This window comes from Heterodontus francisci, chromosome 38, assembly GCF_036365525.1.
Source record: "Heterodontus francisci isolate sHetFra1 chromosome 38, sHetFra1.hap1, whole genome shotgun sequence".
In the NCBI taxonomy this organism is placed as follows: domain Eukaryota; kingdom Metazoa; phylum Chordata; class Chondrichthyes; order Heterodontiformes; family Heterodontidae; genus Heterodontus; species Heterodontus francisci.
The window spans coordinates 15,386,306-15,491,297 of NC_090408.1; the positions used below are offsets into that span (position 1 = coordinate 15,386,306).

A 104,992-nucleotide genomic window follows, 5' to 3' on the forward strand; every position below is an offset into this window, starting at 1 on the left:
GGGGCGCAACTAATAGTAAGTTAGATAATTTAAAAATCACAAAGCTTATCGAATTTAGTATTATTCCCTTTGTCAACTGTGCCCTCCAGTTCCTACGGTGCCCACCAGTCACAGAAGACCTCAAGCGTACCAGCATGTACCAACATGCTGCCTCTCCAGGACCACCCAGGTGTGGACAAGGCCATGGAAGATTGGGAGGCAGCCAGAGCAATCAGATTCTGGGTGTGAGATTTTAAGCTACCAGCTGTAAGCAAGATTTGATAATCACACAATTACTCCATGTAGCACCTCAGGACAAAACTTAAACATTTATTATTTCTAATTTGCTGCCCCTGTTGTAACTGATTCAAAAACAATGAAAAAGACTGCATTTATATAGTGCCTTTCATGACCACAGCATGCTCCAAAGTGCTTAACAGCCAATGAAGTACTTTTGAAGTGTATCACTGTTGTAATGTGGGAAACACAGCAGCCAATTTGAGCACAGCAAGCTCCCACAAATAGTAATGTGATAATGGCCAAATAATCTATTCTGGTGATGTTTATTAAGTAATAAATGTGGCCAGGACACTGGGAATAACTACTCTGCTCTTTCTTTGACATAGTGCCCTGGGATCTTTTATATCCATCTCATTTGAAAGACTGCATCTCTGACAGTGTCGCACTTCCTCAGTACTGCACTGGAGTATTAGCCTTGATTTTTGTGCTTAAATCTCGAAATGGGACTTGACCCCACAACCTTCTGACTCAACAGTAAGTGTGCTACCAACTGAGACACAGCTGACACTGTAAGGTTCCAAATGACTGATTTTCTTCAGTTCTTAATTGTGTCTTATGCACTTGCACTCCACAAATGGAAAGCTGAAACTGTTTCATACCAGTGCTAAACATGAAACACAAATCAAGTGTGAAAGCTTAAATTTCCTGAAGTGAAGCAGAGAATTGCTTCATTTCAGTGTTAGTCAGGCTCTGACACCAGTTTCTGGCTACATTTATAACTGCAATGTTGGTACAAAATTGAATCGCTTTAAATTGTTGTCTAAATGCATCCTTAGTCTCAGCTCCCGGTAACTGTGGGAATCTCTCACCTATCAGAAATCATAGCTTTTGAGGTTTCCCCATAGTTCACCATTCCTGTCTTAATGATTAAAAAATGTGATCTTCTTCTCAAGTATTTTTAATTGTTATGAATCCCACTAGCACAGTGTTTTGTGCATGCATTTGAATACGTGTGTATGAAACTCTGGCACCTTCTACTTCACATCAATGGAGTTGATGGGCCGAATGCCTTTTCCCAATCCATGTTAATTTACTTTCTTTTCATTCGTTCATGGGATGTGGGCATCGCTGGCTAGGCCAGCATTTATTGCCCATCCCTAATTGTCCTTGAGAAGGTGGTGGTGAGCTGCCTTCTTGAACCACTGCAGTCCTTGGGCTGTAGGTACACCCACAGTGCTGTTTGGAAGGGAGTTCCAGGATTTTGACCTAGCGACAGTGAGGGAATGGTGATATAATTCCAAGTCAGGATGGTGTGTGGCTTGGGGGAGAACTTGCAAATGGTGGTGTTCCCGTGCATCTACTGCCCTTGTCCTTCATAGGTGGTAGAGGTCACAGGTTTGGAAGGTGCTGTCGAAGGAGACTTGGTGAGATGCTGCAGTGCACCTTGTCGATGGTATACACTGCTGCCACTGTGCGTTGGTGGTGAAGGGAGTGAATGGTGAAGGTGGTGGATGGGCTGCTTTATCCTGGATGATGTTGAGCTTCTTGAGTGCTGTTGGAGCTGCACCCATCCAAGCAAGTGGAGAGTATACCATCATACTTGTGCCTTGTAGATGGTGGACAGGCACTGGGGAGTCAGGAGCTGAGTTACTTGCCGCAGAATTCCCAGCCTCTGAGCTGCTCCTGTAGCCACAGTATTTATGTGGCTGGTCCAGTTTAGTTTCAGGTCAATGGTAACCCCCAGGATGTTGATAGTGGGGGATTCAGTGATGGTAATGCCATGGAACATCAAGGGGAGATGGTTAAATTCTCTCTTATTTGAGATGGTCATTGCCTGGCACATTTTGTGGCATGAATGTTAATTACCACTTATCAGCCCAAGCCTGGATGTTGTCCAGGTCTTGTTGCATCTGGACACAGGCTGCTTCAGTATCTGAGGTGTCGTGAATGGTACTGAACATTGTGCAGTCATCAGCGAACATCCCCGCTTCTGACCTTATGATGGAGGAAAGGTCATTGATGAAGCAGTTGAAGATGGTTGGGCCTAGGACATTACCCTGTGGAACTTCTGCATTGATATCCTGGGACTGAGATGATTTTTAAGATGTCACATGAGTTATACTTTAAAAACAATATAGAAATATATAGAGATAAAACTGATAATGATGCAGTATGTGAAGGTAGTTGGTATGATTTGACAGATACTATGGAGTTTAGTTTTGATTCTTTCTGTGGTACATTCCGTGTCTAGTCCTATTATACATCACTTGTTTTGCAATTTCACAGCACATAATGGAAGTCTATTGGGCATTTGAAATGGCAGTTCTTTCAAAAGACATTTCCATGCAGTGCTAATGTTCGTCAGCTATGAAATTACTAAAATACTCGATATTTGTGAAGCACAGCAGTCTGTAATCTGTTATATATATATATATATATATATATATGTTATAATATGGAGAGGAGTTATGGGGAGGTAGTCACACCTCAGGTAAAAGAAGTAGGTAGATGGGTTACCGTCAGGGGAAGGAGAGGGAACCAGCAGGCAGTGCAGGGATCCCCTGTGGCCGTTTCCCTCAACAACAGGTATACCGTTTTGGATACTGTTGCGGGGGACGACTTACCAGGGGTAAGCAATGGGGTACAGATATCTGGCACAGAGTCTGTCCCTGTTGCTCAGAAGGGAAGGGGGAAGAGGAGCAGAACATTAGTCATTGGGGACTCCATAGTTAGGGGAACAGATAGGAGGTTCTGTGGGAACGAGAGAGACTCACGGTTGGTATGTTGCCTCCCAGGTGCCAGGGTTCGTGATGTCTCGGATCGTGTTTTTGGGATCCTTAATGGGGAGGGGGAGCAGCCCCAAGTCGTGGTCCACATAGGCACCAACGACATAGGTAGGAAGAGAGATGGGGATTTAAGACAGAAATTTAGGGAGCTAGGGTGGAAGCCTAGAGCGAGAACAAACAGAGTTGTTATCTCTGGGTTGTTGCCCGTGGCACGTGATAGCGAAGCGAGGAATAGGGAGAGAGAGGAGTTGAACACGTGGCTGCAGGGATGGTGCAGGAGGGAGGGTTTTGGTTTCCTGGATAATTGGGGCTCTTTCTGGGGTAGGTGGGACCTCTACAAACAGGATGGTCTTCACCTGAACCAGAGGGGTACCAATATCCTGGGGGGGAGGTTTGCTAGTGCTCTTCGGGGGGGTTTAAACTAATTCAGCAGGGGAATGGGAACCTAAATTGTAGTGCCAGTGTACAGGATGTTGAGAGTAGTGAGGTCAGGGATATGGTTACAAGGACGCAAGAGGGCACTGGCAAGCAAGAACCTGGTTTAAAGTGTGTCTATTTCAACGCCAGGAGCATCCGGAATAAGGTGGGTGAGCTTGCAGCATGGGTTGGTACCTGGGATCTCGATGTAGTGGCCATTTCAGAGACATGGGTAGAGCAGGGGCAGGAATGGATGTTGCAGATTCCGGGATTTAGATGTTTCAGTAAGAACAGAGAAGATGGTAAAAGAGGGGGGGGTGTGGCATTGTTAATCAAGGAGAGTATTACAGCGACAGAAAGGACGTTTGAGGACTCGGCTACTGAGGTAGTATGGGCTGAGGTTAGAAACAGGAGAGGTGAGGTTACCCTGTTGGGAGTCTTTTATAGACCTCCGAATAGTTCCAGAGATGTAGAGGAAAGGATAGCGAAGATGATTCTCGACAGGGGTGAGAGTAACAGGGTAGTTGTTATGGGGGACTTTAACTTTCCAAATATCGACTGGAAATACTATAGTTCGAGTACTTTAGATGGGTCAGTTTTTGTCCAGTGTGTGCAGGAGGGTTTTCTGACACAGTATGTAGACAGGCCAACCAGGGGCGATGCCACATTGGATTTGGTACTGGGAAATGAACCCGGCCAGGTGTTAGATTTAGATGTAGGTGAGCACTTTGGTGATAGTGATCACAATTCGGTTAGGGTTACCTTAGCGATGGGCAGGGACAGGTATATACCGCAGGGCAAGAATTATAACTGGGGGAAAGGAAATTATGATGCGATTAGGCAAGATTTAGGATGCGTAGGATGGGGAAGGAAACTGCAGGGGATGGGAACAATCGAAATGTGGAGCTTATTCAAGGAGCAGCTACTGCGTGTCCTTGATAAGTATGTACCTGTGAGGCAGGGAGGAAGTTGTCGTGCGAGGGAGCCGTGGTTTACTAAAGAAGTTGAAGCGAAGCGCTTGTCAAGAGGAAGAAGAAGGCTTATGTTAGGATGAGACGTGAAGGCTCAGTTAGGGCGCTTGAGAGCTACAAGCTAGCCAGGAAGGATCTAAAGGGAGAGCTAAGAAGAGCAAGGAGAGGACACGAGAAGTCATTGGTGGATCGGATCAGGGAAAACCCTAAGGCTTTCTATAGGTATATCAGGAATAAAAGAATGACTAGAGTTAGATTAGGGCCAATCAAGGATAGTAGTGGGAAGTTGTGTGTGGAATCAGAGGAGATAGGGGAAGTGTTAAATGAATATTTTGCGTCAGTATTTACAGTAGAGAAAGAAAATGTTGTTGAGAATACTGAGATTCAGGCTACGAGGCTAGATGGGATTGAGGTTCACAAGGAGGAGGTGTTAGCAATTTTGGAAAGTGTGAAAATAGATAAGTCCCCTGGGCCAGATGGGATTTATCCTAGGATTCTCTGGGAAGCTAGGGAGGAGATTGCAGAGCCTTTGTCCTTGATCTTTATGTCGTCATTGTCGACAGGAATAGTGCCGGAAGACTGGAGGATTGCAAATGTTGTCCCCTTGTTCAAGAAGGGGAGTAGAGACAGCCCTGGTAATTATAGACCTGTGAGCCTTACTTCGGTTGTGGGTAAAATGTTGGAAAAGGTTATAAGAGACAGGATTTATAATCATCTTGAAAAGAATAAGTACATTAGAGATAGTCAGCACGGTTTTGTGACGGGTAGGTCGTGCCTCACAAACCTTATTGAGTTTTTCGAGAAGGTGACCAAACAGGTGGATGAGGGTAAAGCAGTGGATGTGGTGTATATGGATTTCAGTAAGGCGTTTGATAAGGTTCCCCACGGTAGGCTATTGCAGAAAATACGCAAGTATGGGGTTGAAAGTGATTTAGAGCTTTGGATCAGAAATTGGCTAGCTGAAAGAAGACAGAGGGTGGTGGTTGATGGCAAATGTTCATCCTGGAGTTTAGTTACTAGTGGTGTACCGCAAGGATCTGTTTTGGGGCCACTGCTGTTTGTCATTTTTATAAATGACCTGGAAGAGGGTGTAGAAGGGTGGGTTAGTAAATTTGCAGATGACACTAAAGTCGGTGGAGTTGTGGATAGTGCCGAAGGATGTTGTCGGGTACAGAGAGACATAGATAGGCTGCAGAGCTGGGCTGAGAGATGGCAAATGGAGTTTAATGCGGAAAAGTGTGAGGTGATTCACTTTGGAAGGAGTAACAGGAATGCAGAGTACTGGGCTAATGGGAGGATTCTTGGTACTGTAGATGAACAGAGAGATCTTGGTGTCCAGGTGCATAAATCCCTGAAGGTTGCTAACCAGGTTAATAGGGCTGTTAAGAAGGCATATGGTGTGTTAGCTTTTATTAGTAGGGGGGTCGAGTTTCGGAGCCACGAGGTCATGCTGCAGCTGTACAAATCTCTGGTGAGACCGCACCTGGAGTATTGCGTGCAGTTCTGGTCACCGCATTATAGGAAGGATGTGGAAGCTATGGAAAGGGTGCAGAGGAGATTTACTAGGATGTTGCCTGGTATGGAGGGAAGGTCTTACGAGGAAAGGCTGAGGGACTTGAGGTTGTTTTCGTTGGAGAGAAGGAGGAGGAGAGGTGACTTAATAGAGACATATAAGATAATCAGAGGGTTAGATAGGGTGGATAGTGAGCGTCTTTTTCCTCGGATGGTGATGGCAAACACGAGGGGACATAGCTTCAAGTTGAGGGGTGATAGATATCGGACAGATGTGAGAGGTAGTTTCTTTACTCAGAGAGTAGTAAGGGCGTGGAACGCCCTGCCTGCAGCAGTAGTAGATTCGCCAACTTTAAGGGCATTTAAGTGGACATTGGATAGACACATGGATGAAAATGGAATAGTGTAGGTCAGATGGTTTCACAGGTCGGCGCAACATCGAGGGCCGAAGGACCTGTACTGCGCTGTAGTGTTCTAAATTCTAAATTCTAAAAACGTGCACATTACAAAGTAATCTGTCAAGGGGCTGATCACAAACCTGGAGAGCAAAGTTTGTGTAGTCTATATTGTGACAAAAATGAATTAATTTTGTATTAGTCTTAGAATGTTGTTGGTTTCTTTAATTCCGTCAAGGTATGTAAGAAAAAAACAACTTCAATCACAACAAAGATGCTTTGGTTTAGTTTGGTTACAATAGTTGCAGTAACTAATCATTTTATTTTATCCAAATGTCTCAGGGAGGGACCAAGCCATTTTCTTCAAAGATGAACATATTGCAAGATTGGTGCAAATTATTGGTTTAACAGTCACTTAAAGTTGTTTGATCCTGGTACTCTTCTGGAAAATATTACTCAGCCTGACTGGATCAAATCAAGACATCTGCCTTTGGAGAATGGTATCAGGCCAGATAGCTTCTGTAGATGAGGATAAAATAAAAAGAACTGGCACATAAAAATACCTCGTTTAGCACAGCAGTTACAACTTTCAGCTATTTTCTAGTTAGTCAAAGAGTTAAATTTAATATCTATGATAACACTTTAGTGTGTACTCATTCTTTTTCTGTTTGATAAATTTGTTTGAAGTTTAAAGCTCATATTACAATCTGTTAGGCACCAAATATTTGAGGAGAGATTTTTTGAAGAAATCCCTTCCCCAGAACACCAGTTGACCCACACCGTCTACCCACCTTCTAATGTCTTCTAACAGTTGGAAGGTGGGGGACATCTGGAACCCTCTTCCACCAAAAGCTGTTGATGCTAGGTCAATTGAAAAGTTCAAAGCAGGGATTGATTGATTTTTGTGATACAAGGGTATTAAGGGATATGGAGACAAGGTATGTAAATGGAGTTCCGATACAGATCAGTGATGATCTAATCAAATGATGGATCTTGCTCGAGGGGCTGAATGGCATACTCCTACTCCTATATGCCTTCCTATGTATCTAACACTACGACCTCGCTTGTCTTCCTCCTACATAACTACGAATATGAAGATGAAGAGCAAACCAAGCAAATGAAAACTGTTTACTTTATATCATGAACATTATCTATTTTACAACTTTTTCTCCTCTTCATCCATGTGCAATCACTTTCTGCCTGGCAATGAGGGCCATTGACCTATTATAGACCTCGTACAAAGTTTTCGCCCTGTTGAAAGAGTGTGGGAGCTGTGAGTGTTATATCCTGGTGTTGGCTGGGGTAGCACTTGTTTGGGACCAATAAAGGCACTGGGTCAGAAGCTGGCAGGGGAGCAGGTGTGCTGTCATCCAGAGAAAGGACAGCATGAGCCTCCACCACAGAGCCAATGCCACTGTCATGGGGCTGCATTTCTGCATTGCCTGTGCTTTATGTGAGAATAGAGCAAATGAGTGTTTTTTTTTTAGAATTAGAATTAGAATATTACAGCGCAGTACAGGCCCTTCGGCCCTCGATGTTGCGCCGATCATCTGACCTACACTATTCCATTTACATCCATATGTCTATCCAATGACCACTTAAATGCCCTTAAAGTTGGCGAGTCTACTACTGTTGCAGGCAGGGCGTTCCACGCCCCTACTACTCTCTGCGTAAAGAAACTACCTCTGACATCTGTCCTATATCTTTCACCCCTCAACTTAAAGCTATGTCCCCTCGTGTTTGCCATCCTCATCCGAGGAAAAAGACTCTCACTATCCACCCTATCTAACCCTCTGATTATCTTGTATGTCTCTATTAAGTCACCTCTCCTCCTCCTTCTCTCTAACGAAAACAACCCCAAGTCCCTCAGCCTTTCCTCGTAAGACCTTCCTTCCATACCAGGCAACATCCTAGTAAATCTCCTCTGCACCCTTTCCAAAGCTTCGACATCCTTCCTATAATGCGGTGACCAGAACTGCACGCAATACTCCAGGTGCGGCCTCACCAGAGTTTTGTACAGCTGCATCATGACCCCGTGGCTCTGAAACTCGATCCCCCTACTAATAAAGGCTAACACACCATATGCCTTCTTAACAGCCCTATTAACCTGGGTAGCAACTTTCAGGGATTTATGTACCTGGATACCAAGATCTCTCTGCTCATCTACACTACCAAGAATCTTCCCATTAGCCCAGTACTCTGCATTGCTGTTACTCCTTCCAAAGTGAATCACCTCACACTTCTCCGCATTAAACTCCATTTGCCATCTCTCAGCCCAGCTCTGCAGCCTATCTATGTCCCTCTGTACCCTACAACACCCTTCGACACTATCCACAACTCCACCGACCTTCGTGTCATCCGCAAATTTACTAACCCACCCTTCTACACCCTCATCCAGGTCGTTTATAAAAATGACAAACAGCAGTGGCCCCAAAACAGAACCTTGCGGTACACCACTAGTAACTAAACTCCAGGATGAACATTTGCCATCAACCACCACCCTCTGTCTTCTTTCAGCTAGCCAATTTCTGATCCAAAGCTCTAAATCACCTTCAACCCCATACTTCCGTATTTTCTGCAATAGCCTACCGTGGGGAACCTTATCAAACGCCTTACTGAAATCCATATACACCACATCCACGGCTTTACCCTCATCCACCTGTTTGGTCACCTTCTCGAAAAACTCAATAAGGTTTGTGAGGCACGACCTACCTTTCACAAAACCGTGCTGACTATCGCAAATCAACTTATTCTTTTCAAGATGATTATAAATCCTGTCTCTTATAACCTTTTCCAACATTTTACCCACAACCGAAGTAAGGCTCACAGGTCTATAATTACCAGGGCTGTCTCTACTCCCCTTCTTGAACAAGGGGACAACATTTGCTATCCTCCAGTCCTCCGGCACTACTCCTGTCGACAATGACGACTTGAAGATCAACAACAACGGCTCTGCAATCTCCTCCCTGGCTTCCCAGAGAATCCTAGGATAAATCCCATCTGGCCCAGGGGACTTATCTATTTTCACTCTTTCCAAAATTGCTAACACCTCCTCCTTGTGAATCTCAATCCCATCTAGCCTAGTAGGCTGTATCTCAGTAATCTCCTCGGCAACATTTTCTTTCTCTACTGTAAATACTGACGAAAAATATTCATTTAACGCTTCCCCTATCTCCTCTGATTCCGCACACAACTTCCCACTACTATCCTTGATTGGCCCTGTTCTAACTCTTATCATTCGTTTATTCCTGATATACCTATAGAAAGCCTTAGGGTTTTCTTTGATCCTATCCGCCAATGACTTCTCGTGTCCTCTCCTTGCTCTTCTTAGCCCTCCCTTTAGATCCTTCCTGGCTAGCTTGTAACTCTCAAGCGCCCTAACTGAGCCTTCACGTCTCATCCTAACATAAGCCGCCCTCTTCCTCTTGACAAGCGCTTCAACTTCTTGAGTAAACCACGGCTCCCTTGCTCGACAACTTCCTCCCTGCCTGACAGGTACATACTTATCAAGGACACGCATTAGGTGCTCCTTGAATAAGCTCCACATTTCGTTTGTGCCCATCCCCTGCAGTTTCCTTCCCCATCCTACACATCCTAAATCTTGCCTAATCGCGTCATAATTTCCTTTCCCCCAGCTATAATTCTTGCCCTGCGGTATATACCTGTCCCTGCCCATCGCTAAGGTAAACCTAACCGAATTGTGATCACTATCGCCAAAGTGCTCACCTACATCTAAATCGAACACCTGGCCGGGTTCATTACCCAGTACCAAATCCAATGTGGCATCGCCCCTGGTTGGCCTGTCCACATACTGTGTCAGAAAACCCTCCTGCACACACTGGACAAAAACAGACCCATCTAAAGTACTCGAACTATAGTATTTCCAGTCAATATTTGGAAAGTTAAAGTCCCCCATAACCACTACCCTGTTACTCTCGCTCCTGTCGAGAATCATCTTCGCTATCCTTTCCTCTACATCTCTGGAACTATTCGGAGGTCTATAGAAAACTCCCAACAGGGTGACCTCTCCTCTCCTGTTTCTAACCTCGGCCCATACTACCTCAGTAGACGAGTCCTCAAACGTCCTTTCTGCCGCTGTAATACTTTCCTTGATTAACAATGCCACACCCCCCCCTCTTTTACCCTCTTCTCTGTTCTTTCTGAAACATCTAAATCCCGGAACCTGCAACATCCATTCCTGCCCCTGCTCTACCCATGTCTCATGTTGTGATGCTCTATCTATGCTCTCCTTGGATTGACAGATGGGGAGATGCTGGATCCCAGAGCCACGATGGCAGCCATCTAAGCACCTAGTGAAGCTGTCAGAGTTGTGACAAGATGCTCGTTTGTTGTGGGCCCCACTGCAGTACTCATAGAGTGAATTACTCATTCCATGATTGACTAGATAGTGTCCATGTGGTGCTGTGTAATCACACACAAGCTCGAGCTGGATTCCTCTGTGCTCTGTGCCATTGCACGCAAGATCTCTGGCAGGTTGCCTATTGTAGTTCGAAGGTGCTGGTGTATAGGGATCATTATATTGAAGTGATTTGTGACTTTAACCCCTTATAGGGGCTAAACCAAATCAAGAGTACATCCCTATGTATCTCCTTTAATTAAGTTCAAACCAGACAAACTCTTATAGACACTTATTTGGGGTCCAAAGAATTGAACAAGCTTTCCCTCAAAGGATGAAAACTAAGAGAGAATATCTTTCAGATAGCCTATTTTTAATAATTATGGCTAAGTCATAAATATCCCAGATATTATAAGGGTCTGTGTGAGCCGCATGGAAGATGGCAGGATCCCCAAAGACACATTGTACAGCGAGCTCGCCACTGGTATCAGACCCACCGGCCGTCCATGTCTCCGTTATAAAGACGTCTGCAAACGCGACATGAAATCGTGTGACATTGATCACAAGTCGTGGGAGTCAGTTGCCAGCATTCGCCAGAGCTGGCGGGCAGCCATAAAGACAGGGCTAAATTGTGGCGAGTCGAAGAGACTTAGTAGTTGGCAGGAAAAAAGACAGAGGCGCAAGGGGAGAGCCAACTGTGCAACAGCCCCAACAAACAAATTTCTCTGCAGCACCTGTGGAAGAGCCTGTCACTCCAGAATTGGCCTTTATAGCCACTCCAGGCGCTGCTTCACAAACCACTGACCACCTCCAGGCGCGCATCCATTGTCTCTCGAGATAAGGAGGCCCAAAAGAAAAAGAAAAGAAAGGAATAAGGGTCTGGGAATCTCTCTTCAATACATATCTCTCCACTTAAAGAGACATAGAGAGGGGTTCTTGTCGTTGTATACAGAATACTACATGAGATGATTTATTAACTTTTATGTAGTTATTAAAGAATTTAATATGCAATACACTTCTAAGTGGATAAATATATCACAATATCAGATATTATTAAGTGATGTAACACTTGCGGCTGCCTGCAATGAATTTGGCCTAACCATCAGCCTCAAGAAAACGAACATCATGGGGCAGGAGGTCAGAAATGCTCCATCCATCAATATTGGCAACCACACTCTGGAAGTGGTTCAAGAGCTCACCTACCTAGGCTCAACTATCACCAGTAACCTGTCTCTAGATGCAGAAATCAACAAGCGCATGGGTAAGGCTTCCACTGCTATGTCCAGACTGGCCAAGAGAGTGTGGGAAAATGGCGCACTGACATGGAACACAAAAGTCTGAGTGTATCAAGCCTGTGTCCTCAGTACCTTTCTCTATGGCAGCGAGGCCTGGACAACATATGTCATCCAAGAGCGACGTCTCAATTCATTCCATCTTCGCTGCCTCCGGAGAATACTTGGCATCAGGTGGCAGGACCATATCTCCAACACAGAAGTCCTCGAGGCGGCCAACATCCCCAGCTTCTCCACACTACTGAGTCAGCGGCGCTTGAGATGGCTTGGCCATGTGAGCTGCATGGAAGATGGCAGGATTCCCAAAGACACATTGTACAGCGAGCTCGCCACTGGTATCAGACCCACCGGCCATCCATGTCTCCGCTTTAAAGACGTCTGCAAACGTGACATGAAGTCCTGTGACATTGATCACAAGTCGTGGGAGTCAGTTGCCAGCGTTCGCCAGAGCTGGCGGGCAGTCAAGGCGGGACTAAAGTGTGGCGAGTCGAAGAGACTTAGCAGTTGGCAGGAAAAAAGACAAAAGCGCAAGGGGAGAGCCAACTGTGTAACAGCCCCGACAAACAAATTTTTCTGCAGCACCTGTGGAAGAGCCTGTCACTCTAGAATTGGCCTTTACAGCCACTCCAGGCGCTGCTCCACACACCACTGACCACCTCCAGGCGCTTACCCATTGTCTCTCAAGATAAGGAGGCCAAAGAGAAGAGAACACAGAATCTTATTTCTAAAATAGAATCCAAATGTTTAACCCTGCTAATGTTACAGCAAAATATCTTAAAATATCCAGCAAAATTTCAAAATCTTGAAAGCAAGATAAACACACACAAAAAGGTAACACCTATATGCTAAGAGGTCAGATGATACCTTAGAAACAGTATAAACATGAGAGGTTCCGAAGCAAAAAATAGAAGTGTTGAAAAGTAAACTTTTACCTTAAATCCCCCAAGTAAACAATGTTTGAGGAATTCAACACTTCTATTTTTTGCTTCGGAACCTCTCATGTTTATACTGTTTCTAAGGTATCATCTGACCTCTTAGCATATAGGTGTTACCTTTTTGTGTGTGTTTATCTTGCTTTCAAGATCCATATTGTAGTATCATTAATAACTCTCCACTTCATGTTTTACTGGAAATCCCCTGTCTGGTCAAAATGTTTGTAATTGAAATTGAGATTGTTACACCCGACTGCTCCTGTCAAAGCCCCAATTAAAATATACGATTCGGAATTGTGGTAGGACAAATGCACTGTTAATTCAATCCCGTTGTTCCACAGATCAGCTAACATATCATTTTAAAGCTTTCCAAATTAAAGAAAAACCCACCAAATTGTATCATCTTTTTATTTTATTCATTCATGGGATGTGGGCGTCGCTGGCCAGGCCAGCATTTATTGCCCATCCCTAATTGCCCTTGCGAAGGTGGTGGTGAGTTGCCTTCTTGAGCCATGCAGTCCAACCTCTGCAGTCCTTGTGGGGTAGGTACACCCACAGTGCTAGCTAAGTTTGCTAGGTCATTTTAGAGGGCATTAGTGAACCAGATGGATTTTTACAACAATCAACAATGGTTTCATGGCCATCATTAGACTAGATTTTTAATTCCAGATTTATTAATTGATATCAAATTCCACCTTCTGCTGTGGTGGGATTTGAACCCATGTCTCCAGAGCAATACCCTGTATCTCTGGGTTACTAGTCCAGTGACAATACCACTATGCCACTGCCTCCCCTATTAACTCCTGAATGAGGCTAACCAAACCAGGTGTCTTTAAATCAACAAATTAACTCTTTAATTATAAGAAATAAATTCTTAAACACTATGAAGATATAAACAACATTTAAAATAGAAAAAAATAGAGTCCTTGTAAATTAAAAGTCCAATGTTGTTTGACGTCCTCACAGGATGTTGCTCCAAGTCCTCGCAGCTGTCCGATGGGGAAAAAGTTCTTCCACGTAGAACAGTCCGTAGGCTAACTTCAGCAGCAGGTGATGCTTCTTTTTTCGGCGATGAATTTCAACAATTAACAACTTGCAAACACTTTCAATAGAATCAATCTGACTTTAGAGTTTTTGAGGGATAAAAGATTGTCACAGTCTAACTTCCCTATCTTCAATTTAAATTACCAGTGATCTCTGTTTTAGAATTTTGAGAGATAATAATTAAACAGACTAAAATCCTATTACTTCAGTTTAAATGGTAGAGAGCTCTTTTTCAGCTGTGCTCATCACAGCTGTCTGTGTCTTTTGTCTGTGTTCAAACTGTCTTACAATTCAGTTTGAACTGGCAGTTTGTAACAATTGTATTGCATCAGGTTCACTCCCAGTGGCTATCTCCATGGTAACGAGAATGCACCCTTTGAATCGCAGTCTCCAAATGGCTGTTTCTAAGGCAACGAAAATGCACCTTCCTATAACCCCTAAGGCTTGCTGGCTCTTAAAGCAATTACTGATCCTTTGCAAGCTTTAAAGGCAAACGGCATATTTCGAAAAAAAAGTACAGGATCATGACAAGATACAGTCATCTTTTTAATCAATTTGTTTCCTCAGATCACGGATGCTTCGCATAGTTTTAATCTGAACTTTGTGATAGAATTAAAAGATTTATTTTGCAGAATTTAGATGATCCATGTAAAACTGCGACTATGAATGTTGTCAATGTAGTCTTTTCTATTATTGCACTGTTTGATATAATGGGTAATGACACTTTATTGAATGTTTATATTTTATGCATTATTTAAACAAGCTATTTTAGTTGTTCGCCTTTATATGGGTCAAGAGGGGCGGTATGATGGAATTGTAGGTATAATAAGGCTTAATTAGGTAATCTTTAGATATAGTTAATATATTATACCTTTTAGAATTAAAGATTGAATAAATGGACAGTTTCCAAGACTCACTGACATTCCCCTTTAAGAGCGGGAAATCTGATCAGGATCACATGGCAATAGCTTGACACTAATGAAAGGAAAGCTCTGCAGGTTCTGTAATAGTCACACGATTCTCCCCACCAGGTTTTTCACTCTACGCTCCAATAGGCAATAAGAATGAAAATGTACTCTGAAGACAACAGTAAACATTGTCAGCTGCATGGATCAAGGATTGACTTAAATATTGAAATTTCTGTAAAGCTTTTTCTTCAGGCTGATATTGGGTTAGTCACGGTGGGTGGGGCAAGACTGGTAAATTGGTTGGGTGCCCTCTTTATAATTACACAGGGTGCCAGTGTTAGTCCCGCTGTTCATTGGCAGCTTGCCTAATCGGAGCTTTCAGTTTATGCCATTCCTGCAACTATTTAAAAGTAGCCTGCACCTCTTAAAGGTGAGGTACACTTAGGCTTAAGTAGTAGTGTGTGTCAGCTCCAGAAGTATCACCCCACAGACCTGGCTCTAATGTAGGATGTTTTTTAATAACCTGAGCAGGGTTAATAAGATAACTCCTAACTCCAATTTCATATCACTCTGTGCTTAAATCCTGTAATATCAGAAGTTCTTGCACTCACCACTCTTCCCTCGTCCAGCATTCGCCTCTATTCACTGAATCACTCTTTACTCTACCTCTGTCTACGCCTAATGCCACGCTCTGCTCCTTCTACTCTGTTGACTATTACTGCCCATCGCACCACAGCCACCCTTTGCACACCAGAACTACCATTCAACCTGGGATGTGCACATCACAGAACTTCCAACTCGGCTACCAGTAACATTCGCCCTTCACTCTTCCAGGCAAAGCTAGCAAACAGTAATAGGGAGGGAGCAAGGATGGAAGAAGGCAAAACATCCCATTCAGATCCTCTCCTCACTCAAAGAGCAAGTCATGGACATCGTGGGGATGGGTCTCACCAGGGATGACTCTGCTCAGCCATCACACTAATCCTTGTTCCTCTCTTCACTTTGAGGTCAACAAAATATAGAGCATCCAGAGGGTGAGGAGCTGACATGAAGATGGCACTTGATCTTCCTTTGCAACACCAGCTCAAAGTCAATCACTGCACAAATGTTAGAGGTTAGGTGAGAGAAGTTTCCATTGGCAGACTCACAGAGCACTAGTGCGCAGTGGGATAGAATGGTCCAGGAAGTATCTAGCCAAAGGGAGAGCTTGCATCCTAGTCTGACTGCAGAGGTGAGAGATGAAGATCACAAGGGTGTGGCCTACATTGAAAGTCTAATTCAAAGAAGGAGTAAGGAGCCTACTCACTCCTTGCAAACTAAGAGACTAAGTGGGTTGAAGTGCAAGGGATTTAGTTGTCCAGACTCTCAAATCATGAAAAGTAGCAATGCAGGTCAACAAAGCCATAAAACGTACACGCAAAGGACTGGAGTTCATTTCTAGTGGAGTAGAATTCAAAAGTGGAGAAGTTATGTTAAACTTATACAGGAACAAAGGATGGGTGTTCTGGTTGTCGGAGGCCAATCACTTCAGCCCCAGGATATCGCTGCAGGAGTTCCTCAGCGAAGTATCCTAGGCCCAACCACCTTTGGCTGCTTCATCAATGACCTTTCCTCCAACATAAGGTCAGAAATGGGGATAGTTACTGATGATTACATAGTGTTCAGTTCCATTGGCAACTCCTCGGATAATGAAGCAGTCCATACCGGGACATAGCAAGACCTGGTCAACACTCAGGCTTGTGCTCATAAACGTCAAGTAAAAGTTGCATTACACATGTGCTACACAATGACTATCTCCAACATGAGAGAATCTAACCATCTGTCCTTGATATTCAACGGCATTAATATTGCTGAGTGTCCCACCATCAACATTTTGGGGTTACCATTGACCAGAAACTGAACTGAACCAGCCATATAAATACTGCAGCTACAAGAGCAGGTCAGAGGCTGGATATTCTGTGGCAAATAACTCACCTCCTGATTCCCCAAAGCCTGTCCACAATCTAAAAGGCACAGGTCAGGAGTGTGTGACAGAAACCACACCTGCCAAAATGAGACATATTAATTTCGTCATATGGAAAATTATTTTTGAACTGTTTCTGGTCTTGAAATAACTCGTTTAAAAAGATCCCAACAGTGGCTGAAAACAGGGCTGCTGCACATTTGCATGAAGAAGACAATGGGAGTACTCCCTGATTCGATTAGCCAGATGGATTTTATCCATAGTGATGATCAAGAGACATTGAATGTTATTGAGTCAGCACCCCACCCCACCTGCACCCCTCCCCCCCCCCCCCCCCGCCCACAAAAAGTGTCTGGTGAGCCAGAAGGAATCCACAAATCTTGCAGGTGAGGCTGCCACATGACTAACCTGCTGTCAGACCTGGGGAATTGAATTGTGCTCACTGAATGGTTTTGGAAAGACACTGCAAGTGAACTTCAAGAAGAGAGCGCCTCTCTCTCTGCCTCTCACGCAAAGTTCCAGGGACCCTTGGAAGTAACTTAAGCCTCAAGAGAGAAGAGCAGCGAAACAAGTTTGAAAGTGTGCATTGGGCCCCAACGTGAACTGCAAGACTTAACTTCAATCAGAGACTTTACATCCAATCCAAAACCAGTAACTGAATTCCAGCCATTATTTCAAACCTTTCCCCTTCTTTCTCCTCCTCTGTCTCTATTAGCATATGTGTTTATCGCATATGCATGCTAGCGTGGTCATGTCATGTTCTTTTAGTAGTTTTAACTGAATTAGAGTTTTAAGGTTAATAAACTTGCACCTTTCTTGTTTAAAGCTGAGAAAACCAGTCTGGTTGATTTCTTTGCAATCACAATTAGAGAGCAGTGAGCAAGGATTCACTGAGGGGAATCCGAAAACACAGTGTTTTAAAAATTAAACCCTGTTACGGCCAAACCAGTAAAAGGCTGAGAGCGGAACCTTATACCTCTTTCTCACCTGGTTGTAACAAGTGTGATGGAATACTGTCCAGTTGCCTGGATGGGTTTAGCTCTAACACCACCCAGGACAAAGCTGCCTGCTTGACTGGCACCCCATCCACCATCTTAAACATTCACTCCCTCACCACTGGTACACAGTGGTAGCGGTATGTATTATCTGCAGGATGCACTACAGCAACTCACCAAGGCTTCTTCAACAGCACCTTCCGAAACCATGTCTTCCACCACCTACAAGGTCAAGGGCAGCAGGCGCATGGGAACACCAGCAGCTGCAAGTTGCCCTCCAAGACACACATCATCCTGACTTGGAACTATATTGCTGTTTCCTCATTGTCGCTGGATCAATATCCTGAAACTCTTCCTAACAGCACTGTGCGGATACCATCACCTCATGGACTGCAGTGATTCAGAAAGGCAGCTCACCACCACCTTCTCAAGGGTCATTAGGGTTGGGCAATTAGTTCTGGCCTTTGCAGAAATGCCAACATCTTAAATACTAATTTACAAAAACCTTGGTTAGTCCACACTTATAAGTACTAGATACTGTTCTGGTCTCCATATTTCAAACACAATAGAGAAGAACGGAGTGAACATTCAAAAAAGATTTACAAGGATGAGACTACAACCAAGAAGTACAACAATCAGGAAATACTGAACAGCATGGGTTCTTTCCTCTAGAACAGAGAAAACTGAGAAGCGTACTGTGAGAGATCTTTAAAATACTGAAGGGTTTGTTAGGGTACACACAGAGAACATGTTTCAACTTGTTGGGGAGACTAAAACTGCAGGTCCATATGTCCAATAGGCAATTCAGGAGAAATTTCTTTAGTTAGCCAGTGGTGAGAATGTGGAACTTGTTATCACATGAAGTTGTTGAGGTGAATAGCAAAGATGCATTTAAGGGGAAGTTAGTTACGTACAGTTTTTTTGAGGAAGTGACGAAGATGATTGATGAAGGAAAGGCAATGGATGTTGTCTATATGGACTTCAGTAAAGCCTTTGACAAGGTCCCTCATGGTAGACTGGTACAAAAGGTGGTCACACGGGATCAGATGTGAGCTGGCAAGATAGATACAGAACTGGCTCGGTCATAGAAGACAGAGGACAGTAGTGGAAGGGTGCTTTTCTGAATGGAGGGCTGTGACTAGTGGTGTTCCGCAGGGATCGGTGCTGGGACCTTTGCTGTTTGTAGTATATATAAATGATTTGGAGGAAAATATAGCTGGTCTGATTAGTAAGTCTGCAGATGACATAAATGTTGGTGGAGTTGTGGATAGTGATGCGGATTGTCAGAGGATACAGCAGGATATAGATCGGTTGGAGACTTGGGCGGAGAAATGGCAGATGGAGTTTAATCCGGACAAATGTGAGGTATTGCATTTTGGAAGATAGAATACAGGTGGGAAGTATACAGTAAATGGCAGAACCCTTAGGATTATTGACAGGCAGAGAGATCTAGGCGTACAGGTCCACAGGTCACTGAAAGTGGCAACGCAGGTGGATAAGGTAGTCAAGAAGGCATATGGCATGCTTGCCTTCATCAGTCGGAGCATTGAATATAAAAATTGGCAAGTCATGCTGCAGCTGTACAGAACTTTAGTTAGATCACACTTAGAATATTGCGTGCAAGTCTGGTCGCCACACCACCAGAAGGACGTTGAGGCTTTGGAGAGGGTACAGAAGAGGTTTACCAGGATGTTGTCTGGTCTGGAGGGCATTGGCGATGAGGAGAGGTTGGATAAACTCAGATTGTTTTCACTGGAACGACAGAGGTGGAGGGGCAACCTGATAGACGTTCATAAAGTTATGAGTGGCATGGACAGAGTGGATAGTCAGAAGCTTTTTCCCAGGGTGGAAGAGTCAGTTAATAGGGGACCTAGGTTTAAGGTGCGAGGGGCAAAGTTTAGAGGGGATGTGCGAGGCACGTTCTTTACACAGAGGGTGATGAGTGTCTGGAACTTCAAGAACTGGGGATTTCCAGTAAAACATTAAGTGAAGAGCAAAATATTCAGTCTGCATGACACCCGCTCAAGAGGGGCCTGCCATAGTTAATGTAATCACTAGGGCAGAATGGGCAGCTGATCAGGATGAGGAACTGATTTAGTTATTAGACCTGACGAAAGAGAATCCAAAAGAATATCCATCTATTCGGAGACCCCGACTGATATTGTACCAGTTAAGTTACCCAGGGGTGTCCAGGAGGTACCCCCGAGTCACAAACGAGAACAGCTGTTATTGGACCACTAACCCCATCAATGGGGGATGAACATGTTCTCGTTTGTGTTGATGGCTGCACTTCTTTCTGCTGGCTGGCCCCCACAAAACCTGTTTCGGAAACCGTACTTGTCAATGCTATAACTGAAATAATTACTGTAGCTTGTGCACCCAAAATCCTACACTCTGATCAAGGCAGAGCCTTTATTTCCAAAGTTTTCAAAGACTATTGTGTGCAAATGAGTATTGGGTTAGAGCACAGCACAGCACGTCATCCGAAGGCAACGGGACTGGTGGAAGGTAAAAACCAGGAAGTAAAAAAGCTATTGACTAATTTGTTGAGAATCAGAAGGAATAAGTGGGCCGCCATCATTATGGAAGTACAGTTATCACTAAGTAATGTGCCCGTCTGTGCATCAGGGACAGAGTTCCCTGGAACACCATATTATTTACTGTATGGTTTTGAAATCCATACACCACTTACGGTTCTTTTATTGCCTCTATGCTTTCTGATTCCTTGACCCGACAAAAACAATTAGATTTGAAACAAGGAATAACAGATCAAATTCATGAAATTGATCAGAGGATCAGAGAGAAGAATAGACAAAAACAGGTAACTAACAAAGCTTGGCAACCTGTAACCAGGGAGTGAGTTCAGGAGAGAAAGTTTGAACAGAAACCTGGTTTGAGACCTAAGTGGAAGAAACCTGTTCAAATACACTCTGCTATTAATGAAAGAACAGTCAAAATATTCACTAACCAGCAGAATGGCAAGCAATCTTTTAAAATTGTCTCTGGAGACAACCTGAAGAGGTGTCCTGAAGGGTACAGGAATGGAGGAACATTCAAGGTGCAGTCGTACACTATCTTTCAGGACCCAGCCTGGAGGATGGCATCGGGAACGGCGCTAATCAAACTGCAACCAACTGCATCAATAACTGTTCCTCCCCCACGCAGGACCTCGCAGTGCCTCAAAGGTTGGTTTCACAGGGAACCACACTCGGCACAACAAGTGATAGTCAAGTTACAGTGACAGAAGAAGAAAACACTGTGGGAAAGGAATAAAGCACTGCAGGCTGTCAGTGATGGGACTTGCTCTCACATAAAGCAAGGATTAAGGTACTGGAAGATTCTTTGTTACAAGTCTTCTGGCTTCAGACAGTGCACGTGACATGCCAGAGAAGTCTTACTGCTTGAACACCTCACACTATGCGATTTCTTGCGGAGAAGCAGAAATAAAACATTTTACTGCATTTGCCCTGAGTGACATTTGGAGGGGAGGTAATGCAAGTGATGTTATTTTTCATCAGAACATTGGAAGAGTGTGATAGTACTAAGGAAAACATGGCGGATTGGCTTTTCTTTGTATTGCTAAGTTAGTTTCTGATGGAATGTACACTGGTTACACCTGTGTTTACTTTACTTCTTGTTCCTGTAAGTCTGTTCCATTTATTGTTTTATTATCTATAATTGTGTTTTATGGTAGTGTTGAGAGTGAACTTTGCATTAGTTTCGTGTATCTTGACATAAAACTTATTTATTTTACCTAGCCAGCCTTGCAATACATGATTAATGTAGTTTAGACTGTTCTAGTGGATTGACCGATTTAAAGAAAGGTGATAATTGAAAGAGGAGACAGTTGGTCACATAAGAGGGAGTCGGGGTCGTTTTGGACAGAGGAGACAAGTCGAGACAAGTCACATAGACAAGGGTATAAAAGTTGGACTCTCGGGATGATTGCGAGCGAGAACCCCAGGGATCAACATTTTGAACAAAGAACTCTGAGTCAGGGACTCAGTGATAGATTGATTAAATGGTCAGTCTTCAAGACTCACTGACATTCCCCGTAAAGAAGGTAGAGTTAAAAATGTTAAGGTCCCTGTTGGAATAGAATTTCTGTCGCTAGGGAATTGAAAGATAGACTCACACATTGAAATATCCTGTGTGACATCTGTAAAAGGTAGCAATAAACTTAATTAGTTTGTGGGGTTGTTGATGCAGACAGATCAGTTCTAAAGGTTGCCTTAAGGTACCATAAAAAAGGCAATTGTAGTTAATAAAACAATAAATGGAATGGACTAACAGGAACAAGAGTTCAAATAAACGCCATTACAAACATTTTGATCAGATAATTGCGGACAACTTCAAGAACTGGGGATTTCCAGTAAAACATTAAGTGGAGAGCAAAATATTCAGTCTGCATGACACCCGCTCGAGAGGCGCCTGCCATAGTTAATGTAATCACTAGGGCAGAACGGGCAGCTGATCAGGATGAGGAACTGATTTAGTTATTAGACCTGACGAAAGAGAATCCAAAAGAATATCCATCTATTCGGAGACCCCCGACTGATATTGCACCGGTTAAGTTACCCAGGGGTGTCCAGGAGGTAGCCCCGAGTCACAAACGAGAACAACTTGTAAAAGAAGCTCATCAGGGTATAGATCAGTCACATAGTGGTGCCCGAACAAATTCGGCAAATTGACTCCTTTATATTGATGACCAGGCATGCTTAAAGCCTGTAAAACATATGTGGCAAATTGTGAGCCATGTAATTTGATCAACAAATCATCACTTATTAAACCACCACCGTTGGCTCCTGTGAAGCCTAATGAATCAATGGAAAAAATTTTTGTTGCTTTTATTGGACCATTAACCCCATCAATGGGGATGAACATGTTCCTGTTTGTGTTGATGGCTGCACTTCTTTCTGTTGGCGGTCCCCACAAAACCTGTTTCGGAAACTGTACTTGTCAATGCTATAACTGACATAATTACTGTAGCTTGTGCACCCAAAATCCTACACTCTGATCAAGGCAGAGCCTTTATTTCGAAAGTTTTCAAAGACTATTGTCTTTGAGTATTGGGTTAGAGCACAGCACACCACGTCATCCGAAGGCAGCGGGACCATTGGACCATAAAAACCAGGAAATAAAAAAGCTCTTGACTAAATTGTTGAGGATCAGAAGGAATAAGTGGGCCGCCATCATTCTGGAAGTATAGTTATCACTAAATAATGTGCCCATCTGTGCATCAGGGACAGGGTTCCCTAGAACACCGTATTATTTACTGTATGGTGTTGTGTTGTGCCTAACACGCACTTACTCTTATAGAATCCACGGAATCCGATTGGTGAAAGGTACATCAACATTTTACTCACACACTAAATCATCAAGTACAAGCTCTCAATACTTGTACAGTTTCAAAACTCATCAAAGTACAAGCTCTCACTGCTTGTACAGTATACTACCCGTCAAGACCTGAGGTGATCAGTCTCGACTTGTGGCTGCTCCTCTGTTCTCTGGGCCCCTAGCTCAAGGTATCTTCTCAAGTGCTCTTCCCCGGGGTTCTCGTGCCTTCCCTAGTTTCTGTCAGGGGGTAAATCTTGTTTCGAAGACCTTACTTACTCATAAGGGTCTGGTATAATGACATAATGATAATTGCTTATTTTGGCTCAGTGAGAACCTGTTCAAAACTTCACAGTTTCCCATTGTCTATTATGAGTTTAATCATGTCTGGTGTCCATGACTACTCCTAATTTCTGGGATCTTCCTCAATACCTTTTCTATAATCATATCTACAGCTCCTTGGCCATCTGTGTGCTGTGGCCTCTTTTACCCATCCTCCCTTCACCACACTGTTCATTGTTGTGTTACCGGCCTCTTTGTTTTAATTAAGTTCTTATGTGTTTTTGCTATATGTGCTTTTACTGTATGTGTTTTTACTGAGTCCACAGTTCCCCCTTTGATCCTGCAGGGCTCTGCCCAAGGGATCACACTTTCATGTCTCTTAGGTAGTACACTTGTGCAATTACAATTTCATTTTCAAAGCAAAACATAAGCAGTGTAATGTTAAGAAAGCACAATTTAAACCTTACTATTACATAATCAATTGTGCAAACATAATACAATTTCATTCTTAGAGCACATTGATCATTCATTAACTCATTTTAAGTATATACAAATAGGTTATACGATTACCCTTGTGTGGCATAACTAATTGTCTGTCTTTTATAGAGCAGTTTGAATGCTGATTGCCTTTAAGGTAGCTGTCCAACCTGTGTTTATACGTCCTCTCACATTGCTTCATTAATTTCTTAAGTTTCCGAATTAAGTATGTCACATATAACACCATGATACCCGAAACCACTATCAGGACTTGGGAGATAATTCTAAACCAGGGGTGTATCTGCACGTTTGACCTCCAGTTCCATAAGTCCTCCCACTGGGTAGAATCATTTATCTCGTCAATCTCATCTTGTAGCATCTTCGACTGTTCCAGATTGTAGTACACAACAGCAATGGCTTCTAGCTACTGTCTCTCTTTACCCAAGCGCGTGGGCAATGGCTGAATAGTATATTCATATTCCCGGAGGTAATTTGTCAAGTCCTCCTTAATACTTTGTGTCACAGTTAAAGTTTCTGTCTTTCGTTTACATCCGTCTACCAACTCCATCTTCCCTACTCTGGTTGGTATTTGTGGGCTGAAACAAAACGTACTGTTGCTCAACGGACAAGTACTGGTACTCCTTCGCCGTAGTGGTTAAACATGTCTCCCCTTTCCCATATAGGCGACATGGGTTAGCCCTGATAATCCTTTCCTTGTCTCCATGGTGCAGCTTGCAGTGGCATTAAATCCACATTTTGATTCTGCTGTTTTATATATAGGATGAGGACATATGACCACCTGGTTTTCCAGACTACACTCAGACAATGTTGTTCCAACTTTCTCTTTTCCAATTTCCACAACATAGGGTAAAATATCATAGTATTTTATGTAATCTTTTCCCTTTATCACCCCTATATTTTCTACTTCATATAATTGCATCCCTAACTTATCTCTCGGAATTACAGGTATTCCCAATACTACTCTAATACTCATAGATCTTGTACTTACACACTCTTGACCTTTCCATACCTTAACAAGTGTTCTGAGTTGTCACCTGGTAATTTTATCATTTGTCTGACTAGTTAAGTCCTCCAACTTATTGATCCAAACTGGTACCTGTCCCACATCAATTTGCCTCAAATTTTCCTTTGTTTGTTCTAACATTCATGAACCATATGTACTACAAACACTTTCATTATTTGAAATGTCATGGACCTCCTTTACCTTTTCTATTATATCATTAATAGTATGAGCATGACCTTCCAGCAATCTCACCAGTCCTGTCACTGTTTTCATCAGATCCTGTCCTACTTTAGCTACACCACTCTGTGCCTTTTGTTCCTTTTCCAAAATATCCTTTACTATCTGGCTGAGAGTTTAGTTTAGAGATACAGCACTGAAACAGGCCCTTTGGCCCACCGAGTCTGTGCCGACCATCAACCACCCATTTATATTAATCCTACACTAATTCCATATCCCTACCACATCCCCACCTGTCCCTATATTTCCCTGTCACCTACCTATACTAGTGGCAATTTATAATGGTCAATTAACCTATCAACCTGCAAGTCATTGGCATGTGGGAGGAAACCGGAGCATCCGGAGGAAAACCACGCAGACACAGGGAGAACTTGCAAACTCCACACAGGCAGTACCCGGAATTGAACCCGGGTCGCTGGAGCTGTGAGGCTGCGGTGCTAACCACTGTGCCATTAACCTTCTGGTCCACGCTTTCCAAATCTATAGTATTGACAATTGAAGTTCTCGTATTAAAGACCATAGCTGCATCGTTCATTAAACTACGTTTATGCCTCTTTCCCTTTATTATTCCCTCATCACCAAATTTTTGTCTCAGCAATTGTTGCAGTAGTAATACCTTGTACAACTCTCAGGTCTTCTCAGGGCACCAGTCAGGTAGCTGGATATCTGAGATATTCAATATTATCAGTACCAACTCATGCTGTATATTATCATATACAATTTTATTAGTTTTTATTATCACAAGTCCATTTTCTGGTCCTGCAGTCAAGGCAGGGCAAGGTAGACCAGTCACTTGTGGCTGCTGGGTCGTAACCCTACTCGCTAGTAATTTGGATGTGGGGTTAACCGTGGTGGTTGGAGCTTGTAGCCCATTTATGCTCACGACGTGGAGTAAGAACTGTCCATTTTTATTTTTCCCAACACATTGGAGCCAATAGACCCTATCACTGTGTGGCTTCACACACAGTGATTAGTTCTTACAGTGTTTATCATCACACTGCCATACAGGGAACTCGGGGGTGGGGGGGGGGGTGCCTGGTGGGTTCCTTTTGGGCATTCGACACATACCCACTGTCCGATAGTAACGTTTACAAGAAAGACCCACCACAATTTGTCCCTGAGTCTGGGACTTCCATTCTCCTGTACATGTAATCCACACCCTGTCTGCCTAATCCCGTCCTCCACTGCAGAGGAACGATCAACAAAATATTTTGATTGCTGGTTTGATTGCTGGCTCCTTCCCTTGTACACCCCGCAATGATTTTGACACAAAAGGTCCCTGGAGGGCCTTTGCTTTCAAAACCTGACACTCATGGGGTCGCCCTGGTAGATTAAATTGTCTGCCAGGCACATAGTAGTTCTTATTTAAGAGATCATATAAAGGGACTGGCTTTAAGATGAATCCATCAGTAAGGTTCCTGCGATACCCAACAAGGCCCAAAAATGATCTTAGAGCCTTACTATCTTGTGGTAGGGGGAGTTTGAGGATTGTCTGTCCTCACATCTGCTCTAGCTCATGCTTTCCCTGTGTTATTACTATTCCCAAATAGGAAACCTTTTCCTTCATTATCTGTGCCTTTTTCGGCTTAACTTTCACTCTGACCTTCTGCAGGAAGGTGGAATATCGATGGACTATTATGAAATCCCTGGGAGAGAAACGTCCAGATGTACTGTTGTCCCCGGAACATAAACGCAAATTTATATTGACACTCTTGTGCCAGCGGTATGGACCAGAACCCATTGCTAATGTCCAACACAGTAAACCACTTAGACTGTTTCATTTTTTACTTTCTAAAACTTTGATTGTCCTCTTAAATATCAGATAAATTTCCCTTTGAGTGCTTTAAATAACCACTCATATCAATTAAATTTTGTTTATTGATTCCAATTTTTTATGCCCAGACTTGGTGGTATTTTTTTACGTTAAAAACAGAAGTGCTTGCAACTATCTCTCCTTCTCAAGCACTTTGTCTCATTGATAAAGATGCTGTGACATTTGATGTCTGCAATTAAGTTCTTAAATTCTTAAGGCTGCTGGATCTCTTGCTGTGGCATCAGTTCTCATGTGGCCTTGGAACCTGCCCTCACCTGCTTCAAAAGAACACAAAGAATCCATTGTAGCTCTGCCCCTGAGCCCAGTGGGTTAATTTGTCCAATTATATCTGTCAATTTAGAAATTTAAGATTTAATAATGTCCAATATATATAAATTTTACTCTCAGCGATGCAAAAATTGTGTGGTGGATTAAATGGAAAAGCAATAGCTGCAGCGGGGTTAATTTCTTTGTTTGTCTCCAAGGGGGCGGAGCAAAACATTCTCAGCTGTGTCGCTTTATGAAACTTATTTTTCTGATCGAAAAGAACTACACTCCATTTTAAACTTTTTTTTAAATCCTTTTGGTATCCTTAGGGTTTGAAAACAACAAAATCATTAGTAACATTATCAACGTCAAAGGAAAGCATCTCCATCAGGACAAACAACTCCAATTGTTTCCAAACTTTTAGCATCTTTTGTAAGAGGTTTCTAATCCAAGGATTTTTTTTAATATAACAAAGATGATTTCAAATTCCAATTTACTGCAATAAATATTTAAAAATCAAAACTGCCAATGTTATATGAATGAATCTTATGTCCGGAACTGAAGTCTCCTCCAAACCTTGACATAATAGACTTGAAAGTTCATTGTGGCCACAAATTAAATTTCCAGTTTTTCAACTTAACAGGTCAGTTAACCTTAATAGTATAAACTTAACTCAGACTTATTCACTTATAATAATTATTAACTACACACAGCAGAGAATAGCACGTGCTTTTTTTTTAATAGATCGTAAATTAATCAATTTTCTTGTTCTTTCTTCAGGCGCCTTTTCAAATGACTGTAATAAAACCAAAAAGGAAAGAAAAAATTATTTAACATTCTTAAAACAAAAGATTTAACACCAGCTTCTTAAACAAACTTTAAACAGACAGAATCGTTCCTATATCTCCTTTGTTTATCCTTCTCTCCCTTAAACCAATATCCAATTCCTGTCATTTGCTACTGAAAAAAAGTTAGTAAAACATGTCTTTAAATTAAACTCCAAAAAAATACTAGAATAGATCATAAACTGGAACTCCAATTAAAGCAGTGTTGTAAACTTCAAATTGGATTTCTGCCAAACATCTTCAGACCTTCAAGGCTGAAGCTTATCTCTTACAAAATTGTTTATTGCCTTTTCACAGTTGCAAAACCAACTTTAAAATAAAAATGAAACTTCAACATAAATATAATTCAATTTTATATTGCGTTACTGGGTGCACAATCTTAAATTGAAATGAATACACTCAACAATCACTTTTCACACTCATTCAATTCCAAGCAACTTAGAAAATTGATTCCTGTCATGGGTTATGAATTCAAAATACCAAAATCTCTGTCAAATTCCCTGTCCCAATGTCAAGGAACACACAGGTTCAACTAATTCACAACCAAAACATGATTCAAGATTGCCACAAAATATATACTTGTAAAAATAGAAAAAGTAACAGACTCATTCTTTCAACATCAAGGCCAGACGACAAAGAGTTGACAACTGACAGTTCTACAGAACACAGGCTGCAAATTGCAAGGACGTTCATTTCATACATGGAAGCTCCCAACATTCACACATTTGAATCAAAAGACACAGTAACTTGTTTTTACTCACTTGAAATTTCATTATAACTAGTCTTTTTATGTCACTCTGCCATAAACTTTGTCATGGAGCCCTCTGCCTTATCTGCTAAGTTGGCCTGATTAAAATCGTCATTGTCATCATCCTCCCTATCTGCAAAAGTGAATATTATGCCCCTCTGTGCTGAGAGTTGAGACTGTAGTTTACTTGTCCCCTCCTGACATTTGGTATGATCTACTGACTGGTACACCCGCTCCTTCTGTAAGCGGTGCAGAACCGTCATTGCGGTCTGTAAGTCAGACCATTTCTGTTCCGCTCCTGTGAGCTGTTCCTCTGCCTTGTCCACAACCCTCTCAGCCTGACCGCGACTGTACTCAGCCTTTTCGGCCTGAGACTGGAATTGGATTAAATGCACTACCTGTGCTGAACTGACTGACTCTGCCTTCAGGGTCCGATCATGCCACTCAGCAGTGGCTTTCACTAACTTGGGTGCCCTTTTGGCTTGGTGGGTACGCGCATCCTCCCAATGCTGTACCCCAACGGATCCCTGGCCTGTGTACTGTTTAACTGCAAACTCTATCCACGAGGGCCACTTGCCCTTCAAATATTTCTGGAGTTCCAACTCCCACTCTGGCCTGGCCAGGGCCATAATTACTCAAAGGTTCACCAATCCGATCCGTCAGAATCGTAACTTTGTTCATAATTTAGTTCAAACTCAGTGAGGCTATTCAAAATAACTTGAAATAGCACTACAACCGAGTCCCTGTTTGGGGGACAATTATGTTGTGCCTAACAGGCGCTTACTCTTAAAGAATCCACGGAATCTGATTGGTGAAAGGTACATCAACATTTTATTCACACACTAAATCATCAAGCACAAGCTGTCACTACTTGTACAGTCTACTGCCCGTCAAGACACGAGGTGATCAGTCTCAGACTTGCGGCTGCTCTTCTGTTCTCTGAGCCCCTGGCTCAGGGTATCTTCTCAAGTGTTCTTCCCCAGGGTTCTCGTGCCTTCCTTAGTTTCAGTCAGGGGGTAAATCTTGTTTCTAAGACCCACCGCTCTTACTCATAATGGTCTGGTATAATGACATAATGATAATTCCTTATTTGGCTCAGTGAGAACCGGTTCAAAACTTCGCAGTTTCCCATTGTCTATTATGAGTTTAATCATATCTGGTGTCCATGACGACTCCTAGTTTCTGGGATCCTCCTCAATAACTTTTCTATAATCATATCGACAACTCCTTGGCCATCTGCGTGCTGTGGCCTCTTTTACCCATCCTCCCTTCAACACATTGTTCATTGTTGTGTTACTGGCCACTTTGTTTTAATTAAGTTCTTACGTGTTTTTACTGGGTCTACAGTTGAAATGCATATATCACTTACTCATGATTCTTTTATTGCCTCTACACGTTTAGACTGCTTGACCCGACAAAAACAATTAGATTTGAAACAAGAAATAACAGATCTAATTCATGAAATTGATCAGACGATCAGAGAGAAGAATAGACAAAAACAGGTAACGAACAAAGCTTGGCAACCTGTAACCAGGAAGTGGGTTCAGGAGAGAAAGTTTGAACAGAAACCTGGTTTGAGACCTAAGTGGAAGAAACCTGTTCACATACATTCTACTATTAATGAAAAAACTGTCAAAATATTCACTTAGCAGCTGAATGGCAAGCAATCTTTTAAAATTGTCTCTGGAGACAACCTGAAGAGGTGTCCTGAAGGGTACAGGAATGGAGGAACATTCAAGGTGCAGTCATACACTATCTTTCAGGACCCAGCCTGGGGGATGGCATCGGGAACGGCGCTAATCAAACTGCAACCAACTGCATCAATAACTGTTCCCCCCCCACGCAGGACCTCGCAGTGCCTCAAAGGTTGGTTTCACAGGGAACCACACTCGGCACAACAAGTGATAGTCAATTCACAGTGACAGAAGAAGGAAACACTGTGGGAAAGGAATGAAGCACTGCAGGTTGTCAGTGGTGGGACTTGCTCTCACATAAAGCAAGGATTAAGGTACTGGAAGATTCTTTGTTACAGGTCTTCTGGCTTCAGACAGTGCACGTGACATGCCAGAGAAGTCTTCCTGCTTGAACACCTCACACTATGCAATTTCTTGCGGAGAAGCAGAAATAAAACATTTTACTGCATTTGCCCTGTGTGACATTTGGGGGGGAGGTAATGCAAGTGATGTTCTTATTCATCAGAACAGTGTGATAGTACTAAGGAAAACATGGCGGAATGGCTTTTCTTTGTATCGCCAAGTTAGCTTCTGATGGAAAGTACATCGGTTATACCTGTGTTTACTTCACCTCTTGTTCCTGTAAGTCTGTTCCATTTATTGTTTTATTATCTATAATTGTGTTTTATGGTCGTGTTGAGAGTGAACTTTGCATTAGTTTCGCATATCTCGACATAAAGATTATTTATTTTACCTCGGCAGCCTTGCAATACATGATTAACGTAGTTTAGACTGTTCTAGTGGGGTGACAGGTTTAAAGAAAGGTGATAATTGAATGAGGAGACATTTGGTCACGTAAGAGGGTGTCGGGTCGCTGCGGACAGAGGAGACAAGTCGAGACAAGTCACGTAGGCAAGGGTATAAATGTTAGACTCTCAGGACGATCGCGAGCGAGAACCCCAGGGACCAACGCTTGAACAAGGAACTCTGAGTCAGGGACTCAGTGACAGATTAAATAAACGATCAGTCTTCATGACTCACTGACATTCCCTGTAAAGAAGGTAGAGTTAAAAATGTTAAGGTCCCTGTTGGAATAGAATTTCTGTCGCTAGGGAATTGAAAGATAGACTCACACATTGAAATATCCTATGTGACCTCTGTAAAAGGTAGCAATAAACCTAATTAGTTTGCGGGGTTATTGATGCAGACAGATCAGTTCTAAAGGTTGCCTTAAGGTACCATAAAAAAGACAATTGTAGATAATAAAACAATAAATGGAATGGACTAACAGGAACAAGAGTTCAAATAAACGCCATTACAAATATTTTGATCAGATAATTGCGAACAACTTCAAGAACTGGTGATTTCCAGTAAAACATTAAGTGGAGAGCAAAATATTCAGTCTGCATGACACCCGCTCGAGAGGGGCCTGCCATAGTTAATGTAATCACTAGGGCAGAACGGGCAGCTGATCAGGATGAGGAACTGATTTAGTTATTAGACCTGACGAAAGAAAATCCAAAAGAGTATCCATCTATTCGGAGACCCCGACTGGTATTGTACCGGTTAAGTTGTCCAAGGGTGTCCAGGAGGTACCCCCAAGTCACAAATGAAAACAGCTTGTAATAGAAGCTCACCAGGGTATAGATCAGTCACATAGTGGTGCCCGAACAAATTCTGCAAATTGACTCCTTAATATTGATGACCAGGCATGCTTAAAGCCTGTAACACATATGTGGCAAATTGTGAGCCATGTAATTTGATCAACAAATCATCACTTATTAAACCACCACTGTTGGCTCCTGTGAAGCCTAATGAATCAATGGAGAAATTGTTTGTTGATTTAATCGGACCACTAACCCCATCAATGGGGGATGAACATGTTCTCGTTTGTGTTGATGGCTGCACTTCATTCTGCTGGCTGGCCCCCACAAAACCTGTTTCAGAAACCGTACTTGTCAATGCTATAACTGACATAATTACTGTAGCTTGCGCACCCAAAATCCTACACTCTGATCAAGGCAGAGCCTTTGTTTCCAAAGTTTTCAAAGACTATTGTGTGCAAATGAGTATTGGGTTAGAGCACAGCACACCACGTCATCCGAAGGCAGCGGGACTGGTGGAATGTAAAAACCAGGAAGTAAAAAAGCTATTGACTAAATTGTTGAGAATCAGAAAGAATAAGTGGGCCGACATTATTATGGAAATACAGTTATCACGAAGTAATGTGCCCGTCTGTGCATCAGGGACAGAGTTCCCTGGAACACCGTATTATTTACTGTATGGTGTTGAAATGCATACGCCACTTACTCACAGTTCTTTTATTTCCTCTACGCTTTCTGACTCCTTGACTCGACAACAACAATTAGATTTGAAACAAGAAATAACAGATCTAATTCATGAACTTGATCAGACGATCAGAGAGAAGAATAGACAAAAACAGGTAACTAACAAAGCTTGGCAACCTGTAACTGGGGAGTGGGTTCAGGAGAGAAAGTTTGAACAGAAACCTGGTTTGAGACCTAAGTGGAAGAAACCTGTTCACATACATTCTACTATTAATGAAAAAACTGTCAAAATATTCACTTAGCAGCTGAATGGCAAGCAATCTTTTAAAATTGTCTCTGGAGACAACCTGAAGAGGTGTCCTGAAGGGTACAGGAATGGAGGAACATTCAAGGTGCAGTCATACACTTATCTTTCAGTACCCAGCCTGGGGGATGGCATCGGGAACGGCGCTAATCAAACTGCAACCAACTGCATCAATAACTGTTCCCCCCCACGCAGGACCTCGCAGTGCCTCAAAGGTTGGTTTCACAGGGAACCACACTCGGCACAACAAGTGATAGTCAATTCACAGTGACAGAAGAAGGAAACACTGTGGGAAAGGAATGAAGCACTGCAGGTTGTCAGTGGTGGGACTTGCTCTCACATAAAGCAAGGATTAAGGTACTGGAAGATTCTTTGTTACAGGTCTTCTGGCTTCAGACAGTGCACGTGACATGCCAGAGAAGTCTTACTGCTTGAACACCTCACACTATGCGATTACTGCATTTGCCCTGAGTGACGTTTGGAGGGGAGGTAATGCAAGTGATGTTCTTATTCATCAGAACATTGGAAGAGTGTGAGTGGTACTAAGAAAAACATGGTGGAATGGCTTTGCTTTGTATCGCTAAGTTAGCTTCTGATGGAATGTACACCGGTTATACCTGTGTTTACTTTACCTCTTGTTCCTGTAAGTCCTTTCCATTTATCATTTTATTATCTATAATTGTGTTTTACGGTAGTGTTGAGAGTGAACTCAACATTAGTTTCGCGAATCTAGACATAAAGCTTATTTATTTTACCTAGCCAGCTTTGCAATACATGATTAACATAGTTTAGACTGTTCTAGTGGGTTAAAGGTTTAAAGAAAGGTGATAATTGAATGAGGAGACATTTGGTCACATAAGAGGGAGTCAGGGTCGTTTCAGACAGAGGAGACAAGTCGAGACAAGTCACGTAGACAAGGGTATAAATGTTGGACTCTCGGGACGATCACGAGCGAGAACCCCAGGGACCAACACTTGAACGAGTTACTCTGAGTCAGGGATTCAGTGACAGAACCGACTACTCCGAGACTGATCACCTTGGCGGGACACGGGTTATGTGTATGCAAATTGTGAGGTTTGCATGTACTTTGTAACTGGTTTCTTATATGACATATTAATAAAATATATTGCACTCACTATTAGTGTCTCTAATATTTTCTGCTGTTACTTTGTTGGATCTTGACGCCGTTGGCCAGGAGTTGGTCAACAGAATTTGGGTCCTTGGGTGGGTCGCGGTTTGAAGAGTTAACTCGAATTTAGAAAGACCCTGCTGTGTACGAAACCTGAAACAACAGTTTATATATAACAGTGGGTGACGACAATATGATGCAGCAGCCTGGGTGGTATGCAGCGTAGCGCGATTATGTGAACAAGAAGTGGCCCAAATGGATAGACTACTATACGAACAGTTATGCGGGTCCAGGATCCGTGTCGGAATCATTATTGTTGAAGGTCCATGGGAATAACAGTAAAAGGAAAGCTGTGAAAATCCGAAAGGCTGCAGCAATTACTTGTTGCCTGAAAGAATTAGAAGAAAGGGAAGCAGAAGCGGTAGTTTTAAAATGTCGCCTGGAACAAATGGAGAAACAGGCTGACGAGTGGAAGGGAAAGGCACAGCGCTGGGAACAACAGTGTGCCAATTATACGTTACATATGAGTAGTTTTCAGACTCAGGCCGAGAAGATTGAGTCCAGTCGCTGTAAGGCGGAACGAGATGCCACATAGGCATGGGAAGAAAAATGGAAGGTACAGCTGAAATGTACAGTCCTCCAAGCTGCACTACAAGTTTTGCATCAGACCTCGAAGTGCAGGGCTCACGAGGCGGCTCGGCACACTAAATGTCAGAAAGAAATAGACAGGCTGAGAAATCAGTTATCAGTCCAAAGAGGGATCATTTGTGTGTTTGGAGATAAATCTAGGGGGAATGATGATGACGACTCGGGTAGTGATACACCCGACTGGGGAGGATTAGATACTGCTGGGGCCATGTGGCTATGATTACGATAAACCACCCCAGGTGACCCCTCCCCCGCCTCCCCGATGGACTCATCCACCCCGCCTCTGCCGCTTGTGCCAGAGCCAGTGCATCCCCTGGTGACGCAATGGACAGCGGACCAACCCGCTAATCAGAATCAGGGCACAGGAGGGCAGGGAGGAGCTCAGGCAGTCCCAGCCCCTCTAGGACAGCAACAACAACCACAATGCCCAATAGCCAGGGCTAGTAACATAAACCACCCCATACACGATCACACAGCTGTCCAAAATGAAAAAGGATATACCCATCTATAATGGTACTATAATGAGACCTGTATGCCATGTTAGCCAGTGTCACTCAGTTAAAATCTCTGCACGGCTTGGACGATGCAGAGGAAGTGAAACTGCTTGGTATGAGCATAAGTTCCGTCCTATTTTCGGCCCTATCACAAGATAAACAATGAGGGGAGGGCACTCCAGACCAGATGAGGCAAGCTATTCTAAACGCAGCTGGCCTCAACAGAGGAGACCCTGCTGCTTGTTTGAAACAGTACCAGTAGGGAACAAACGACCAATCGCCAATTTACCAATCGCCTGTGGAATAATTTTGATGGGGTGTACGGGCTTGGCCTGGTAAAGACAGATCTGCCCATTGAAAAACAAAGTACATGGAAGCGTACTATCATAGCCCATGCAAATGAAACATGCCAAAATACAAGTGACAGGTTCGACCCCAAGGACGCTGGCCACACTGAGGCTTGGGTCCTCCGCAAGATGACTAGAGCTTGGGAAAAGGTGTTGGAAAAGGAAAATAAAAAGCAAGACGAGAAAACAAAACAAACAAAAGGGAAGGTTAGTGCAGTCCAAATCCAGCAAGGGGTAGCCTGGAGGAATGAAGGGAGAAACCAAGGTCAGGGAAGAAGGGATGGGCGTCACCATAGTCCTCACAATAGCGCTCTCCATCCATATAGGGATAGAAGGGGAAATAGGGGACAGGGTGCCAAAACTATCACCCCAGGCGACCGGTGCTCCAACTGTGGTAGGCTGGGGCACTTTGCTAGGGATTGTAGAGCCCCACAAAGGTCAAACCGTGAGGCACTCCATCCAAGATAAGACCTGCCCCTTGAGCTTCCAAGAGATCAGGGCTCCCAACCTGTGGCATCCCTCCATCTAGAGGATGCCTACTGATCGTGCCAGGCCTCAGCAAAGTGGGTGTGCCGGGGGAATGGGACGACTTCGGGAGGCCTGTGGTCCAATGCAGGGTTGGAGGCTGTCGAGGCCGAAATAGAGAAGGTGACCAACAGCTTGTTGGGGCAAGACATATTAAGACCAATTGCATCAACCAACAATTGTCCCATTTGGCCAGTTAAAAAGACAGATGGTTCCTGGAGATTAACCATTGACTACTGAAAATTGAATAAGGTAACACTGCTTACCGTTCCCATGGTAACCACTAGCCCAGAAACCTTGATGTCGCAACTACCTGCTGCTAAGTACTTTACAGTGCTTGACATAAGTAATGGATTTTGGTCGATCCCCCTGGTAAAAGGGTATCAATACAAATATGCCTTCACATTTAAAGGACAGCAGTACACGTGGACTTGTTGACCTCAGGGCTTTCACAATAGCCCATCTATCTTTCACTAGTAGCTGGCCCAGGCTCTGTGGCACTTCTCGCACCCAGAATGCTTGGTTCAGTATGTTGGTGATTTTCTACTACAAACAGAAACCCAAGAGCAGCACTTACAGCTCTTGGAGGAACTGCTGTACCTCTTAGGGGTTAACCGACTGAAAGTCAATCCAAAGAAGGCACAAATAATGAGGGAAAGGGTATCCTATTTAGGGATCTTTATTAGCCAGAGAAAACATGAGATTGAAAATAAACGTCAAGAAACAGTTGCAAAATTGCCTATCCTATCATTTTTGGGTCTGGTGGGCTATTGCAGGAATCACAGAGATGGCTTTGCTGCCAAGGCCACCCCTTTGCATGAATTGTTGATCAATATCCTGGCAATGGGAATGGGAAACTCTATCCAACATAAACCGGGAATGAGAGTACTCTGGTACACCACAAGCCATGCGGAATCCAGCCCTCAATATGGGACATTGTACGGAACAATAGGAGAACAGGTGACTCTATGTTGCAATATGGTAGCTTAAGTTCACACACGGGAACAGCAAGAACCTGATGAACATGGACAGTTGGAGGGGACTTCTAGGAATGAGAAATGGTTCACTGGTCAAATTCCTGAATCTAACCAGTGCGTGCTTCAAACATGAGACTTACTGGTATTGCAAAAAAGGTCACCTACGTGTGGGGTATGTGTCAATGTATTCTGAGTCCGCTCCCAGTGATCAACAAGGGTGGGATATTTGTAGTTCCAACGACAGTGACAGGACATGGATAGTGTATCCTAAGGAAAAGGTTGTTACCACCACGCCTCCTACTACAACAACTCCATATAAAATACAGACAATACTAATTGACCCCTATTGTGCGAAACATATCCCAGGACCTAAAAATGGACTTGTCATGATTGAAACTAGGAAGTATGTATATGATAATGTACAATATGAATTAGTACCTCCTGTTTTAAACATATCTGATATTCACCTACCTCTTTGGTATCCAAAGGAAACCCGAGAGTTATATAAAGCTTTATTGCAACAGTTTTTCAAACAGGAGTCAGGAGAAGAAGGGAACGAAGGACAACCAATCCAACAAAGGCATAGAAGGAGACATAGTTTAGTGAGTGATGTTGCTACAGTGTTCAATATGGGAACTTCTCTGGTAAATACTTTAGATTTAGAAAATGTAGATTCAAAGGTGAGAGGGCTAACGAAGCAGATTAAGGATATTTTGATTAAAATGAATAGCAACCAGCAACAAGTAGCGACAACCGGAGGAGCTTTAACCAAGTCTACTAAAGGTTTCGTTACCATAATGGAGGGTCACGCTAAAATAATTAACAAGATTATAATGGCCATAGAGGGGATATTTCATAACGCTGATAATGAGAATGTGTGAGTACGTATGGGTCATGGATGTTGGAACAAACCTGAGAGAATTTGTGACAAGTCGAGGAAAGTGAAGTGCCAGTATGGATAAATAATACTCAGCTACGAAACTTAGTTAGTGATAGCGATAATGTAAACATAACTGGATGTCAACTCAGAAAGTTAGTCAAGGTTTGGTCGAGTAAAGAATGTCTGGGAATGGGAATCTCTACGATTGGGTTCATACTGGGAATACCGGCCATACCCCAACGACAGATTGGAAGGAAGCTTTTTGAGGTAGAAAACATAGGAGTAGTAAGAAACAGGGAATACATTAAATACCGTGATATGCTACCCAATGCTGTGAAAAATAATGGTGATATGGTTGGAACCACGTTGTCCAAGTGTGAGATCGGAGGCAACATTGTTATTTGCCCCTATCCTATTTATAAAACCCAAAACTCAATGTGTGGATATAAAAGTAACCTCAATGTGAATTGCACTATTGAAGTGACCAAGGCAACATCTGGAATCACTCGGGTGGCATACCGAGGAAAAAGGACCTATTGTATAACCACCACTGTAAGTGGTTATCCCTATGGAAACCTGACCTGTACAGTGAATAATACTACCTTCTGTATGGCCCCACAAATCCGCACCACATCGGAAGCATCAAGATCATGGACATACATCGACGGGAGCAAGTTAATATTACTGTACATGAGGGCATTGAGGACAATTTGATACAGTACTTGGAGAGGTACGAGTATGAAATTGAACCTTTGCCTACCAACTTACAATGTGAACGGGACAGATTGAATATCATCGTACAGTACTTCTTTGAAGTAATGCAACACTTATGAGGGATACAGAAGGAGATAAACCAGGTAAAGGTCACCACTTGATGGGATGACCTGTGGGACCAATGTCCAACTGCAGCCGTGGTTCCGAATCATAACCCGTGTGATAATGTTAATCTTTAGTATAATGGTAGTGGTTGCAGTAGTTTTAATATGGTATCTCAAATGATTGATTAAGAATTTGCAAATGAGAATTGTTGTAACAAATGCTATATTCCCTTGCGGAAATGAGGAATAGTGTAGTGTGAGGAAGTACAAGAGTGATCCAATAAATTAAATCTGATGGATCAAAGAGGGGACGGTTGAGAGTGAAATTAGCATTAGTTTCGCGTATCTCGCCGTACCAGTCGCGGTCTCCGAATAGATGGATATTCTTTTGGATTCTCTTTCATCAGGTCTAATAACTAAATCAGTTCCTCATCCTGATTAGCTGCCCGTTCTGCCCTAGTGATTACATTAACTATGGCAGGCCCCTCTCGAGGGGTTGTCATGCAGACTGAATGTTTTGCCTTTCCATCTGTAAGACTGTTGCCCTTTGAATGTACTGAACCAGTGGTATGCCTGGGTACATAAATTATCTGACAATTACATTTCTCCTTTCGCAAATGGAGAATATCTTCCCACAACGACTTGAGTTTTATGGGTTTACCTTTATGATTAGTAAAGTCTGTTTGCTCCCAGAACACAAGGTCTTGTTGTAAGCCCGTTTACAATAGTTACTATCTGTACAAATTAATGTGGGCTTAATAGGGTCTGACTTTTCTAGAGCAGACTGCAATGCTGCAGCTTCAGCATACTGTGCTGTCCATTGACCAAGGGGTAGGGACAGTAATTCTTCTGGATAGAAAGAATAAGAATCCCGAAAGGTACCTATTACTATCCCCATCCCAGCTGAGGATTATTGGAATATCCCTTTTTTAATCATCATTGATGACCCAGTAAATAATCTGATAATCTATAAGTGGTTTCAGAGGTACTTCTTTAACTCCTTCCTTGGTATTATCATCTTCCATAACAGGGAGGTGTTCTAAGTCCATGGCTGAGGATAGAAATTTAAAAATGAGTGTAGGATCATGCAAAAAGGAGGCCCATTTGTTGTATCAGATTTGAGTGGCTCTTCTCTCATCAGAGGCCATTCGCAAAACTGATCTCAAGTCTGGCATTGCAGTATAAATTGTAATGGGGTGTATCCCCTGAAGGGGTTGTGCTTTAATGAGGCACTGAACTCTCATCGTCATAACTCTTTCCTTTTTATTGTACTGTCTTTCAACAATGGAAAAATTATAAGAATTAAACTGAACCGGCATAATTCGATTTTCATTGTAAAAAGCTGCAACTGCTACTTTAGGAGATGTTTTAACATGAAGATGAAGTGGGACCTGCAAGTCTCTTTGCTCCAAATCAATAGCCTTCTGTACATCACGGCACAGTTGTTGCAATTTCAAGTAATCATCTGGGGAAAAAATGAATGGGCCTTTTACTGTCTCGCTTACTCTCGCATACAGAGGTGCTGAGAGCTCAGCAAAGGTCAGTTGAAATGATCTACCAAAGTTCAGGAGTCCTAAACTTGCCTGCAAATTTTCAAAGTCTGGGGTTGTTGAATTGTAGCTAATTTCTCTTTATAGGACTGAATCGGCCACTGTTTCCTGGGCTTGTGCCGGCCTGCATCAAGAGAGTGACGTTCTACATATACTTTGCCACATTGAATCGGATGACATTGTAGACAAGGGTAATTGTTACGACCAGGTGAGAAAGGAGTCTAAGGGTCTGTTACCATCTTTACATAATCTTATTGTAACAGGGTTTAATTTTAAACACAATGTTTTGAGCTCCCCCTTTGTGAATCCTTGTACACAACTTTCCAATTATAAGGCAAAGAAATGAACACAAACAGGATTTCTTTGGTTTAAAGAAGAAAGATGAAATTTATTAAACCTTAAACTTAAATTCTAACATGGTTAACGCCTACAGATATATGATGCGCCTGCGCTAGCATGCACAGAATCAGGCCATTTGACCCCACTGATCAATGCCAGTGTTTTTGATCCACATAAGCCTCCTCCCCTCATCTCAGACTATTGACATATCCTTCTACTCCATTCTTCCTAATGTATGTAACTAACTTCCCCTTAAATGCATCTTTTCTATTCACCTCAACAACTCCACGTGATAACGAGTTCCACATTCTCACCACTGGCTAACTAAAGAAATTTCTCCTGAATTGCCTATTGGATTTATTAGTGATTATTATACTTATGGTCCTGCAATTGTAGTCTCCCCAACAAATGGAAACATGTTCTCTGTGTGTACCGCAACAAACTCCTTCGGTATTTTAAAGATCTCTCACAGTACGCTTCTCAGTTTTCTCTATTCTAGAGGAAAGAACCCATGCTGTTCAGTATTTCCTGATTGTTGTACTTCTTGGTTCTAGTCTCATCCTTGTAAATCTTTTTTGAATGTTCACCCCGTTCTTCTCTATTGTGTTTGAAATATGGAGACCAGAACATTGTCTAGTACTTATAAGTGTGGTATAACCAAGGTTTTTGTAAATTCATATACAAGATGTTGGCATTTCTGGGAAGGCTAGAATTAATCGCCCATCCCTAATTGCCCTTGAGAAGGTGGTGGTGAGCTGCCTTTCTTGATTCGCTGTAGTCCATGAGGTGATGGTACCCGTACAGTGCTGTTGGGGAGAGAGTTCCAGGATTTTGACCCAGCGACAAAGAAGAAACAGCAATATAGTTCCAAGTCAGGATGATGTGTGACTTGGAGGACAACTTGCAGGTGGTGGTATTCCCATGCGCCTGCTCCCTTTGACCTTCAAGGTGGTAGAAGACACGGGTTTGGAAGGTGCTGTTGAAGAAGCCTTGGTGAGTTGCTGCAGTGCATCTTGTGGCTAATACACACTGCTACCACTGTGTGCCGGTGGTGGAGGGAGTGAATGTTTAAGATGGTGAATGGGGTGCCAGCCAAGCGGGCAGCTTTGTCCTGGGTGGTGTTGGAGCTACACTTATCCAGGCAACTGGACATTATTCCGTCACACTTGTTACGACCAGGTGAGAAAGGGGTATAGGTCTCCTCTCTCAGCCTTTTACTGGTTTGGCCGTAACAGGGTTTAATTTTCAAATTACCTTGTTTTTAGCTTCCCCTCAGTGAATCCTTGCTCACTGCTCTCTAATTATGATTGCAAAGAAATCAACCAGACTGGTTTTCTCAGCTTTAAACAAGAAAAGTGCAAGTTTATTAAGCTTAAAACTCTAATTCAGTTATAAGTACTAAAAATACACGATGCGACCATGCTAGCCTAATAAACACATATGCAAATACAGACAGAGGAGGAGAAAGAAGGGGAAAGGTTTGAAATAATGGCTGGAGTTCAGTTTCTGGTTTTGGATTGGATGTAAAGTCTCTGATTGAAGTTAAGTCTTGCAGCTCTTGTTGGGGCCCAATGCACACTTTCAAACTTGTTTCGCTGGTCTTCTCTCTTGAGGCTTAAGTTACTTCTGTGGGTCCCTGGAACTTTGTATGAGAGACAGATAGAGAGGCCCTCTCTTCTTGAAGTTCACTTCCCAAAACTGTTCTGTGAGCACAATTCAATTCCCCAGGTTGGCCAGTGGGTTAGTCATGTGACTAGATTCTTGTTTAGAGCAGCCTCACCTGCGAGATTTGTGGATTCCTTCAAGCTCACCAGCCACCCTCAGTGGGGGGGGTGGGCGAGGGGTGGAATGCTGGCTCAAAAACTCTCAGTGCCTTTTGATCATCACTATGGATATAATCCATCTGGCTAATCGAAACAGGGAGTACTCCCATTGTCGTCTTCATGCAAATGTGCAGCAACCCTGTTTCCAGTCACTGTTGGGATCTTTTTAAACAAGTTATTTCAAGACCAGAAACCATTCAAAAATAATTTTCTAGATGAGGAAATTAATATATCTTATTTTGGCAGGTGTGGTTTCCATCACACACTCCTGACCTGTGCCTTTTAGATTGTGGACAGGCTTTGGGGAGTCAGGAAATGAGTTATTCACCACAGAATATCCAGTCTCTGACTTGCTCTTGTAGCTGTAGTATTTTGTGGCTGGTTCAGTTAAGTTTCTGGTCAATGGTAACCCCCAGGATGTTGATGGTGGGAGTCTCAGCAATACTAATGCTGTTGAATGTCAAGGGCACACGGTTAGATTCTCTCATGTTGGAGATGGTCATTGCATAGTACTTGTGTAGCGCAACTGTTACTTGACGTTTATGAGCACAAACCTGAATGTTGACCAGGTCTTGCTATGTCCCGGTATGGTCTGCTTCATTATCTGAGGAGTTGCGAATAGAACTGAACACTATGCAATCATCAGTGAACATCCCCACTTCTGACCTTATGTTGGAGGAAAGGTCATTGATGAAGCAGCCAAAGATGGTTGGACCTCGGATACTTCGCTGAGGAACTCTTGCAGCGATATCCTGGGACTGAGATGATTGGCCTCCCACAACCATAACCACCATCCATTGTTCCTGTATAAGTTTAATATAACTTATAACTTTTGAATTCTACTCCACTAGAAATGAACTCCAGTCCTTTGCGTGTATGTTTTACGGCTTTGTGGGTCTGTACACCTAAATCCCTTGCACCTCTACCCCACTTAGACTCTTAGTTTGCAAGGAGTGAGTAGGCTCCTTACTCCTCCTTTGGATCAGTCTTTCAATGTAGGCCACACCATTGTGATCTTCATCTCTCACCTCTGCAGTCAGACTAGGATGCAAGCTCTCCCTTTGGCTAGCTACTTCCTGGACCGTTCCATCCCACTGCACCCTAGCGCTCAGTGAGTCTGCCAATGGAGACTTCTCTCACCTAACCTCTAACATATGTGCAGTGCTTGACTTTGAGCTGGTGTTGCTAAAGTAAAATCAAGTGACACAGTGCCATCTTCATGTCAGCTCCTCATCCTCTGGGTGCTCTATATTTTGATGACTGAAAGTGAAGAGAGGAACAAGGATTAGTGTGATGGCTAAGCAGAGTCATCCCTGGTGAGACCCATCCCCACGATGTCTATGACTTGCTCTTTAAGTGAGGAGAGGACCTGAATGGGATGTTTTGCCTTCTTCCGTCCTTGCTTCCTCCCTACTACTGTTTGCTAGCTTTGCCTGGAAGAGTGAAGGGCGAATGTTACTGGTAGCCTTGTTGGAAGTTTTGTGATGTGCACATCCCAGGTTGAAGAGTAGTGCTGGTGTGCAAAGGGTGGCTGTGGTGTGATGGGCAGTAATAAAGAGAGTAGAAGGAGCAGAGTGTGGCATTAGGAGTAGACAGAGGTAGAGTGAAGAGTGATTCAGTGAATGGAGGTGAATGCTGGTACTTGGATGAGGGAAGAGTGGTGAGTGCAAGAACTTCAGATATTACAGGATTTAAACAGAGAGTGATATGAGATTGGAGTTGGGAGTTACCTTATTAACCTTGCTCAGGTTATTAAAAATCATCCTACATTAGAGCCAGGTCTGTGGGGTGATATTTCTGGAGCTGACACACATAACTACTTAAGCCTAAGTGTACGTCACCTTGAAGAGGTGCAGGCTACTTTTAAATAGTGGCAGGAATGCCATAAACTGAAAGCTCCGATTAGGCAAGTTGCCAATGAACAGCGGGACTAACGCTGGCACCCCGTGTAATTACAAAGAGGGCACCCGACCAATTTACCAGTCTTGCCCCACCCACCGTGACTAACCCAATATCGGCCTGAAGAAAAGGCTTTACAGAAATTTCAATATTTAATCAATCCTTGATCCATGCAGATGACAATGTTTACTGTTGTCTTCAGAGTCCATTTTCATCCTTACTGCCTATTGGAGCGTAGAATGAAAAACCTGGTGGGGAGAATCGTGTGACTATTACAGAACCCGCCGAACCTTGCTGCTTTCATTAGTTTCAAGCTACTGCCATGTGATCCTTATCAGATTTCACCCCCCCCCCCCCCCCCCCCCCACACTGTTCTTGTCAAGCCTAGTACGGACATGTCCTATTCATAATTTTAACCGTGCACGATCTTCAGCACAGCATCTTCTGGAACCAAATTTTCCTTTTGGTTTAAATAAATCTCAATGGACTTGAAAAGTGGACATGGGCTGCAAAGATGGCCACCAAAGGTCAGGTGACCTTGCCGTGTGTGTTCAAGAACTGAGTCACTGTCTGAAAGGACCAAAGAGTACCTTCCAGCCAAAGAGGTGTCATCAACGCCCATCTTGAAATCATAGGAAGAACCATAGAAAAATTACAGCACAGAAGGAGGCCATTCAGCCCATCATGTCTGTGCCGGCCAAAAAAAATAGCCGCCCAATCTAATCCCACCTTCCAGCACCTGGTCCGTAGCCTTGTAGGTTACCGCACTTCAGGTGCATGTCCAGGTACCTTTTCAATGGGTTGAGGGTTTCTGCCTCCTCCATCATTCCTGGCAGTGAATTCCAGACACCCACCACCCTCTGGATGAAAACATTTTTCCTCATGTCCCCTCTAATCCTTCTACCCATCACCTTAAATCTGTGCTTCCTGGTAATTGACCACTCAGCTAGGGGAATCTCTATCCAGGCCCCTCATAAGTCACCCCTCAGCCTCTTCCGTTGTAAGGAAGACAACCATAGCTGATCCAATCTTTCCTCATGGCTGCAACTTTCAAGCCCCAGCAACATTCTTGTAAATCTCCTCTGTGCTCTCTCCAAAGCAATTATGTTCTTCCTGTAATGTGGTGACCAGAACTGTATGCAATACTCCAGGTGTGGCCTAACCAGTGTTTTATACAGTTTTAGCATTACATCCCTGCTCCTGTATTTATACTTTGGCCAATAAAGGAAAGCATTCCATATGCTTTCTTCACCACTCTATCTACCTGTCCTGCCATCTTCAGGGACCTGTGGACATGCACTTCAAGGTCACTCTCAATATCCTCCCATTTATTTTGTATTCCCTTGCTTTGTTTGCCCTCCCCAAATGCATTACCTCACACTTCTCTGGATTGAATTCCATTTGATACTTGTCCGCCCGCTCAACCAAACCGTTGATATCAGTCTGGAATCTACAGCTATCCTGTTCACTATCAACTACACGGCCAATTTTTGTGTCATCAGCAAATTTCCCAATCATGCCTCCCACAGTCAAGTCCAAATTATTAATATAGATCACAAACAGCAAGGGACCCAATGCTGAGCCCTGTGGAACGCCACTGGAAACCACTTTTTATTTGCAAAAACATCCATCAACTGCTACCTTTTGCTTCCTCTCAATGAGCCAATTTTGGATCCAACCTGCCACATTCCCCTGTATCCCATGAGCTTTCATTTTTCGAACCAGTCTGCTGTTTAGTTTAGTTTAGTTTAGAGATACAGCACTGAAACAGGCCCTTCGGCCCACCGAGTCTGTGCCGACCATCAACCACCCAATTATTCTAATCCTACACTAATCCTATATTCCTACCAAACATCCCCACCTGTCCCTATATTTCCCTACCACCTACCTATACTAGTGGCAATTTAAAATGGCCAATTTACCTACCAACCTGCAAGTCTTTTGGCTTGTGGGAGGAAACCGGAGCACCCGGAGGAAACCCACACAGACACAGGGAGAACTTGCAAACTCCACACAGGCAGTATTGAACCCGGGTCACTGGAGCTGTGAGGCTGCGGTGCTAACCACTGCGCCACTGTGCCGCTATGCAGGACCTTGTCAAATAGCTTACAAAAATCCATGTAGACAATATCCACTGCACTACCCTCATCAATCCTTCTTGTTACTTCCTCAAAAACTTCAATCAAGTTCGGAAGACATGACCTTCCCTTAACAATTCCATGCTGACTATCCCTGATTAATCCATGCCTATCAAAGTGGCAGTTTATCTTGTCTCTCAGAATTGATTCAAATAATTTACCCACCACCGAGGTCAGACTGATTGGCCTATAATTATTTGGCCCATCCCTCGTACCCTTTTTAAACAGTGGTATAACATTCGCAGACCTCTGGCACCTCGCCCGTATCCAGTGAGGATTTGAAGATGATCCTCAGAGCATCCGGTATTTCTTCCCTGGCTTTCTTTAACAACCTGGGATACAATCTGTCTGGCCCTGGTGATTTATCTACTTTCAAGGATGTCAGACCCTCGAGTACTTCCTCTCTTATTATGCTTATTATATCCAATACTTCACACTCCTCCTCTTTTACTGAAATGTCTGCATCATCCCTCTCCTTTGTGAAGAGCAAGACAAAAGACTAATTAAGAACCCATCCCACATCTTCTGCATCCACATGTAAGTTCCTTTGTACACCTCTGATAGGCCCTACCCTTTCCTTAGCTATCCTCTTGCTCTTAATGTATTGATAAAACATCTTTGGGTTTTCATTGATTTTGCCTCCAATAATTTTTCATGTCCTCTCTTTGCTTTTCTAATTTTCTTTTTTACTTCACCCTTGCACTTTCTATGTTCCTTTAGGCTTTCTAAAGTATTAAGTTTTTTATGATTGTCATAAGGTTTCTTTTTCTGCTTTAACTTGCTCTGTATGCTTCTCGATAACCAGGGGCCTCTAGATTTGGCCATCCCACCCTTTATCTTTGTGGCGACATGCCTACACTGTGCCTGTAGAATCTCGCTTTTGAACGCCTCTCACTGGTTTGCTACTGATTTTCCTTCAAGTAGCTGTATCCAGTCCTCTTTCACCAGATCATCTCTCAGGTTTGTAAAATTTGCCAATTTAGAACTTTTACTCCTGTTTTATCTTTGTCCTTCCATGATTATGCTAAAACTAACTGTATTATGGTCACTATCTCCAAAATGGTCACCCACTGTTACTTCCTCCACTTGCCCAGCTTCATTACAGAAGCCTAAATCTAGAATTGCGCCCCCTCTCATTGGACTTGTTACATGCTGGCTAAAAAAGTTCTCTTGAATGCAGTTCAATAATTTAGTGCCCTTCACACTGTTTGTATCCCAGTTGAAATTAGGGTAGTTGAAATCCCCAACTATTATTCTCCTACAGTTTTTGCGCTCAGACATTTGCCTACATATTTGTTCTTCTAACTCCCTTTCACTATTTGGGGGTCTATAGTACACTTCTAGTAGTGTGGCTGCCCCTTTTTTATTTCTGAGCTCAAAGCATATGACCTCAATTGATGATTCATTTAGCATATCATCCCTTCTCACAGCTGTTATTGATTCCTTAACCAATATTGCTACTCTGCCTCCTTTTTTTATCCCCCTCTCTATCCCACCTGAAAACTCTATATCCAGGGATGTTGAGCTGCCATTCCTGCCCCTCCTTAAGCCAAGTTTCCATTATGGCAATGATATCGTGTTCCCATGTGTCTATCTGTGCCCTCAGTTTATCGGCTTTATTTACTATACTCCTTACATTTAAATAAATACCTTTTAACCCTGCCAAATTCCTGTGCTGCACACTTTTTAACCTTTGCTTCTTTTGTCTTTCAGAATCACTTGCTAATTTTCTACCTCCTGTTCCCTGCCCTGAAATTGTCCTATCTGAAACTGCCCTCAGATTCTCATCCCTCTGGCAAACACATTTAAACCATCCCCAACAGCACTAGCAAACATTCCTGCAAGGATATTTGTCCCAGTCCTTTTTAGGTGTGGACCATCTGGCTTGTACAGATCCCACCTTCCCCAGAACCGGTCCCAATACCCCAGAAATCTATAGCCCTCCCTTTTGCACCATCTCGCCAGCCACGCATTCATCTGGTGTATTCTCCTATGTCTATACTCACTAGCACGTGGCCTTGGGAGTAATCCAAAGATTACTACCTATGAGGTCCTGCTTGTTAATCTCTTTCCTAACTCCCTAAACTCAGCCTGCAGGACCTCATCCCTCTTTCTTCCTATATCGTTGGTACCAATGTGAACCACAACCTCTGGCTGTGCAACCTTGCCCTCCAGAATGCTCTGTAGCCACTCAGTGATATCCATGACCCTTGCTCCAGGGAGGCAACATACCATCCTGGAATTACCTCTGCGACCACAGAAACACCTATCTGTTCCCCTAACTGTAGAATCCCCTATAACTATTGCTCTCTTCTCTTTTCTCCTCCCTCCCTGCACAGCTGAGCCACCCATGGTGCTCTGGTCATGACGCTCACTGCACTCTCCAGACGAACCCTCTCTCCCATCAGTACTCAGAACTGAATACCGGTTCGAAAGTGGGATAAAGGCCGGCTACCCGACCCAAACCCGACGACATGTGTCGGGGTCGGACCAGGTCAGACATGCTCTATCACAGGTAAGTGGCTCCAATGTTAATTTAATTTTTGGACTGGAAAGGTGGTTTTGTTACAGTTATTTTCAGCTTGTGCAGATCAGCAACAAAGTGAAAAATGGAAGGTAAGTTAACAGATGTTTGGGTCAGGTCAGATGCTGGAAAAAATGCAAGGACTCGGACCGGGTCGGATGTGGCTCTGTCGGGCTTGGGTCGGGTGTTTTTTTGCAGATCCGAGCAAGCCTTTAAAGTGGGATGCCCTCTGGGGACTCCTGCACTTCCTGCCTTGTGTTTCTTGTCGGTCCCTCTCTGCCTGTGCTCTCTTAAGCTCCGGGGTGATTACCTCCTGAAATGTGCAATCCACATAGTTCTCTGCCTTGCAGATGCACCACAGTGATTCTAGCCATTGCTCAAGTTCTGAAACCCGGAGCTCAAGCTTCTGCAGCCGGTGACACTTCCTGCAGGTGTGTTTGTCAAGACACATGGTGTGTCCACGACTTCCCACATACCACAGGAGGCACATTCCATTTGGCCGAGCTGCCCTGCCATTACTAAGCTTTACAAACTAATTATTGCTAATGTAATAAGTCTTACCAGTTATTTGCCAATCATCTTCTTCCCTGTACTATGGAGGCTAAAAAGGCAGAAAAGAAAAGCAAGAGATCAAAGATCACCTCCTTCCCCAGTCAGTGAAATCCCTCACACAGACAACTCAGCCTTACACTCTGTCCAAACAGCAAAAAAAAGAACAAAGAACAGTACATTCTGCCCTCCAAGCCTGCGCCGATCTTGATGCCTGTCTGAACTAAAACCTTCTGCACTTCCGGGGTCCATATCCCTCTATTCACATCCTATTCATGTATTTGTCTAGATGCCTCTTAAACGTTGCTATCGTCCCTGTTTCCACCACCTCCCACAGCAGAAAGTTCCAGGCACTCACCACCCTCTGTGTGAAAATCTTGCCTCGCACATCCCCTCTAAACTTCGCCCCTCGCACCTTAAACCTATGTCCCCCTAGTAACTGACTCTTCCACCCTGGGAAAAAGCTTCTGACTATACACTCTGTCCATGCCACTCATAACTTTGTAAACCTCTATCATGTCGCCCCTCCACCTCCATCGTTCCAGGGAAAACAATCCGAGTTTATCCAACCTCTAATTATTAATAAATTACACTAACTAAAAACCTTAGTAGTACTAACCTTACCACTTAGAATGTAGCTATCCGAGTGTTTTTTTAAAAAGAACTTTTTTGCTCTCTCTGACTTTTTAAGCTAGTTAGCAATAACAGCTGTTACTTACCAACCAATCAGCTTAAGGATTTCTCGTGATGTCACTGTTAGTTTTTCCCCACTTGTCAAACTCGTGCCTTCCTCCCAGGTCCATCAACTGCTGCTCTGCTCTTCCAGGTCCTAAATGGAATGTTTTTTCTCCTGTAACAAAGAAGGTGATTGTCTTAAACCTCCTCAGGATGAATGTCTTAGAACAAATAAACAAGATGAGGCTAATCAACCTGGGCCCTCACCATATTTGGAAAAGGAACTGTGAGAAGTCACATGGTGGGGCAGCCGTGTTGGTCTCCTTTTAAAAATCTTTAACATACAGACTGCAAAAAAAAAAGCAGTTCACAAGCAGACAAGGCAGAACCATTGTGCCTTAAAAGAACTGGAGACTGTAACATCTTAAGGTCTCCTAACCTATTCCTTTTCAAGTCCAGCAGTACAGAAAACCAACCTCTTAGTAATACAAGCAACTAACTTCAGAGAGAGAGATAGAGAGATACAGCACTGAAACAGGCCCTTTGGCCCACCGAGTCTGTGCGGACCATCAACCACCCATTTATACTAATCCTATTTTAATCCCATGTCCCCTACCACATCCCCACAATTCTCCTACTACCTACTTACACTCTCTCTTTGGCCTCCTTATCTCGAGAGACAATGGGTAAACGCCTGGAGGTGGTCAGTGGTGTGTGGAGCAGCGCCTGGAGTGGCTGTAAAGGCCAATTCTAGAGTGACAGGATCTTCCACAGGTGCTGCAGAGAAATTTGTTTGTCGGGGCTGTTACACAGTTGGCTCTCCCCTTGCGCCTCTGTCTTTTTTCCTGCCAACTGCTAAGTCTCTTCGACTCGCCACACTTTAGCCCCGCCTTTATGGCTGCCCGCCAGCTCTGGCGAACGCTGGCAACTGACTCCCACGACTTGTGATCAATGTCACAGGATTTCATGTCGCGTTTGCAGACGTCTTTAAAGCGGAGACATGGACGGCCGGTGGGTCTGATACCAGTGGTGAGCTCGCTCTACAATGTGTCTTTGGGGATCCTGTCATCATCCATGCGGCTCACATAGCCAAGCCACCTCAAGCGCCACTGACTCAGTAGTGTGTATAAGCTGGGGATGTTGGCCGCCTCGTGGACTTCTGTGTTGGAGATATGGTCCTGCCACCTGATGCCAAGTATTCTCCGGAGGCAGCGAAGATGGAATGAATTGAGACGTCGCTCTTGGCTGACATACGTTGTCCAGGCCTCGCTGCCGTAGAGCAAGGTACTGAGGACACAGGCCTGATACACTCAGACTTTTGTGTTCTGTGTCAGTGCGCCACTTTCCCACGCTCTCTTGGCCAGTCTGGACATAGCAGTGGAAGCCTTTCCCATGCGCTTGTTGATTTCTGCATGTAGAGACAGGTTACTGGTGATAGTTAAGCCTAGGTAGGTGAACTCTTGAACCACTTCCAGAGCGTGGTCGCCAATATTGATGGATGGAGCATTTCTGACGTCCTGCCCCATGATGGTCGTTTTCTTGAGGCTGATGGTTAGGCCAAATTCATTGCAGGCAGCCGCAAACCTGTTGATGAGACTCTGCAGGCAATCTTCAGTGTGACATGTTAAAGCAGCATCGTCAGCAAAGAGGAGTTCCCTGATGAGGACTTTCCGTACTTTGGACTTCGCTCTTAGACGGGCAAGGTTGAACAACCTGCCCCCTGATCTTGTGTGGAGGAATTTCCTTCTTCAGAGGACTTGAACGCATGTGAAAGCAGCAGGGAGAAGAAAATCCCAAAAAGTGTGGGTGCGAGAACACAGCCCTGTTTCACGCCACTCAGGATAGGAAAGGGGTCTGATGATGAGGAGCCACCACGTTGAATTGTGCCTTTCATATTGTCATGGAATGAGGTGATGATACTTAGTAGCTTTGGTGGACATCCAATCTTTTCTAGTAGGGGCAATTTACACGAGGAGCAATTTATAATGGCCAATTTACCTATCAACCTGCAAGTCTTTAGCTGTAGGAGGAAACCGGAGCACCCGACAAAAACCCACACGGTCAAAGGGAGAACTTGCAAACTCCGCACAGGCAGTACCCAGAATCGAACCTGAGTCGCTGGAGCTGTGAGGCTGCGCCACTGTGCCACCCCATGACCTGCTGAAAATCCACCTCTTTGAGAGAATCCTGCAACGACTTTGATATACTACTCCGACTATCGAATCCACCCGACTACATTTCAGGAGTGAATACGCCTTCTTCATCGGGCTTGCAATGCTTGCCTTTTCTACAACACGAGCCAAATCACGTGACTTATGAACTATTCCTTTGCTTGTGATTTCTTAAAGTGCACTATCCTTTTTAACAGCTTTCTTTCTCAAGTGTGTGAGAGAGAGTAGTGAGTAACGTTGCATTAGACTTTCGTGTTGAAAGGGTGAATAAAAATAATCCTCTTTATTTAAACCCACAAAAAGCATGCTGCTATTATTCAAATTGGTCATACACTCAGGGGTGAAGAAACACACACATCTTCCTTTTCAAAAAACACTGATTACAGATTTAAAAAAAGGAAAAGAACTGGGGTTTCAGTTCTCTCTCAATTCTGTCCGTAACAGCTCTGTTCAGGTGGTACTTAACACCCAGATGGTAAGGGGGGAAATTTACTGCTTGGAATCTTCAGCCGCAGAGATGGAATTAAAATCAGCTAGGACCCTCACTCCTGAATGCTCACGAAACAACTGAGAACAATAAATGAAGGATTTTTGGGATGAGGACATGATAACAAGTCTGATAAACACTGGCATGAACCAGTTGGGCTGAATGACCTGTTTCTGTGCTGTACAGTCTATGTAATTCCATGATCAGGCTCAAGTGTGGTACCCATGATGGAATAGATTCCTGACACTCACTGTCTACTCTTGGGCACGAAGATCAGGTGCAATGTTAGTTGAACTGTAACTCAATAGGAAAAGTGATTTTTGAAAGTTGAAGAGCAAGGAGGAAAATGTTTAAGAGAATAAATACATTTGAAAATGATTAGAATATTTAATTATTGTCATACAAATAAGTGCAGCTGTATTTTTGCATCCCAGATGTAATCCCTTGTCTAAATATTGCAAGCTGTCAACATTTGTGGTCTGTTCATTTAAAGCTGATGGAATGCACGCTTTTCTTTATTTAATTCTCAATCTGGAGGCTGTGGTAGTTAACTCACATCCACACAGCTGACTGACAGATCTAAATGTAAGCAAATACAGCAGAGTGTACTTAACTGTAGCTCAGTAATTAAAGGGAATTTGACGTGTAAAAAAAAATCCAGAAAGTTTATTTTGAGAAGGACTCGGGTAATACTGTGGAGTCATGCATCTTTAAATGTGCAGCAAGAACAAATACTTAGGCAGCTGAACCTTTGCAACACCAGAAAATTAATTGCTTATCTATTCTGTAAGTTCCTTTAAAGAATGGAGCCACCGTTCTTAATTGATGCAGAGATAAAGGAACTCAATTGGAATGGATCACATATTGCCTGTTATATGCTTGCTGTTAACACGACAGAACTGCACCAATTTTGTTTTTTGTTTGAAACATCTTACTTGTAGAAAACCTGAAAATACAAAAACCAAGAAGCTTTCTATATTTTATCTATTGTCCTATTTATCCTATTTCCCTCAAGTAGTAAACAGGTGAGTGCTCACATAAATATTTGCAAGTACTGGCCATCAAACGTATCAGAGTGAAATAAAAGTTGTTTTTTTATTCATTCATGGGATGTGGGCGACCCTGGCCACGTCAGAATTTACTGCCCTTGAGAAGGTGGTGGTGAGCTGCCTTCTTGAACCGCTGCAGTTCATTTGGGGTAGGTATATCCACAGTGCTGTTAGGAAGGGAGTTCCAGGATTTTGACCCAACGACAGCGAAGGAACGGCGATTGAGCTCCAAGTCAAGATGGTGTGTGACTTGGAGGGGAACTTGCAGGTGGTGGTGTTCCCATGTATTTGCTGCCCTTGTCCTTCTAGTTGGTAGAGGTCGCGGGTTTGGAAGGTGCTGTCTAAGGAACCTTGGTGCATTGCTGCAGTGCATCTTGTAGATGGTACACATTGCTGCCACTGTGCGTCGGTGGTGGAGGGAGTGAATGTTTGTAGATGGGGTGCCAATCAAGCGGGCTGCTTTGTCCTGGATGGTGTCGAGCTTCTTGAGTGTTGTTGGAGCTGCACCCATCCAGGCAAGTGGAGAGTATTCCATCACACTCCTGACTTGTGCCTTGTAGATGGTGGACAGGCTTTGGGGAGTCAGGAGGTGAGTTACTCGCCTCAGGATTCCTAGTCTCTGTCCTGTTCTTGCAGCCACGGTATTTATATGGCTACTCCAATTCAGTTTCTGGTCAATGGTTGCCCCTAGGATGTTGATAGTGGGGGATTCAGCGATGGTAATGCTGTTGAATGTCAAGGGGAGATGGTTAGATTCTCTCTTGTTGGAGATGGTCATTGCCTGGCATTTGTGTGGAGCGAATGTTACTTGCCACTTATCAGCCCAAGCTTGGATATTGTCCAGGTCTTGCTGCATTTCTACACGGACTGCTTCAGATTCTGAGGAGTCGCGAATGGTGCGAACATTGTGCAATCGTCAGCTAACATCCCCACTTCTGACCTTATGATTGAAGGAAGGTCATTGATGAAGCAGCTGAAGATGGTTGGGCCTAGGACACTACCCTGAGGAACTCCTGCAGTGATGTCCTGGAGCTCAGATGATTGACCTCCAACAACCACAACCATCTTCCTTTGCGCTAGGTATGACTACAACCAGCGGAGGGCTTTCCCCCTCATTCCTATTGACCTCAGTTTTGTTAGGGCTCCTTGATGCCATACTCAGTCAAATGCTGCCTTGATGTCAAGGGCAGTCACTCTCACCTCACCTCTGGAGTTCAGCTCTTTTGTCCATGTTTGAACCAAGGCTGTAATGAGGTCAGGAGCTGAGTGGCCCTGGCGGAACCCAAACTGAGCGTCACTGAGCAGGTTATTGCTAAGCAAATGCCGCTTGATGGCACTGTTGATGACACCTTCCATCACTTTACTGACGATTGAGAGGAGGCTGAAGGGGCGGTAATTGGCCGGGTTGGACGTGTCCTGCTTTTTGTGTACAGGACATACCTGGGCAATTTTCCACATTGCCGGGTAGATGCCAGTGTTGTAGCTGTACCGGAACAGCTTGGCTAGGGGCGTGGCACGTTCTGGAGCACAGATCTTCAGTACTATTGCCGGATTATTGTCAGGGCCCATAGCTTTTGCAGTATCCAGTGCCTTCAGTCGTTTCTTGATACCACGCGGAGTGAATCGAATTGGCTGAAGTCTGGCATCTGTGATGCTGGGGACTTCAGGAGGAGGCCGAGATGGATCATCAACTCAGCACTTCTGGCTGAAGATTGTTGCAAATGCTTCAGCCTTATCTTTCGCACTGATGTGCTGGGCTCCCCCATCATTGAGGATGGGGATATTTGTGGAGCCACCTCCTCCAGTTAGTTGTTTAATTGTCCACCACCATTCACGACTGGATGTGGCAGGACTGCAGAGCTTAGATCTGATCCGTTGGTTGTGGGATCACTTAGCTCTGTCTATCGCATGCTGCTTACGCAGTTTGGCATGTAAGTAGTCCCGGGTTGTAGCTTCACCAGGTTGACACCTCATTTTGACGTATGCCTGGTGCTGCTCCTGGCATGCCCTCCTGCATTCTTCATTGAACCAGGGTTGGTCTCCTGGCTTGATGGTAATGGTAGAGTGGGGGATATGCCGGGCCATGAGGTTACAGATTGTGGATGAGTACAATTCTGCTGCTGCTGATGGCCCACAGCGCTTCATGGATGCCCAGTTTTGCATTGCTAGATCTGTTTGAAATCTATCCCATTTAGCATGGTGATAGTGCCACACAACACGATGGAAGTTCATTGATTCATAGCAGAATATGCTATAAAGGTGGGCAGGGTGCCCGCAAGACTGATGGCAGAGGGTACGTTTGATTCAAAGAAAGAAAATCTTCAACCTGTGTAGCATTCTTCACATTCTCAGGATGTCCCCAAGTGCTTTACAACCAATTAATTATTTTGTAAGTGTTGAATGTGGGCAATCACAACAGCTAATGCATGCAAGTTGCCACAAACAGCAAATAGATGAGTGATCAGAGAAATTGTTTTTGGTGGTGTTGGTTGAGAGAGGGATGTTGACCGGGGCAGTAGGACACCTGAAACAAAAAATGCTAGAAATACTCAGCAGGTCAGGTAGCAACCGTGGAGAGAAAAACAGAGTTAACGTTTCAGGTCTATGTCGCAGGAAGACACTCTTTGCTTTTTATCAAATCGACGTACACCTGAAAAGCAGGTAGTACTTTAGTTAACGTCTCATCCAGAAAACAAAATGATCAGTTTTGTTTTAGGCGCAGATAGAGTGGGAAGTGAGCCTGATCAATATGGATGATCAGGCCTCATTTAAATATGAGTGGTGAGCTGCTAATGCCAATCACACTGATTTATAATCAGATTGCCATTTGGGAAGGTGGTAAATCCGGTAGGCTCACCATTTTTCAAAGCCAGCTTGCATCTCTTAAAGGCGTGGTGTATGGTTCATTGGCAGTGTGAGCTAAGTACATTTATGGAGCAGAGGCATAATGTCCACAGCTAAGTCAACCCGATTTTCTGATAGCGCAGTGGAGGAACTTATCGAAGAAGTCAAGCCAGGAATGTGTTCCCATTTCCCTCAAGTAGCAAACAGTGCAATGACAAACAAGTCAGCATGCATGGAGATGTGGCTGAGTAGGTCTGAGCCAGCAGCATTCCTCCAGTGATCTGGCTGCAGTGTCACAAAATGATTAATGGCCTTACCAGGACTGGAAAGGTAAGATTCTTCTACACACACCTTTTATTCTGAAGACAACTCTGCTTAACCACACTTTTCCCATAGCAGTATCAATCCTTCCCTCCCTGCTGTACAAGCATCTTCTCCAATTACAACAGAACACCTCATTATATATTCTTCTGCTCTCACTGACTCACTTAACACCTGCTACTGCCCTCAAAACTGGCAAACAACTTTCTGCTTTTCATTTGTTTGCACCTGGACTAATTCTCACATTTCCATTAGGTTCTTTGACACTTCACACTGTATACACTTTCTTTCATCCAGTAACTTCCCTTCTTGCACACTATGTAAACCTGCCGCACAATATTTTCACAGGCCACATTCTATCCCACTTTGATTCTTCTTGCACACAACAGAAGGGAATCTGGAAGAAATGGGAGACACAGCTGTGTTGTAAACTCTTACTCTAATGGTGGACACCTCTATTGATACCATTAAGGCAGAACCTGCAGAATCTGCAGTGCTGGAGATGGTGAGGCTGGAGCACCACAATTTTAAACATTGCGGACTCTCCACCCTAGGACTCGAGACAGACTGATGATCGCTTTTGTTCCCAGCTTGTTACATTTATAACACTTAGAATTGCCCCTCACTGATTTGCATGTCTCTACGGTCTTTAGCTCAAGTAATGACTGTTGTGGAATATTTAGCTTGTAGGATCCCAGTGCTTGAGAAAATGCATAACTTAAGGTTCTGATCTCTTGATCAACCAACCAACAAATGATTACTTAACATTAATGCAGACCCTACATTCATTATGTTCTCTAAAACTAATTACCATTTCAGTAACATTTCATTTTCATCACCAATTCTCTATAACATTTTAAATTTGTACTTAGATTAGTCAGCCTCCTCTGGTGTTGTAAATGAGTCAGATAACAAGATTAATTCTTGATCTGTCTGTGATGTCTCTTCTGTCTCTCTTCTGTTTCTATTTCTTTCTCTCTTTCCTGCTGCTCCTCTTCATTTTGCTGCTCCCTCTTTTTCTTTCAGGCGGGAGGTGATAGGTAGAATAATGCAGTGTGGTGGGTAGAAGGGAGCCAACAATGGCTGCAGGATGGATTGGGGGTGGAGTTTGGGAAAATTATGGGCCTAATCAACTTTCTTTCTGTCCCCTCTGCCAATCACTCACGTTACTTCCATCCCCTCACTTCTATTATTCCATCACCTTGGCCTGGCTCGTAATTCTTCCACTTCTTCCCATGCCCTGACACCATTACTGGTCCTACTTCTTTCCCTTCAAAATACCTACTTCAGCCCTGTATCCTTACTCAATCACCTGTAACTCTTCATCCTCTTGCCCTCAATCCCACTCACGACCTCCAAGAGCAGGTGGGAGGAGGTTTCATTCTTCTTTTCCCTCTCTCCATCCATTCTTCCCTTCCTATCTGTTTCTCTCAAAACATCTTTGTTTGGCTTCAAAATTGAACTTAAAAAAAAAATTAGAATGAAGACATTTTCTGCCTGCCTTTCTCACTATCCAACTCTCTCTCTCATTAGGATCTCTGTATCACAACTGCAAGAAATTAATAATTATCTCTTGAACTGTTAGCAAAAAAAGAAAATGAGCATTTAGTTGGCTTCAAATTCCAACTTTAAAAAACAATTGAGCTAACATTAACATAAAGTTTCTTTCTCTCTCCTCTCCCCTTCCCCTCCCTTTCATTCTTTGTTCTGTTCCAGTCTCTCTCCTCTCAGAACAAAGAACAGTACAGCACAGGAACAGGCCATTCGGCCCTCCAAGCCTGAGCCGATCTTGATGCCTGCCTAAGCTAACACCTTCTGCACTTCCGGGGCCCATATCACTCTACTCCCTTCCTAAACATATATTTGTCAAGATGTCTCTTAAACGTCGCTATCGTATCTGCTTCCACCACCTCCTCTGGCAGCAAGTTCCAGGCACTCACCACCCTCTGTGTAAAAAACTTGCCTCGCACATCCCCTCTAAACTTTGCCCCTCGAACCTTAAACCTATGTCCCCTAGTAACTGACTCTTCCACCCTGGGAAAAAGCTTCTGACTATCCACTCTGTCCATGCCGCTCATACTTTGTAAACCTCTATCATGTCGCCCCTCCACCTCTATCGTTCCAGTGAAAATAATCCGAGTTTTTCCAAGCTCTCCTCATAGCTAATGCCCTCCAGACCAGGCAACATCCTGGTAAACCTCCTCTGTACCCTCTCCAAAGCCTCCACGTCCTTCTGGTAGTGTGGCAACCAGAATTGCACGCAATATTCTAAGTGTGGCCTAACTAAGGTTCTGTACAGCTGCAACATGACTTGCCAATTTTTATACTCTATGCCCCGACCGATGAAGGCAAGCATGCCGTATGTCTTCTTGACTACCTTATCCACCTGCGTTGCCACTTTCAGTGACCTGTGGACCTGTACGCCCAGATCTCTCTGCCTGTCAGTACTCCTAAGGGATCTGCCATTTACTGTGTACCTCCCACCTGCATTAGACCTTCCAAAATGCATGACCTCACATTTGTCCGGATTAAACTCCATCTGCCATTTCTCCACCCAAGTCTCCAACCGATCGATATCCTGCTGTATCCTCTGACAATCCTCATCATTATCCGCAACTCCACCAACCTTTGTGTCATCCGCAAACTTACTAATCAGACCATCTACATTTTCCTCCAAATCATTTATATATACGACAAACAGCAAAGGTCCCAGCACTGATCCCTGCGGAACACCACTAGTCACATCCCTCCATTCAGGAAAACACCCATCCACTGTTACCCTCTGTCTTCTGTGACTGAGCCAGTTCTGTATCCATCTCGCCAGCTCACCTCTGATCCCGTGTGACTTCACCTTTTCCACCAGTCAGCCATGCGGGACCTTGTCAAAGGCTTTACTAAAGTCCAGATAGACAACATCCACCGCCCTTCCCTCATCAATCATCTTTGTCACTTCCTCAAAAAACTCAAAGTTAGTAAGACACGACCTCCCCTTCACAAAACCATGCTGTCTCTCGCTAATAAGTTCGTTTGTTTCCAAATGGGAGTAAATCCTGTCCCGAAGTATCCTCTCTAATAGTTTCCCTACCACTGACGTAAGGCTCACCGGCCTATAATTTCCTGGATTATCCTTGCCACCCTTCTTAAACAAAGGCACAACATTGGCTATTCTCCAGTCCTCTGGGACCTCACCTGCAGCCAATGAGGATGCAAAGATTTCTGTCAAGGCCCCAGCAATTTCTTCCCTTGCCTCCCTCAGTATTCTAGGGTAGATCCCATCAGGCCCTGGGGACTTATCTACCTTAATGCTTTGCAAGACACCCAACACCTCCTCCTTTTTGATAATGAGATGACTGAGACTATCTACACTCCCTTCCCTAGGCTCATCATCCACCAAGTCCGTCTCCTTGGTGAATACTGATGCAAAGTACTGATTTAGCACCTCGCCCATTTCCTCTGGCTCCACACATAGATTCCCATCTCTGTCCTTGAGTGGGCCATCCCTTTCCCTGGTTACCCTCTTGCTCTTTATATATGTATAAAAAGCCTTGGGACTTTCCTTAATCCTGTTTGCCAATGACTTTTCATGACCCCTTTTAGACCTCCTAACTCCTTGCTTAAGTTCCTTGCTACTGTCTTTATATTCCTCAAGTGCTTCATCTGTTCCCAGTCTTCTAGCCCTTACAAATGCTTCCTTTTTCTTTTTGACTAGGCTCACAATATCCCGTGTTATCCAAGCTTCCCGAAACTTGCCAAACTTGTCTTTCTTCCTCACAGGAACATGCTGGTCCTGGATTCTAATCAGCTGACGTTTGAAAGACTCCCACATGTCAGATGTTGATTTGCCCTCAAACAGCCGCCCCCAATCTAAATTCTTCAGTTCCTGCCTAATATTGTTATAATTAGCCTTCCCCCAATTTAGCACCTTCACCCGAGGACTATTCTTATCCTCATCCACAAGTACCTTAAAACTTATGGAATTGTGGTCACTGCTCCCGAAATGCTCCCCCACTGAAACTTCGACCACCTGGCCGGGCTCATTCCCCAATACCAGGTCCAGAATGGCCCCATCCCTAGTTGGACTATCTACATACTGTTTCAAGAAGCCCTCCTGGATGCTCCTCACAATTTCTGCCCCATCAAGCCCTAGCACTAAGTGAGTCCCAGTCAATATTGGGAAGTTAAAATCACTCACCACTGCAACCCTGTTACCTTTACATCTTTCCAAAATCTGTCTACATATCTGCTCCTCTACCTCCCGCTGGCTGTTGGGAGGCCTGTAGTAAACCCCCAACATCGTGACTGCACCCTTCCTATTCCTGAGCTCCACCCATATTGCCTCGCTGCATGACCCCTCTGAAGTGTCCTCCCGCAGTACAGCTGTGATATTCTCCTTAACCAGTAATGCAACTCCCCCACCCCTTTCACATCCCCCTCTATCCCGCCTGAAGCTTCTAAAGCCTGGAACATTTAGCTGCCAATCCTGCCCTTCCCTCAACCAAGTCTCTGTAATAGCAACAACATCATATTTCCAAGTACTAATCCAAGCTCTAAGTTCATCTGCCTTACCTGTTATACTTCTCGCATTGAAACAAATGCACTTCAGACCACCAGTCCCGCTGTGCTCAGCAACATCTCCCTGCCTGCTCTTCCTCTTAGTCCTACTGGCCTTATTTACTATGTCCTCCTCATTTACTTCACTAGCTGTCCTACTGCTCTGGTTCCCACCCCCCTGCCACACCAGTTTAAACCCTCCCGAGTGACGCTAGCAAACCTTGCAGCCAGGATATTAGTGCCCTTCCAGTTTAGATGCAACCCGTCCTTCTTGTACAGGTCCCATCTGTCCCTGAAGGGAGCCCAATGGTCCAGATATCTGAAACCCTCCCTTCTACACCAGCTGCTCAGCCACGTGTTTAGCTGCACTATCTTCCTATTTCGAGCCTCACTTGCACGTGGCACAGGGAGTAATCCAGAGATTACAACCCTAGAGGTCCTATTTTTTTAACTTACTACCTAACTCCCTAAACTCCCCCTGCAGCTTAATGTATTTTCGGATATTTATAAACCATCAAACAAAAACGTTATAATCGATCTGCATTCAGAACATTTTTTTCATGCGTGCAAGAACAGCCTATCATTTTTAATAAATATTTTATCTCAAAACTTGTGAAATATGGCCTCTTATTTTTCAAAATTATTTAAAGAAAAGCTACTCAGTACTAAGTGCTTGCAAATACTTTCAAATGACTCAAAAGACAACTTAGTGGATAAATCTAATCATATCGGCTGACAAGTCAGTGACAAGCCCGTCTCCGCAGGGCCTAGGGAGCCATGCCAAATTTTTCACTCCCCAGGCCCTTCATTGGCCTTGGGTGGGACTTCCACCTCCTTGAGGCAGCAGGCCGGCAGCACTTAGTCCCAGCAGCACCACCGGGAGTGGTGGCCATTGCTGGGACTACACCCAGCCAACGGCAGAAAGAGGAAGGACAGTCCCAGAAAGCAGGTAAGTTTTTGAGGTCTCGCCAGGGACAATCGGCCAGGCAATGGTGAGGCAACGGGGGGTTAGTTAGAGGGGTTGGGAGGGGTATTGTGCATTGGGGGGGTAGTTGGGACTTCAGGGGCAGCCCTCCATGGGGTACAGTGTGCCTGATTAGGAGGGCTCCCTCCCCAGCCCGCAAGAAGGCCACCAGGTCTTGGGACCTTTGCTAGCTGTGGGTAAAATACCTGTGGCGGCAGGAGGAGGCCCTGAAGTGGCAGTTAATTGGTCACTTAGAGGCCTTGATTGGCCTTGGGCAGGGGAGCTGTTTCTCGCCACCGCTGGCCCGCGTAAAATTGCAGTGGAGACGGGAAACCATCAGGAACGGCATCCTTTGTCTGCCAGTCAATTTTTTGGCCCTTACCTCCCGCCACCAGCCCACTCGTTGTGGGGGGGGGGGGGCGTAAAATTCCGGCTATTATTTTGAAGTATGTACTCTTTATTCCCTTAAAGTATTTGGACATCAGAAATATCAGTTGCTGTAAAAGGCAGATGAAAAACATTCAAAAAGAATTTTGAGATCTTTGTGATCAGATTGTGCAATGACAGGGTAATATCCTTGAACTACAGTGAAACCTCTAAAAGCAGACACTCCCAAAAAATGAATATCTGCAAAAAAAAAAAGACACTTATTGGCAGACCCAATTATGGAGAAAATCCAGAAGAAACACTCTGATACCACAGACACTCTCAGATTACCAACACACCAAGTTCTTTTATAAATTAAAACACAGGAGATGTGGGTCAGCATAATGTGGTGGAGGGTTTAATGAAAAGAAACAGTTTTTGTGGAATGAGAAAATCTTTACCCAGCATCCATAGTGACAGAGAAACCACTCTATCTCTGGGATTGACTGCTTGCATAGCGCTATTCCAGGGATAGAGTGGTTCCTCCATTGCTATGAATACTGGGTAAAGCAATCCCCATTCGACAAGAGCAGTTTTGTTGACAAAACCTGCTGCTGTCTCATGCTGACCTGCATGCACTGACCTCACCAGGATCCTAAATCAAGGAAAGACATTGCAAACAGTGGGAAGGGCTGTTCCTTTCCTGCCCCAGCTCTGCATTTTGTTGTATAAGATAGCAAGTATCGTGCGCCGTACAATGCAAGCAAGAGCTTTAACTGTGAGCTCGCCTGTGAACTGTGAATGCCACCTGCAGGAGTAACAGATACTGCAAATGCTTTTAGTGAATTTTCAACATACATCCGCCAAATCAAATTCAATATATAAAAGATGTTTCTTGCTTTAGTGCCTTACTTTTTAGTGATAGTCCCAACTGGTTCCTTATTCATAGCTCTTGTGGACATTATGCCCTGTCTGCCAACTCACGGGCACCCTGGAGTGTTTCCACTTTTACTCCATTGCTTGTCTGTATTTTTTAATCTTGTATTTGTGATACAATACTTATACTTTTGTTGCTCTATCTTCATCCTTCTGATTCTGCTGCCTCTCTTTGTTCCAGAGCTGTTGCTTTCTTTGCTTACTGCCCATGCCTGTACCCCTCCATATCGCTGCTTTATGCACGCCTGGTTCCTGTCAGTACTGACTTCCAGTCTCTGTCAGATTCACCATTTGTAACTTTTTGTACTTCTTGCTGATTATTTGCTCATTGTAATTGTCACTTGCTAATATTTATTTTAATTTATACTTTGAATGGCTTGCTTGATCGGAGTATCATATTTATCACAAGTTAGCTGCTGTCACAGCAACATGTTATGTTGAATGATAATTTTTTTCAATCCACCGGCTGGAGACCTGAGTTTATATATTTTTTTAAGATAAAAGGTGATTTAGCGAGCAGCTTAGTATTAGAGCGCGCTGTGCCCGGGCCCGCGCGGTAGTCCATTCGAATATCATCCAGATTCCGATTAATATTAGTATCACCCCCAGCCCCCCGAACATTCCATTTTCTAATGTGTCCCGCCACACCTGATATCGCTCAGCGTACCAGGTGGTCTCCATGATGGGCACTATCCCAAGCTCAGTCAATGTCCCCTTGATTATATCTTTTCAGTTGGGACCAGTGTTTCCACCGGCCCTTCCCTTTCATATCGACACATGCACAGGTATCACTTGTCATGATAATATTGTACGGCCCGGTCCACTTTGGGGCGAATCCCGCCTGTTTCGGGGTGACCCGTACCAAAACTCTTTCCCCTACTTGGGGTGTGGGTTTATCAATTCTATCCTTGTTCTATATCTCTAAGTCCCGTATAATCTGTTGATCCCTGTCGTAATTCTCTTAGCTGCGAATCCAATTGTCTTATGTACTGCCTGATTCGATCCCGTAGGGGTCCCATATCCTCCCCGCCTACTATAATAATTTCAGGAAGTTGCATAGCCCTCCCTGCCATAAGTTCGAAGGGGGTCAGTCCCATTGTTCGATTTGGCGTGGCTCTGAGCCTCATCAGTATACAGGGTAAAATGTCTACCCACCCCTTCCCAGTCTCAGAGATGGCCTTTGCTATAGCTGTTTTTAAAGTGCGGTTCATTCGTTCTACCATTCCTGAACTCTGTGGATGATAGGGGATATGAAAGCGTTGTCGGATCCCCAATAACCCACAGGCTCATTTCATGACCTGTCCTGTAAAGTGGGTGCCTTGGTCTGAGTCAATCTGGAGTGGCACCCCCCAACGTGGTATTATGTCGAATGCAAGGATTCGTGCTACGGTGGATGCCCCGCAATCCCGGGTGGGGAATGCTTCTACCCGTCGAGTAAATTGATCAATGATTATCAGACAATACCTTCTCCCTCTACTGTTAGGTAAAGGTCCTGTGAAGTCAATCTGGAGATTCTCCCATGGACCCTTAGGTCGGGTTTGATGCGCCATTTTTACTTTTATAGGCCTTCCTGGGTTATGTTGCGCGCATATTATACAGTGTTGACATTGCTTTGCTACGTCTCTCCCTGTGCCGGCCCACCACCAGTCTCTAGTTAGGCGATTCAGCATTCCGTCACGTCCGGTATGGTCGGGTTCATGATATAATTTGAGTAGTTCGGTCTGTATGGAAGATGGGGCGACCACTCGTAACTCCTTTCGCCACACCCCATCTCCCCCCATGGCTGCCCCTTGGCGTTCCCATCAAGATCGTTCCTCAGGGTCAGCCTCTTCCTGCACCCTTCTAATATTTAATTCCTCTGGTCCTATCGCGGCTACTGGAATAACCTGTGGCACAGCCACTTCTGCGGCATTCCGAACTGCTTGGTCTACTAGCATGTTCCCCTGTTGTTCTTTACTTTTGACCTTCTGGTGCGCCTTGATTTTTATTACGGCTGCAGCAGCTGGGTGCTTAGCTGCTTCCACTAATTCTCGAACCACGTTCTCGTGTTTAATGTGTCCCCCTCCGGATGTTCGATACGCTCCTCTACTCCATGCGGCCATATAATCGTGTACTACCTCAAATGCGTATCTACTGTCGGTGAACATATTCACGCGTTTTCCTTCTGCTAATTTCAAAGCTTCTGTCAGGGCTACCAATTCAGCAACTTGGGCAGATATTGTTCCTTCCAGCCCCCCTTGTGAGAGAACTGTGCCCATTTGGTCTACCACGGCCCATCCTGTACGGAACTGTCCATTTATATATCGTCGAGATCCGTCAACGTATAGGGTCACATCGGTATCAGTGAGGGGTTCGTCTGCTATTTCTCCCTCTACTTCTTGATCCATTTCTACCTGGCATTGGTGAGGCTCCCCCTCGGCTATTATTCCTTCAGCCGGGTTGAGTCCTGTATCTCTAATGATTTGTATGGATTGATCTTTAGGTAATAATACCGCCTCCCATGTAGCCCGTCGAGCGTCGGACACTGTTTTTAATCTCCCGGTGTTTAACAATTCTACTATAGTATGTTTTGTGTGTATGATCAGTTGTCCTGACATGGTGACAGGCTCGCTTACCTTTGCGGCCCATGCTGCGCAATCGAGGGCTGCTATGCATCGATGGAGCCCCCTTACTACCGGGGATTCCTGTGTGGAGTAGTACGCCACTGGTCTCATCTCCCCTCCCCTCTCCTGGGCAACTACAGCACTATAGAATCCCCCATCAAGGTCGTAATAAATGTGAAATGGCTTTGTCATGTCTGGCAGCCTGAGGGCTGGAGCTGCTAGTCGTTCTGCCTTTAATTTACTGTATGCTTCCTCCTGCTCTTCTCCCCATCCCACTTGCTCTGTTCCTGGTTTTCCCCCTTTTACTAGGCGTTGGATAGGTTCTGCCAGGGTAGCGAATTGGGAAATAAAATTTCTACAGTAATTGAATAAGCCTATCACTCGTCGCACTCCCCGCACTGTTATAGGTTGGGGCATATTAGCGATTGCTGTCTTGCGGTCGGCAGGGAGGGTTTTTGCCTGACTTATGTCATGTCCTAACTATCGTACCTGGGTCTGGCCGATCTGTGCCTTTCGTGGGTTGATTTTAAATCCTGACTCCTCCAATGTCCTTAATACCGTGATCAGGGTCCCTAAGTGTTCGCGTGTAGTTGTCGAGGCTATCAGGATGTCATCTACGTACTGTAAGATCGTACTATTATGTCGGTTTAGGTCACACCTTTCCAAAGTCTTACACATGATCCGGTGAAAAATATCTGGGCTATTGTGAAATCCCTGTGGAAGTCTGGTCCAGGTATATTGTTTGCCCTTTGAAGTAAAGGCAAATTTTTCCTGGGACTCACGGTCCAATGGGATTGACCAGAATCCGTTTGCGATATCCAGGACCGTAAAAATCCAATGTTCCGGATTCAAACCATTGACGATAGTAGCTGGACTGGCTACGATAGGATGCTCTTTAGGCGTTACCTTATTCAGGGCTGTATAATCTATAGTTAACCAGTAACTCCCATTGGGTTTCTTAACCAGCCACATGGGGGAGTTTGTGGTTGATACTGTTGGCCGGAGAATACCCTGCTCTACCAGAGCCAGGTGTAGTTTTAATAAGTCCGCAATCTTGCTTACTCTTAGCCCAGACTCCTGGTATGGCCTGGCATATCGATCCCAATACCCCCTCTTTAACCAATCTCTGGCCAAGGTATTAATGCTGCCTATCATTGCTATATTTCTCACTGAGACCCATTTCCCGGTGATCTTGTCTTTATACCCCTGTCTAGTGGTCCAAGATATTTGTCCTTTTCATGCGTCTACTATCGTGCCCAGCTCTCTGAGTAAGTCCATACCCAGTATTGTACCTTCTGGGTTCGGACACACCCAGAACTGGACTGGTAACATTATACCTTCAACCTCTAATATCTGCGTTTCGCTTTTGTAGGCTGTGATTTTACTGCCCCCGACTCCCTGCATCGTAATAGAACGTCGTGTAGTGGGTAAGTCAAGGTTGGTCAAGGATACTGAGGCCCCCGTATCTATTAACATTTCGCATCGCCGGCCCCCTAACGACGCCTCAATCCACATACGAGGATCAGTTCCTCGCCCGGGGGCCGCTGCTACTCATTGGGGCGAGGTTGGTTGCCGGGTCAATTGCTGTATGATGTCCAACAACTGTTTATTGCTCAATTTATTGGCATCTGTGATTGTCTCGTTATTTCCGTTCCCCGTCCCTTGTCCCTGCCATGGCCCCTTTCCTTCCTGTCCGCCCCCCTTTGCCCAGCAGTCCTTTATCTCATGCCCTATTCTGTTACAATTTGTGCAACCTTTATGGCCATTACGCTTCGGGGCCCTGCACTCGGCGCGGCGATGTCCCGGTTTGTTACAGTTAAAGCAGGTCTCTGTTTTTACAGAGGCTGTTTTGTATGCTTCGGTAGTTATTTTGGATTTCTGCTGATTATCTAAGGCAGTAGCCCAATTCCCCAAATCGTCGAAATTATTATAATTTACCAAACCCATTTTTAGTATCGTCTGATGACCGGGGCTTAACCCATCTTTATATAACTGGAGGAAAGCTGGATTTTGTCGATCGGCGTTCGCCATGCCACTGTGTGCTAGGAAAGCTTCGAATTTCCTAGTCCCATATTCCTGTGCTCCTTCCCCTTTGTTCTGTGTTACTCCCACTATCGAATTCCAGTTTACGGGGATCTGGCCGAAGGTGGCTGTTACGTCTGCCCTAAAAGCAATCAGGTCCAATTCCTGCTGCTGTTAGTCGGTGGCCAGATCCGCACACCAGGCGCCATCCCGGTGGGCAGCCTGTAGCCGCCCCCAATAGTTCTCAGGCATCCTGGTCCGAACTAACCCCGCGACATCCCGATTATGGAGGTTGTGACAAATTTGCATCTCTTTAATTTTCTGCCAGAATATTGCATTGCTATTGCAAGGTTTTAAAAGCGGCAATTTGTCCAGCAATTTCATGGTGTCTCCGGGGGATAAGGAAATATATGTCATTCTTAGTTGTGCGGGTCGGGCTGGTTGTCCTGCGTGCCCACCCCTTCCCACCACCCCACTTTGCGCTGGCGCTCCAGGGACATATTCCACCTTTACAGGAGCTGTTTTTGCTGCGTTCGCCGGAGCATAAGGGGGCGGGGTCTCGTCTCCTTCCTGATTATAATTATGTGCCTCTTCTCCTAGGGATCCCCAATCAATATCGTCCTCACTGGGTGGTGCGCGAGGGTGGCCCGTTAGTGCTGACAGGACCGTTTTTCCGGACATAACGGTTACCTGCTGCTTTTTGTCCTTTATATACTGATTCACTCGCTCTGCTAATTTTACATGGGCACGAATAACCAAAATCAGAGCCTTTTCATCCTTATCTTTCTTTTCCTTCTTCCACCACTCCCGCTGTTCGTCCGGCGGGTCGTGGGGTTTCCAACTTGAGTCAATCATTTTCTCTATTAACTTTTTCTGTTTCTCTGCCAGGTGGCAGGTCAGAGACCCCTCCAGTCCCCACTCGAGCTCTACTTTTTCACTGGCCATACTTGGGTAGGATTAGAACCGTTAGAATCTACTCTCAGAGGTCCGCTTTTAACCTAGCGCAACTTGTAGTAGACCGTCTCCTGGCTAACTGTCAGGTCACAAGTCTGTCCGTATTTCATACAACAAGCTTATGATATATATACGCATATATATATTCCAAACCCTCCTTGACAGTGCCTATGTCTCTTAACGAACTACCTACCACCGTTTGACCATTGTTCAGATCCTGTTCACAAACTTGGCATTCGTTGATCGCGAAACACCACCCGGCCCCGGGATAAGCTTCTGTTAGATACTCACCCGGTATTCCTGATGGCATCAAGCAACCGCCGAATCCTGTTCTCAAGTTCGGGATCAGGTTTCAGCCAACTCTCCCTTGCCCCCTTTGTTCCTTTCGCCCACTTAATTCCTGGCCTTCGCTTGGGACTCAGTTGTCCTCTTAATTCCGGCTCAGGCTGGGTGATTGGGATATCAGGGTCGCAGAAGAGTTGACTTACCCCTGATCCTGCCGACTACGCCAATTGTTAGCGGGAATTAATCTAGAAGAATCACTCGACACTCAGGTCTGCTCCAATGTCAAACAGTTTATTACGCCAGCGGGCAGCAGGTCACTGGGCTGTCCAGATGCCTCTCCACCGAACAAAGGAAAATCATCAATACTTATACATTTTCAAGCAGTTACTCAGCCCATCCCGGCTGGACATGGTCCAATCACAAAGATTATAGATCATATACATTGATTATTAGAGCCAATAGAAGTGGTTACTCGGCATGAAGGGACTGTACAACCGGCCCATAGACAGATAGGGGATTACTCATGATGTTTTCCATTCCCCCTTAACCATTATCCTTGGTTCTCATGTACGCAGAGCATCTTATCTTGACCTCGTTACAGGCTGGTACCTTTGTCAGCATTCCACAAGGACATCTGTTTTATCTTTGTTTAAATTTGGATTAGTCAGCTCTTGTGTGGAACGTGGTCAAGTTAACTAAGCCCCATGATGCCTTGCAACCTCCTCCATGTTCTTTAAGATTATATGTATCTACTTACTCAAATAACATTTGAACTATATATATATATATTACTGCAGGTGCCTCTGTGCTGGGAATATCCTACAACACTGGCTAGCTCTTTCTCTTTGCTTTTCCGGTTCCTTTCTAAAGAAAAGGAATTGTGCCACTCTTCTGAAGAGAGCATCAGTGACCTTCATGAGGTAGCGGTAAGCTGCCGACTGGCTAATGTGGCACAGGTCAATAGATGTTGCTTGGAAGAATTCACAAGCAAAGAAATTGAAAGCACTGGTGACCTGGATTGGTTCTTCCGTTGGGAATGTGCTACCAGACTTCAGCCAGCATTTGATGTATTTCCCCAATAGCCTTAGGATGGAAGCACAAACTTTCAGAAGAGTCCAAGTTAAGATCTCTTCCAGATCCTGATGAGTGGGAGTCCACATGCAGAGAAGAGATGCCTGCTCTGCTGCATGGCTCTAAGAGCATCTAATCTCTTCTCTTGAATGTCCACATACTCCTTGTCGTCATAATGCAAAAATAAAGATATTCCCATATGGAAATCAGTGTCCAGGCTGCCAAGCAGCACTTTGAGCAGAGTTGAGTAATAATAGCAGTAAGTGTCCTGACTCTACTCCCAAAGTACTTAAAAAAATGCAATGCAGGTAAAGAAGCACCAACCTTCAGTATGAACACACAAAATATCCTCCTCCAGGCTGTATTTGCCTCAACTGCCACAATATATTGTGGCATTAATTGCTTGGGGCAGGTTTGGGGCGGGGTGGAGATAGAATGGAAAGGATCAGAAGGGCTGGCACAGCCACTTGATCCTGCTGACATGGGCAGTTAAGTGTTACAGGTGGACTTTAAATCGGATTGGTAGTTTTTGGGAGGAAAATACAGGTGAAGTTTTCCTGGGCAAAGTTGAGACAGTAGCCTTAAAGAACCCATTGTGCCAATGGAGTACTTTTGTTTTGAAGTGTAATCATTGTTGTAATGCCAAAATAATCTGTTGTTAAGGGTTTGTTTGAGAGATACATATTGGCCAGGTCACCAGGGAGAACTTTTCTTCATAATAGTGCCATGGATTTTTTAGGCCCACCTGAGAGGGTGAATGGGGCCTCGGTTTAATGTTTCATCAGAAAGACGGCACTTCCGACAGTGCAGCACTCCCTCAACTGTGGAATGTCAATCAAGATAATGGCGACAATGAGCATATTGTACATACCTGCAGAATATAAAAATAGATTAAAGAAAATTATTGACTTCAGCATAATTGCCAAAGCTTTTCATCTTGCACTCATCAGGACAATCAGCAAGAATATCAACGTAAGGTAAAACAACAAATTTATACTGTGTGAGAAGAGAGTGCTGATTGGTTGGCAAGTGAACTCTGATTGGTAGAGGCATTGCCCTGGAGAATGCACCAGTTAACGGTGACTGACAGAGTTCACTTGCCAACCAATCAGCACTCTCTTCTCATACAGTAAAAATTTGTTGTTTTCCCTTACATTGATATTCTTGCTGATGGTCCTGATGAGTGCAAGACGAAAAGCTTTGACATAATGTCTTTATTTTCAGCAATGCTTATCGAATTCATCCAGGTATATTGCAGATAGGTATAGTTACAATGATGCAGTCCAAAGTCACACTGTATTTTTATCAATCTGCTTGACAAAGTTCCATCGCATTTTCCTTGCACTATTGATATGTTGTCCCACATAGTCAACACAGGCCATTGCTCATTCACAAACTTAATGATGGCTAATGATCTCTGTACTTGCCGTATGTCAGTGCAGATGGCAAGGATAATCTGACATTGCAGAGTACAATGTGGAGAACTCTTGCTCCATCACAACACAAACCTGCAAAGTGCATCACTTTGCATTATCCCTACACATTGTAGCATCTGTTCAGTTGGGACAATTGACTGCTCATGCTGAAACAGCAGACCTGCTGAGTATTTCCAGCATTTCTTGTTTTTATTTCAGATTTCCAACATCTGCAGTATTTTGCTGTTATAAAAGTAGGGAAGTTTTGCTGCAGGACGTTGGTGAGACTACATCTGGAGTACTGCATACAGTTTTGGTCTCCCTACTTAAGAAAGGATATAATTGCATTCGAAGCAGTTCAGAGAAGGTTCACTCGACTGGGATCAAAGGGTTATCTTATGAGAATAGGTTGGACAGGTTGGGCCTCTATCCATTGGAGTTTAGAAGAATAAGAGGTGATCTTATTGAAACATATAAAATTCTGAGGGGATTTTGACATGGTGGATGCTGAGAGAATGATTACCCTTATGGGAGAGACTAGAACTAGGGGACACAGTTTAAAAATAAGGGGTCTCCCCTTTAAGACAGAGATGAAGAGAATTTTTTTTCCCTGAGTGTTGTTAGTCTGTGGAATTCTCTTCCCCAGACAGCAGTGGAAACTGGGTCATTGAATATCTTTAAGGTAGAGTTATATAGATTCTTGATTGACAAGGGAGTCAAAGGTTCTTACTAGTCAACTGGAAAGTAGAGTTGAGGCCACAATCAGATCAGCCATGAACTTATCAAATGGCAGAGTAGGCTTGAGGGGCTGAATGGCCTACTCCTGCTCCTAATTTGTCTGCTCGTATGTAAGTGAGGTGATATATTTCAACAGATGGGGGAGGGTGAGGCAATATAGACTTCATGGCAAGTTGCAAGAACAGAGGGACCTGGGTGGTGCATAGGCATCGATCTATGAAGGTGGCAGGACATTTTGAGAGAGTGATTAACAAAGCATATGCGATCTTGAGCTTCATAAATAGAAGCATTGAGTACAAAAGAAGGGAATTTATGCTCAACCTTTATAAAGCTCTGGTTAGGCCCCAACTAAACTATTGCATCCAGTACTGGTCACCAAACATTTGGAAGGATGTGAGGGTCCTGGAGAGGGTGCAGTGGAGATTTACCAGAATGGTCCAAGGGGTGGGAGATTTTGGTGACAATGCTAGGTTGGAGAAGCTGGGATTGTTCTCTTTGAAGCAAAGGAGAGTGAGGGGAGATTTGATCGGGGTGTACAAGAATATGGCAGGCTTAGATAAGGTAGACAAGGAAACTCTGTTCTCATGACCTGTTGGTGCAAGGAGTAGGGGACACTGATTGAAGGTTTTGGGCAAGAGATGCAGGGGGAATGTGAGGAAGAACTTTTTTACGCAGCAAGTGGTAATGACCTGGAAAGAGGGCAGTTTATACGGAAACCATCAATGATTTCCAAAAGAAATGGGGTGGGCACTTGAAGGAAATAAACTTGCAGGTTACAGGGATCGAGCAGGGGAGTGTCACAGAGAGCCAGCATGGACTTGATGGCCTCCTTCTCTGCTGTAAATAACTCGAGGATTCTCGAACAAATACGTGGAAATAGAGCTCCTTAAACTTCTAATACCCGATATTCACATGTAGTTACATACGACAGAAGATGCAATTCCTGGAATAGCTTGAACTGACATTGAACCATATTGGGAATCATCAGCATTGCAGCCATGAAAGTATTTCAATATTTAACTGGTCTCATTGCACTTTCTCACTGGGACTATCTAGTTGCACCTCTGTTTCAGTTTAAACTCTCCTCTAAATTTCTTTCAGCTTATGCAAAAGACTTGCAGGTTGATAGGTAAATTGGCCATTATAAATTGCCCCTAGTATAGGTAGGTGGTAGGGAAATATAGGGACAGGTGGGGATTTGGTAGGAATATGGAATTAGTGTAGGATTAGTATAAATGGGTGGTTGATGGTCGGCACAGACTCGGTGGGCAGAAGGGCCTGTTTCAGTGCTGTATCTCTAAACTAAACTAAACGTATCTGTCAGCATGTACATGAGGAGCTGCATTAAAATCAAAATCATTCACTTGATATCACATTTACTGTGCTGTCTAACAAGGTCCAACGTCTTGCAAGATATTTATTCAGACAGGGGGATTTCATTTCAATTCCATCACTGTCATAGAAGACTGTTCTCACCAATTAAAGCAGGAAATTAAGGCACGGGAACAGGAAACATTAAGGAGCTAAACTTTTAATTGAATCATATGTTTTTGTTTAATCCGTAAAAATAATTTAATGTCAAAGTTCCACATCTGACAGCTGACATAAGATAGACATTCCCACCAACAGTACTCAGAGCCAGAGAATGCAAAGGTCGTGGTTGGGCTGCTATGTTGTCAGGAGCACTGAACAAGAAATATTTAAATTACAGCGATTTTTAAAGGAACAGCAGAAACCTGTAAAGTGTTGTGACAGCTATCTGGAACTATGCTGCCCTCTATCATTCACATACCAATGGCACAATGCTTCAAATCACCCAGGCCAGATTTGCAAAAGGGTGTCATTTTACTGGTAATGGAGGTGCAGTTTGAGATGCAATGTGAAAAAAGTCACCTGCAATATATTCAGTGGGCATGTCCAGAAAATGTAATAACCAACAGATCATGTATGTAAAGTGATGCCTTTTCAGGACTGAAAGATCGAAAGTATTATATTGTTGAGGTGCAGAGAGAAAACAGGCACGTGTGGAAGTGTTTTGAATATTGAGAACTATGATAACACAAACCAGGGATGTAAGCGAGTGGGACTTCAATCTACAAAGGATCCAAAATGATGCTGTAGCTTCCATTGTAAGGGGAACATAACAGTAATAAATAATCCATCAACCCATAATTAATTTATAACTTCAATAAATCACCACATTTGTGAAATTAGGATATTAGAAAGGGTTTCAAAAATATAACTAGTAAGCAATAAATGGGCACACGAAAAGAGATAAAACTCATCTGAATTCACCACTGGTGACTATTAAGATTGTTTTAATGAATAACATCCTGAAAATGTCTCATTATTAATTATGATATACTTGTATGCATGACTTCATGCTTATTAGAGTTGATCCCTGCTGTAGTAACATTCAGACTTGAATATACCAATGCTCTCCTGACTGACCTTCCATTCTTCACCTCATCCAGATCTCTATTGCCCATATCTTACTCCCACACAAGGTCCCTCTCACCTATCACCCATCTTGCTGACCTACACTGGTTCCTCATTCCCCCAGTGCCTCCAATGTAAAGTTCAAATTAGTCCAATCCCATCCTGGCCTCTCCCCTTCCTATCTCTTTAACCACCTCCACTGTTACAATTCCAGTCTCTGAACTTTGAGTTCCTTTGATTCTGACCTTTTGTTTTTTCCCAGCCCCCAACTTCCTTCACTACATCATTGGCAGCCAAACTTTCAGCCAACTAGGCTCCACGCTCTAGTATTTCCTCCATAAACCCTCCACCTTTCTCTGTCTCCTTTAAGAAGTACTTTAAATCCAACCTTTCAGTCACCCCTCCTAATATCCTCTGCTTTGGCTCAACATCCATTTTGGTCTGATAACACTTCTGTGAAGCACCTTAGAATGATTGCTCTACATTCAAGGTGCTATATAAATGCAAGTTGTTGATATTACGAATGTTCAGCTGGATGCTGAAACAGCCATTCTTACAGTTGGCACTATATTGGTAATTAAATCCAAACTCTAATCATGAAAGGGGCTGGTGAGGTGATCATCTGCTGCCTTGACAACCAGCTGTTGCAGTAGCCAGCTGTTAGGTAGGCACCAAATAGCCTTTAAAATAGCTCCAAATATCTCTCATTCATTTTGTCTCTGCTCAGTAATGTTTCTTTGAGACTGTGTCCTGTCTCCGTTATGTAGCTCATATAGTTTCTAGCTTTCTCCATGCATGTTTTCTTTCCCAGTGTGTGAAAACTCTTCTTCAACACTTTCTCTCTCTCTCCATTTCTCTCTTCCTGTCACACAAACTGGGGGGAATTTTATGCTCTCCCTCGCGTTGGGTTTGGAGGTGAGGAGAGCATATCATTGGGCGGGATGGTGGCAGTTGGGGAGCCCGCCAACTTTTTTCCTGCAGCCAAATTAAGTCTGGGGCAGGAAGGCCTGTGAACTGCAATTAATGCCCAATTCAGGGCTTCATCCCACCATTACGGAATTAGCTCAGCAGTGGGCGGGCCTTTTTCCCCAGGGGAAGCACATCAAGCAAACCTGTGCGGGCTGCTTGCTGGTTCTGTGAGGGAGTGGGGGGGGCAAGCCCCTTGTTAAAAGGCACCCAGTGCCTGAACGAGGGACCCGGAATCAGGAAGGGGCGGGGGGAGGGGGAGGGGGGGGGGGGTGAGGCCTGCTGACAGCCACCATCCTGCTACCCTTGCTGCTGACCCCCTACACCTCCTCCCCCGTGACTCCAACCCCACGAAACCACTCATGCCCTGACTTACCTGTGGCCTGGTTCCAGTGCCTTGGCCACCGCCTCTGTGGTGGCGCTGCTCAGTTAAAAAGCTGCCAGCCTCTGATTGGCCGACAGCTCTCAGTAGGCGGGACTTCCATCGCCCAGAACCTTGATCCGGGGGAAGGCCCGTTGCTGTCCAGTAAGTACCTATTGGCACTTGATCCGGTGGACCTTCCCCAGAGGAGGCGATGTGGGGCTCTCGCCAACCCTTTTGCGGGGATGAAGACCCCCGTCGTCAGGGCAAAATCCGGCCACGGTGTATGTTTGTTTCCTCTCTGATTCTTTCCATCATTCTCTGTGTAAATATACCATCATAATTTTGGAAGAGTCTTAACTTGAGTGAATCAGTGGAATTGGGTGTGGGTGGGGTGGGGTGGGGGGGGGATTTAAGTTTGCAAAATCCCAAGCCAGCTCCAACCCGCCAACTTCCAGGTTTTACTGAGGTGAGACATGGGGTGGGCAGCTAACCCGCACCTAGTTGGCAGATTGGTATTTTAAATGTGATAATGATGGTGGAAGCCTCGAATTTAACCTGCTCTGCAGGGTTAACTGTGGTCGGCCGACTTTCAAGCACCTCAGGAAACCTGGCAGCTGCACCGATGCAAGGAGATCCTTGGGGAACACTCCTTGTGGGCAGAAGGAGCAGAAGTGCTTCCTCCTGGACCCCAAGCTCCCCCACCATCAGTCCTCCCCACCGCCCCCATTTAAACCAGCCCCTCCCAACCCTGGCATCAGACTCCACTTCGGGATTAGTCTCTCCCTCACAGTCAGGGATTAGATACACCCTCCCCTGAGGGTCAGGAATTGATCCCTGGGAACACCCTAGAGGGCCGGGCATCAGCAATACAATTGTGGGTTTCAATAGGCTCTTTTACATTGTCTCTCGCACCCAGTCTCTGCCTCCTTGATTATTCCCACATTAAAACAGTCACCACACTGCAAAAGTACTCATGTTTAGTGTCAGCCATGGGTCAATGCGTTCCTCTTTTGTCTCTGAGTCCAAAGGTTGTAGATTCAAGTCCCACTCTAGTGACTTAAGCACAAACTCTAGGCTGACACTCCAGTGCAGTACTGAGGAAGTGCTGCACTGCCAGATGAGATATTAAACTAAAACCCCATCTGCCCTCTTGGGTAGATGTAAACGATCCCATGGCACTATTTCAAAGAAGAGCAGGGGAATTCTCCCTGCTGTCCTGCCCAATATTTATCAACATCAACAAAATATAGTATATCTGGTCATTGTTGCTGTGGGAGTTTGCTGTGTGCAAATTGGCTGCCACATTTCCTGCACTACAACAGTGACTACACTTCAAAAGTACTTAATTGGTTGTAAAGCACTTTGGGATGTTCTGAGGTCATGAAAGGCATGATAAGTAGTTCTTCCCCTTTTCTGTCTTCCTTTCCCTTTGTCTCTCTTACTTTCCCTCTGTTTTGTCTCTCTTTCCTCTTCCATACGCTTCACTTTTTTTTCTCTGTCCCTTTCCTCTTTCTCTACCCCCATGCTTTCTCAGTCCCCTTTTCCCTTTCCCTTTGTGTATTTTTCTTCTTTTTCAATCTCTATCTTCTTTGCTTCCCCCATCGCAGTCTCTCCCTTTTTCACACATTCTCCCCTTGCCTCTTTTTCCCTCACTCTCCCCATTTCATTTCTCTCTCCTCCCTTTCTGTCTCCCCAATTTATTTCTCTTTCCTCTTCCATCTTCAAAAGACTCAAAAGACTGTTCTATGGTTGGAGTTAACAATCTTTATGTGAAATATGTAGATTCTTTGTTTTTATTTTGTTGCAAACATTATTTTGGACATGATTAATTTCAGTTGCTGAGGAGAAAAAAAATGGAGTGAGGGAGGAAAATGGTTGATTCACCTTCTTTCTTCCTTTACTCGAAGATTGTCCTGACTGCTCATTCAGGACTGGTTGTTTCTTTTCTATTTTTCTATGTGCTTTTCTCACTTTTGTTTCAGACGTTGTCCCTTTCTGATTTGCTGCCATTATACTTTGAGCCAATGTGTGACAGAAAAAAATGTAACAGCAAGTTAGCTTGATGTTTACAGGAAATGTACACGATGTGCATTATTGGGCAGATCTGCTATGGCATTATTCACAGGGAGTCAGAAGGTACATTGTTTTATCTTCGGAAATGTGCAATACATTAACAGGGCCACTAATTTATGGCGAATACATACGAACATACAAATTAGGAGCACGAGTAGGTCACTTGGCACCTCAAGCCTGCTCCACCATTCAATAAGTTCATGGCTGAACTGACTATTCCACATTTCCACCTACCCCCAATAACCTTTCACCCCCTTGATTATCAAGAATCTATCTACCTCTGCCTTAAAAATATTCAAAGACTCTGCTTCCACTGCCTTTTGAGGAAGAGAATTCCAAAGACTCACGACCCTTTGAGAGAAAAAATTTCACCTCATCTATGTCTTAAATGGGCGACCCCTTATTTTTAAACAGTGACCACTAGTTTGAGATTCTCCCACAAGGGGAAACATCCTTTCTACATCCACCCTGTAAAGACTCCTCAGGATCTTATATGTTTCAACCAAGTCACCTCTTACTCTTCTAAATTCCAGGGGATACAGTTCTAGCCTATCCAATCTTTCCTCGTAAGACAGCCCACCCATTCCAGGTATTAGTCCAGTAAACCTTCTCTGTACTGCCTCCAACATATTTACATCCTTCCTTAAATAAGGAGACCAGTACTGTACACAGTACTCCAGATGCAGTCTCACCAATGCCCTGTATAGCTGAAGCATAATCTCCCTACTTTTGTATTCAATTCCCCTCGTGATAAGCGATAACATTCTATTAGCATTCCTAACTATGTGCTGTACCTGCATACTAACCTTTTGTGATTCATGCACTAGGAGACCCAGATCACTCTGCATCTCAGAGCTCTGCAATCTCTCACCATTTAGATAATATGCTTCTTTTTTATTCTTCCTGCCAAAGTGGACAATTTCACACTTCCCTTCATTATAATCCATTTGTCAGGTCTTTGCCCACTCACTTCACCTATCTATATCCCTTTGTAGCCCCCTTATGTCCTCTTCACAAGTTACTTTCCTACCTATCTTTGTGTCATCAGCAAATTAGCAACCAGACCTTCGGTCCCTTCATCTAAGTCATTTATATAAATTGTAAAAAGTTGAGGCACCAACACATATCCCTGTGGCACACCACTCGTTACATTTTGCCAACCAGAAAATGACCTATGTATGCCTACTCTCTGTTTCCTGTTAGCTAGCCAATCTTCTATCCCTGCCAATATGTTACCCCCTACACCATGAGCATTTATTTTCTGCAATAACCTTTGATGTGACACCTTATCAAATGCCTTCTGGAAATCTAAGTACAATACAACCACTGGTTCCCCTTTATCTATAGCACATGTAACTCCCTCAAAGAACTCCAATAAATTGGATAAACATTATTTCCCTTTCACAAAACCATGCCTGATTACCTTGAATTTTTCTAAATGCCCTGCTATAATGTCTTTAATAAAAGCTTCTAACATTTTCCCTAAGACATTTTTATAAGACATTTTTATTGAGGTATTGTGGAAGTGTTCTTGGTATTTTAAGGCACGGGTTCCAGGACTGTGTGAAAATTTAGACGTAATGTGTTATTTGATAGGGATTATATGGTGTTGGGATTATTGTAATACCAGTTCTAGTGTGCTCAGCTCTGAGTCAGAAGGTTGTTGTTTCAGGTCCCATCTGAGAGACTTGAGCACAATGTTTAGCCTGACACTAGTACTGAAGAGGTGCATTGTCAGAGGCGCTGTCTTTTGAATAAAATATTAAACCAAGGTTGTGTCTACCCTTTCAGTTGGATGTATCTCATTACCTTATATAAAGAAGAGCAGGAGAGTTATCACATTGTCCTGGCCAACATTTATCCCTCAACCCAGAGTTGAAACAGATTATCAACATCCTGGGGTTTACCATTAACCAGAAACCGAACTGGAGAAGTCACATAAATATTGTGGCCACAACAGCAGGTCAGAGGCTGAGAGTAACCCAACGCCTGTCCACCATCTACAAGGTACAAGTTAGGAGTGTGATGGAATACTCTCCACTTGCCTGGATGAGTACAGCTCCAACAACACTCAAGATTCTTGACACCATCCAGAACAAAGCAGCCCACTTGATCAGCACCAGCTTAAACATTCACTCTCTCCGCCAATAATGCACAGTGGGAGCAGTGTATACTAAATACAAGATGCACTGTAGCAACTCACCACGTCTTCCTCAACAGCACTTTCCAAACCTGTGACCTCTTCCACCTAGAAAGATAAGGGCAGCAGATGTGTGGAAACATGATACATCACTGCCAGATTATCAGGCACAAGGTCACACTAAGGCCAAGGCACTGTATCAGCAGATTGCCAATCACATTTCTGGTAGAAAGAGAACATGGAATGTGGAGAGACCATGCCAGTTAATATCAGAACCCTGGTCATAATTTCAGGCCTGCACACCCAATGGATTTGCTATTCTTTGTAGAATTCAAAAAAGGAACTGCAGAACATTTCAAACACTTCCTCAACTAATATGCAAATATTTGCATAGTTTCAACTTTCTAAACATTTACATTGAAGGACTGCACCAGTGGAATACTCTTATTCTCAAGTATTTGACCAATTACAAAGTCGCCTCTGGTTATCTTTTGAAAAAAATTAAATAATTAGCCAGGAGCTTCCTTGGAGCTGCTCCAGCTTCACAGCCATAACTTCACTGTAACTTTGCCAGAACACTTTACATAAGTAAACTGAGTTTCTAATGATCTTCCAACAAACATCAGGTAGTGAAGCAGAAGCAGCTCCGAGGAAATTCATGGTCACTGATTTTAAGACTTGCATGGATCAACCAGAACTCAATGTTACCGTAATGTGCCTCTTATTCTAGAACCTCTCCACCAAAACATTACCTGCCTCCAGTCCTTTGTAACTCTCACTGCCACAGGCACAGTCATCCACATTTATCACCTTTAAGCTTCTCCCAAATCCTGCTTGGTATCTAATCAGTTCCTCTGTGAAGTGCCTTGAGAGGTTTTGCTATTAAAGAGGCCAAATAGCAGGTACAATTGTGACACGATTACGATACTGGGCCAATAATCATGAGATTAAATCCCACCATCGCAGTTTGAGAACTTGAAATCAGTTTTAAAAATTCTAGTATCAGTACAAGTCACCATGAAGCCGTTTGATTGTCGTAAAACCCGATCGGTTCACTAATATCCTTTAGAAAAAATGTGACACTTACTTGCTCTCTGAAGTGACTTCGAAAGCTACTCAGTTGTATCAAGACCAGAAAATTAGGGATGGTCAATAAATGTCGGCCTTGCCAGCAAACACCCACATCCCGAGAATGAATAAATTTTAAAAAGTGAATTGTGGTCACACTCCCAATGAGCAGTTAGGGTGATAAGTTTGAGTTATGGAATTGCTGATATGTTGAAAATTAGTTTGACATGAATAATGATTAATATAACTTCCTCAGCTAAGAACTAACAAGACAGAGAAGTCATGAGGCTAATTATGACAGGAAGAAATGACAGGCTTTGAACTGTTCAGGAAACCCAAACAGTTTCTACTGAGACGTTGATAGTAATAGATCAAGAGGCAAGCAAAGAAGAACATGGCTAAATAATGCAATCGAGCAAAGGCATTATTCAGGAGCTGATACAATCCATGTGTGCAGAGACCAGGAAGAATGATTAGCAACTTCTAGAACAGACTGACAGAGGTTGGGGCTGAAAATCAGTGGTCGAACATGATTATGACAGAGTCTTGAAAATTCATAAAAGGTGGCAGCCTTACACAAAATCTATTTTCATGTATCTAAATTTATTTTCAGGAAGTGGGCATCACTGGCAAGGCTGGCATTTATTGCCTATCCGCAGTTTCCCTGAGAAGGTGGCAGTGGGCCTTCTTGAACCACTGCAGCAGGTTTTGATACTACAGAGAGGCTTGCAGGCTCAGAGGGCATTTAAAAGTTGATCTACCACACTGTTGAGAGGCTGGACTCACATATAGAATACCACTGGGTAACGACAGCAGGTTTCCTTCCCTAAAGGACATTAGTGAACCAGTTGGGTTTTTACAACAATCCGACATCTTCATGGTCACTTTTACTGATAACCAGCTTTTTAGTTCCGGATTTTTAGTTGAATACCTGAGTGCAAGCTATTGGAATGTTTTCTCCTGAAATATTCCTGTAGTGTGGTAAATATTTCACTGGGCCTTTAATTCAACATTGATAGCTAGCTTTTTCTATAAATCTAATCAATAGAAATTGCTTCTGTACTTTCAGCAGTTAGGCACAAAAATCAATTAGATCAGTATTTTCAAGCTAATCCAAATACACTCACAGAATCACTGTGCTGCACTCATGAAAGAATATGGAGAGAAATATTATTTTAAATGATGTCTCCAATGCCAAAGAATCAAAACTGTGAGACCTTTCTGGTACAAAGGTTCACTTGGCAGGTCAGAGAATCAGGGATGGAGGTCAGTGCACTTGAACCACAGTGGGGTAAATTTTAACTTTCGGCAGTGGGTGGAAAGTGGGCAGTGATGGAGCATGATACACCCCACCCGAGGACTGGTCAGTAGAAAGGAAAACAGGACAAAGTGTATAACAGCTGTTTGATCCGCAAATGTCCATTTTCCACAATGCCCAAGTTACAAACTACCCCAGTGTTTCCCATGCTACAGCAACTAAAATCAGGGGTGATGCCTGCTCTCTGTTCTCCAGTCTGTGCCTCCATTCCACACTGGGGCAGGATCTTGCAATTTTGGGGTTTAAGGTCACAACAATCCAGGTAATGTGTTAACTGATTTCTCAAAACCACATTTAAGAAAAAGCAGATTTAATATGCTAGAGATCACTTACAATTGTTCAAGACTGAATCCTACTTAAGATGAAAATCTTTTCCAATATGACACAATTTCCAATCAATACTATGCAAAATATTGTTCATAGAATCTTACAACCAAGAAGGAGGCCATTCAGTCCATCATGCCTGTGCCCATTCCCTGAAAGAGCTACATAATTATTCCCACTCAATGTTCCCTCTAAGCTGTGTGAGTGCATGGTCACAGAGCAATCTGGAATGTACCGCACAGTGCAATAAGCAGGCAGTGCAGAACAAAGAAAAATTAGAGGGAACATGGGTCCCACACCCTTACTCTTTCCTCATAGCCCTGCAATTGTTCAGTTTTTAGAAGATCAAAAGATGAACCAAACATTTTCTCATTTAAGGCCAAATTGTATGCATTCCTTCTCATACCAGAATAACATATTAATCAATTAATCAGGTCTTCAGGGCTGATAACGACTTTTTAAGTATGAAGGTGCTTTTACAATGTGCAGCAGATATCAGAAGAAACATAACTGAAGTGAGCACTCACACCTTGTTTCACTTTTGGTGATTGTGAGACCCAGAAAGACTTGAGAAAATTATACTGTAGTGACAATGGTAAATGACAGGTTTCCGAACATTATTGCATGTTGCAGTGATCTGGTTCAGCATGTGAAAGTTAATTCAGAGATTAATCTCTACAGTCAGGGGATTGATATCCAGATAATGAGGTAATCTGTGGCACTTTCTACCAGCCAAAAGAATGCAGTGCCACTGCTGGCAAGCTGGGCGAGTTATTTACAATGATCCAGAACGCTGAAGTGTAGCTACAGTTGTTCTTGTGCTCCTTGCATAACCATGGTGTCCTGGCTTAAGAACTGGGAACTCATGATCCTCCTTCAATTCATCATCTTAGAGAACTGAGGATCTGACTCTATCTGTTTCACATCGTAGCACAGGGTTGTCCAACCTTTTCACATGGGGGGACCACATTAAAATTTTTGTCTTACATGGTGGGGGGGGAAGGACAGTGAGACAATTTCGGAAAGATAAAGGCATTAAAATATATCTTATTATTAATCAAAACAACAACAAAGGCACATTTTTGTGAAGAAGCTTTAAATGAGAAAACTAATTTATTGACTTACTTTCTGGTCACTATGTTGGACACTGATTTCGTGAGATACCTGACATTTTTTTGTTTGCACAGGTAGTCAGTGTTTTCACACTGACACACTTGTTGCAGTGATGTGGAGTATTCCGGATAGATGTCTTTCTGTCAGGAGTGATCTTGATCACTCTCTCTCTCTGTACCCCTCTCTCTCTGTCCCCCCCCTCTCTCTCTCTCTCTCTGCCACCTCTCTCTTTCTCTCTCTGTCCCCCCTTCTCTCTCTCTCTGCCCCCCCAGTCTCCCTTTTGCTCTCTCTCTGTTCCCCCTCTCTCTCTGTCCCCCTTTCTCTCTCTTGGCCCCCTCTCTGCCGCCTCTCTCTCTCTCAGCCCCCTCTCTCTCTGTCCCCCTTTCTCTCTCTCAGCCCCCTCTCTCTCTGTCCCCCTTTCTCTCTCTCTGTCTCTCTGACAGTTGCAGAGAGCAGGAACGCTCAGCAAATGGTTGATCAGTTTTAAATCAAAATCTCAAGTCAGTTTCACAGCTGACAGATCCTGACATCAAGAACAGCAGTTTCTGACTCCAAATCTGTCCGAAGTTCAGAAACTGCTGTTCCTGACGTCAGGGTCTGTCAGCTGTGAAATTGACTTGCAATCTTATTTAAAAGCCCCTCTGACGATGGGAATTTCTCATCTCCAGTCACGGGCCCCCGGCGAGGAAAAGGAATGGCCCCGGGTACAGTTTAAATTCCCGGGCCTGAGGGAGTTTTTCACAGGCTGGATCCAGGCCCGCAGGCCTTATGCTGGACAACCCTGTTCTAAGTATTTAAGATCGACATTTATCCATTCAGCCTGCAATTTGATAAAATATTTGATGTGATATCCTTTAGTTGCTGCTACATTCTTTTAGCACACTTTTCTACAATAATGTATTAACTAGCAAAAAACAACCAAAAGGATCAGAATCAATATTTTCTTCATTAGATTTAAAGAGTTGTTGAGATTAAATTCTGCTGAACATCTATTTTCACTTGGTTTGATCCCAAGTGGCTCTTCTGGAATCTCACAACAAAACCCCCCTAAAGATAGCCTCCTATTGGCCCTAGTTTTTTTTTTGCCTCTCTCAGGAGATTACATGCTTACAGGGGTTGGTGGGAGGCTGGTGTTGCAAAGTGTCTAGACATGTTGCTGCAGGCATCATTAGTGTACAACAGGCTTGATGGACTAGCTGAGCTTTTTCTTCCCGTCGTACGTTCACATGTTTTCCATACTCTCAGGATTCTGTGAGTTTGTCAGTGATTCATTGTACAATTTGAGGTAAAGGTCAGAATGACTAATGTTAATCTGAGTTCTTTTTGCCTTCAGTCTGGTTCAGTAAATATACCGAGTCGGATGTGTAGGTAAAATCAATTACTTTATTTGCGCAGTCGCCAGCGGACTTACTCTGAGAACAGCGGCACTGACTCCACCAGAGTCTGTCGGGTCCCCCCCCAGAGTAAGTGAAGTTTGTGATACAGGTACCACTGTTTATACATTAAGATTCATGCTACACCTCCTTGTTTAACCAATCAGTGCGATACAATTCAACTTCACCCACGTGGTGACATGCAGTACATCTGTTACTGAGGTTACAATACACTCCATTCTCAATACATACTTGTTACTAATAAAATATTGTTTTGTACCAGCAAGATAAAACAAAGCGGATAAGCAAGCTAATTAACAAGCATTGGAATCATCAATAGCCATGCTGGTCTCTCTCCCTACATAGATCATGAGTCTGTCTCTACCCTGTGACAAGTAATTGCGGCGCATCCTGCTATCTCTATTAGGTGTACATTCCTGAGTGTTTCGTGCCGTCTGCAGCAACATCAAGTAGTGGCAGTTCACGAAGATAAGAGGGGCCTAGCACTCCTTATCACTCACACAGGGATGGACATCATTTGATTCATATGAGTCCATCTACTTCAAACCACAGGGAGTCATACACTCAGGCCATAAAGAACAGATGTCTTTGCAATTACCAGTGTCGGCTAGTCTTTACTGTCTCACACGCTCTGCCTTTACTTTTAACTATTTCATTGTGGTTTCTGCCACTTAAAATCAAAGCTCAGCAAAGCTACTATTCCTAACTTGGCTATATTTCCCATTAAGCATAGTGCCATGCCTTTCTGCTCACTTCCACACTAACAGGTGGAAAGACCATCTTTGTGAAGAGGGGACTGGATTGAAGAATGCTTCTGTGAAGAGGCAAGTGCACAAGTAACAACATTCCTCTACAAGAAATAAGAGGAAATCGTTGTTGAAAACAAGAGGAACCCACTCATAAGTCACAGATTTAAGGCTGAATGTTGGAGGTGGAGTGTTGACAAATTACAGCTGGAAATCTGACAGAAGAGTTGAGTAAGATGTGAACCGCTATGTTTATTCCCACCTTTACAAACTAAAGGGCACACTACCATCATTTAGTTTTCTCTCCACACTGCAATTCATCTGCTTTCACTATTTTAAGCCCCAGAGGTAATCACAGTGTTAGAAAATGAGTATATATCTTTACGTAAGAGCTGGATCTAATTCTCGAAATGAATCTTGCCAGGACATCCACAATGTGATCAGCTGGCGCAATCAGAATGGATTATTGAAGATACGTTATTCGGATGTTTCTATGTTGCGGCTGTCTGCTTTTCTTCCTCCATTTCTCTTTTTGTCACATGCTACTGTGTCAGAGGTGATGGTAGAATCCTTAATTCATGTTGTAGTTTTCAAGTTGCAGGTCCAACAATGTGATTGTAACCCCTACTCAGGACTTCCCATCAGGTCCAACTCACTGTAATTTATGATCATGTAATGGGTTAACCTGAACTGACCCATCGAAGAATACAAACAATGAATGACGCTATCCAACAGGTTGATGACCTAGGTGTCAATTGTGGCTTAATGGAAGCACTCTCACCTCTGAGTCAGTAGTTTGTGGGTTTAATCCTCACCCAATAGATCTGAACATATAATCTAGGTTGACACTCCAGTGAGGGACTGCTGCATTGTCAGAGGTGCTATCTTTTAGATGAGATGTTAAACTGAATCCTGTCTGCTCTCACAGCTGGATGTAAAAGATCTCATGCCACTATTTCAAACAACAGCACAGGAATTCTCCCCAGTATCCTGGCCATTATTTAGCCCTCAACCAACACCTACAGAAAAAAACATCTGGGCATTGGTTTAATTGCTGTTTGTGGGATCTTGCTGTGTGCAAATTATAGTTCTCTACATTACAACAATGACTAGACTTAAAAAGTACTTCATTGGTCGTAAAATACTTTGGGCCATCCTGAGGTAGTAAATGGTGCTTGATAAATTCATGTTTTTTTTTCTTTTCTTTCAAAGAACCAGCACAAGAACAATGGGCTGAAAAGCCTCCCTCTGTGCTGTGAGATTCCAAGACTTTGCCCTACTTTATGCTGCAGAATCAGAAATCCCAGTATGAGAATGATCCCAAATGCCAAACAGTAAAGTGCAAGAAAACTCTGACTTTTGTTCATTCCCTTCCTGAATGGCACCTACAATGTGTAGGCAATGTTCCCGCTCATCTGCCAAAGGGTCAGTGTAGCAAGAGCAAGATCACCTTAAAACTCTCTCCAAGTTCCAAACCTGTGTTAAGTATTGATAGAACAGAACTCACTGTGGGTGATCAATGTGCTTTCAAGCAGATGGAGATGTCCATGGAAAATGTAACAATAAGAAAGTAGTGTGTGTGAGTGAGAAAGGGGGGAGAGGGAGAGGGAGTGAGGGAGGGAGAGGGGTAGGAAAGTTGCCTACCTTGAGTGAGGGAGGGAGAGGGGTAGGAAAGTTGCCTACCTGCGGAGGTACTGCACCCCATTCCCGAATCGTTCCTCAAACTCCTCCCAAGCCAGTTTCGAGGCGGCTTGTGACCCATCCGACCCAAAGGAGGACAAATCCAGGATTTCGGAAACTTCCTCGAAGCCGGCGGTGAAGTCGTTGAAGTTGATGGAGCCGTCATTGTCCACGTCCAGCTTGTGGAAGAGGGGATCGATCTGGGAGCGAGAGAGCCCGAGCTCCCGGCACACGCTGGAGAAATCCTCAATCTCGATCAGCCCCGAGCGGTTCAGATCACACGCCGAGAAAAGCCTCCTTAAATCCGGCCGAGTCATTGCTCCAATGTCCATCCGGCAGCAGCTGCTCAGAGCAGAACAACTCTCAGGTGCCAGGGACTATCTCTGCTGAATATCCCTGCTCTCAGCTTCCTTTCACCGGGCAGCCAAGGGGTGTGGACCGCTTCTTGACGTCAAGTTGCCTCTCTGCATTGCCCAGTGTGTGTCTTGAGTAATCCCGGTTACACAGGACTGGCTGCAATCATCTAACATCAAACAGGCGTTTTCCAACAGCCAGGATCATTCTGTGCAGCAATCTGACTGTCAGGGTTCACTGTGCTGCAGAGGTTTGTGCAGTATTTTAAACCACTTGCAACACTAACTTGCAGAACACGATGCAGAGCACGTATTTTTAATCTGCTAAAAGCCTTGAATATAGCAAACACTTCCTGTAAGGTCCTATTTCCTGCTACAATTCACAGATCAGATTCCATCCTATTCTCTGAATCACCTGCAGCAATGCCAGGGAAGAGCTGTTACTATAGCTTTAAAAATGGAAGCAAACGTTGACATTGAATTCCACACTGGGGATCTGTCAGCGGCACTCTTGTCTCTGAATCAGAAGGTTGAGGGAGTAAGTCCCATTCCAAAAGGTTTGAGCATAAACATTGAGGCCGACTGGCCCAGTGCAGCACTGTTGGAGGTGCTGTCTTTTTGATAAGATGTTAAACCCTATTTGGCTGCTCAGTTGGACATAAAAGATCCCATGGCAATATTACAAAGAAGAGCTAGATGAGTTCTGCTTGGTTTACTTGTCTCTCAACCAACACCGAAAACAGATTATCTGGTTGTTGTCTTTTTGTGATTTAAGGGACCTTGTTGAGCACAACTTGGCAGCAAGATTTCCTCCGTTGGAACAGTACAATACAATACACTTCAAAAGTGCTTCATTGGCTGTGAAATACTTTGGGATTCCTGAGATTATGAAAGGTGTTCTATTTCCTTTCAATTCTTTTCCTGAGGAGAAATGGGTTAAAACTGTTGTTTTGCAGGCAATTGGGGGTATGGTCATTATCTCATTGGTTGGACAGATAAGTACTATTTGAAGTACCGTTTAAGATTGGTTGCTTCTAAAACACAGTGGTGTCAGTTGGACAATATATATATTCATAAAAATGATATAGATGAGGGAATTAAATGTAATATATCCAATTTTGCAGACGACACAAAGCTGGGTGGGAGTGGGAGCTGTGAGGAGGATGTAGACAAGCTCCAGCATGATTTGGACAGGTTGAGTGAGTGGGCAAATACATGGCAGATACAGTATAATGTGGATAATTGTGCGGTTATCCACGTTGGTGGCAAAAACAGAGAGGTAGATTATTATCTGAACGACGATAGATTGGGAAAGGGAGAAGTGCAGCGAGACCTGGATATCCTTGTGCACCAGTCACTGAAAGTAAGCATGCAGGTGCAGCAGGCAGTTAAGAAGGCAAATGGTATGTTGGCATTCATAGCGAGAGGATTCGAGTACAAGAGCAAGTATGTCTTGCTGTAATTATACAAGGCCTTGGTGAGACCACATCTGGAGTATTGTGTTCAGTTTTGGTCTCCTTATCTGAGGAAGGATGTTCTTGCTATGGAGGGAGTGCAGCAAAGGTTCACCAGACTGATTCCTGGGATGGCAAGACTAACGTATGAAGAGAGATTGGGTTAATTAGGCTTGTATTCCTCAAGAGTTTAGAAGAATGAGAGGGGATCTCATAGAAACCTACAAAATTCTAATAGGACTGGACAGACTAGATGCAGGAAGGATGTTCCCGATGGCGGGGGAGTCCAGGACCAGGGGTCACAGTCTAAGGATAAGAGGTAAGCCATTTAGGACTGAGATGAGGAGAGATTTCTTCACCCAGAGAGTGGTAAACCTGTGGAATTCTCTACCACGGAAAGCAGTTGAGGCCAAATCATTAAATATATTCAAGAAAGAGTTAAATATAGTTCTTCGGGCTAAAGGGATCAAGGAATACGGGGAGAAAGCGGGAACAGGGTATTGAGTTTGGATGATCAGCCATGGCCATATTGAATGGCAGTGCAGGCTCGAAGGGCCGAATGGCCTATGCCTGCTCCTATTTTTCTATGTTTCTATGTTTAGATAACAGCCTCAGAATGGGGTTGGTAAAGTTACCACCCCATTAACAATAGCAATGGCGGGATCTTGAAAGGGCTCACCGCCTGGCGGGCATACACCTGCCTGATTCACACCACAGGCCCCTTATAATATGGAAATCGAGGTCCCGCGACATAAATGGGATCTCAAATGCTACTTGAGGTAGGAACTGGCTGGAGACTGTGCCATGCGCCCTCTGACCAGTCCCATAGCCAATGGAACCAAAGAGGCCTGGCAGAGAGGTGTTGAAGTATTCTGATGGGACGCAGAAGACCACGAGTACACTTCCAGGGTCCACATAAATAATCCGGGCTGCTGCATCCCAGGACCCCACCCTCCACAGTCAGGAACCCCTCTTCCCCCTGCACCAGCAGCTTATCTTACTGGTGGCTGCCCTGGCCTGATCAGGCTTCAAGCTGCATCATGACCCTGCCGCTCACCTGCCAGATTTAAATGAGACTAAAGCCTCAAAATAGCAGGGGAGCCTCTTCACCACCAGAACAAGTGACAGAACAGAGCCCAAAGGTCAAAATCGACCCTATTCATGGCAAAAGAAATGAATTGGCGAGGGACATTGTACAGGCAGCTGTCTCCCAGGGGCACTGGCAATATATTGAGGTGAGGCACCTTGCTATTACATGAATAGCATTTCCAAATGAAATGGTTTCTAATAGTTTCAGGTCTGGGCATGCTCACTGAAACTTTTAAAATTCTGGAAGCAATTTAAGGTACTTTTTAAAAAGTGTTTTTGTTTATAATTGTAGTCAACTCTTTCCCATTCATCCAACCTGTTACCTTCGATAAAATGCTAAAAATCATTTCAACATTGAAAAGGAACTGGTATTTTTATAGCACTTTATCTCATCTTCAGGACATCCTGAAGTCTTTCACAATCAATGAACTACTTTTTAAAGTTCAGTCACTCTTGTTATGTAAGAAAGTACAGCAGCTAATTTTGCACAAACAGCAAGTGAGAGAAATGACTGCAGATTTATTTTTCTGGAGGTGTTAATTGAGGGAAGTGATGAAGGCACAAGGTGAACTCTAGTTCAATTAGTGCTCACAGGATTTTTATGACCATATGCATCAAAACCTGGACAACATTCAGGCTTGGGCTAATAGGATACAAGAAACATTCTTGCTGCACAAGTGCCAGGCAATAACCATCTCCAACAAGAGAGAATCCGACCACCTCCTCTTCACATTGGCCTGTGTTACCATCCCTAAATCACCCACCATGAACATCCTGGAGGTTACCAGTGACCAAAATTACTGGATCAGCCACATAAATACTGTGGCTGCAAGAGCAGGTTAGAGGCTGGGAATTCTGTGGCGGGTAACTCACCTCCTGACTCGCAAAGCCTTTCCAGCACCTGCAAGGCACAAGTCAGGACTGTGATGGAATACCCTCCACTTGCCAGGATGAGTGCAACTGCAACTCACTCAAGAAGCTCAACACCTGCCCCCCCCCATCCACCAGCTTAAAAACAGTCAGTCCCTCCACCTCTGGTGCACTGTGGCTACAATGTGTACCATCTACAAAATCCATTGCAGCAACTCGCCAAAGTTGACAGCACCTTCCAAACTCACAACCCTCTGCCGTTTAGAAGAGCAAGGGAAGCAGGCGCATAGGAACACCTTCAAAACACACATCATCCTGATTTGGAATGAGATTGCTATTCTTCAGGGCATACAGAGGAAATGAAAGGGTAAATTTTCCAGTCAATTGCTTTGAGAATGCATTTTGGGAAACCACACTCTCAGAACCCACGATTCACATTTGTTTATTTTAAGTTGTTGCAGAATCAGAATCCTGGAACTCCCTATCTATCAGCACTGTGGGAGTGTCTTCACCACGCAGGCTACAGCAGCACAGAAGGCAGCTCACCACCACCTTCTCAAGGGCAATTAGGGATGGACAATAAATGCTGACCTTGCCAGCAAAGCCAAATCCCATGAATGAATAAAAACAAACTTGTACTTGCAGGGCTTCAGCTTAACATCTCGATCACAGGGCAGCACCTCTGAAAACACAGCACTTTCTCAGTGCAACATTCAAATATCATTATAAGGTCAGAATATAATTATGCCCATAGGAGCAGGGGTAGGCCATTCAGGCCATCGAGCCTGTTCCGGCATTCAATGCCTTTATCCCACACTATCCTCATATCCCCTAATGTCATTTGTATTTAGAAATCTGCCACTCTCTGCTGTCATGCAGACCTCCACCTGCCAAGAATGAGGCATATTAATTTTGTCATATGAACATTGATTTCAAACTGTTGCTGGAGCGAGGAAATGACTTATCAGCCGCGGCTGGAAAAAACATTTACATATTAACAGACAGTGCTTGTGGAGACAAAACACCATTCCCTGACACATTCAACCAACAATGGACCTTTATCACCAGACATTGAAGGTGAGGAAGCTCACATTCCGGGATGACTGCTCAGATGGCTGAATCTACAGACTGCTAAGTTGGCTGAATCTACAATCAGACCTGGTCAAACCAGCTAGTCACATGACTAACCTGCTGGGCAACCTGAGTTTTTTTGAATTGTGCACAGACAGTTTGAAGAGAGAGATTATTAGATCCTGGAATGTAAAGACCTCTCCTGGCTGGTTCGCCACAGCCTCTCCTGTCCGCACCCATCTCTTTCTCATGGAACTCCACATCCACTGAAGACATGAACCACAAGAGAGAAAAGTCTCCTACATCGAACAAAGTTTAAGAAAAATACTGGGCCCCAACAAAAAGCAAGGCCTACCTACAATCAAGGACTTCACAGCAAACTCAAAGGACAGTGAAATAGAAAAACCATCTTCAGATATTGCTTCAAACTTTTCCACTTTATTTCCTCTACTCTTTGCTGTCTCTATCTGCATGTGTGTTTATTGCGTATGCATGCTAGTGTGGGCACATTGTGTATCCGTAGGCGTTAACCAAATTAGAGTTTAAGTTTAATAAATTTCAACTTTTCTTCTTTAAACTGAAGAAAGCCTGTTTGTCTGGTTTCTTTGCCTTACAATTGGAAAGCGGTGAACAAGGATTCATCAAGGGGGAACTAAAAACATGGTGTGTTTAAAATTAAACCCTGTTACGGTAAGACCAGGTGAAGGCTGAGAGGGAACCCTAGACCCTTTTCTCACCTGGTCATAACCAAACATAGTCAATGACTGAGCTCCCACGGTCAAAGATTCACAACCCTCTGAGTAAAGAAAGTTCTCCTCATCTCTGTCCTAAGTGGCTTCCCCCTTATTTTGAAATTGTGTCCCCTGGTTCTAGACTCCCCAACCAGGGGGAACATCTTAGCTGCATCTACCCTGTCTATCCCTTTAAGTATTTTGTAGGTTTCAATGAGATCACTTCTCATACTTCGAAACTCTAGAGAATACAGGCCCAGTTTCCCCAATTTCTCTTCATAGGACAGTCCTGCCATCCCGGAGACAAGTCTGGTGAACCTTTGTTGCACTCTCTCTATGACAATAATATCCTTCCTGTGGTAAAGGGACCAAAACTGTACACAGTACTCCAGGTGCAGTGTAGCCAAGGTTCTATACAATTGAAGCAAGACTTCACTACTCCTGTACTCAAATCCTCTTGCAATAAAGGCTAACATTAACCTTCTTAATTGCTTGCTGCACCACCATCTTAGTTCATTCATCCAGAAAGATCTTAATGTCCCTCAGTTGCAGCTTAAATGATTCTAAGACTTTTGCCTCCACTACTCTAATAATTCCTCATGTCGATCACTCTTCATGTGAAGAAGAATTTCCTGATATAAGTGTAAAAATTACCTTTTACAGCTTTGAACCTGTGTCCCCTAGTTCTACTCCCACAATTTAATTACGTGTCTATAAAAATCGTCTCTGAGATGCCTCCTTTCCAAGCTTAAATGCCTAAGTCTTTCTAATCTTTCCTTATAAACTCAGATCCCTGACTGTATGGATCAGTCTTCTCTGCACTGCCTCTTGTGCTCGAATGTCTCTCTTGTTTCTTGACAACTAGAACTGGGCACAATATTCAAGGTGCATTCTAACCAAAGCACTATACAGTTAGATCGTGACCGTCTCTGATACATATTCCACTGTCTTGACGATATAGTTCAATATGCTATTAGAAGTGTTAACTGCTGCTTTTCATTGGTTGGACATGTTTAATGTCGAGACTCCTAGGTCTCTTTCATCTTCACCATTAGTTATACCAACACAATTCATGGAGAATGCAAGTAATCTATTTCTCTCTGCTATGCATAGCATTCAATTACCTGCTGTTGTTTTGTCCACTGGCATATTTTATCCAACTTATTCTTTAATTTCTGAGCTGCCTCCCTTGATTCCCCAGCTCCTCCTACTTTGATCCTATCTTCAAATTTGGCCTTTTTGCATTGAGTTTCTGAATTCAGGTCATTTATGTAAATTTGAAACCGTCCTGGTGCCAGCACCAAGCTCTGAGGTACCCCACTCTGTCATAACTCCTTGAACATCTATTTGTTACTACCTGCTCAAGGGAGTTCCCTTCCTCAACCAACATCACTAAAACACAAATTATAACATTACTGTTTGTGGGACCTTGCTGTGCATAAATGAGCCCCCCCCCCACATTTCCTAAATTACAACAGTGGCTATATATCGAAAGTACGTCATTGGCCATGAAGCACTTTGCGATGGCCTGATATCCATAAAGGAGCAATTGGAGACATTTTAGTCCATGGAGATTGAAATACCTCAAAGAACTGAGGTAATGACCATAGTAATCAGATTAACTATGATTTCTCATGTGGTATACATGTCCATACACGCTAATTGTGTTAATGACAATATTGTATTTAAATGGATAAGTTTGCTTTCGTAATATGCCACCTAGTCTCCACAAATCAAGGAAAACCCAATAAACTGTTATTTGCAAACCCGCAACATTATATATCTGTGCAATATGTGTTACAGCTCTGTATTGAAGCTGACGCCAACACACGTACATATATTGTGGCAGTTATTAACACTGATGAAGATTAGGGTGAGGAATCGCTATGTGACACATAGGCCTGATGAGAAATGTGGTCAATGATAAGCTGGATGATACAGGGTGATGGCCCAATATGATGCAAATCCTTAATGAGTTTTTAAGTTGTTCTTAGGATGTTGGGGAGGCAATATTAATATTAATTGCCCATTTGTTATTTGTCCTGAGGGCAATAAAAGTCAACCACATAGCGGAGAACTGGAATCATATGTAGGCAGGAATGGCAGTTTTCCTTTCCTAAAGGGCATTGATGAGTCAGTTACTCTGTTACCACACTCTGGCAGCTTTTAAGAGTATTTTGTGGTGCTAGTTACATGAGGTTGCACAATGTTCAGTATGCCCATTTTCAAATGGAAGCTGTTACAGCAGCAGAACTTAATCCCTAATATCTCCTTTGACTCAGCGTCCATTTTTGTCTGATTTCACTTCTATGAAGTATATGGGACGCTTTTCCACGGTATGTAAATGAAAGGTTGGACAGGCTAGGCTTGTATCCACTGGAGTTTAGAAGAATAAGAGGCAACTTGATTGAAAAATATAAGATCCTGAGGGGTCTTGACAGGGTGGATGTGGAAAGGATGTTTCCCCTTGTGGGAGAATCTAGAACTAGAGGTCACTGTTTAAAAATAAGGGGTCGCCCATTTATGACAGAACTGAGGAGAATTTTTTTCTCTTAGAGAGTCGTGAGTCTTTGGAACTCTCTTCCTCAAAAGGTGATGGAAGCAGTCTTTGAATATTTTTAAGGCAGATTCTTGATAGGCAAGGGGGTGAGAGGTTATCAGGGGTAGGTGGGAGTTGAGGTTACAATCAGAGCAGCCACGATCTTGTTGAATGGCGGAGTAGGCTTCAGGGGCCGAGTGGTCTACTCCTGCTCCTAATTTGTATGTTCATATGTTCACATGTTTCTATGCATTTTTATAGTGCCTTTAGAATCATGGAACAATACAACACAGAAGGAGGCCATTCAACCCATCAAGTTTGTGCCGGCTCTTTGGCAGTGCTCTCTATTAGTTACACTCCCCTACTCCTCCTCCGGATCCCTGCAAAATTTTTCCCTTCAAGTACTTGGACAATTCCCTTTGAATGTTACATAGAAAAAAGATCCAAAGATTCTTTATAGAGACATAAATAAAAATGGACAATGTGCCAAAAGAGCAGATATACTTGTCATATTGTATGGTGGAGTCCATTACTTACCATATGGGGTTCTGGTGTGTAGCACAGAAACACTGCAGTCAACCATGGACCATGTGGTCACCTCACTGGTTGGTGCAGCTAACACCACCACCACCACCATCCACCCGATCCCCCCACCCATTCCCCTGCAGGAGTCTGTGGCACCAGTAATAGTATCTCTCAGCAGTGCTCATACTGGGACATGTAGGACCTGGGCTCACCACCACCTCCACCATGGACAGGCAGGGAGATCGATGAATAGGGGCTTCAATAAGAGATATGCCTACTCTCCAAGATACTGTATTTGGCCTTTGGGGGTGTTCTGACACAGGTTCACAAAACATCAGCTGTCATTTTATAAAGTAACTATGCATGGACTAACCTAACATAGCTTCACAACCTTTTTCTCTCCCTGTACCCCTTTGCCCCCATATCTATAACAAAGTGTAACACTTTGAAGTGTGACATCCAGTGTGTGACAAACACACTCGAGATACAGGACTTTTACATTTCACCAAAATATAAATACGGCCATGTTATACTTACCTGCTAACAGGATTGCTGCAGTCTCAGTCTACCTTAGTTAGTTACAGTCTAGGTTCCAAGTGAACTTTCACTGGAACATTATGTACAGCCAAAAGACTTGCAAGTTGATAGGTAAATTGGCCATTATAAATTGCCCCTAGTATAGGTAGGTGGTAGGGGAATATAGGAACAGGTGAGGATGTGGTAGGAATATGGGATTAGTGTAGGATTAGTATAAATGGGTGGTTAATGGTCGGCACAGACTCGGGGGGCCGAAGAGCCTGTTTCAGTGCTGTATCTCTAAATCTAAAATCTAAACAAAAAGCTCACAGATCTGGCTCTCATTCTCATTTTCATTCTCTTCACAAGCTTGCAAGTTGAGAGAAGTTATTCAGGACACCTTAGTGCATCGATCCAGAAACATCCTAACACCAGAAACACTGCAGAAGCCAATTGTTTCTGAAATGAGAGAATTGATCAGTTGTTGTGTGAGGAAGAACTTACTGATACCAATTATAAATTAGTTTTTTACAAGCTTGAACCAGTGTCCCCTTGTCATATTCTCATAATTTAAAGTAATTTTCTGGATAGATATTTTCCATGCCATTATATATCTCTAGTCTTAAGACAGACCACTAACACTAGGAACACTAGCAATCAGCCTTGTGGATCTTGTGTGCACTGTGTCCATAACTTGAATGTCTCCCATGTGTCTCAGTGCCCAGAACTAGGTACAGTGCTCAAGGTTTGGTCTGACCAGGGCACTGTACAGTTTGAGCATGAATCTCGCTAACTTGTATTCGACAGTTTGGGCCAATGCAGTTCAACACTCTGTTGGTTTTTGTTGATTGTTGCTCTGTCGTGGTTGGACCTGCTGAGTGTTGAGTTGAACTAGATTCCTACATTCTCTTTTAACTTCACGCATAGCTATTTTAGCATCATTCATGGAGTATGTAATGTTGCCCATTTTTATTTCTCTCGTGCATTAAAATTTTTTCTTCCACTGCCACAAAACTTTTTCTGGTCTTTCTTTATTATCAATTTGTACTTCAACCATTTGCTGTCATTCCTCCTGTCCTTTGTTCAGATCTATTCCCTCATTGATTCTCTAGAAGTGTATATGTTCTCACTTTTTAAACAAACAAATCTTTGTTTTTAGGCTTGTGGGCCTGCTCCTTCCTATTTTACTGACAAAGTGAGGATTTCATAGCTGCTATTCAAAGTCATGGCTTAATGTTGCCCTCCCACGCACTTGCTCCTGAATGAATTCCTAGTCTCACCATAATGTATATTTGATATAGTAAAACATCCAGAAACAAAAAACTTGTATTTATATAACGCCATTAATGTAATAAAATGTCCCAAGGTATTTTGCAGGGGTGTTATCAGACAGCATCTGACACTGAGCTATATAGAGATATCCACCCCAATCTTTACTACGATGGGATTTCCAAGAGGTGGAGGGAGTTCTGGTCAGGATGAAGCCCAAGTTCCCCATTTAATTGAGAGGTGGGTGTCAGTGATTGCAGGAGTTCGTGATTTCATGGGTTGTCTGATCATGGGGGTGGGAGGTCGATGATTGCAGGGGTGTATCTGATTGTGGGGGGATTGGTGATAGCATGGGGGGGGGGGGGGGGTGTGGTGTCAGTGATTGCTGTCATTGTCCAATCATGGTGCAGGGGCCAGCAGTTTAATTTGGGAGGAAGCTGGGGGGAATCATTCCTGCTCTTCTTGGCTCACAAGCAGTGCAAGAAAGGCATTTAGCCCTTCCATGCAGCAGTCCTCACCTCCCTTTAACTGCTGGGTTTCCAGTCCCTGGTTAAACCTGAAAGAGTGATAAAACATGAGGCATACAACATCCTGGGCCAACTCCTGGGTGCGGTCCAGTAGCCTGGACCATCCTCACCACCCCAATTCTGCCTCTGTTAAAATCTGAAGTGGTCAGGTTCAAGGTAGCCTGGGTCGTACTTAAGATTTCAAAAAATTCTGCATCCCACCTGACCCAAACCCAACTTTTCGGGGGGTTAAAATTTCTCTCATTTTGACAGATGACCAAAAGTTTAGTCAAGGGTTTAAGGAGCATGTTATGACAGGTGAGGAAGGGGTCTTGGGCTTCCCTCTCGGCCCTTTTCTGGTTTGGCCATAACAGGGTTTAATTTTTAAAAACACAATGTTTTTACCTTCTCCTCAGTGGGTCCTTGCTCACTGCTCTCTAATTGTAATTGTAAAGGAATCAACCAGACAGGTTTTCTCATGTTTAAACAAGAAAGGTGTAATTTTATGAACCTTAAAAATCTAACTTAGTTAAATCTGCTAAAAATACGCGATGCAACCATGCTAGCATGCATACATGATAAACACACACACAAGTAGATACAGAGAAGGAGACAGAATTAAAGGGGGAAAGTTTGAAGTAGTAGATGGAATTCAGTTAGTGGTTTTGGGTTGGATGTAAAGTCTTTGATTGAAGTTAAGTCTTGCAGTTCTCATTGGGGCCCAGTGCACACTTTCAAACTTGTTTAGCCAGTACCAGAAGGCTGCAGGGTCTTCTGTTTTGAGGCTTAAGATACTTTCGTGGGTCCCTGAAACTTTGCATGAGGGAGAGACAGAGAGACAGACTTTGCTTCTCTTTGGTCTTCAAAGTGCAGTCTGCTTCAAAACTTTACTGCGATGCACAATTCAATCAATTCCCAGGTTGGACAGAAGGTTAGTCATGTGACTAGCTCATTGTTTGAGACAGCATTGCCTGCAAGCTTACCAGACACACTAAGTGGCGGGGGGGGGGGGGGGGGGCGGTGGAATGCTGGCTCTTAAACAATGATTCACAATGTTTTTTGATCATCACTATTGACAAAACCCATCTGGTTAATTGAATCAGGGGGCATTTACATTGTCTCTGTGTGCAACTGTCTGTCAGAATGCAAATGTGCAGCCATGTTTTCAGCCACTGCTCTGTGGTCTTTTTAAACAAGTTATTTTCAGTGTCCAGTAAGCATTCAAATAATGTCCCATCGACGAAAATTAATAGGTTTTCATTTGGCAGGTGTGGTTTCCGTCACAAACATTCTAAAGGAGACGAGAGAGGTGGCAAGACGGAGAGGTGTAGGGAGAGAATACCAAAGAATAAGGCCTAAATGGCTTAAGGCATGGTCTCCAATTGTGGGACAATGGAAATTGGGAATGTGCTAAAAGCCAGGATTGAAGAAACACAGATAATAAAATAAATATTTTTCAATTATTTTATTCCTATTCTTCAGTTAGTCTTTAGCTTTACTGAGAGAATAAGAAACTGACCTACTCCTAGGTCTCTCAGTGTTATTCTGAAACAAGTCATGACAAGGTTCACAATATAACCCTGTCCTGACATGCTTTTAAAAGCAGTGCTTTCCAGCAGCCTGACTGGGATCTTGCTGAACAGGATTTTCATGTGGACAGTGATGTTTTACTCTCAGGTCATTGATACCGATATAAATATGCTAAAATATTATTTACAGATTGAGTCAGAAGCTAAAATCCCAAACTTTGAGAGCTTCAAATGTAGCTTGTATCGAGAAGTTCTATTAGTGGTATCAATCTTGATGGAAGTGAGATTATTATCATGGTTATATAAAAGGGTGAAAACAATTTCACACAGCACCCAAAAGAAGCACATGACCATAACAGTGGTCGGAATATTTTTACATATATGTCATTATAAAGCGCTGTGCATTAATCATATTACATAACCTTCTAGAAATAATGGCTTCTCTGTCCAGACTTGCAATTCATTCAGCATCTACTGCTCTTCAAACACTCCTAAAAAAGCCTTTTAAAGATGACGGAAAGCAGAATCAAACAACTTTGGATATATTAACTCTAACTCTTATAAGACAACAATAATCAGCACAGCTCACTATCAATACAGTCTAGCCTTCCCTTTATTAAAATGAATATGGAATTATTGATTAGTGTCAGCCATGGCTCAGTTGGTAGCACTTCACCTCTCAGTCAAAAGATTATGAGTTTAAGTCCCACTCCAGGACTCGAATGCAGAAATCTAGGCTGACACTCCAATGTAGTACTGAGGGAGTGCTGCACTGTTAGAGGTGCTGCCCTTTGGATGAAACGTTAAACCAAGGCCCTGTCTTCCCTCCCAGTGAACGTAAAAGATTCCATGGCACTATTTCAAAGAAGAGTAGGGGAGTTATTCCCTAGATGTCCTGGCCAATATTTATCTCTCAATCAACATCACAATATTTCGGATTGACACACAGAATGGCAAAGGAGGAGGGGTAGCCCTGATAGTAAAGGATGGCATAAGGGCATTAATAAGAAGGGATATGGCCTCAGAAAATCATGAAGTAGAACCAGTTTGGGTGGAAATTCGGAATGGCAGGAGTCAGAAAATACTGGTGGGAGTAATTTACAGGCCCCCTAACAGTCATTATATTATAGAACAGAACATTAAATGGGACATTATTGGAGCATGTAAAAAAGGTAATGTATTACTTGTGGGGGAGTTTAATCTGCATATAGACTGGGACAATCAAATTGGCAACCGTGCTCTGGAAGATGAATTTGTAGAATGCTTTCGTGACAGTTTCTTAGAGCAATATGTTGTAGAACCACTAGGGATAAAGCTATCTTAGATCTCATATTGTGTATTGTAGCAGGGTTATTAAGCAAGGCCATAGTAAAAGATCCACTGGGAAATAGTGATCATAATACCATTAAATTTCATGTTAAGTTTGAAAGCGACAAATTTCAATCACAAACAAGAATCTTAAACAAAGCCAATTACGATGGTATGAAGGGAGAACTGGCTAAGGTTAATTGGGTAAATAGACTGGAAGGGATGATGGTAAATGAACAGGGGAAACATTTAAGCAAACAATTCAAAGGGTTCAGCAAAAGTACATTCCATTCAAAAACAAAAACTCATCAAGGAAGACCCATCCATGGCTCATTCAGGAAGTTCAGGAGAGTATTAGACGAAAAGAAGAGACTTACAATGTTGTAAAAAATAGTAGCAAATCTGAGGATTGGGAGTGTTTTAGAAGCCAGCAAAGGGCCACCAAAAAGTTAAGAAGGGAAAACATAGAATATGTGAGTAAACTAACCAACAAAGAAAAAGATTGTAAGAGCTTTTATAAGTGTAAAAAAAGTAAGAGAGTAGCTAAAGTAGACATTGGTCCCTTAGAGGCAGAGATAGGAGAAATCATCATACGGAATAAGGAAATGGCAGAGGCATTGAACAAATATTTTGTGTCTGGCTTCACAGTAGAAGACACAAGTTCCATACCATACCATAAATAGGCAGTAACCTAGGAGCTAAAAAGAGTGAGGAAATTAAGGATATTGATATCTGTTGAGAAAAAGTATTGGAGAAACTTGAGGGTCTAAAATATGACAAGTCTACAGGACCAGATGGTCTACATCCTAGGGTTCTAAAAGAGATAGCTGCAGAGATAGTGAATGCACTGGCTATGATTTTCCAGAATTCCTTAGATTCAGGAATTGTCCCGTCAGATTGGAAGTTGGCAAATGTTACACCGCTTTTCAAGAAAGGAATTGAGAGAAAACAGGGAACTACAGGCCAGTTAGCCTAACATCAGTCATTGGGAAGATGCTGGAAACTATTATTAAGGAAGTCTTAACATTGCACTTGGAAAAGCATAGTATGATTAGAACAAGTCAGCATGATTTTTACTAAAGGGAGAACCTGTTTGATAAATTTATTAGAGTTTTTGAGGATGTAACTAGTAGGGTAGATAAAGGGGAACCAGTAGATATAGTATACCTGGATTTTCAAAAGGCATTCAATAAGGAGCCACATAAAAGATTAACAGGCAAGATAAGGGATTATGGTGTTGGGGTAATATATTAGCATGGATAGAGGATTAGTTAACAGACAGGAAGCAGAGAGTGGGCATAAATGGGGCATTTTCAAGTTGGCAGGCAGTGAATAGTGGGGTGCCTCAAGGATCAGTTCTGGGGCAATAATAACAAGAAATGCTGGAACCACTCAGCAGGTCTGGCAGCATCTGTGGAAAGATTAGCAGAGTTAACATTTCGGGTCAGTGACCCTTCTTCGGAACTAGCAAATATTAGAAATGTCAAAGGTTATAAGAAAGTGAGCCGGGGGTGGGGCAAGAGATAACAAAGGAGAAGGTGTAGATTGGACAAGGCCACATAGCTGATCAAGAGGTCATGGAGCAAAGGCAAACAATATGTTAATGGTGTGTTGAAAGACAAAGCATTAGTACAGATAGGGTGTTAACGAAATGAAGATTGAACAGCAGCAAGTACAAACATGAAAAAAACAGTGGGTAAGCAAACTGAACAAACTACAATTAAATGAAATAAACAAAAGAAAAAAATTGTAAAAGATGTAAAAAAAGAAAAAAGAAAAAATAACTAAAAATAAAAGTAAAATGGGGGGCCCGTCATGCTCTGAAATGATTGAACTCAATGTTCAGTCCGGTAGGCTGTAGTTTGCCTAATCGGTAAATGAGATGCTGTTCCTCGAGCTTGCGTTGATGTTTTATTTATTTATTTTTATTTATGTTCAGTGGAACACTGCAGCAATCCCAGGATAGCGATGTGAGCATGAGAGCAGGGGGAAGTGTTGAAATGGCAAGCAACCGGAAGCTCAGTGTCCTGCTTGCGGACTGAGCGGAGGTGTTCCGCAAAGCGGTCACCCAGTCTGCGTTTGTCTCCCCAATGTAGAGGAGACCACATAGTGAGCAGCGAATACATTATACTACATTGAAAGAAGTACAAGTAAATCGCTGCTTCACCTGAAAGGAGTGTCAGTTCTGGGGCATCAGCTATTTACACTCTGTATGAATGACTTGGATGAAGAGGCAGAGAGTAATATATCTAAGTTTGCTAATGATACAAAGCTCGGTGGAAAGGTAATCTGCAGGGAGGATGTTGAGAGGCTGCAAAGAGATATAGCCAGGCTAAGTAAGTGGACAACAGAATGGCAAATGGAGTATAATGTAGGGAAGTGTGAAGTTGTTCACTTTGGTCGTAAAAATAGAAAAGCAGAATTTTTTTAAA

The 104,992-nt window shown here is 43.6% G+C and overlaps 1 protein-coding gene across 5 annotated transcripts; it reads right to left on the reverse strand.

Moving 5' to 3' along the window:
- Nucleotides 1-13,813: 13,813 nt before the first annotated feature.
- LOC137352316 (ras and EF-hand domain-containing protein-like) lies at nt 13,814-89,378 on the reverse strand. Of its 5 annotated transcripts, none has more exons than XM_068017602.1 (4): nt 88,804-89,378; nt 50,443-50,573; nt 49,736-49,775; nt 13,814-13,940 (listed from the first exon to the last, which is right to left on the reverse strand). In XM_068017602.1, exons 1-2 carry the CDS (start codon nt 89,130-89,132, stop codon nt 50,498-50,500), a joined length of 405 nt encoding a protein of 134 aa, XP_067873703.1. In that variant the 5' UTR covers nt 89,133-89,378; the 3' UTR covers nt 13,814-13,940; nt 49,736-49,775; nt 50,443-50,497. The 5 variants fall into 5 exon arrangements, with proteins under 5 accessions (XP_067873703.1, XP_067873701.1, XP_067873705.1 ...); XM_068017600.1 differs by lacking the exon at nt 13,814-13,940 and adding an exon at nt 27,768-28,021; XM_068017601.1 differs by lacking the exon at nt 13,814-13,940 and adding an exon at nt 43,372-43,873.
- Nucleotides 89,379-104,992: the final 15,614 nt, after the last annotated feature.

Excerpts from the sequence above, each read along its gene's own strand:
- LOC137352316 (XM_068017602.1), bottom strand. The coding sequence starts at position 89,132 with ATGGACATTGGAGCAATGACTCGGCCGGATTTAAGGAGGCTTTTCTCG. Across the intron at positions 50,574-88,803 it reads GGGGTGCAGTACCTCCGCAG|GAGAAAAAACATTCCATTTA; the intron begins GTAGGCAACTTT and ends TCTTTGTTACAG.